The following is a 111,199-nucleotide window of genomic DNA, read 5'->3' on the forward strand; positions in this document are numbered from 1 at the left end:
GGCAGGGGCCACCAGGCTGGCTCAGTTCGTAGAGTGCCTGACTCTTAATCTCGGGGTTGTAGGTTTGACTTCCATGTTGGGTGAGAGATTACTTTTAAAAAATAAAATGAATTTAAAAAAAATAGGGGTGCCTGGGTGGCTCAGTGGGTTAAGCCTCTGCCTTCGGCTCAGGTCATGATCTCAGGGTCCTGGGATCGAGCCCCGCATCGGAATCTCTGTTTAGCAGGGAGCCTGCTTCCCCCTCTCTCTCTGCCTGCCTCTCTGCCTACTTGTGATCTCTGTCTGTCAAATAAATAAAGTAAAAATCTTTAAAAAAAAATAAAGAAGTTGCCTAGAGTTGGGGAGATGGGAGGGACTGGGAGCTGACAGTGAAAGGGCAGGGGTTTCTTCGGGAGGTGATCAAAATGTTCTAAAGTTGATTGTGGTGATGGTTGCACAAGTATGAATATACTACGAACTACTGGATTGTACACCACTTTAAATGAGTGAATTGTCGGGTGCCTGACTGGCTCAGTCGGGAGAGTTTGATTTCTGGGTTGTGAGTTCAAGCCCCACAATTACTTAAAAATTCAAAAAAATCTTTAAAAAGGGTGAATTGTAGGTGCGCCTGGGTGGCTCAGTGGGTTAAGCCGCTGCCTTCGGCTCAGGTCATGATCTCAGGGTCCTGGGATCGAGTCCCGCATCGGGCTCTCTGCTCAGCAGGGAGCCTGCTTCCCTCTCTCTCTCTCTGCCTGCCTCTCCATCTGCTTGTGATTTCTCTCTGTCAAATAAATAAATAAAATCTTTTTTTTAAAAAAAAAGGGTGAATTGTATAGTAGGTGAATTATATCTCAAGAAAGCTGTTACCAAAACAAAACAAACCCTATTGTTGGGTCCAGATTGTGTAAAAAACATGTAGAAGTGTATATATGCAGGAAAAAACACTAAAAAGAACCCCAGACATATTAAAATGTTTATTAATGACCCTGGGGTTGTGCCCCAGGTCAGACTCCCTACTCAGCTGAAGTCTGCTTATCTCCCTCTCCCTCTGCTTGTGCTCTCTTTCTCTCTAAAATAATAAATGTTTTTGAAAAATAAAAATAAAATGTGATAGAGGCTATAATTCAATTATTTTTGTGGTACAGTTGGAGCCCTGAGATGGGAGGGTACTATAGACTAAATTGAGTCTTCACCCTCAATTCCTATGTTGAAGCCCCAACCCCCAGTGTGACTGTATTTGGAGATAGGAGGTAACTGATGTTAAATGAGGTCATATGAGTGGGGCCCTAATCTGTTAATATTAGTGTCCTTAAAAAAGAAACACCAGGGCGCCTGGGTGGCTCAGTGGGTTAAGCCGCTGCCTTCGGCTCAGGTCATGATCTCAGGGTCCTGGGATCGAGTCCCGCATCGGGCTCTCTGCTCAGCAGGGAGCCTGCTTCCTCCTCTCTCTCTCTGCCTGCCTCTCTGCCTACTTGTGATCTCTCTCTGTCAAATAAATAAATAAAATCTTTAAAAAAAAAAAAAGAAAGAAACACCAGAGAGCTTTCTCTCTCCTCCACCCCTGTAGGCAGATACAGCAAGAAGGCAGCCTTTAGCAAGTCAGGAAGACAGACCTTGCTTGAGACCAACCCTTCCAGAACTTGACATTGCACTTCTAGCCGCCAGAACTGTGAAAAAATAAACCTCTGTGCTTAAGCTAACCATAAGTCTATGGTGTTTTGTTATGGCAGGTGAGCTAAGATAGAAGGATTCACTCTCCTGGGGAGAAGCAGGGAAGATTGCTCCTAATTTCTGTGACTCTCCCCTGACCTCCCTCTATCTCCCTCCCTCCTGTTGCCAAAGTTGCCTTTCTAAGGGCAGACCTAATCACACTGTTTGCATGTTCCCAAGGCCTACAGAAAAATTCCAGCTCCTCTGTCTTGTGTGTCCCACTGCAGGGGTTGAGTTCTCCATCCTTCTCTAAGAAGAAGATAAGGGTCTGCTCCAACACACTCTGGGGAATCGCCAGAAAGGGTGTGGCATTTGGATGACAAACTGAGAGTATGCCAGAGTTCCTCTTACTCTGCTCTTCTCAAAAATAAATACACATTAGATCCTAAAGAAAGTTGAATCAAGCTTTATGGAATGAAAGACTTTATTCCAAAGTCTCCCAAAATGGACACTGAGCTCCAACCCAGCTCTTGGGGGTGTAGGGGAGGCTGGGGTATACCCTTCCACTCCCTTGTTTCTAGAAACTCAGTTCATATTAAAGAAGGAACCAAATCCCAACTGGTCCCAGGTGCTGGATGGCAAAGGCCTTTCTACACCAGAAATGGGGTGGACAAGAAAGAGGGTGCAGACTTTAGGTAAAAAGCTGGCATCCACCTTGCTAGTTCAGATGAAAGAATGAACACTAGAGGTCAAATCCTCTGCAAGCACCGCTCGACCTGCTAGGGAATGGAGCAGGCCCAAGAGACAGAAATGTTCACTTATTCAAAGGATCATGACCCCACTAGCTCACTCACGGAACAGTTAGTTAGGCATCTAGATGCAGCTGATCAGCACTGTCCCAAACACACAATCACCAGGTGCTCCTAATAAAACCTCTAACCTAAGAAATAGGTTTTTCAGATTCCAAGCCCCCCGAGATAGAGCACACTTCCGTGGATGGGAGGAAGCCACCTCACGTAACAAAGTAACGTCTGTGAACATGACTTCATGAGCTTCCGATCAATAGCGTCCACCTTCTCAGGAGACCCCTGACCCAAATTTTGCCCTTAAAAATCCTCCTTATAAGGCATCAGGAAGTTCGGGACTTTGAGCATTGGTTTCCCATGCTTCTGGGCGGCACCCCACCAATAAATAGTCTATCTTCACGGCGAAAGCTCGGTGCCAGTCCTTTACTGGCTAGCTGGGCAGGGTGAAGCAACTGTCCTTTGGATTGGATGATGGGCAGACCTCCAGGAGGGTGGTCATGTTTGCAAAGACCTGAATCAGGAACAGGCAGATGAATGGGCCTGAGGCTCCAAGTGAGAAGGCGACACAATCTTGACTTGAAGCCATTCGCACGCTGGGGACTTAAACGCATGAAAATGTCCAGTGCCCGACGCAGGGAAAACCACCTAACCTAAAGGCCCAGGAGGCACAAGAACTCTCCGCCTTTGGCTCAGCGGTAGTCTTCCCGCCACAGCCGTATCCAATCTGAAGGCACCATACTCCGCGAGTCAAGCAATGGCCAATCGGAAGCGGGATTCCAGGCTTCGGTCTGCCCCGAGGCGCTGACGACCAGTTGGCGCCTGCGCAGCGGCGGGCCAACCCCCAGCAGTGTGCACAGTCCGGTGGCGGCAGTTGGGCGCGTGGCGTCTGTGGCGGCAGTTGAGGTCGAGTAGCGGCGTTGGGCAGCAGCTGAGCTCACCATGGTAAGACCCCAGGGCCTGGCCTGCCATTGGCAGGACCCCGGCCACTCTTGCTCTGTGGGCGAAGCCCGCCACGTGAGGCGACAGGGAGGGGCAAGACTAGGACGGACGCCGGGACCGGGGTTCCATGGCAGGGGGGCAGGCGTCGGCTGAAGAAGGGGCTGGGGTGCGCAGGGGAGGTCCGGGGCTAAGGGGACGAGCAGATCGTCATCCTCTCGCTTGTCTTCTGGGTGTGTGGGCCTCAAGGGTAGCGGCGACCTGCATCATGGGAGTGTCTGAGGTTGGGGGTAGGGGAGGGCCGGCAGGTGCAGGTGGCGCCTCAGAAATTGTGCCTTGAAGGAGCCAGGTTGGCAGCTGGGTTTTTGGGGTGGCCTCCAATCAGCCTCTGAGAAGACCAGAAATAGCGTTGGGCTTCTGAAGACTGGAGAGTGATTCTCAAATTTTCGGGTCCCAGGACATCCCTACAGTATTACAAGTGATCCAGGACTCCAAGGAGCTTTTGTTTTATGTGGGCTACATCAATAAGCATTTGTCATGTTAGAAATTTAAAACGAGAAGCTAATTTGTTCACTTTGAGGCAGCACATTTTAACATAAATTACAAGTATCCAAGTCAGAATAGCCATAGTTTGTCAACTCTTTGTGGGAAAATAACATTCCAAGGGAAAAGCAGCTAGTTCCGTTGGCAACTCAAAACACACAAGTGCCGTTTCTCAAAGACAGCTGTATTTTAGTAGGTACAAAAGTACTTTATGAATATTTTCTATTTTGTCACAGTTCTTGAGGATAGAGATTTTATTTTTTTTAAAGATATATTTAACTTTAGAGAGAGAACATGTGAGCGGGGGTGGGCCGGTGGTGGGGTGGGGGAGGGAGAGAGAGACTCCTCAAGCAGACTCCCTGATGAACACAGGACTGGATCCCAGGACCCTGCGATCATTAACTGAATTGAAATCAAGAGTCAGACACTTCGGGGGAGAGGGGTGCCTGGGTGACTCAGAGGGCTAAGTCTCTGACTTCACTTCAGCTCAGGTCATGGTCTCAGGGTCCTGGGATTGAGCCCCGCATCAGGCGCTCTGCTTAGCAGGGAGCCTGCTAACCCCTCTCTCTCTGCCTGCCTCTCTGCCTACTTGTGATCGATCTCTCTCTCTCTTTCTCTCTCAAATAAAATCTTAAAAGAGTCAGATGCTTGGGTCACCTAGGTGTCTCAGTTGGTTAAGTAGCTGCCTTTGGGTCAGCTCATGATCCCAAGGTCTAGGGATTGAGTCCTACATCCGTCTCCCTGCTTCTTCCTCTGCCTGCTCTGCCTACTGCTCCCCCTGCTTGTGTGTGTGCTCTCTCTCTGACAAATAAGTAAATCTTGTAAAATAAATAAAATAGGGGACTGTGGGTGACTCAGTCAAGTATCCTTCTTGGGCTCAGTCATGATCCCAGGGTCCTGGGATTGGCTCCCTGCTCCGCGGGAAGTGTGCTTCTCCCTCTCCCACTCTGCTTGTGTTCCCTCTCTTACTGTGGCTCTCTCTGTCAAATGAAATTTTAAAAAATATAAAAGTAAAAAATAAAAAAAATTAAAAATCTGCTTAAAAATTAAAAAGAGATGCTTAACTGACTGAGCCACCCAGCTGCCCCAAGGTTGGAGATTTTATAAAATCAATAATCATTTTTGCTTCATCATGAACATTCTTAAATGAAATTGGCCAATTGATCTTCTTTTTTTGTGTCTTTTTACTGTGAGTGCATAAATGTGAGAAATCTAACGAACACTGGTACAGTTTGGTGCCACTACCTTGATTTGTGCTCAAGCGCCAGCAGTTTTACCCACCTCTAATTATGCACCATCAATGCAGTTGTGAACATGATGAGGAGGACTGGTCACCTTAGCAGTCCCGACTATGATATTGCTTTAATTTCCATGTATCCTGAACAGGTATATGGATCTCCAGTGGCTTGGCAACTCCAGATAACTTTGAGGACTGTTGCTGGGTAGGGGATCAATAGAAACAATAGATTATTGATAGGAGGAAACATAGTTTTATTGTAAAGTAAAGGAATGAGGAGAGCTTCTGCACATTTGCTGGCTGGAAGTTGTGAAGCTTCTGGGTAAGTAGGGAACGAGGTTATCTGGTAATATGAAGAGAGCAGTTGGACTGGAGCTTGAAAAGAACACAGGAAGTTTCAAATAATTTTTTTCAGTGAGGAGATAAAGCTGACTAAAGAAATGTAAGATTTTAATGATCCAGCTGAGGTTGGCAATGAATTTATAATGGCTTTCTGTTGAAAGCTAGGAATGGGGGCGCCTGGGTGGCACAGTGGGTTAAAGCCTCTGCCTTCAGCTCGGGTCATGATCCCAGGGTCCTGGGGATCAAACCCCACCTTGGGCTCTCTGCTCAGCAGGGAGCCTGCCTCTCTGCCTACTTGTGATCTCTGTCAAATAAATAAGTAAAATCTTTAAAAAAAAAAAAAAAAAAGCTAGGAATGATTTCCTGACTGCTTTTGATTTGTTTCATTGGTTAGATAATCAGATGAAAGTGGCCTTGGAGATCACCTAGCACATTGCCCCCCCCCCACTTTTTAAAGATTTTTAAAATGTATTTGTCAGAGTGAATGGATGAGCACAAGCAGGGGGAGTGGCAGGCAGAGGGAGAAGCAGGCTCTCTGCCAAGCAAGGAGCCTGATGCAGGACTCTATCCCAGGACCCTGGGATCATGATTAATGACTGTGCAGTTAGGTTCCTGGCAGGAAAGGTATGATGCAGTCAAAATATGTACTTTGAAGAAAATCTTTAAAAAGGTACCATCTATAAAGCTATGGGCAGGGTCTAAGGAAACCACCAACAGACAGTGCAATGTTGTAGCACTTGTGATGTCTGGTAGCCTTTAACTCCTAGCTTTGAAGGTGAAATGAGGGAGCGGTTACTGGAAGTTAAGAAGGTAGCTTTATCAAAAGCACTGTCTGCTAAAAGTTTCTGGCCTTGATAAACACTCAAGGAACCCATGGAAGTATGGCAGGAGGGAGCCAGGAAGTGAGCACCCTGACCACACTGTCCTCTAACCTCCCTGTCTCCTGCTGATGCCTGCCACTGGCTAAAGCAACCAGAAGCCAGGGGCAAAGCAGCCCTTTTAATGTAGTCCACATGGGTCAGCCTCCCTGAACACAAACCTAGACGGAGAAAAATAGAGGATATATGTAGATGGGTAGATAGAAGACACACATACAGTGACCAGTGGCACCTGAGCTGTGGTAACCTGTGTGCTAGTCCACTTGTCCCTCCATGAATCTATGTTACCTGTTACCCGGTCTTTGGACAGGACAGCATCAAGAACTAATGTTCTTTAGAGACTAAGTATGACTAGGGACAATGCAGAGCTTATTATTGACAGGACACATATGGTCGCAAACACTTTTGTATAGGGGCTAAGTCTGGAACTTAGTAGCTAGGGTGGTTTAGAGCATCTTAGTTTTCACAGTGACAAAAGGGTCACATAAGCCTTCTGGGAAAGGCTTGTAAATGATTTAGATGTTGAAACATATATATGTATATATATGTTATTATGTTTTGCATGCCATATAGTCTCGACTGCCTAAAAAACAAGGAGGTCTCAAGGTTTGTGTTCTGGTTCCCAGCGCGAGTGCATCTCTATCCACGTGGGGCAGGCAGGTGTCCAGATCGGCAATGCCTGCTGGGAATTGTACTGCCTTGAACATGGAATTCAGCCTGACGGTCAGATGCCAAGTGACAAAACCATCGGCGGTGGGGATGACTCCTTCAACACGTTCTTCAGCGAGACTGGGGCTGGCAAGCATGTGCCCAGGGCGGTGTTTGTGGACCTGGAGCCCACCGTGGTCGGTAGGTACTGGGGCACTTGGGCAGCTTTCCTGGGACAGTGAGTCTCCCTAAAGCCCCACCCACATCCCCTGTGCTCCTTTGAATCCTTCCCCAGAAAGGATGGGACACACGAGTATATGCCTGTGACTGTGTTAGATGAGAAACTACAGGGTGAGTGCTTCAGGTGTCTTTGGCACCGAGGCTCCTAATGCAGGAGAACCTAATATCCAGGAAAAAGAGGCTGGTAATAGATTCACTCGAGGCCCTCTCAGACCCAGGCAGGTGGTTGTGTAGACCAAGGTACAGGGTGCCCGGTCACGGGTCCTTCGTTAACGCTGCCCACAAGGTGTTGCTGGTGCACAAGGGTCTTGACCTGCATCTTAGACGCAGAAGGTAAATAGAGAACATTCCTTGGGATCCACCAGCTGAGAAGCCTGAGGTGGTGGCCAGGGAGAGCTGCAGAGACGCACCTTTCATGGCCACCCAGGAGGAGACAGAATGCCAGCCTGAAGTCTGTGAGCCACAGGCCACCTAGGGTGCCCTGTCGGGACTGCCTGGCAGAAGTCACGCTGACCTGGTGACTGTCTAATATGTAAGGGCTTCTTAGGCACACTGTTGCTGTAGCTACAGCTGGGAAGAAATAATCGCGTGTGTGCAGGTGTGAGCTTTTTCCCTTCTTTGGGAACCGGTCAGACTTTGTACCTCCAGTTGACTTTCCCCGCTAGGGCCACAGATCGCAGCTGTGGTCTGCACGTCACAGAGAGACATTTCCTGTGAGACACTGACACTGCTGACCCCCAAGGCCCAGCATGTGCATGGTAGATGCAACGGGTCCCCGAATCCCTCCCTCTTGGTGAGTTAACAACAGGCCTGAAAGACACGCGTCCCACGCATCCTCTTTGTAGATGAAGTGCGCACGGGGACCTACCGGCAGCTCTTCCACCCGGAGCAGCTGATCACCGGGAAGGAGGACGCAGCCAATAATTACGCCAGAGGCCACTATACCATCGGCAAGGAGATCGTCGACCTGGTCCTGGACCGGATCCGCAAACTGGTAAGAGGGCGTCCTGCGGACATTGCCCTGGACGGGAGGGCGGGTGGGGATGGGGACCTCAAGGTCACTCTGGCCAAACCCCAGGCCAGAATCTTGAGTCCCCGTCTTCCTTCACGGGTGGCTTCGTGCGTCCATCATCCATCCATCTTAACGTCCGCCTTGCTTTGCTTCTGAGTGTCCCGCGTGTGCGCTGTGGACGATTCGAACGCGTAGCGTCCTGCAGAGGAAAAGAGGAGTGACCGTGGCTCGCTGGAGGTCGGCGGTGTGGCTTCTGCAGGCGCTGACCCGCGGTCTGTGATTTCTCTCAGGCGGATCTGTGCACGGGGCTGCAGGGCTTCCTCATCTTCCACAGTTTCGGGGGCGGCACCGGCTCTGGGTTCGCGTCTCTGCTCATGGAGCGGCTGTCGGTGGACTACGGCAAGAAGTCCAAGCTGGAATTTGCCATTTACCCAGCTCCCCAGGTGTCCACGGCCGTGGTGGAGCCCTACAACTCCATCCTGACCACCCACACGACCCTGGAGCATTCCGACTGTGCCTTCATGGTGGACAACGAAGCCATCTACGACATATGTCGGCGCAACCTGGATATCGAGCGGCCCACGTACACCAACCTCAATCGTCTGATCGGGCAGATCGTGTCCTCCATCACGGCCTCCCTGCGATTCGATGGGGCCCTGAACGTGGACTTGACGGAATTCCAGACCAACCTGGTCCCGTACCCCCGCATCCACTTTCCCCTGGCCACGTACGCCCCGGTCATCTCTGCCGAGAAGGCCTACCACGAGCAGCTGTCTGTGGCTGAGATCACCAATGCCTGCTTCGAGCCGGCCAACCAGATGGTCAAGTGTGACCCTCGGCATGGCAAGTACATGGCCTGCTGCATGTTGTACAGGGGGGACGTGGTCCCGAAAGATGTCAACGCAGCCATCGCCACCATCAAGACCAAGCGCACCATCCAGTTTGTGGATTGGTGCCCGACTGGATTTAAGGTAGGACTGGGCGATGCAGAGTGGTTTTTACCTGTCAGCAGCAGCAGACCCAGCACAGCATGCCCTTTGTGGAGAATACCCCTGTTCCATGGCAGCTAGGCTGCAAGGAAAACAAGTTTAGGAATTTGCTAAGGGCATATCAACTACTTCATGTATCCTTATTTCTTAGAACCACCCTATAAAGTTTCCCAGGGTAGTATTACTGACATCTTACAGTGTAAAGACTGAGCTGAACAGCTGTTAGTATCTTAAAGGCCCCATGGGCAGCAAGTGATGCAGAGCGCATCAGAGACAGTCTGACTGTATGTCTGGTCTCTCCACATTTCTCTCTTTGCTTACCTGAGTTTGTTAGGTCTGTGGTGTTTTGTATTAGAAATAGTGTTGTTTAGACTTTACATAACTTCAGACATCTCTGTTCACTGCAGTTTAGGCAAAACTTACAGATCTGTAAGCAGAATTTTAAATTGGTTACACAGTGTTTACTGTAGGGGCTGACGAGTTCACTCTTGTTTCTCTAAACCACACTGGGAATGCTGGGTCGTACGTGATCACATTGATAATAAATAGGTGGCTCCTTCAACTCTGCTTAGTTTCATAGTGAAATGTCTGCCAAGAAAAAGGGAACATGTCTTGGAAGCCAAATAACAGATTGTCAGGCTCTAGACCTATTATGATAATGCAGCTAAGTGCCTCACTATGCCTGGATTTGAGAACTCTGTGCCCTTTGTAGTTAAAAGTGGTTGTTCACCCTTGGGTTTCTGCACTTTACAAAGCTGTGGACCCTCCTATTTGTATGTCCTGATGATTTCTTTTTTTTTTTTTTTTTTAAGATTTTATTTATTTATTTGACAGAGAGAAATCACAAGTAGGCAGAGAGAGAGAGAGAGAGGAAAGCAGGCAAGGTCACAAGGCAACCCCCACAGTGCCTCCCAGGTGAAGCTGCCTTGAATATCCTTACCTTCTGAAGGTTACAGTGACTGAAAGAGAACTTCTTCCACCCAAGTCAAGAACTTGGCAATTAGATGCGTGGAATAGATTTAAACTTTGACCTCTAACTTCTAAGGTCTGCAAACTTCTCATGTAAGATTTGTGGCTATTTCCAATTGGTGAAACCTGTCATAAAGTTTACCCTTTCCTATGAGTCACTTTAAATCCATCATTTTTATGCCATCAGAGATGATCTGTATCAAGGTATCTGACATAGAAAAAGTGGGGGCTGACAGGGCCAGACAGATTCAACTTCTGTGCAGTTACAGGTTAGCTACAGCCATTCCAAATGGGACCAGATGACACACATTTCTTCTGCTTCTCATCATTTTCAATCTGAAATAACTGGAATGTACAGCTCTCCAAACACCTTCAGAAATCATCAGGACAGGGCGCCTGGGTGGCTCAGTGGGTTAAGCCGCTGCCTTCGGCTCAGGTCATGATCCTGGGGTCCTGGGATCGAGTCCCACATCGGGCTCTCCGCTCAGCTCCCTCTCCTGAATCTCTGGCTCCTGTGAACCAGCATGAAGGCCAGTCTGTGAGGAGGTACAGAAAGCTATGGCTTTTTTTTTTTTTTTTTTAAAGATTTTATTTATTTATTTGACAGATCACATGAGCAGAGAGGCAGGCAGAGAGAGAGGGGGAAGCAGGCTCCCTGCTGAGCAGAGAAGTCCCATGTGGGGCTTGATCCCAGGACCCTGAGGTCACGACTTGAGCCAAAGGCAGAAGCTTAAGCCACTGAGCCACTCAGGCTCACTAAAGCCATAGCTTTACTGGGTAAAGCTCAGTAAAAGCCATAGCTTTTATTGTTCCTACAGAAGACAGGCCAGCCTCAGAGGGACTATATTGCATTCTTATTGCTCTAAGCTCTTTGTCAGCTGGAGTGTGGTTACATTCTGTGTTCTCTAACCATTTACTCAGGGATACACAATATTCTCTGTTTAAATGTTTAGTTTTTTATTATAAAAATGCATATATGTAGCAAAATATTAAAACACTACAGAAGGCTGAAAAGCTAAAGTCCTCTTCCCCTTCCCTGGAGCTTGCTTTGTTCTTCATTCTGTGTATTTTCAAAGGAATTTATACTTTTTGTGTTCTGGGTGATGTCGAGGCCAGCAATAGGGGCAAAGAATGCAAGTTCTTGTCAGTACAGAGTTGACTCAGTACACACAAGCCAAAGAAAGCAGGGAATTGGTGGCACTCCCACTTGGGAGGGACTAGCTGGCCTGTCCTTAAGAGTTGTGGGAGGACACCCCTACCCCCTGGTCAAGGTCTGGGCCCATGTCTCTCCCCATAACAATTCTGGAGACTGGCTGTGTCCCTAGCTGCTGCTAACTGCTATGTGCTCACCAAGACACTGCCTCAGCACACTCCCAGGTGTTTATCCTCCTGCACAATGATGTTCCCTTAGCCATCAATGGCTCTAGCCTGTTTTGTTACCCCAGAGTAAAAATACCTAGGGTTATTTCTAAGCATAAATACTCACATAGTAACCAACTTGCTTTTCTTTTTGCCAAGTATATAATATACCTTGAGGGGTGCCTGGGTGGCTCAGTCGTTAAGTGTGTGCCTTCGGCTAAGGTCATGATGCCAGGGTCCTGGGATTGAGCTCTCTGCATCAGACTCCTTGCTCCACGGGGAGCCTGCTTCTCTCTCTTCCACTCCCTCTGCTGTGTTCCTTCTCTCCCTGTGTCTTGTTCTGTCAAATAAATAAATAAAATCTTAAAATATATATATATATACACACACATATATATACACCTTGAACATGTTTATATGCCAAGACACAGTTCTTATTCTTTTTCATGACCACAGTGTTTCACTAAAGGTCTATAAAAATTTAGTTTGCCATGGTGGACATTTGTTTCCAGTTTTGTTTAAAGAGTTTATTTATTTATTTGACAGAGACAGAGATCACAAGTAGGCAGAGAGGCAGGCAGAGAGAGAGGGGGAAGCAGGCTCCCAACTGAGCAGAGCTGGATGAGGCCTTCATCCCAGAACCCTGAGATCATGACCTGAGCCAAAGGCAGAGGTTTAACCCACTGAGCCACCCAGGCACCTGCCATTAGTACTTTAAATACATAAAAATGTTCATACTTGTAGCTTTGTGCTCTTGTGTGGGTAAATCTAAGAACTGAAAGCATACAGTCAAAGGATGTTAAATTCTTATCAGTACTGTCAAAAAATAAAGTACCAGTTATACAGGAATCATTTAAATTGGGTCCACAGCTCATTTTTAAAAGCAAGCTACTGGAGAGTCTGGGTGGCTTAGTTGGTTAAGCATCTGCCTTTGGCTCCGGTCATGGTCCCAGGGTCCTGGGACGGAGCCCCACGTTGGGCTCCCTGGTCGTCGGGGAGTCTGCTTCTTCTGCCTGCTACTCCCCCGACCTGTGTGCTCTGTCAGATAAGTAAATAAAATTAAAAAAAAAACCAACAACAACTATCTTTTCTGAGGCCACATTATAATCGCCATATGTTCCCTTTCTCTTGCAGGTGGGCATCAACTACCAACCCCCCACTGTCGTCCCCGGGGGTGACCTGGCCAAGGTGCAGCGGGCCGTGTGCATGCTGAGCAACACGACCGCCATTGCCGAGGCCTGGGCCCGCCTGGACCATAAGTTTGACCTCATGTACGCAAAGCGAGCCTTTGTGCACTGGTACGTGGGGGAAGGCATGGAGGAAGGGGAGTTCTCTGAGGCCCGGGAGGACCTGGCAGCTCTAGAGAAAGATTATGAAGAGGTGGGTGTGGATTCTGTGGAAGCAGAGGCCGAAGAAGGGGAAGAGTACTGAATGGGAGTGCACCTGGCTACCATCCCTTTGTATCGCCCCCCCTATAACATTACAAGATATGTTTACCTATTAAAGTTTCTGTATTGAAGCATCGTGTCCCTTGTGCTGCACCTTGACAGAATGCCCGATCCAGATACCTGCCTTTTCAAAGTGCATTTCCAGGGGGAAAAACATGTTTCCTCTCAAAAAAATTAAGCATGTTCGTATGTTTAGTTATCACTTTACCCCTAGAAGGAAGGCTTCAAAAGGCATGGTGGAGGGAATTCGAAAAAAATGCTTTGGTTATTCTTAAATCTCTCACTTACTCTTGGTGTTCCTTTGGAGAATGAAATAGTAATGTTTTTTTTTCCCCTAAATGTGGAGCGCCTACTTTCACCAAGTCGTGTGGGAGGGACCAAGGAGGCAGCTCCACCCTAGCGCAAACGCATTTACTGAGGCTGTTTCCAGCAAGGTCTTTTTGGGGGAGGGAGGATAACTGGTCTGTTTTAAATCTTTTTTTTTTTTTTTTCTTTTAACGTTATCTATTTGAGAGTGAGGAAGTGAGTACCAGCAGGAGTAAGGAGGGGGTGGGTGGGGAGAGGGAAAAGCAGGCTCCCTACTGAGCAGGGAGCCCAAAGATCAGGCCCTGAGCTGAAGGCAGATGCTTAACTGACTGAGCCACCAAGGCGCCCGTTTGTTTTAAAAATTTATACATCTTCACTTTTGAAAAAAAGACTCCAAGCAGGAGGGGGAGGGAAAATCCCAAGCCAACTCTGCGCTGAGCGCAAAGCCCAGGTGGGGCTCCATCTCAGGAGCCTGAGATCATGACCTAAGCCAAACCAAGAGCAGAATGCTCAACTGACTGGGACACCCAGGCGCTCCTAAGGCCTTTGTTTTTGTTTTTAAAGATTTTATTTATTTGAGAGAGAGCATGAGAGGTAATAAGGTCAGATAGAGAAGGAGCCTCCCCATGAAGGAGGGAGCCTGATGCGGGACCCGATCCAGGACTCTGGGATCAGGATCTGAGCTGAAAGCAGTCGCTTAACCAACTGAGCCACCCAGGCGCCCAGCCTTTTTTTTTTTCTTTTCTTTTTTTTTTTTTTTTTTTAAAGATTCTGTTTATTTGAGAGAGAGAGGGAGCATGAAAGGGGCGATGGGGGCGCCAGGGTGGCTCAGTGGGTTAAAGCCTCTGCCTTCAGCTCAGGTCATGATCCCAGGGTGCTGGAATCGAGCCCCGCATCGGGCTCTCTGCTGGGGAGGGAGCCTGCTTCCCCCTTCTCTCTGCCTGTCTCTCTCTGTCTACTACTTGTGATCTCTGTCAAATAAATAAATAAAATCTTTAAAAAGAAGAAAAAAGAAAGGGGCGATGAGCAGAGGGCCTGATGTGGGACTTGATCCTGGGACTCCAGAACCATGACCCGAGCCGAAGGCAGCTGCTCAACCAACTGAGCCACCCACGTGCCCCCAGCCTTTGTTTTTATCCCTAACTCAGCTGCCTCCCTGCCTCAAGGAACAAGAAAACCTTCTGCCCACTTACATTTTCCCAAAATGTGACCAGGGCCCACCGCACACCCATCCAATTTATAGGCACCTTTCCCGGAGTAAGCTATGAGCACTGGACTTTGTCAGGTTCTTTGGGATCACGCATCGTGGCCCCTTTCTGTTCTCGCTGGAGTTAACTTTCTTGCAGTCTAGGCTTTACTGGGAGCCAGCGTGAGTCCCAGGACCCTGCCAGCTTCCCGCTTCCCCGCCGCCAGAGCTGTAGGCCGGGACTCTGCGCCGCCAAGCGAAACCGCTCCTTCGGCGCCTAGATGCTAAGGGCCAAGAGCTAGCCGGAAAGACAAAGAGAGGCCCCTGTGTGTGACGGCGCACGCATTCAGGTAGGCTGGGACAGCGCAGATCCGGCGGCGATCATACGCTCCCGCCGCTTCCGGGGCCCGCCCCGCCCCTCGGGCCAACGCCCCGCTCTTCTGAGTCTCTATGGTACCAACTTCCACCGCGCGCCACTCCTCGCGAGACTTCGGCGGCGCAGCAATGGCGAGATCGTGAGTGCCGCTGACGGGAGTCAGGAGAACGGGCTGGGACGGGGCTCGGGCGAGATCGGGCCGGGGGAGACCCGACAGGCCAGGGCCGCCTGGAGCGGAGCGGCGGCTGGGGGCGCGAGGCCCCTTGGGGCCGGGACAGCCACCCACGACCAAGCTCCCGCCTCTTCCCCAGATGCCGCGTCACTGCTCCGCCGCCGGCTGCTGCACACGGGACACGCGCGAGACGCGCAACCGCGGCATCTCTTTCCACAGGTCAGCGCGCGTGCGTGCTGGCGCGGGAAGGTTAACGTGCGCATGCGCCCGTTTTCCCTCTTCGTGGAGACACGATTGCGCATGTGCATCCTCTCTTTGGCGCGAGGCTTGTACTTGTAGATGGGAAAGGGTGAAAGGGGCGGTGCCGGTGCGACTTAGCCTAGGTGGGAGAGGAAGCACGGGAGATCACCAGCCTGGGGCCTTATGTTCTGTGACTCTTACCGGCTAGGTGGTACTAAGGAAGTTGCTCTCCTTGAGGCTTGTTTCCTCATCTGGGCTTGGGAGGACGGTGTTTACCTGGAGAGGTGAAGGGAGGTCTGGTGGTGGTATGTGCAGGACCAGCCCTTGCCGTCTGGAGAGCATGAGCACCTGGAGCCCAGGGTTGCAGACACCCTGGTGCTCACTGGTCTGTGGCTCCACAGACTTCCCAAGAAGGACAACCCGCGGCGAGGCTTGTGGCTGGCCAACTGCCAGCGGCTGGACCCCAGCGGCCAGGGCCTGTGGGACCCGGCTTCCGAGTACATCTACTTCTGCTCCAAACACTTCGAGGAAAACTGCTTTGAGCTGGTGGGAATCAGGTGAGCTTCCTTGGCAAGCATCACTGGGGCAGGGTTTGAACCATCAGAGTGGCTGGCCGATTGGGGCAGCTCTAGGGCCAGGAGAGGAGGATCCTGGAGTCACTCGCTGGCGGACAGACAGACCTGGTTCCCAGTGTGGCTGCATCTTTCCAGCTTTGTACCTCAGTGACCGTAAGACCCATCCCCTCAGGATAACTGTGCCAGTGACAAGGGAGAAAAACATTAGCTTTTTTAGAGGTTGTTCCTTAGGACCTAAGTCCTCCCAGCAAGTCCACAATGAAATAACACTTTTGGCTGGTCAGCCTAGCTCTGGTGCAGCTTTTCTACACACCAAAACTTCGAGGAAGAGAATAGTGTAACTCTTACCTAACTTGGTTTTCCCTAAATTAAGTGCTTGCAACATGCCTACCCACCTCCTGTAGCGCTAGTGTGGGAGAGCCTGATCTGGGGCGCTGGGGGCCTGCTAGCTCTGTGCCCTGCAGGTTGCCCTGGGTGGCAGGATGTGTTGTCCATCTCATCCAGGCTGCTTTCCCCCACAGCGGGTATCACAGGCTGAAGGAGGGGGCAGTTCCCACAATATTTGAGTCTTTCTCCAAGTTACGCCGGACAACCAAGACCAAGGGGCACAGTTACCCACCTGGCCCCCCCGACGTCAGCCGACTCCGGCGATGCAGGAAGCGGTATGTGTTCTGTGGGTGGAGGGTGCCTTGCTCCAATCCCAAGCCTGAGAGACGGGTTTATTTAGTTTGCCAGCAATCTTGCTGGACAGGGTTCTGAGCCAGCAGAGTGGGGTCGGTGGGCTGGTGAAGTGGGGTCTGGCAAGGCCTTGGCCTGGCCTATTAGTCTCTCTCTCTCTCTCTCTCCTCTCAGCTGCTCTGAGGGCCGAGGGCCCACGACTCCATTTTCTCCACCTCCCCCTGCTGATGTCACCTGCTTTCCTGTGGAAGAGGCTTCGGCTCCTGCCGCTTTGCCTGCCTCCCCTACTGGGAGGCTGGAGGCTGGCCTCAGCAGCCCCTTCTCAGACCTCCTGGGGCCCCTGGGTGCCCAGGCAGATGAAGCAGGCTGCAGCGCCCAACCCTCACCGGAGCGGGAACCAGAGAGACAGCCGTCCCCACTCGAGCCACGGCCCGTCTCACCCTCGGCCTATATGCTGCGCCTCCCACCCCCAGCTGGCGCCTACATCCAGAACGAGCACAGTTACCAGGTGGGCAGCGCCCTGCTCTGGAAGCGGCGGGCTGAGGCCGCACTTGATGCCCTGGACAAGGCCCAGCGCCAGCTGCAGGCCTGCAAGCGTCGAGAGCAGCGCCTGCGGCTACGGCTCAGCAAACTGCAGCAGGAGCGGGCACGGGAGAAGCGGGCACAGGCAGATGCCCGCCAGACTCTGAAGGAGCATGTGCAGGACTTTGCCATGCAGCTGAGCAGCAGCATGGCATGAGTGAGGGACTGTCAGCCCCAGGGCTGACATGAAGGGCTGCCTTGTGGGGCTTCAGCCTCATCCTCCCTCAGAATCCACCTGGAAAGGGACCCAGTCCGAGCTGTGTCCACCAGACCTGCCAGATGCCATAATAAAGTGGATTCTAGGAAGCCCTGCTATCTGGCTCAGCTGGGGCTGGGGCCCTACCCCTGGAGTCTGAGCTCTCAAGCTACGGAAAGCAAGAAGTCCAGCTCTTTTCTGCCTCTCCTCCTGCAACTCCAGGCCCCCCAGGATTTTCTGAGGGACAGGATGGTGTGAGCAGAGGCCAGGGGCAGCACTAGGAATCCTCTTCTTGGTACCTGAACAGCCCAGACTTAAGCAGTCTCACCTCTCTGAAAAAAACACCCATGAAACCCAGGCCAGATTCAGTTTGCAAGGACACCTGCATGGCTTCCATCCACTGGCCTGGTTGGCCCAGCATAGCACCTCAATCCCAACCTGCAGACCAGCTACCTACCCCCTTAACCACTGTGCTGGGCTCATCTGAAAAACAGACAAAGATGGCAATTTCTGACCTGGTGCTATATGCTTGGCAAGTAGTAAGGGCCCAGCAACCAGAGGTTTGGGAAGGGGTGGGGAAGCTTAGAGGCACCCTTGCAGCTAGCAATCCTGGCCTCAACCTGAGTCCCCATTGTTCAAGTTGACTGGAATGTAGGCTTCCCCGCATCTGTGATGGGCAAATGGCTCAGGGTGCCAGGTGGTTTTACCTGCACATGTACGTAATCTCCCTGCTGGGCTTCGGCCACGATAGCCCAAGAGCATAGCTGAAATCTCCCTAGTCCTGGAAAGTGCCACGCAATGTTCTGAAATTGGCTTTCTAGGGTCTGTGGTATATAAGTTCATTTATTCATGGGTTTAGAAGAGAAGGTCAAGCAACTGGTTATAAGGGTCCACCATAGAGCAGGGTCTGTCCATCATTCCCTGGGGTTTCCAGGCTCAGAGAGGCTAATCTTGCGCTGGCCCGTTTCCTGGTTTGCTGGCAGCCTTATGGACCCCCCCATGCCTGAGGGCGCCTACCTGTCACTGGGGCTCCCCATCTGTCTCTATAAGGCATCTGGGGCTCTTCAGTAAGGGCCGAGGCATGGCAGGTGCCATGTTTGCATGGGGGCACAATGGGAAGGAAGGTGTGAAGGATTGTTTCCCCCAAAGTAGCTTCCTGATAGCTAGGGCAAGAGGGTCCCTGGGGTTCTTGGTGCCAGAAAGGAGGCAGAATAGTGCTTTCTATGTTAGCGTGGAGTCCCAGGGCCTTCTCTTGACAGATGGCCAGTCCTTAGCTTTCCAGCCTAGACAGGAGCCTCTAATGCAGTGTAGGAGCAAGACAGCCTTGGGAATCCTTGGAGCACAGCCCTGCCCCACTCCCACAACTGGGACACCTCAGATGAGGCGGGGAGTTGCCAACCCTGAGTCCTGGCGTGTCCCAAGCACTTGGGACACATGATCTGTCCCCCGCTCAAGGAGGGCCTATGCCCATGAGGTGTGTCTAGTAGATTAGCACTACTGTGGTCTTAATGGCATGTCTATGACAATAAATAATTAGGGATACATGGGGACCGGGGGGGGGGCACCTCCACTGACTTCCCCCTGGTGCAGCTGGGGGCTCCTGATGTGCACACAGTGGGGTGGGATCCTGCAACTCCTCTGGAAGCCAGGCCCTGGCCAGAGTGGCCCTTCAGGCTAGGTGCTGACTCAGGGCCCTTCACACCCCAAAATTCATCTGGAGTCCAATTCCATGTGCCCATTCACAAACCGGGTGGCAGAAGGGGCCCTTAACAGCCACCTCCATGAAGGTGAGGGGATACTGTGTAGCTCCCATGTCAGAGGGGCCTTGGCAATAGGACCCAGCAGCCAAATCCACAAGCCATGCAGTCCCTGCTGGATAGGCGGCCCCACACCAACTCCATGGTGGGCTCTCCCATTGCTGGGCCCTGGCTTCCCACCCATACCTCCGAGGAGAGGTTCTGGCTGGGGTTGGGGGGGGGGGCGTCTGTTTCACCATCCACTCCCTGTGGGACCTGTGTCCTCAGCAGTGAAACAGGGCAGAGACCCCGTGTTCCCTTTCCCTTCGAAGGCTCAGGGAAGCCAGCCCCTTGGCTGGCAGATCCAGTAGTCTGCAGTGGGCAGGGCAGGAGCAAGCAGAGTGATTCCTGAGTGGGCCGGCACCACGTGGGCCCTCATATGTCAGCGCCCAGCTCCGCGCACTGCTTGTCAGAGATGTGGGAGGCCAGGGAGTCTATGATGTCAAGCAGCAGCTGCTGGCTCAGCGAGCGCAGCGTGGGCAGCTTGGAAACCTGCAGGAGGCAATTGGAAGACCCACACTGGATGGAACCAGATTCCCGTGAGGGCCAGGGTGCCCTTCAGAGTCCACCCACACACACACACCCGAGCTCTGGCGAGCCAGGATATGGGCTGACCGAGTGCCCCCCCCAACACCGCCCCCAGGCCTACTGCCGCAGGAGAGAAGCTGCTTCCGTGCGCCCCACCCTGCACCCAGCCAAAGCCAATGCCAAGGGCCAGCCGGCCAGTTCGGGGCTGGGAGGGCCCTGACCTTGGTGAACTGGTGCACGATGATGTGCAGGCAGTGCCGCTTCATGTCCAGCGCCTGCGTCTTGTCGGCTGCCTCCAGGATCTGGAACAGCAGGTTCCTTGAGGGGCTGTTCCCTCTCTCAGCCACCGCCCCCCCGCCCAGGGCTTCAAGGAGGCCCGTGGGCACCCATGAGTTACCTGCAGTACATTCTGCACAGTCACGTTCATCTCCAGGTTCTGCTTGCAGTACGCCTGCAGCCGGTTGTTGTAGAAGCCGTAATAGTAGGGGGCCGCAAACAGGTAGCTGGGGGCTAGTTAAGGAGCTGCCGGCCCAAGGAGCTTGTCCTCCCGCCACCTGCCCATCTCCCCGGGGAGGATGCAGCTGGAGCCCCAGGCCCCGCAGAGACAGAGGAAACCTGAGCTGCCTCCTGCCTGCTCAGAACAAGGAAACTCACCCTGACACCAGGCGCTGGACCAGGGCTCCCATCCAACTTGCTCTCTACACAGACTCTGAAGTACTCAGGGCTTTGTCCAGACCCGAAAAAATCCCAGAAAGCCTCTCCCAAGAAAACACCCACATTCCCATTTGCAGGACTGACCATGGCCTCAGAGCCCTGGAAGTACTCTCGCACCCAGTTCAGACCCCTAAGAAGTGACGTGACCAGGAATCCCACCGTGGTGATCTACTCACCTGTCACATGGGACGTTGACCGACCCCTTCCTCTGGGCAGTGATGAGGGTCAAGAATCCACCCACCCCTCCTGGCTGCAGACCCTCTGTGCCTGCCTACCAACCCCTTCAGGGAACCCCGGGAGAGCACCAGGGAATACTAGGAGCCGGGACCAGTCTGCCAGTCTCCAAAGCCGCCTGAGGTGGGCCCTGGGAGCGCCCCCTGGCGGGAGGATGCAGAGAGTCCTCGGGCGGCATGTTGACCTCCCCGTAGTAGATGTAGCGCAGCATGGACTCGAAGGCCTGTCTGCTGGGCACCATCTCCCCGATGGAGATGTTCACCTGGCCGTCCTCTGGCATGAAGGACCGGAACATGGCCTCAAAGTAGCTGCAGACAGGGGCGGGGGGTTCCTGGCTCGCAGCAAATGCAGGCATTTGCTGGCTTTGCAGCAAATGCAGGCCTGCCTGGCTCCACCACCACACACCACCCCCTCCACCCACCTGGAGCGGGCGGCCAGGATGGCCTTGTGGGCCGGTCTCGGGTGCCCGTCCAGTAGCAGAGTGATGTCACAGAACTCCGCACCTGCTCCCTCCAGGTATGCCTTCATGTCCTGGATCAGAGATGTGCCTGGGGGGGAGCCACAGGGGTAGTGTGGGGGGACCTTGAGCAGAAGCCTCTTGCTCCCCCAGCAGACCCTGAGCCATCTGGGCCTCAGGGCTCCATGGACACTGCTTCTTGCCCATCTTGCTGCCCTGAAAATACCACCCCTGGGGGCAGAAGCCCTACTCTGGCCTGCCCCCCAGAGTCTGATCTCCCCAACTCAGCCCTGCGAGCCCTCCTCCCCTCCCTTGTGCTTATTAAGCTCTCTCTGGTCCTGGCAAGTACTGTGTCCTGACACATGTCACTCACGGCCAACGGCCAGAGGCAGCACAGGCCCTGGGGAGTCAGGGGATGAATGAGACTGTGCTGTCCCTTCCCGGGCTAGGTGGGGACAAGGGAGGCACCAGAACATCTTAAGTGTTCGAGACTGTGCTTGCCCCTCACTAGGCCCCAAAGGGTGGGCACACCTAGAAGAGTAGCTCAGGGTCTAGTCACTGTGACCGTGGATGGGAGCCCTCAAACCTGATGTTAGTCCGGGCAGCCACCCTTGCCAGACAGGAGCCCTGTGTCCTCCTTCAGAAACGTGCTCAGGAGAATCCCCGCCCTCAGGATGCCCTGTGGGTCGGGGCGTCTTCCTTCCAGGGAGCCCGAGAGCTGTCTGTCCATGTCCCTGAGACCCAGAAGCACTCTGGGTCCCTTGCACACAGACCCCACCCTGAAGGCCGGGCAGGTCCTTCCACAGCTCCCATCTCTACCCAAGACGAATGCCATCCATCCCGGTCTGTTGCTCTCAGGGACGGGGCCTGGGTCCCTACCGATGTCCACAGGCTGCTCCGAGGGGGTGCGGGGAGGCGGCTGCTGCTTCCGCCGCACGATCTCCACGATCAGTGGCGAAGAGAGGCGCTCGAACTCCTTCATCATGATCACCTGGTTGAAGTGGGACTCCTTCACCACGAAGTTCAAGCAGTGCTCCTGGGACACACAAGCCGGAGCAGGCAGGCAGGGTCAGGCCTTGGCCCATGGGGCAGCAGCCCGAATGGGATGGCTTGCGGGGGATGAGGGAAGGGAGGGTTGCCAGACTGCCAGTGGCTGTAGGCAGGCACCGTGGGCCCTGCATGCCGGCCGCACCTTTAACTGGCCCAGCTGCAGCCTGGCGGCGCTCTCGCACACAACCAGCACATTCTGCAGGTCCACGGAGGCTTCGATGTACTGTCGGCACAGCTGCTCCAGGCGGCAGAGCTGGAAGCTCAGGGCCAGCTTGTACACGTCCATGACGAGCAGCACGTCCTCCACGTGGCCTGCAGCCCAGAACTCCCTGAGCCTCATGGACGCACGAAGAGGGAGGAGGCATGGGGCAGAACAGAAGGAAGGACAGGACCCGGGGCTCCTTCCGTGGACATCCAGGACAGTGGACAGCAACTCCACCACACGAGTGGTCGCAGGTGGTCATGGCCACTGAGTCTCAGGCTGTCCACCTGCCCACCCTGCTCCCCACACCCCTCACCACTGCACCTTTCCGCGGGTACTTGATCTTGTCCGTGTAGAGGAACTGCATGAGCACTTCAAAGGGCCGGGCCTCAGCCTCACGGATGGCCACGTGCAACAGGGGTGGCCGGGCTCCCCCTGCTGCCCCACCAGGGACCTCCCTGGGAGCCGGGGCTGCCTCCTCCTCCAGTTTCTGCAGGGAGAGGAAGGGGAGCTCAGGGGTGCCCCAGGGCTGCTGCCGCCCTGGCCAGAGGGGCAGGGCCACACCTCACCTGGGCCAGCCGTTCCCGTGCCTGCACGATCTTCCTGCGGAGCCAGCGGCTCCGAGCAGTGACGATGGCCACATGGCCCTGCACGCATTCCTCTTTCTATAGCAAGAATGACACCTTGGTGGGCAACATGAGACCCTCCTCCTGGCAGGGATGGAGGCCCCGCCGGCCCCAGTGCAGGGGGGTCTGGGATTTCAGGGGCGAGTGGGAGGCCAGTAGTGCCTCGGGACACAGCCCTCACCCTGCAGGGTGGCAGGCAGGCTGGGCACAGGGAGAGCACCCACCTCGCCCAGCACAAATTCCACATCGCAGAACTGGCGGCTCTCCCACAGACGCCCGTAGTCCTCATGCAGCGTGCACTTGGGGTAACAGGAGAACTGCCGAAGGAGATCCCAGTGTGGCCACTGGCCCAGCCCCTACCCTCCTCAGGGTGACGCATCCCCAGCCCATCCACCCTGGACAGCCCCCCTGCTGTCAGCCCACCAGCCCCACCTGGAACCGGTACATCTCCCCGCTGCGGATGTTGTTGTCCACCGTGCCCCCAAAGATGTACATGGCATCTGAGATCACCGCGGCTGCGTGGAAGAGCCTTCCGCTTGGCAGCTGGGTGGAAAGGGGTGTGGAGACGGTAAGTAACCCCGACCAGTACTTCTCTGAGCCTCGGTCTGCCCATCTGTGAAAGGGGCTGGCCACAGGACTGGCACTGGGGGGGTGGCAGTGACAGTAGTCAGGGTCCCAACCCTCACCTCAGATGCTGGTGGGGACGGCTGCTTGGCTGTGGTGGTGCCGAAGTCCAGGCCAAATACATCGCGAGACTTCTTGAAGCCACCTCGGTCCTCAGAGGCCAGGCCAGGCGCCTCCTCAGAAGACGATGCTCGCTCTGGCACCTCAGCCCCGCCCACCTGGAGGGGATGGACACGTGAGCATGGAACCAGTCTGCCAGGGCCAGGCCGGGCAGCAGACACCAACCTCCTGCCAACCTTGCTCAAGAGCAAGAGTGCTTAGAGCCACATCTGGGAGGGGCTAAGCCACGGGCTTGAGGGGTCCTGGCGGCACAGCTCAGATGGGACACCAGCAGCACTCAGGCTGGGTGTTTTGGCAGGACACCCTCAGCACTGTGCAGACAGGGCCAGAAGTGCCATGTTGAAAGCCCGCAGATTGGAAGAATGGAGAACAGGGGCCCAGGGCCTCGGGTCAGGCCAAGACAGGTGTCCAGGGCCTTGGGCCTCAGTCATCCTGGCTCCTTGCTCTGGTCGGCTGTCTGGAGCCTCCCGGAGAGCCCCCCCGAGGCTGTGGGAAGCTGTGGGGCATCAGGGGCAGCTAAGTCAGGATCCCAGCCCCCCTGGGCCACAACTCCCCAGCCCCGCCTCGGGAGCCACGGCCACTGTTCCGGACAGCACTTGCCTCGCTGTCAGAGCTGGGCTGGACGACCTCCCAAGTCTGGAAGTCCACATCGTAGCAGTGCAGCTCATTAGGCAGTGTGTTGTCTGCTGCACCCCCAAACACATAGAGGTGGCGGTCAAAGGCCACCATGGTGTGCCCATAGCGCCGCTGCGGGGGCGGTGGGGAGCCACGAAGCAGATGCTCGGTGGGGATGCGCGTCCACCTGGGGGCATATAAGAGGAACCCAGTGCTGGAGTGGAGGCTCTGACTCCCCAACGTCCTCCGCCTGGGGCACCCAGCCGGCTCAAAGCAGGGCCTAAGCGCATCCGTCCAGTGCCCCTCATCCCCTTTCCCTCTAGCAGCCACTCTGCCTGTGCCCCCGTAGGCCCCTCCAGCCATAAAGCAGGCAGCAGCAGCAGGCAGGAGGGGTGGCCTCCATACGGTGAGGCAATCCCACTCTCCGTGGAACAGAGATGTGTCCACAACTCGGACACGTGTGATAATTCCCACAGCCAAGTAAGTCCTTGCTCCCAGGACTCCCAGGACCCCACCTTCTGATGCTGCTCCTACATCCACCACCCTCCCAAGACTTCCCAACACCTTCCAGCACATCCTTTCTTTGAAACCCAAATGATCCTGGCCAGGCGGGCCACGCCATCTGGCTCCAAGCTGCTGCCCACTACTGCCCCGGCACCTGCTGCCCCTGCCAGCAGGCAGGAGATCTGCCTGCAAAAAGCCCAACTCCGGTGGCAGGGGCCCTCAATGCCCATCTCGGGGGGTGCGGAGGAGCTCTGTAGGAGACTCCGTGCTAAGCACCTCACACCAGCAGTGTGTCTCCATGGGAGATGGTACCTGTGTGAGGCCCACACAGCGGGATGTGCCCCCCTTGCAGAGCCTCAACCAGGCCGGGTGTGTTTGTTCCACCTCTGTGGGGACGAGGGTTGGGGAGCAAAGGGCGGAGGCATGATGCCAGCCAGGCAGCCGTCAGGGGTGCCCACCACCAGTCCCAGCACCAGGGCACTCACGTCTTGTCTTTGAATTCGAACTGAAAGAGGTTGTTGGTTATCTTGGCTCCACTCTGCCCCGAGAACACGAACATCTTGTCCCGGCACACAGCCACTGGGAAGTTGCAGCAGGACGGCGGGATCTCGCCGCTCTGAGCCACCTGGGGTGGGGAAGGCAGCTCAGCCAGGGCCCTCATGGGACCGGGTGTGCGGGTGACACCGCTGAATTGGGACGACTTTCATTCTTGAAACTTCTTCCATCAGTCAGGGTTCCTGACTAATTTCTGTAGAACGGAGAAGAGCCCCACCTTGTCCACCTAAAATGGGCCCAGTTTCTAACAGTTGAGGCTAAAAATCATCACTACAAGGGGAAGATAACCCAGGGGGGAGACAACGGAGCAGTCGGACAGATCGCCCAGAAAGAGCAACGAGCAGGACACCCGCCAGCAGGCTGAACTCGCTGTGTTCAAGTAAGGGTGGGTTCTACCCAAGCTGCACCAGTCACCAGACGTGACTCGATGCAAAACCCAGAGCCTTTTGTCACTAGGTAAGGACAGCGGAGATAGGGCAGGAAGTCGGCAAGGAGGTGGCTGAGGACGAGGCTGGGCTTTGGCAAGAGGAACAAAGCAGCCCCTCCTCTGGCCCCCCCAAACCCTCACCTCCCTGCCTCTCCTGCCCCACCCTGGCCCCGCAAACTCACCTCCTCCCAGCATGTGAGCTCTCGGTCCTGGAGGCCAATGGTCCACATGTCATTCAACCTGTGTTAGGACAGGGGAGTCAGGATCTCCGCAGCTGGGGCTGGCGGCAGGGTGGGCCTGGGGCCAGCCAGGAGGGATGGCTCCAGGGAGGGACACATCACATAGAGCTCTGATCAGGGGCCTAGGGAGCAGCCATGAGGTGGGAGCTTCAGGGCAGGGGGGCTGCCTGAATCCCTTCTCTATGCACCCTGCCAGACAGGAACACGTGGTCTCATGCACAATGTCTAGCCACTGTGGCAATGTTGATCTCATTGGGCTGACTCTTGGGGGCTAAGAGGCAACACTCGCAGAAGCTACCACTAACGGGCACCTGGGTGGCTCAGTTGTTAAGCATCTACCTTCGGCTCGGGTCACGGTCTCAGGGTCCTGGGGTCAAGCGCTGGATCAGGCTCCCTGATTGGTGGGAAGCCTGCTTCTCCCTCTCCCACTCCCACTGCTTATGTTCCCTCTCTCACTGTGTCTCTGTCAAATAATTTTTTTTTTTTATTTTAAAGATTCCATTTATTTATCAGAGAGAGAGAGACTGAATATGAGCAGGGGGAGCAGCAGGCTCCTGGCTGAGCAGGGAGTCCGAAGCAGGACCCTGGGATCATGACCTGAGCCGAAGGCAGATGCTCAACCCTCTAAGCCACCCAGGCTTAGAGCCCCAAATAAATAAAAGCCCCAAATAAATAAAATCTGGGGACGCCTGTGTGGCTCAGTTGGTTGAACAGCTGCCTTCGGCTCGGGTCATGATCCCAGCATCTGGGGATTGAGTCCCACATCTGGCTCCTTGCTCAGCAGGGAGGCTGCTTCTCCCTCTGCCTCTGCCTGTGCTCACTCTCTCTCTTACTGATAAATAAATAAAATCTTTTAAAAATTAATTAATTAATTAATTAATTAAATAAAATCTGTTCAAAAAAGAGAGAGAAGAAACTACTACTATCGTTGTCACCGCTTGGAGCTGGTCCTTCTTCTTTTTTAATTAATTTTTTTTAGTAACTGCCACACCCACCATGGGGCTCAAACTCACAACCCCAAGATCAAGCTCTTTCAACTGAGCCTGCCAGGTGCCCTACCCCTTGGAGTTTCTATGATGCTGAGATCTTGGCGAATGAGCACATGCTACTTTTATAATCGGAAAAATACAGTAAAGTCAATTGTCTAAAATGAGGGGGAAAATGCCCGGTACACAGGCAGGAACCCTGTGTTGTCGTCCACAGGGGAGGGGCTGGGTCTGAGGCCTGCTTCTGCCACCACGTGCTCACATAGGCTCCTCAGGGTCCCTCTTCACTTTGGGCCTGAGGATTTTCACGCAGCAATTCAGGGGGCCACCATCCACCCCACAGCTCTGACAACCCCCAGCCAACCCAACACCCACCCAACACCCAGTGCAGCCAGGAGAGACCAGCACGCCTGCAAACAGCTGTGCAAGGGTGGGCCTGGCCTGCTGCCCCCTTGGATGCCCCCAGGAGGCGTCCTCGGTGGGAATGGGCCGGAGTGCCCCTCAGTCGCTCTCTGCCCCCATCCCACCCACCATCTTCTTCCCCTCACTCCTGTGCACACGACCCTCCTGAGACTCCCTGCCAGCCCGAGCCTGACCCCGCCAGGAAGGCCCGGTCTGGGGCTCAGGACACCAGCGGGGTTGCTCAGAGGTGGGGGGCTGGGGCTGGGCACCCCCTACCTGGCATTGCCATCGTAGCCAGCGAAGATCCACAGCTTGTCACTGTACACCGTGGCACCGTGGGCGGACCTGGCGACTGGCAACCTGTAATGCAAGGTTGGGGTGAGGAGCGAGGCCACCCAGCCCCATGGGGCCAGCCGGGCCCCCAGAGCTGCCACACCTACATTTGCTGACGCCAGGGCTCTGGGGATGCCAGCCGGGGGTCATGAGGCTGAGTTCATGAGGCAGGGGCAGGAGGATGAGGAATTCAGATGTTCACAGGGTAAAGCCCCCTCCCAGCCAACACCAAAATATCAAAGCCGGGGGGGAGGGGTGTTCCGCACCAAGCAGGACCAGAGAAGCACCCATCAGCAGTCCACTGGGGCCCCCTCTGCACTTTGAAAGGAGAGAATCTAAGGGCAGGGAGGAGGCCTCAGACAGGCACAGCTGGGAGTGAGCACAACTCAGTCCTCTCTGGGCCTCGGGCTCTTCTTCTGTAAGGCTACAGGGGACCCAGTGCAGGAGCCTTTAGGACACCCCTCACCCCCTAAAGGTTTCAGCGAAGTCTCTCACCGTCCTTCAATCTTCCACTCCGTCCACTGGCCAGTTGCAAACTTATATTCAAAAAGGTCATTTTTATTCTTCAAGTTAGAATTGGAGTAAATGTCCCCAGTGTAGCCCCCTGGGTGGAGAGAGGGAGAAACGGTCATACCCAAAGACAGCCTCTCCGAGGCTTCAAACCCCAGGAGGCAGGGGCAAAAGGCTGGCCTCTCTAGACGTGTCGTGGGACTCCCTCTGTCAACCTTGGGGAGAACCTACTGCCTGCCTGACCCCGCCCTGGGCTCTGGGGATCCAGAAATGAGCAGAACCCTGTCCTCTGCCCCTGGTGGAGTGACAGAGGAGGGAAGAGAGCCACCACCCTCCCGCCCGGTCACAAAGGCAGACCATTCCAACCCCTCGAGAGTGGCACAGTGAGGGAAAGGGACCCACAGGGCCACAGGGGCCCTTGCGAGGCCCCTAGGCCAGTGCAGGAACCCAGAGGACTCCGGCGGAAAAAGACAGCATATGGACAGAGAGAGACTGGCCGGGCACCGCAAGTGAGCCCTGGGCCAGGTGGCAGGACAAGGGAGCTGTGAGCCCCAAAGAGGGCACGGGGCCCCGGAGGTAAGAGGCAGCTCACCGAAGACGAACATGCTGCTTCCGTAGACAACAGCTGAGTGGTGGTAGCGGGGGGCCGGCGGGGTGCCGGTGGTGAAGGCCCTGGTGTTGGGGGGGGATAAGTTGAAGGGTGGGGAGGGAGGTGGTGAGTCAGCAGGGATCAGCTGTGCAGTCCAAGCCACACAGGGCACCCCCTGCCAACCCCGGGATTCCTTTCATTTTTGCATTTTATAGGCAATACCTATCTCATTATAGAAACTTTATATTTTTATATTTTTCAGCAGGCTCCACAGGGACCAACATGGAGTCCAACACGGGGCTTGAACTCCCGACCCTGAGATCAAGACAGGAGCTGAGACCAAGAGTCGGATGTTCCACTAACTGAGCCACCCAGATGCCCCTCATTATAGAAACTTGGAACAAAAATGACTGATAAAGGAGGAAACACAGAACCAGCGAAAAGACTTGCCAGAAAGCTCCATCTGTAGCTTTAAGTCACCTCCCACCCCAACACACACACACACACACACATACACACACACTTTTCTATGCTTAATGCCTCTGAGGAGTTTTGTCAATGGAGTCACGGGGTGGGTATTTTGTAACATCTGCTTTTCGGACTCAACAGCAGAGAGCAACTCGGCCCGCAGCTGCCATCTGGGCGCCCTCGGTGGTGCCGTGTCCCCACTCCAGCAGCCGCTGACCACACACGTTCCTTATTGAACTAAAACCCCATTTCTACCTCTTTCCTGGGGCTGCTCCTTTTCAGAGTGTTATCCTTAAGCAATTATTAGTGAAGGATTGTAGTCTTGAGGGTGATTCTTAAAATTAATGTGTAACTATTGGCTATGTTATGAAAGCCAAGGCGAGAGGAACAAGACATAAACTTCTACAGTAATCCCAGCACTCAGTGATGCCACCCTGGGCCTGGACATCCTCCTCCATCCAAAGGGGGCGGTGAGACCCTGCCACAGAGGGACTGGCAGAGGCACACAGAGCTGTCCACAGTGGGGCACCCAGGTGACTCGGAGGTTCTGTGCTCCTCCCGCACAAGCCAATGGCGGAGCTCAGGAGCAGTAGTGCCCGGCCAGCCCCGCACCTCCGAATCCTGGGATCCCTTTCTCCCCTTCAGTTGAGAGCTGCCCCCTGGGCAGGGCTGGAGACTGGAACAGATGGGTACAGATCTGCTGTGCTCAGAGAGGGCAGTGCCTTGCCCAAGGCCACACAGCTGGGAGAGCCGTCTGGCGGAGGTGGCCAGGGCTTGCATTTGGCCCACTACCCATGTGGGGTCTCCGGGCAGAGGAGAGGCCCCACGAAGGCCCCTCGCCGACTGCCAGCCCCTGGGCAGCACCCCACTGCAGCATAGGGTCGGTCCTGGAAGGACCCAACAGCCGATGCCTCCTCCCCCCACTCCCAGTGTCAAATCCCACAGCAGCTCCCTGCCCAGGAGAAGGCCCGGTGACTGCAGGGCTCTCTGGAGGCACAATGCGAGGACCAGGAACCAATCCAACAGACCCCCGTGATTAAGAGGATTCAGAATAATCAATCTGAGTTGTAGACTGAGAAAGGAACCCAGGAGACAGAGGGGAACACTAAAGGCCACTGTTTTCTCCTCCCCGAAGCCGGTCTCTAGCTTTCCCCAGCAGGAGTCTGCTAGTAGTTGGGGCCAGCACAGGGCTACGGAGTTCTCGGGGAAAGGGGGGCTGGGACTCCACGGCCACCCACCTGCACCAGGAGCAGTCTTTCACATCGAACCGCAGGAGGTCGTTGAGCATGGTCTTCCTGAAAGACAGCCAGGGACAGGTTGGGGTCGGTCCTGGGTTGGTCCCGGTCTGATCTCCAGGACCCAGGAGATGGACACTGCAGCCCAGGTGGTGGGGGTGGGGCCATCATGGGGATTCAGCAACCAGCTGATGCCTGAGGGACCAGGGAGGGACCACAAAGGGCGCGCCCCCCTGGTGCGGGTACCAGGGCGGTGACGCATGTGGGACCCGCCTGCCTGGGGTCAGGTCCAAAGCATGATCCTGACTGCTTGAGGGCTCACACCTCACGCCAGGCTCCAGGACCCCCTACTCTCACTCCCAAGTCTCAGCGCCCCCTTCTCTGAGGTTGTGCTACAAGGCAGAGCTTCCCACGTCTCCGGGGAGGCCCTTTTGCTCCTCTCTAATCTTCCTTCCTCCTCTTTATTGGAAAGCCAATGTAACTACATTCAAGATACAATAAAACAGGAAACAAATCCACTGGCCATGTACCAGGACCTGCAATGTTACCACCACACCCGTGTCAGTAAGAACGAAAAAGGGAGTCAATTAACAGGGGCCTGGCACCCCTTGCAGGCCAGGCCTGTACAGGATCCCCCCTGCACCCCTCCCTCAGTCTGTAGCAGGGGGCTGTGCTCCCCACCTGCATTTACAGAAGAGGAAGGGGCCTGGGAGATGAAGGGTTTGTCTAAGGCCATGCAGTCAGGAAGCCAGTAGCCAGGAAGCAGAGATGTGACTGTCATTTCTCCCCTCTCCCATCTGCCCCTCCTTCCCCTCCCTTTCTCCCCCTCCCCCTATCGGACACTGCAGGAAGCCATCTTTCTTTGTACCCAGTCCATCTTTGCAAAGTTGCACCCAGAGTGAGACAAATCTGTACCCTGTTTCTTGGTGCCACATTGTAGCCAGTCTTTCTGCTCATTGCTACACAGTTGCCAGGACAACATTACCTGCTACAGAACACTCCTAGGGATGCTCCCCGCTACTGCCCTGGGCTGGACCCCCCACCTTCTCCAGTCTGGGGGTTGTCATTAAGCCTGCAGTGAACATCTCTGAGCAGATGCCTCTTCCTCTTTCATTCCTTCATGGAACACACACTTACTGAATTGTCCGTGTACTGGGTAAGGTCCCGCCCTGGTGGAGGACAGAGTTGTGTGCTTTGAGATGACACTGAGATGATCCCGTGAGATCTGTGCTCTTACCATGGAGAAAGCAAGAGGTGCAGAAGGGGAGGGAGGGCCGACAGCTGGCCCAGGCGGTGGGGAAGGCCTCACTCACAGCATATTCTAAAGAGAGGTGGGAAGGGCGGGAAGGAGGGAACCACCAGTACAAGGGTCCAAGCAGGAGATGCTTGGTTCGCTCAGAACACAGCGAGGCAGTGATGTGGCCCAGCACAGTGCAAAACAAGGGCAGAGGAGCAGGGCAGGCACAAGTGTATAGGGCCTTGTTGATAGCCAGGACAGCTCAGGCTCCTAGTCAGAGGGAAGGGAGCCATCCCGGGGCTATGGGCTGAGGAGGAATACAATGAGACTTGCATTTGCAGATCCCTCTGACTGCTCATGAGGAAGAGGCTGTGGGGGAGACAGGATGGAAGCCAGGGCCATTCTGCCTGGTCTGCAGGTCCTCATAGGGTCCTGTGAACCCCACCAGCACCAAGTCACACACACACACACCCCGCAGGGAGTCCTGAAAAACCAAGGCTGCAGAACCAATCAGAGGCCAGCCATTCTGGGCTTCAGACGAAGTCCTATAGTTGAAGGGAAGGGATGGACTCCTGAGTAGAACAGGTCAGGTGCAAACACTATACCCGCAGAACACCTCCATCCGGAGCCCTTCCCAGTTTGGTGCTCACTGACCCCCAGGAGCACACTGCAAAAGCAGGGCGTATGGCCGCCCCTTATACAGAGGAGGAGACCACGATGCAGTTAATGCTGTTAAGCCACCTACCCGAGCCCAAAGTCACAAAGCTTTGACTTAAACTGAGCCGGGTCTATCCAGGAGACCAAAGTTCAAGCCTCAACCCCACATCTAGCAGGCTCCTGAGCCTCCCAGAGCCCTGGTGGGCATCCCCCGCCTTTCCTGACCACATCAAAGAATGAATGGGGGGAGGGAAGCCCTGCCCAGACTCCAGGCCTGGTGCCATTCTGCATTCCCCAATCCCGGGCCATTGCCCATGCTGATTCCTCTGCTTAGGACACTCGTCCTCTTTTACCCGATTCACTCCGACTTATCTTTCAGGTCATCAACCCCTCCAGGAAAGCTTCCCAGCCCAGACCAGGCCCCCTTCTCCTCTCCAAGCACGTAGGCTATGCCCACACCTAGTACTTAACAGGGCCCAGCCCATGATAAGAGCTAAAACAGTTCTTTCCCTCTGGGAATGGGTCTTAGGGGAATGCCACCCGGGGGAACCAGCTGCACAGACCAAAGGTTTGCCTCTGCCATTATCTCTCACCCAAGGAAACCAGCCACAACCTAACTGGGAACAGTTCCTGGCATGGAGGTGTCCCAACCAACAGAATACCAGGTCATTGTCAGGAAAGCTGTTTCCCAGGAATTTCTAGCAATGTGGGAAAACCTTTACAAAAAGTGCGAAATAGGAAAAATAAATAAAACTGTCCTCTAAACGCTGCCATGTGGGGCATGTTGATAAAGCCCAGAGAGAAGGGCAGAGAATGAAAAGTGTCTGGGGAGGGTGGCAGCCAGAGCGGATGTCTTTCTTTCTTTTTTTTTTTTTTTTAAAGATTTTATTTATTTATTTGACAGAGAGAGATTACAAGTAGGCAGAGAGGCAGGCAGAGAGAGAGAGGAGGAAGCAGGCTCCCTGCTGAGCAGAAAGCCCGATGCGGGACTCGATCCCAGGACCCTGAGATCATGACCTGAGCCGAAGGCAGCGGCTTAACCCACTGAGCCACCCAGGCGCCCGGATGTCTTTCTTTCAAGGCCGTGTCCACTCGCTCAGAACAAGAGGCACATTTGTGTGTCCCAAGCATGTGCTACCCACTGAATGCTGTGCAGAGGGCCTTGAGGGTAGGGTCTCTCATGTGGAGAAACAAAGGCTGAGGACTTAGCTAACCCAGTTAGAACTAACCCAGTTAGAACCACCATGTTTCTCCCTCCCTGGTCCAAACACCCTGATGCTCACGCTCACTCACCCATTATCTCCACCAAATACATAGATGGCGTCTTTATAGGCCACCACTGTGTGCTTGCTGCGCCTGGAAAAGAAAGAAGGGGTGGCTGGCAGTGAGGCTGGGACCCTCCTGGGGGCAGCCAACAAATGAGACTAAGCACCCAGGCTGCAGCAGAAATCAGGTAACACCTCCCAACTGCCCAAGATCGCTAGAGATCCCCAAATTCCACAAGTACCCCAGGACCCTGTATACGGGGACCCTGACATTGCCCTGGGACTCTCTGGACTCCTCGCCCCACTGCAGAGCACCTGGGAACCCAGCTCCAGACCCATAAACACCCTTTAGTACCCTGCCCCAGGCCACCTCCCTCTGAGACTTCCTCAGAACACCCTCCTAAGGCCTCGACATCATCCAGGACATCACCACTTCCTCCCCACCCCCCATTACCAGATCCCACTCCTGGACACCACGCCCCGGCCTCGGCCCCTGGACCCCGCCCCGGGACCTCCTCACACACACCCCCATCCCCAAGCCGCCGTACCGGGCCCCCACGAACTCGTCGCAGGGCGGGAGGCGCCGCCAACGATGCACTGTCTCGAAGGGCCCGAAGTTGAGTGTCAGGTACTCAACACTGTCCGAGCAGCTGTGGTCAAAGTCCACACTCGGGGCTACCTTGGACCTTGCGCTGCCTGCCAGGGCCCCGGCCCCAATCGGGCCTCCCGAGCCCCCCGGCCCAGCCATCCCGGGTCCACGCCCGATCTGCCACCGGGTGGACGTGCGGCCACCGCCCCAGGCCGCCCCGAAGGACTACATTTCCCGGCGAGCCCTGTGCCGAACGCGCCGCACTTCCGGCCTGCGCCGCACTTCCCGGCAAGCTTAGCGCCCCTCGTGGCTCCTCGGGCCCCGCAGCCTCTGAGGAGCGGGGAGTGAGTAACCCTCTGGGAAGCGTTCCCCACAAAGTATGCGCGCCAGATTCCCTCTTCCACTGAAGACGGCATCAGGGTCCAGCCCTGTCCGGACTGGATATCCCCATCACCGGGCAGGCCCACGCCACCCGGCATGGTGGGCCACACTTCCCGGCATGCCCTGTGTGCCCGGAACTCGGCCTTGACTGCCGCTCTTGGGATCCTGGGTGGAGGGTTCCGGGCTTTCAGCGGCCTGGGAGGGAGCCCGACTATCCCCTTACTGCCTGCGCCCCCACTTCTCCCCCTCAGCATTCCTCTTGACTGAGAGGCAGAGTGGTAGAGAGGCTCTAGATTCTCGTTCTTACTTAATAGCAGAGCCTCATTTTCTTTACCTGGAAAATGGGGATTCGGGGAGTTCTGGCTACCTTGAAAAGCATGGGATCGGTCTCAGGACCCGGCCCCTACAGCCCGCCGTAGGCACATGCCCCCACACCGCCAAGCACCAGCTGTCTCTGACCTCTGAAGAAGCACTTCCCATCTCAAACCCTTGGCATGTGCTATCCCTTCTACCAGGAGCGCTCTTCTTTCAAAATCCAGATTCAAGACTCTGGTTGGAGAAGCTTTCCCCCCAAGCTTTCTACCCCAGGGTCAGAACCAATTGCTACCTCCCCAGGAGAAGCTTTCCCCCCAAGCTTTCTACCCCAAGGGCAGAATCAGTTGCTACCTCCCCTGAGTGCTCATAGGTCAAACTCGTCGTTCTGAGCATCATGTGGTTGTGCTTTCTCCCTCATGAAGATCTGCCCAGTTACAATGGAAGTCACACAGATCTGCAAATGTGTGCGTTTTAATTTTAAGAGAATATCTAATATTTTGCAGGGTCCTGCAGGGGACCAGTCTCAAGAGAGGGAGAAGAGGATAGGCCTGTCCTGCCTCCATTGCCAGCCCTCAGTGGCAGCTGAGGCCTTGGGGGGTAAGCGTCTCCTGGAGGAAGTAGGAAGCCTCTCTGGAGGTGAGCCAGGCAATCGAAGGCAAGCACTGGGAAGGCTCAGGTTCTGCCCTGGGAGATCCTGGGAAATTGGAGGTTGGCACCTGCCCCCAGGGCTTGGCCTCTGTCCCTGGTGCCCAAGCGTGCCTGCCCAAGTCTGCTGCATGCGAGCTCAGGATCCTTTCCCTGTGAGCCAGGACATGTCGCCGGTCCTGCAGGAATGAGGGGAGGAGGAGTCAGGGTAGAAGACAGCAGGTTACCCACTTGGCACCATGAACAGGTGATCCCTGAGGACAGCAGGGGACCTGCTTTGGGCCAGGCCCCAGTGCCCAGGAGGAATGGGTACTTAGGCAGAGAGGGGAAGTCCATGGGGTACAGGCTCTGGGCTGAGGTGGGAAAGGCTCAGAATGGTCAACAGGAGGGACAGAGGACCACGTACTTGCTGTGCAGCACAAACAGCCTTTTCGAAGGCAAGGGAGAGAGAGAGAGAGAGAGAGAAGGCCAGGGAGAGGGAGAGAGTATGTCATTCATCATGTTCCCTCTTGGTTCTCTATTGTTTCCAGCCCGAGGCCTACTCCTGTCCCGTGGCCTCCAGGCTTTCCCCAGTCCCTGGGCAGGGGGAGGGGGGCCTCTCTGTAGGCACTTTGAGCCTACAGGGTGACTCCCATTGCCACCCTCCTGGGGTGAGGGTAATGGCTGACATCCAGTGTCTCCCAGACACCAAACAACCACCCAACATCACTAGCTGCCTGTCTCCCACCCCTCCCTCCAGCTTCTGCCAGTCTCAATACAACCAAATCCAGTTGGGTGTCCCAGGCCAGATGACTGCCCAAAGAGTGGATTTGACCAAGGGCTTTGACCCCCCCTCCATAGTACTGGCTCTGCCCTGGGACACGGCCTCTTTCCCTCCTTCTATCACCCCAAGAGCACAAATAACCAGCCCATTCGTAAACTACCACCCTTGTCCCATGCCACCCCATAGACCTGATGCCCCGTAGACTGATGTGGACCAAGAACAGGGGAAGGGGTCTGTAGGGCTACAGGAGTGGATGGCTACCAAGGGCCAGTCCCTTGGGGAACCTCTCCCTCCCCCCACCAAACCTCTGAAGCCCACACTCACTCCACCTCCCGCTTTCGGATGGCGCGGCCGGAGGCTAGCACCTCAGCTACCTTGGACACGATGGGATCGTAATTCATGCTGGCCACAGCAATCACCTCATCGCCTCTGCAGGGACAGAGTAACTGAGCCTGAGGACTGCCCAGAAATAACCTTCCTTCTTGGAGACCTTGAGGCACTCCTCTTCAGCTGGGGCCCAGGGAGGGATCTTATGCAGGGTAACAGGACTGTCCTGAGCACCCAGCCCTCCTTGCTTTGCTTGGCCCAACGTGAGCTTGGGGATCCTGTCAAAGGCCCATGGAGGCTCTAGCCTTCCTCCTCAGTGGAGTTCAGGGCTGAGCACTTGTCCTGGGATCACCACTCTCTACTTGTGTGACTCTCCTCAGTATAAAAGTGGGAGTCCACAACCCCTACTCAAAGAGCTGTTCTGAAAATAAAATGTCCTGCCTCAAGACGTGGCTGCTGGACTTAATACTACCCAGCCTCCTCACTTGGCCTTGGAGGGTCTCCTGCCTGGCTGCCTCCTCTGTGCACCTTTCAGGTAGGTCCCTCCACTGGAGCAGAGCTCCTCTGGGATGGGCTCCCCCTTCCCGACCTTCCCGACCGCTGCTTCAGGCCGCCTTCCACCCCGTTGCTCTCACTTGGTGTAAAAAGCCACGAACTTAAGCTCTTCCAGATCCCCCTGGATGATGACGTCGTCGAAGCCTTCTCCGTACCCTGTGGGCCGAACAGGAGGGGATGGGACTCCCCCAGGTCAGCGCCCAGTACCTTCCTAAATCCTCCCTGGAGCCCCCCACCGTGCCCAGCTCCTTTGTCCTTGTAGGTGGTCCTCAGTGCCGCCCCCAACCAGTTTTCGCTCTTCTTACGCCCCTAGGATGCTCACAGCTCCGTCCTAACCCCCAGGCTCCGCCCCCGCACACACCTTAGCCACACCCTAAATGCCCTTGGCCCCGCCCCTGCCCGGCGCCCCTCCGTTACCTGCGTAGCGCAGGCTCTTGCCAAACATGGCTGTCCACAGGTAGGGTACGGTGCTGATCTCCGCCTCCTGCGCCAGCATGTTCTGCGCGGCCACCCGCCCTGTAGGACCCAGGGTCGTGAGAGCCCCGACCCTAGCCCTCACCACCCCTACATTGCCTGCCTGAGCTCTCCGAGGATCTCTGACATGTGGGGCTACTCCCCTTCTCTTCCTCCTCACCTCCCCAGAGGTCAAGTAATGCATCATTGCTCAGCCCACTGCCCACCCCCAGTTGCAGCTGATCGGTGCAGAGGGGACACCTGGCTCAAAGCCAGTCACTCAGATCGCTTCTCTAGAGAATTTGAACCAAGTGCTCCAGACCTGGAAGGTCTGCTTCCTGGGGTTGGGGGATTGCCCACCATTTCTGGTGTGCACACAATGAAACAGACACACCTGGTATGAAGAGGATATCTATGGATGGCCACAGGGCTTGCTGTGTCAACTGGCTGCTCAGACAGGTCACCCCTGAGCCTTGAAAGGGTAACCCAGAGACCGGGACCCAAGGCCAACAACTGGGGTGTGGGCCTGGGGGAGGCTGAGCCCCTGGGACAGCCTCCCACCCCCCATCCTGCCATGGGGCTGGTCATACCCTGGGCGTGAGCCATCTGCCAGTGTGGGATATTCACTTTCCGGTTGTTCCTCCAGGCCAGGGGGAAAGTGACAGCATCGCCAGCAGCAAACACGCCTGGGACGTTGGTCTGCATCATCTGTGGGGAGTGGGCCGGGGGTCTATGGGTGGGACAGGGGCCTTGGCCTGATCCTGCCACCACCCACAGTGAGCACCCTGCCCACCCCACCAGGCCCCACCTTGTTGACAGGGATGAAGCCTCGGGAATCCAGATTGACGCTGCTCTGCCTCAGGAAGCCTGTGGCGGGCACCGCGCCTGACAGGACAGGGCCACCAGTGTCCATTCCCCAGTCCCTCCCTTCTCCCGCCTCATTTGTCCGCCATGACCCATACCCTCCCTCAACAAAATCCAGCCCCAGACCAAAAGTCCAAGGAGTAGCCCACCTAGTGGCTTTCATGCGTCTTGTCCCCTCTGGATGGACTCCTCCACCACCACCACCAGACTGCCCTGGCTCTCACTTCCTCTGAGAGACTCCAGGAAGCTCCCCCACCCCACCTCCCCAGCTCCTACCCTGCCATCTCCCAGCTCTGTCCCTCCCCAGGCTGGCACCTGGAGGGCAGCAGGGCCCAGGTAGAGGGTTATTTGGGTCCTGCAGGCCATGTGGGGCAGGCCATGGAGGAATCTGTGGGCAGTGGTCACTGGGTGCGTCCTCCACACCAAGCCCTGGCTACGAGTGATGTCCACACCCCCCACCACAGCCCTGCGAAGTGGCCCTTTTGTGGATATGGAGACTGAGGCTCAGGGAGGGGAAGGGAAGGGCCCAGGGTCACTCTGGAGCACGTGCAGGTGCTTGCTGGCGCCTGCCCGCCTGCCCACTCACCGATGCCCACAACACAGACGTCAGCCCGCACAACCTTGCTGCTCTTCAGCACGACCTCCTTCAGCTGTGGGGAGGAGGCGGGTGAGCAGGGCGGCCCAGCTCCTGGGAAAGGGTGAGTGGGGGAGAGAGGAGCAGGAAGAAGGGCCCACCTTTCCCTCCTGGGCCCGCAGCTCTGACACCTCTGTCTGCATGTAGAACTTGACCCGGTTGTTCTCAAACATCTGTCAGGGCAAGCGGGCAAGGCCATGAATGAGAACATGGCAGGGCTGGCCATGTGCCTGGGGTTCCAAGGGGGTTGGGTGCTGGGGCCGGGGTGCGCTCACCTTCATGAGGGCGCGACCAACACGTTCCCCCAAAAATCTCCTGAAGGGGGTCTCCTCCAGCTCCACCACAGACACCGAGTGGGCTTTTTCGGTCAGATAGGCGGCCACTTCCATCCCTGGGGCCAGGGTGGTGGATGGCAGGCTGGTACCCTGTGCCTCCCAGGGCCAGTACCACCCTGGGACCAGCTGTCACAGACCATCGCCCCCACCAGTCCTAGCTGCTCACCCAGGAAGCCAGCTCCCACGACCACCGCGTTGCGGCCCCGGGCCAGCCTCACCACACGATTGGCATCTTCAGGCGTCCGGATGGTGAACACATTCTCTACCTCTTTGCCTTTGCAGCTCAGCGTCTTAGGGCTGAGTCGTGGCCAGCATCAGTGAGGGGCTCCCGGCACCCCAAGCCCTCCCATCCTGGCTGGTGCCCTGCCAAGCATCCGGGGTGGGGGACAAGGGGAGACACCTTCCCACCTGCTCCCTGGTGCAAGCAGCAGCTTGCTGTACTCCAGCTTGAAGCCATCCTTGAACACAACCTTCTTGTTTCTCACATCCACTGTGACCACCTGCAACCCACGTCAGGCAGAAGGTGGGCCTGGGTGTGGACTTGAACCAGGCTGCCCCTCCCAGCCCCTGCCAGACCCTCTCAACTGGAAGGTTCCACCGGGGCCATTCCTGACACCTGGGTCGTCCTTCCTCCTGGCTTTTCCTCTTTACATTTTCCTCTTTACCTTCCCCTCAAAGCCATTCTTACGCTCTCCCATCCCAACCCTGAGCAGATCTCTGCATGTGCCCCTAAGCCTGCCGGGAAGGAGATTCAGGGCTGTTTTCCAGGCCTGGAGTGTGCCAGGGTGCCTGGACAGCAGGGCCAAGAGGGCAGGACACTCCCCCCACAAGCTTCCAGGGGCCCTCATGGCCTCACGTCATTGGTGGTTCCCACTAAGCCTTCCCTAGCCTTGGCCCCATACCTGGGCCTCAGTGAGCACCTCGATACCATAGGCTCGGAAAAACTCCTTGGGCCTCAGGGCCAGCTGCTCCGGCTGGGCATCCAGGGACTGCAGGAGATAACTATCTTGAGATAAAGCCAGGTGGCCATTGTTCCATTTTACAACAGAAGACCCAAAGCCTGGGGAGGGTGGGACTGGACCCCATTCACAAAGGGGCTGTGGATAGAATTCAACAAACCCACATCTTTTTGGAGGTACCACAGATAGGACTGTTGTGAGCAGAGAAACGCCAGACGCCCAATGGGTACTGAGAGGACCTGACTGTGCCCAGGGGGCTGGGGGGCTGGGCCCTTCGTGGGCCTCATTTGCCCCTCTTCCCACCTTGCTGAGCTTAGGTCGGTCATAGGGGAGGTGCCGGTCCAGGGTGCACAAGACGATCCTGTCCGAGAACCCCTCTTGCCGCAGGGTCTCTGCACACACTAAGCCAGCTGCACCTGAGGGGAGGGTGCTGTGGGTCAGGGACCCCCCCTTCCCCCCCACCCCCCACCCCTCATAACCCCACCACCAACCTGCGCCTACAATGAGCACGTTGGTGCTGCTGCTGTGGCCAGCACTCGTAGAGATACACTTGGCCATCACCTTAGTTCTTCGCTGGAGCTGCAAGGCCTAGGGATAGCCGGAGAGCAGAAGGCAGCTGGGAGCTGGAGTTGTGGACATCCTCCCTGTGCCATCATCCCAGCAGGCCAGGTCCTATGGCTGCAGTCCAGCCTCATCCCCACCAGGTAGCCTTTTACTCTGTTTCCCAGCCACAGGGCCTTTTCACATGCTGATGCCTGGGTCAAGATGCTATCCTCACTTCTCCCTTTTGCCTGAGCCCCAAGCCACATCCTCACCTGCTTGCTGGCTCGGACGTACACCTTCTCCTTCTCAATCTTCACCTGCAAGGGCTGTGTTGCTCAGGACCAGGTTTTGGGGTGCTCCAACCCCTGCCCTGCACTCCCAGGCTCCCACCCCTCCGCCCAACTAGCCCCACCTGGAATTTGTGCAGACTGTCTAGGCCAGGGAAGTCCTCCAGGTCACCAGTGCTGATGTTGAAGCAGGCACCATGCCAAGGGCAGCGCACCCGGCCGCGGGACAGCACGCCTGGGGGAGGGCGGTGCCAGGTTGGGGCCACCAGCAACAGTCCCTCTCCCCTGTGTCCCAGCAACCGCTGGCTCTTCCCCGCAGCCCAGGCGACCCCACTGATAGATGAGACCCTGAGGGTCCAAGGAGGACCTGAGCACCCTTCAGGGAGGTCCCGCTCCACCACCTGTTTGGACAGCTCACCTTTCACCAGGGGTGCACCATAATGTGGACACTTGTGGCCCAGAGCGTGGAACTCCCCGTTGTCCTTCACCAGCAGCACCTTCCCCCAGCCCAGCTCCACTTCCCGCATCCTGGGGAGGGGCCGCGCTCAGACTGCAGGCTACCCACCAGGCCCCACTTAGGGTGGGCACCTCTTCCCAGAGTCCAACTTTCTGGGGAGCAGGCCCAGACCAGGAGAGGCCATGATGGTGGGAGCTGGTGCGGGCGCCTGTGAAGGCCCCTTCCAGGCCTCCCAGCCCACCCCTTCCATGGCCTGCATCTTGCCTTCCCATCTTGGGCCCCTGGGAGCCCCCGCCCCCCAGGCCCAGCACCCACTGGCCATTCTCGAGGTCTTTGACATGGCAGACAGCGGCCTCCACACAGTCCTGAGGGCCGGGATAGGGGTGAGGGGCGGTCAGGCGCTCCTCAGCGTGGAAGTGGCGGGCTGTGCCATTGCCCTGGTAGGCCCGGGGGCTGCCCTTCCCGCTGGCTGACAGCTCCTCCTTGCCTCGCTCCTTCTCCGGCAGCACCACCTCGATCTTGAGCTCCACTGTGGGTGGGCAGGGCAGCACAATGAGCCCCCAGCCTGGCCCACTCCCTTCCCCACCCCACCAGCTCCAGGACTGGCTCCTTTGAGTGAGTTCCCTCCCATGCCTCCACCTTTCCAGAAAGCTCCCTGCACCAGCTTCAGAGAGCTTTAAAACAGGTGAGAAGGAGAACAGAGACAGAAGGAGGGTAAGCTGGGTTGTCTTGAGTTCATCTCTGCATGTTTTCTTTTTCAGTAGCAAATGAGGTGGGGGGGCACAAGGGGGCTCCTTTGACCCTGACATTGCCTTTTGTCCAAGAATCTATGTGGGAGGAAAGAACCCTGATGCCCTGAGCCCTGCTCAGACTCCAAATGCGTGGTCCCTGATGGCGGAGGACATCCCTAAAGGGTCAGGTCACGTGTACAGTCAGACCCAATGAGAGCAGGATGTCCAAATCTGGGTGCGGCTCATTTCCTGGCCAGTGAATCTGGGTGATGGCAAACAGAAGGTCTGTTGGTCTGTTTGCAACTTTCCCATAGGTTTGAGGGTTTTTTTTTAATTAAAAAAAAAATGTACACAATTTATTTTCAACTTCTTAAAATAGTTATGCTCACCAATGTAGGAACCCATCATTTGCCAAGCCCTGGGTTTTCCATGTTTTCATGTGCAGGGGTCTGGGGCCTTGGGTGTGAACCCCACCCAAAAAGGGTAGGTGCAGAGGGTGCGCAGGGCCCACCTCTCGAAGCTTCCACGCAGAAGACCCTTCCCCAGAGTGCCTATGGGACCCGTTCTAGCAGGCAGTTAGCTGGTTTTCATCTTTATATTTCTCTGCATTTTCTAAATTCCCTACAATGTGCCTGGGGTGTTTTTCTAATTAGAAGGGAACAATAAACAGAATTTTTAGCAGCGATAATCCGGCCTCCTGGGCCGAGTGATGGAAGCTAAGCCCCTGGCCCAGCATGGGATCATGCTGAAGGGACCAGCATGGGACCATGAGGAAGCAGGAGGGGCTTCTACCAACTCCCAAGGCACCAGAGCCTCCAGGCCTCTCCCCATTTTACCTCTCGTGCCCTCCATCCCAGACCTGGCACTCCAGAAACAGAGAACACGGAGTCACGCCTCTGGGCCTTCTGCCTATGCAATTCCCTTGGCCTGGGTTGTCATCCTTCCCGGCCCTGGCTCACCCCTACCCATCCACCTGGACAGTTCATTTGCTGCGTCCTCCGGCTGCCCATTCCTCATCTCACGCTGTGCTAATCTCCCACCCTGGCCTGGCCCAGAGCCGGGGATGGCAGGCCCACACCCCTTATCCTTAAGTCCCAGCTCTTAGCCTGGCCCAGGCACAGCAGGGGGTAGGGGTGAAGGTCTGCTCCATGATTCCAACTGGGCAGGAAGGGCCCTAGAGCCCACCACCATACCATGCTGAAGCTGTTGGGTCAGGTGGTAGGGGAGGGGGAGATTGAGGGTGGGGTGGGTGCTTTGCCTCCACTTTCCATACTTTATGTAATGGTGTTAGAATGTTTTGAAAAGAATTAAAAAGGAAAATACTCCCAACTCAGCTGACACCAGTTATGTGAACTGTAGAGAGGAAGCTCACAGAACAGCCTGGCAGGGGCCCAGATAACAGCCAAGCCAGATTGTTTGTATCCTCCACGTCCTTCCAGAAGGCTCCAAGGGGCTTGCCAATGCAGTCTAACGGGAATCCATTAAGTCAGAGGCAGTAGTGGAATGGTGGATGAAGAGGGGGGTCTCTGCCCACCCACAGAGCCAGATCAACCCTAGCCTCATGATTCCCAGGAGCCCATGTGACCATGCACCCTTGCCTTACCCCTGTGGACCTCAGATGCCTTCATTATAAAACAGAGAGAACAGTGCCTACCTCCTTGGTGGTAGGGAATGCTGAAGGATTTAATATATGTAACTCAGACCAGAAACTCAACAGATGAAGTTGGGGAATAGCATTGTATTGTTAGTTCTGAGCCTCCTGGCAGCCACAGCACAAAGGGAAAGCCTTTAAGTGGCACTTGTGGCCTCAGAAGAGGCAAGCGACTAGATGCCAAGAGAGCTGTGCTTCTTCCTAGTTCTGAGCTTGGCAAGGGTCTGGCCCGGAACACTTCTTATCACGGACCCAGAGCCAATGGAACATGGGGAGTATAGAGCGAGCTCAGGAAATGTGTGCTGATGTGGTCCAACCCAGAGTCAAGCAAGATGGTAGGTAGAGTTTGCACAAAGACCTTTGGTTTGCTCTGGTCTCCCTGTAGACCCTCTTGACCCCAGCTGAACTTTTATGGCCCAAATGCTCCCATTCACACATGCTGACATTCTCTGAAACTCAGCCTTGACCTGCCCAGTGTAGGTGCCTAGGGGTCTAAGCTCCAACCTAATAGCTATAGCCCCACAGGGGAGTCCTATAAGCAGGGAGCCTACCTCCAAAAAGAGGAGTAATAATGTTCTACACATACCCCTTCCTGTGTGCCAGGCCCTGTGCTAAGCAAGACAGTGTGCATGGGGCGGGGCAGGGGAGGGGGCAAAATTGTTAGCTCCACTTAGACATGAGAACGCAGAGGCTCAGAGAGGTGAAGTCACCTGCCCAAGGCTACACAGCCAGAAAGCGGCAGGGCTGGATTTGGGCTCAAGAACATGTTCTCACCACTGCCTCTGGGGCAGTGAGAGCTGTCAGCTCCTGACCTGGGAGCTGGGGGCCAGGGGTCTCAGGCAGGCCAGCCTGCTGAAGTCCATTAAAGGAAGCTGCAGGTGGCATCCTCTGCTCTTGGCCTCCTGCCAGACCAGCTAGCATTTTCCTGCCCACTTCTGATGGGGGGGAAGGCTGAGGTCAAGACAATGGCCATCATTCACCCAAGTCATACATGGAGCCAGGAAGGGTGTCAGGATTGGGCCCAGAACTGGGTACCCACAGGATGGGCATGGGGGGAGGGACAAGTGGTCCCTGAGACAGGTATGGCGGGGGGGAGGGGTGGTGGGGGGACGTCCCTTCTGCCTGGCAGGGCATTAAAGGTCTCCTCTTGCCCCCAAGTTCTCCCTCAGACCCAGGAAAAGGAGAAAAGTCTCATGTGTTCCAAGGTAATGGAGCCGATGGGTATCAGGTATAAGGGGAGCTGGCCGGGGCAGGGTGGCCTGGGTGGCAGGTGGGCGGGGCACTGACTGGGCATGAGAGAGGCCTCTCTGGGCCTCCATGTCTTCATCTGTGACAGGCCTCCATTCTTTTGCCTTCCTGAATGTTGTGAAGAAAGAGAGGGAAAATAGGGGCTGGAGAGAGAACCCAAGAGGCAGAAGTCTCCATGGAGAGCACATCCAGGCCTCCCTTAGCACCGGGGAAGCCCCCACCTCAGGCTGGAGCCCCTCTGGCCAAGCAGGGTAGGATTTCCTGCACAAATGGGGCAACTCAGTTCAAGGTCACACAGGGCATCAGAAGAGGGCTGTGATCTGTCCACCCCACCCTCATGGCAACTTTGATGGGTCAGGCTTATTTTGTAGAGAGGGAATTGAGGCTCAGAGAGGTAACTTGCATGCCCTGGGTCACACAGCAGCTACGGGGGTCCTTGGAGTCCCTCTTCCCCAGCCCTAAAGGGAAGGCCCCCCTGCCCTATCCTGGAGCAGGAGGAACCCTAAATTCTACTTTCTGAGAGAGGTTCAGCTGCTATTTCCCCCAGAAGCACCCAAAGCCCCAGATAAAGAAGGGGACCCATTGGAGGGGGCCCAAGAGAAGGCTCCTGGCCCCCTGCCCCCTCCTGCCTACAGGGAATTAACATTCTGAGCAGCCTGCCCGCCCAGCCTGACCTACTTCGGAGGCAGAGGGGGGAGGGGGAGGAGGAAGGTGGCTGGAGGAGGGAAGGAGGGAGGGAGAGGGGAGAGGAGAGGGATGGGGGAGGATGAGGCAAGAAGAGAGAGGTACCTGGCTTGGGTTTGGAGAAGCACCCACCCATGGCGAATGGCCCACAGCTGATGGGGGGGGCAGGAACACAGATGGTAGGCTGTGGGAGGCCTAGGGTGCCCCCGGAGGTGGGGCTGGACTCCCCATGGCCCTTAGAGATGCTGGAGCTGCCATCCGGGCTGGAGCTGCCTCCAGGACCTGCAGGGGAGACAAGGGGCATCTGTAGGGACCAGGGCTTTGATGGGGGTTGTGGAGAGAGATGCAGAGAGATAGAGATAGATGGGGGCAGCGGGGGTGGGGGGCACTTCCGGAAGACGCGCACATTTGAGTTGGGATCCACTGCCTATGCCTATAGGGGACCCTGGAAGTCACCTCCCCTTTGAGGCCCTCCAGCCTCCCTACTCTCACTCTCCCTTCCCATTTTTGCCTGTGGGCTGTGCTTACTGCCTAGGGGGCCCTCTGCACTGACCTCAGCCTTTTTAGTCCAGCCCCACAGCTGCCTTGTCTGGTAAAACCTGATTTCTGTAGCCCACTGGAAAGCCAGCAGCCTGGGAACCCCCACCATGCCTGGGGTCCAAACCCAGGTCCTCTCAGGCAGATCAAAGCCCTCCTGATTCTGTAGTTTCTCCTTCCTACAACGGGGATGACATTTAGTTCTCCTGGGCCCTGGCCCCCACTCTGGCTGGCAGGTCCTGGATACCCACCTCCTCCAGGCAACCCCTGGTTCTTCCTCCCGGCCCAGCAGTGGATGGAGGCTTTCCAGCCCTGGAAGGCAGGGCAAAGGGGGCAGGGGTCCAAGAGGTGGCCCAGCCTCCAGCCTCTACCCCTCCTCCCAGGGTGAGTGAGGCCAGGAGACACTGGAGGGTGTGGGTGGGTGGGGGTTGGGCTGGGCCAGTCCGCTGGTCCCCAGGGAAACCCAGCTCCATGGTGAACAGAAGTAGGCGGCTAGCCCAGGCCTGATGAGGTTGGGGGAAAGGGAGCCCAGGCACACAGCCCATGCCCAGCAGCCATGAGCTCCCACCCTGTACACAGGCCCCCCACTTTGCAAATGCTCTCCAGGCCTGTGGTGCTGAGATGACATCCAACAGCAGTTGGAGAAACTGAGAGGCCAAGGGCTTGCCAAGGTCAAGCAGCAGGAAGGGGCATCCAGGTGACCTCCCACCTCCCCCCTGCCTTGGTTAGTTTCAAGATGAGCAGGGACCCAGGAAGCCCCCATATCTCCCTGCAAGCCACAGGACTGGCGAGAGGTCACCAGATCAGAGTCCTCAAGGCCACAGGGTCAGCCTCCTGGAAGATTCGGCTTACAGACCGGACTTTGGAAGCCCTGGGACAAAGGTGTAGCAGCCCTGTTTACAAATGATCTCCCCCCAGTCCATTCCACTGTCATCCCCTCTATTTCCCCTGGAAGTTCTTCCTGAAGTCTAACTTGAGGTGGGGCTGAGGCCTACCCGGTCTTGCCCAGATCCTAGCAAAGGCTTTGAGTGGGTGCCTGAGAGCAAGGCGGCCAAGGAGGAAAAGTTGGGAAGGGCCATCTACGTTCTGGCATCTGATCTTACCAGCCCTAGAGGCGCGCACTTACAGTTCGAGAGGTAGTGGCAGCCAAAGGTCACTGGCCACATGGGGCATACTGGTACTTGGTCCCCCACTCATCACCAAGGCAGATCAGTTAAGACTGAGCTACCACCTGCCCTGCCTGGCCCCTCCCTGGGCACAAGGGGGCCCTCCCCAGTTCCTGGCTTCTCCTTGGGCTCAGCCGGGCCACCTCCTTTCTGCCTGGTCTCAGGTTTCACCTGCTGGGCCACAGATGTCTGAGAAGGTGGGACCTCCACTTGCTGTCCAGTCCCTGTCTGGGCGGTTTCTCCCTCCCTGGGGTGCCTGGGGGTCCTAGACCCTCCAGGGCCTTGGGCCTGGAAAGAGATTTGCTGGGGATGGAACCTTCTCCGGGCCTCCTGTGTGCAGGCAGGCTGGGAGCCCTGCTACCTCAAAGGCAAAGGTTCTTGCTTGTGGAGCAGCAGGAGGCATCCCCAAGATTTTGTGGAGTGCTGCCCCTTTCCCACAAATTAACCCAGTGCTGAAAAGTTCTAACTTTCCCACCAGGCGCATGTGTCCTCACTCACCAGGACACGGTCCCCCTAGGCCAGTGCAGGCTGGGCAGAAAAGGGAGCGGGGGTGGGGGGGTTGGGGGGTGGGGGTGGGGGAGGTGCTGTTCACTTGGGACCCTCAGTGGCTTTCAGCCTTCATCAGGATAGCAATCAAGTTAGAGGGGTGCCGGCCCTCACCTGCTCCCCGGGCGCAAGCCTCCCGCGAACTCTCCCCTGCCTTTGCACGTGCAGTCCCCTCTACCTGGGAAGACCTTTAAAGCCGCCTTCCCGCTGTCCAGACGTACTCACCACACCGGGGGGCGGGGGGGGCGGCCGGAAGGGGGACAGGCACACAGTGGGACGCCGGGGGTAGCGGGGAAGGGCCCCGGGCCGGGGAGGGGAGAAGGAATAGAGGCGCTTCGGCCCCAGCTTCTCTCTCTCCCTCTCCCGCTGTCTGCCCCAGCCCCCAACGCGCCGGCCCAGGGTCCGAGACCTGCGAGCGCGCCCGCTGGCCCCGGGGGCGGAGGCAGCGGGGCCGGGACCCGGCAGCAGAGCCTGCGTGGCGGGGTCGGGGTCCGGGGTCCGGGGTCCTGGGGTCTGGGGTCCCTAGGGCGGAAGCTCACCTGGGCTCGGCGTGGGCCTCCGCTGTGGAACCGCTCGGGGCCGCGGCCGCGGGGGGGGGGGCGGGTGGAGCGGGCGGGGGCGGGGCCGGCGCTGCGGCGACACTGCGGCCGGGGAGCCCGCGGCGCCCAGCACCGCCCCGCCGGGTCCCTGCTGGTAGAAGGGGGTCGGTCCCGGGTCAGGGACCGGGCCGGTGGCCTCGGAATCCACATGCGGTTCGTGGGGTGTGGGGAGGTATTGGGTGGTCCTTCTGGCCGTGGACGGCGCCAGCGGCGTCTGGGTTCCCGGGGATTCTCTGGACCCTAGAGGGGTGGCCAAGTTGGTCTGCGCACCGGGTCTGATTCTTGTTTCTGTTTTTTCTTTCCTAAGTCTTCGACTCCTGGGCGGCGGAGTGACTTTTGGGGTGGGAATTGAATCACCCGGAATAACCTCCCCAAGAAGAAAAATCCCAATCACTCGAGACTGCCTCATAGATAGCTTGACCGCCTTTGGGGGCTCAGTCTCCTCTGTCTCCTAGCTCCCTCCCCTCTCCCCACACTTCATAAGATGTATCTTAAATTATATTTTATGATATTTTCTTTTTCCCACCTATCATTATATCAGGAGAACTTCCTGGGTCCCTCTAAATCATGACGCACCCTGGTGTTGTGTCCCCTCCTCCAGGAAGCCCTCCCTGACCAGCCTTCCTTGACTCAGAGGTGATCGGGCACAGAAATTCTAGATCCTAGTTACCTCTAGTATCACTGTCTTGATTATCTTAATCTTTGCGCTGTGTTCAGGTAGAGCTTATACCTGTGGCAAACTGGGACTCAGTGACTATGTAGGGAATGAATGAAAGACACTTTTCAGGGAAGCTGTGTCACATCTGTAACTAAACAAACACATCAGGGCCCACCAGCTCTGTCCTATTAGTCCCCTTTGGCGGCTCCTGTTGGCTTCTGTTTTTGGCCACTTCTCCCCTTTCTGGGCCTTGCTCTCCTGTAAGGATGACAAAAAAGACAGCAGTGACAGTCCCCTGCACCAGGCAGATCCAGCCTTCAGAGAAAGTCCTTATGACCCACCCCGCCCAGAGGGACAAGCACAACTCCCCCACATCTTACAGGTATACGACTTCAGAAGGCAGATTCTCACCCAGGGGCAGGACCAGGGTCTGCATGGGTCACTCCTCTGCAGGTGGGTGTGGGGCCCAGACTTTGAAGGGGACAAGTGGTTCTGCTCAGACCATCCCTCTGTGGCCATGTGTGTGGTTTCCACAGTGTGACTGTGGTCACTGCCACAGGAGAGGCCCCATCAGTGGACAGATGGTGTATGGGGCCTGGTGCCCTTGGCCTCCAAAACCAGGCCCCATTCCACACACTTGCTGACCTTGCAGCTCCAGCCCCCTTAGCCAGCCATGGCTCTGGCTTCACACACATTTATTTCTTTTTTTCACAACTGCTTGAGAAGGAAGTTTCTCTGTGCATCATCTCCATTTGACAGTTGGGAAAACTGAGGTTTCGAGATGTTAGGAACGCCCCCAAGGCTACCAGCTGGTGAGTGGCAAAACAGAGACTTGAATCCTGGCAGGCTGGCTAGGCTATGCTGGGCTTACCAGTGGAAGGGTAGCAGTGGGAGGGGAGAGGCCTGCCAGGTCTGGCCAAGGCCCCATAGTCTCCAGAGCAGAGTTCGAGTCCTGCTCAGGGACCCATCTGCATCAGTGAACCCCTGTGCCCAGGTTCCCCAGAAAACGTGGGGGTGACTACAGTGCCATCCTGAGGAGGTTGCCAGGTCACCATGCAGAACCATAGGAAACAGAGGACGCTCAGGATATGGGGTAGGGGGCTGCTAAGTGTGGGGTGCCAGAGATGAGACTGGGGAACAGGTCAATGTGGGGGCTGTGCAAAAGCCAACAAGCTGGGGATATGCCCTGACATGGGGCAAGTGCTGCCCTGACATGGGGCAAGCCCACTATGGCACACTTGGCATGAGAGATTGGGCTCGAGACTCTAGCTGCCCTGTAGTGGGGCAGAAACTGCAAGATCATTAGGGAGCAAATGCTAATACCTAAGGTAGGTGAGGAGTGCTGCCTTGGGGACGCCTGGGTGGCTCAGCTGGTTAAGTGGCTGCCTTCAGCTCAGGTCATGATCCCAGGGTCCTGGGATTGAGTCCTGCATGGGACTCCTTGTTCAGCAGGGAGCCTGCTTCTCCCTCTGCCTGCTGTTCCCCCTGCTTGTGCTCACCCTCTCTCTCAAATAAATAATTTTTCTTGAAAGTTAGAAGAAGATTTTAAAAATTAAAGGAAAAAAAAGGAGTGCTGCCTCATAGAGGCCCTCAAATTTGGGGGTGGTACATATGAACAAGAGGACTTAGGGAGATTCAGGAGGCCTCTGAGCCTTGGACAGTCTGAGGTCCTGATCTTGCCCCAAGGATGATTCTGACAAGGCAAAAACATCTGATCTGGAGAATACCCACAGGGCTGATAGTGAAGAGGGAAATCGAGCCCTAGGTTGAGATGTAGTGAGGTGACCTGGGGTGTCTGAGAGACCCCTAGACCCAACAGACACCCTAAAGGCAAGGAAGGGGGTTGCCAAGGTTTGAGGAGGTGGTGTGTGTATGTGTGTGTAAGAGAGAGGGAGAGATCCCTGCCCAAGCTTGTCTCTGTTCTCCTTTCCTCTACCCGCTTCTGTCAGTTTCCCCTGTTACCCATTCCCCCTCAGCCTAGGGCCTGGATTCCAGGGTGCCTGCGATGATGAAAGTGACACAGGCTCAACGCTTAACATTGGGATTGACACTGGCGCCCCCTGGAGGCCAGTCTGAGGGCCAGCTGGGCCTCTGGGAGCTTTGGGATTCTGAGGGCAGCTGCTGAAACAGTAGAGCCCTCTTCCCTGCCAGATTTAAATAGATTTTCAGATCCTGAGACCTGAGTTTAACTGATTCCCAGGAAATACGGTGGGGGGGGCGCGGATACAGCACAGCCAACACCAAAGCTGAGGACAGCTGTGCCCACAGCTGCACAGTGATTCAATCACACGGAAGCAGAAGTTGGAGGATCCTTAGGTTTGGGAACCTGGGCCAAACCTCGCACCCTAGCCTCATTCCTGACTTGCTCTGGCTACTGCAGCCCAGCCTCCCCCAGCCCAATTTGGTCTACACAAACCGTGTCTGAACCCTATGTTCCCAGCACCTTCTGGGTTCTCTGTCTCTACAGTCAGCTCCAGTTGCCTACTGACTTCTTCAGCCCCTATCTTGCTACACTGACCTGTTCCCAGATTGTGGGGTAACCAGTCCTAATTCCAGTCTTCATGGAGGGAGGGAAGTTCAGAAGGGCTTTCCTAGGAGGTGGCAAGGACTGAGGACAGACAGGTCCTTAGGAGTTCACCAGAGAGAAGAAGGGCATCCAGGCAGAAGGAATGTCCAAGCAAAGGCAAGGAGGTGAGATGGCAAATTCCACGGAATTCAGAATGGGCCAGTCCAGTCTGATGTGAGTGCTGAGTTCTGGGGAGGGGCATAGCACAGAGGTATGTTACAGGCCCAAAGAGGAGTTGGGTGAGAGATTTTCATCACAGGGTCTTTTGTCACCATACCAGCAACTAGGACTGTTATTGGACTGGAATGAGGCAGATGGACCAGGAAGTCAGGAGACACCTGGGGTAAAGACTGGGCCAGAGTCAGCAGAGGGCTGGAAGGTGGGCCCTTAGACCAGAGGGTTTTCTCTCATCAGAAGATTGGCAACAACCTCCACACCCTCAAGACAAATGTGCTAATTTAAGCTCCCTCAGCCACATGAAGGAACATTGTTCAGTCACAAAGGGTGTCTTCAGAGCATTTGTACAAATGTTATAAATATTTTCTTATCTGTTGCTGGCAAAAGTGTAAATTAAGGTACTCCCTACAGAGGGCAGTTTGGCAACACTTTTCAAAATTGCAAATGCCCAGAGCCTTTGATCTGACGATTCCACTTGGAGCAGCTCATTTTAATGCATCTGACCACCTTGGAAAGGACCTACATGTCCATCACTAGTGGACTGTTGAATGAGTGGGTGGTTCAGCCATATCATTGAGTACTATAGATTGGTGAAAAAGAATAAAACCTCCACACACACATTCACGAAAATCTTGAAAACAGATTGGGGAAATAAAGCGAGGTGCACAACATAAGTAATCCATGCTACCTTGGTAGAGAAAACATTTAGAAAGGATATGTACAGGGCGCCTGGGTGGCTCAGTGGGTTGAGTCGCTGCCTTCGGCTCAGGTCGTGATCTCAGGGTCCTGGGATCGAGTCCCGCATCCGGCTCCCTGCTCAGCAGGGAGCCTGCTTCCTCCTCTCTCTCTCTGCCTGCCTCTCTGCCTATTTGTGATCTCTCTCTGTCAAATAAATAAATAAAATCTTTTAAAAAAAAAAAGAAAGGATATGTACAGGGGTACTTCAGTATGCTTGTATGTTACAGAATAACTGTGGAAATGTATATAATATATAATAAACTGGAAACAGAGAGATGCTGGAGAGTGGAATGGACAGTGGAAGGATACATTTCATCAGATACCCGTCTTTTGAATGCTGCGTCTTACGGATGTTCTTCCTCCAACCCTGATGCCAAAGAGGAATTCCCCCAAACTCTTGGAGCTGTTGTGGGAGCTCAGGTGGGCTGCAAACCACCATTCCCGAAGGGCTGGCACTGGGACTTGCGTCCCTTTCCTCTGCTCACTGGATCTGGTGTACCCCTGCCCAGGTCTCCCCTCCTCTTGGTGCCCATCCTCCGCGCAGTTACTGGACACAGCACTCCTTCCCTCCCTCCTTCCAGGCCTTGGCTGCTGGGTAGCTCCTGGCGCCACTCAGAGAGTCGTCCCCCTTACCCCTTCCCCGAGCCACTTCCTCACACCCTTAGCCTACGCGGCAGGTTCCGCGGGGCTCCCTCGGGCTGGTGGGTGCTAGCTGTCCTGAACGCCCACCACCTTGGCCACGCCCCCAGCCCGCCCTTCTCCGCGAGTGCCCGCCCCCACTTCCGCAACCAGGGCGCTGAGACGCTGCGGTCCCACTCCTCCGCTCCCGGGCCTCCAGGACACAGGTTACCTGTTAGGGCCCAGAGCCCAGGAGCCCTGGGAGCTGTCCGGAAACGGGCAGCGCTGACGGCCATCCGGCCTCATGCCCGTCTACCCACCTCCAGCCCGCCACCCCACGCGAGCCTCGGCTTCGCCAGGAAGACCCCGACCGGCGCCCGAACCCCGCAGCCAGCTAGCTCGGCAGCCGTCGGGGCCCCGCAGAGGGGGGGCTCACCCGGCTCAGCGGGGAGCCATGCGTTCTGGACAACGTCTGGGAAGGGGCAAACCGTTTCTGGGACCTGAGCGAGAGGGAGCCTCCGGGGGATCCAGAGCTCTAGGTCCTCCAACTTCACGCCGCGCGGGGTCCTCCCTCTCTCCATCCCTAACCCGTGTGATGGTCCGCCTGCCCCGGGGACCAACGGCAGCAGCCCGGCGTGGGGAGCAGTGGGGCCGGGTGTAAGGGGTCTGGACGGGCCAGCGAGGCGGTGGACTGGGGTCTAGGTGTCCCGGCTGCGCCTGGGTACGCGGGGCGGCCGCGCCTGGCACCGAGGACGCCTTCTAGTTCCAGGTGTGTGGCGGCCGCGCCTGCGTACTGCTGGACGGTGCTCGGGGGCCCTCCACCCCCGGGTCATCCCGGTAAAGGAGGGAAGGGGAGTGCTCACAGACCCGCAGTACTTCCGCCCACTCGGGTCCGCGCCCCGGCAGACTCAAGCCTCGTTCCTATCACAGGCAGTCAAGATAGACCACAGCAACTTGGCCTGGAACTTCTGAGAGCCGGAAGCCCAGGAGTGAGGGGTTCACTAGCACAAGCAGTTCCCAAACTTGGCTGCATAACAGAACTCCCGGAGAAATTTAAAAAAAAAAAAAAGAAACCCCAGCGTCCAGACCCATGAAATTAGAATCTGGGATGGGATCCCGGAGGTCTCCACTGTGCAGCGCGGGTGGAGAGCCAGCGGTGTTGATGAGACCAGAAGGATCGAGGAAGGGCTGGTCTCAGATCAGCAAGGGATCACAGGCAAAGACAAAGCCAGGCCCGCTCCAGCCGCCCGAGCTGCTTCCTTGCCCCGTATTACGCTTATTTCCCTTCTCTCAGGCAGTCAGAAGTCTTCCCGAACCTGAACCTGCCCAGGGCTCCACAGTGGCTCCCATTGTTGGGAGCCATCCTCACCACATCTGCAGGGTAGGGATCCCCTCTGTGTTCCAGCTCAGGTTGCCAAGACCCGGGAAACTAGGGGTGTATGTAGACTGCAAGAGCAGGGTCAGGTCTTTTTTTGTTTTAAGACTTTATTTGTTACAGATAGAGACAGCGACAGTGGAACACAAGCAGGAGTGGGAGAGAGAGAAGCAGGCGAGCCCCGGGCTCCCCACGAGCGGGGAGCCCCACTTGGGGCTCAATCCCAGGACGCTGGTATCATGACCTGAGCCAAAGGCAGAGACCTAATGACTGAGCCACCCAGGTATCCCAGGGTCAGGTCTTGACAGGGAGCTGGGGGAGAGGGTCTATGACTAGACAAGAGAAGGGCCTCCCAACAGGAGCCAGGAAGGAGACTGTGTGCAGAGCCCAGTGATGTCCCGGTTTTTGCTATTGCCTGAGGTTTCAAGATCTGGGCAGTGGCCTCTGCCGGCCTGCATGCAGCCTAGATTAGCAAAAATGTGGAGGGTTAGCCCCCACACCTGGCCCCATTTCCAAGGGTTTCCCTGCAACGGAGGAACCCAGCTGGCACTGCTGATCAAAATGCACCCTTTCAAACAAAGTATTCTTCAAAGGTGTCTGCCTCCAGGGCACAGTTTCTTCTAGAATGGCTTAAGTTTTGGTATTTCAAGAAAAACTTTTCTTTTGAAATTCTGCAGAATCCTGAAAGTAGGAGCCAGAGAGTACATTTTAGCAGCATAGTTCTACATACATATGGATTGGTGTCACTTCCTGAAACTCCTTGTCAGAGGTTTCACTACAAGGAAATGTGGACCTCTCAATACACACACAGAAATATGCATGGGAATGGGGCTCTGGCTGAGGGGGATGTCAGGAAAAGTGTGTTGCACCCACCCCCCCCCCCCGCCCCAGCCGCCAGCTGTCTACCTGCAGGTCCCTGGAGTTCAGGGGGAAGGCAATATACAGACAGGAACAGAAAATAATGTTAAAAGTTAAGCAGGTATCATGCCCCTAACTTGTGATGAGGCTGCTTGTTTTCCAGGACTTTGACTCGAAACCATTCAACCTGGGGTAGCTTGTGCTGAACAAGTATTTAACAGAGGCCTTCAGAGACAGGTGCATGAAGGGAAAACACCCAGGTTTTCCTTGGTGGTGTAAAGCGTGGAAACTACCATTCTGTCTTCCAAAGGCCAAGACTGAGCACCAGCCCCCCAAAGCACCCACTGCACCTGCACACTCTTCTGCAGGGGGGCCCCAACTGTGGGGAAGGGCCAGTGCACCAATGCAAGACGCAGCATCCCCGGAGGAATTACCAGCTGTTTGTGTGTTTCACAGGCATTCACCAGGTATTTAACTGTTTGGGAGGCTGATGTGGACTGAGGAGCCTGCAGGCAGCACTGAGGAGACACCGAAACACCAAAGCCGCCGCTGCCACCACCGGCTGATGCAAGTTTTATTGAGACAATGTACAAACAGGCCATGGAAACAAGGGTTCTGATGCCGGGACCAGTAACGTAAAATGAATACAAAAATAAAAAGGCACTAATCTGTTAAGAAAAGACACTCGATGTTCTAAGAATATAAGTCATTTAATACTGTTAATTTTATAGCACAAAATAAAACAAGCTATGATCCCCAAAAATAATTTTAAAAGCTTACACAGAAAATATTATTGCCTGAAGTTTATGATCTTTAAGTTACAGGTCAAAAGTTTTGTGTTGTTGTTGTCATTTTAAAACACACAGTGAAGACCGTCTAGAAGCAAGGCCACTGTTCCTCCTGCAGAGACAACGACCCTGTCTCAGGGAACTGTCCTTCTACTCCTTTAGAATATACAACCAGCTCAGTTTCCACAGTTAACCAGGGACAGAGGTCTCTGGTCCCAGAGGGTGGAGTTTGAGGCAGAGCTCAGTGGTGTCCACAGAAAGCATTAGTCTTAGGTACTGTGTTAAAACAATCAAAAAGTCACTCATTTTAAGAGGTTAATGAACATAATATTAAAGGATTAAATTATAAACACCTGGCACAAAAACACATCATCCCTTTTCAAAAATAAAATGGTAATATTCCTCTGAGCAAACATTACAAGAGCAGTGGCCGTCTGCCTTGGCCTGTCTTGTCTGTAAACAGCTGTAAAAGAAAGTCAGCACGGAGCCAGGGATCCTTGAGCTCCAAGGAGGGAGCAGCTGTCTTTCCCCCCTTTCCGTTTTCCAACAGTGAGCACAGAAGGTGTCTTGTCCGGGTGACCAAAGTTGTCAAATGGCAGCTTGTGGACACGTGCTCCTCTTCCACCGTGCCATCAGGTGGTACCAAACGACAAAGAAATGACAAGGATGACTCCTGTGTTGGGAGGTCCTTCTCAGGATAAATAAGTTTTGAGTTAAACCACCAATGCCCTAGAGTTCATAATTTGTTCAGTTCCCAAGTGAGTTAATTTAACATCCAAATATTTTCTTAAGTGACACACAGAAGACCAGAACAATTAGCAATAATGAACAATCCTTAAAAGGAGACCAACCAAGGAGCAAAGGCAGCTCCTCTGAAAGATTCGCATCGCTTTCTGAAACAGGAAGTCTTCCCCAGTCACTGGGGAACCCAGGCACGAAGCTGAGGCGAGGATTTTTTTTTTTTTTTTTTGTATATTTAGTGTGATGAAGAGAATCTCCCTGCCTGATAAAAAAAACTAGTAAGGTCCTAAGTCAAAAAGGTACTACTTTTGGCACATATCCCAAGAGTTCAGAACTCAAGGCTCACCTTATTTTGGGCTCCCAATCTCCTGGGCAGCCCTGGAGACATGCACATGGGCTGAAGTGACAAGCAGGCTATTATGAAGCCAAAGTAGGTTTGCAGGTGCTCATATTCTGAAGTGGTCCACGTGAGGTGGGTCTTGCTATAGGTCCGCAGACATGGATGAAGGGAAATCGTCCTTCCCAAAATGACCATACATTTCTTGTACTCCAAACCAACTACTGTCACCAAAACATGCCAAGCCCCTCAGTTAAACTTGGTTTTAAAAAGTCTTAAGGTTTGTGTCCTCTTTGAGCAAGGCACAAACTCCACCTTCTGCTGGCCGGCCCCCTCAGTACCGGGTCACCAGCTGCAAGGTGAGCGCTGTGTCCAGGTGGACAGCAGGGATGCCACCATGCACGTGCCACTCGCTGTGGGAGCTGGGCTGGGCCTGAACTCAGAATAAGAGGCAACTACAATGGAGAGGCAACACCTTCAGAGCAAGAGGTGGCTACAGTGCTCACTGATTAGGGAGAGCAGACTGCATTTTTCCCAGGAAAACCACAGACGGGCAGCCACAGTGATATTTTTCTCAATTGATTATTAACTTTGTCACAGAAACACTTTCAAGATTCTTTAATACAGTAGTTACCTGCCTAATGGAATACTGATTTAAAGAGAGATTGAAAAAAATGGTTGCTTTGCTGGTTCTGTCACCACAAAAATATATATCACTCTAACTCAAAACCTAAGACCCCTGGGAGACAGGGCCATGGTTAGAGCAGACGCTCAGCAAACGATGCAATCACTCATTAGGTGGCTGCTACATTTCTAGGTCTGCTGTATTCATTCTGAGCTGAGGCCTGTCTTCACCAATTTCTAGAAGGGAGAGCAGACTGAATTGCATGAAGGTTCCAAAATCCTAAACTGCTATGTGCACCAGACAAGGGATCAGCCACACCTTTGTACCAAGCTGGCTTGTATGAACAGCCCTCTTTTAGCTAACAAGGAAATGTTAACATCAAATTGCTAAATGATTAATGGTTCTCCGTAGTCACTAAAATTTTAGACATCAAATGCATGAGTCAATTTCCAGAGTCTGCATTTTCTCTACCTCGGAGCGTCACGGATACAGAGACCGGGGAACCAGTATTAGCAGCACCATCTTTCTCTGGCAGCCTTGTGAGCGTGGGCTGCGGCAGTGAGGAGTGGGCCTCTGTGAGAAGAATTTTAAGTTTCATTAATGAATTCAATGATTCTATGAACAACCTTTTTAAAGAAACTTAATTCCTATACCTTAAAGGGGTGTATTCACTAAAAAGCTGTACAGAAAACTGGCCATGTGCTTCCCCCCATTGCTCCTGTCGTCACGGCAAACAAGGTAAGCAAAGCTTTCCCCAAATCACCCCCTACTCTGATGCTTTTGAGGACAATGTAATCCAAGAGGCCATGCACACAAGCTTGGCACACTACGACTGATTTTTCTGTGTGTTGTTTGCTATATGGCAAAACAGGTACAACTGGCAACCAAGGGCTGGTGTTTTTGTTGTTTGTTTTCATATTCCTTTAGTTACAGCAGCTTCAGTTTGGAAGCTCAGAGGCACGTGTCATTCCTTACAATATCACAAAAATCCAACCTGCTACTTAAAAACCTGTTCAGAACACACAAGTCTAATTAAGTCTTCCAAAACCAAACCAAAAAGGAAAAAAGAAGAGCCAGATTTGGGGAGTTTAGGACAGAATTCCCTCTTCTTTAAGGTTCATTTGCTCTGTTCTTCAAAGGAAAAACAAAGTGGTGACTGAGCCACTGCTTTGTGGAAGAGCGACGGCAACACCTCACCATGGCCTCAAGCTCCATTTGGGTGAACGGGACAGAATCAGTCACAAGAACAAACAGGGCAGTGATGAGAAGACAGACCCCTTCCTTGTCAACTTCTCTCCACTTGTGTGCTTCCACCAGTATTTCCAGTTTATGATCCAAAAGAACTCTAAAATCTGCTACTCTTTGACAATACAACTATGATACAAATGCCGAGGCAGCCACTGTGTGCATTCCAAATGTGTATGAGAGACCGCCACTCTGCAGAAAGCTGGACATCGGCAATGCAGTGTAACTTGCCTATGAGAGAGAATGCTTTCCCACTTCAAAGGAGACTATGACAGGCAGAACAAGGAAGCAGCAGAAAACAGGCAACAGCAATCACTCGTTTTCATCAGGGTTTTGAGGGTCAATGATTTTGACATGTGTAAAGGGGAAGAGCCCTTTGCGCCCGTTCACTTCGCCTTCCCACTGGCCATTTATATTCATCCTTGTGACTTTCACAATGTCACCAACCTGTAAGGATGGAGAAAGAAGACAAAGTCAGCATTTTCTCTGCAACCAAAAAAAAAAAGTTTACTTTATCTTATTTATTTATTGAAAGGCTTACTTTAATTAAGCCATACCCACTGTTCTATCCGAAGGAACCTACAGATTTTTTTTAAGGATTTATTTTTTTCAGTGCTCAAACCAAAATCAAGCAGTGCCAAAGACACAAGGTGCTACCAATAAGCCCAGTGTTGTTCACAGCTGGTGAGAGTGTGTATTTTTTTTTTCCAAAGGTTTTATTTATTTATTTCTCAGAGGGAGAGAGAGAGAGAGAGAGAGAACACAAGCAGGCAGAGTGGCAGGCAGGCAGAGGCGGAGAAAGAAGCAGGTTCCCTGCCGAGCAAAGAGCCCTATACGGTACTCGATCCCAGGACTCTGGGATCATGACCCGAGCCGAAGGCAGCGGCCCAACCGACTGAGTCACCCAGGCACCCCTGAGAATGTGTATTAAATGAAGCAGCTTCTGAGCACAAAAGCAGCCTTTTTTTCCTCCCTATATTGGTTACTAACTCCAACAGGAAAGAAATGAACACAACTCTGAGAATGGTGAAAGTGAAATTGCACAAAAAAGTGTAAAAAAAAAAAACAAAAACACCCCACAAAACTAGGGGCACCTGGGTGGCTCACACGGTTAAGTGCCTGCCTTCAGCTGGGGTCATGATCCTGGAGTCCCAGGACAGAGTCCCACATCAGGCTCCGGGCTCAGTGGAGAGTCTGCTTCTCCCTCCACCCTCACCGCCCTGCACCCCACTCCTGTGCTCTCTCTCATTCTCAAATAAATAAATAAAATCTTAAAAAAAATTTTGAAAATCTATCTCCACCTCAATTTACATGGGGGTGGAACTGCTGTCACCAAGACCTCACTCACCACGCCATCTCCCCCAATGCCCAGCAGCAATAATGTCTCCCTGAGTTGTTCATTCCCTGGCCTCTCTGTGGGGCCATCACAGGGGAAGGAAGCCCAGGCCTGAGCATCTTTTTAGGACTTTAAACTGCAGGGTGAAAGAAATCCCAGTTATTGTCAGAGGACAGGCACCGGTTAGGGGCTGCTCAACTCCTCAAAGGGAAGGCAGGAATTCTGTTTCGGAAGTGGTTTTCAAATTGTTCTGCAGACCCACAGAGCTTTAGAGAGGTGTTTTCAGGGCCCAACAAATGTCTGATTGGGATTTCAACTTAAGCCTGTATTTTATAAAGTTATACGAGAAGACAGTACATGGGAATGCCCTACTGCTACATTAAACTGTGCTGCCCCAGCTGCTTTCCATGCACATCTTCCTTGCGATGAAGCTGCCTGTGCCATGTGTCTGACTGAAGACTCCCCAGATGACAAGGTAAAGGCTAAAAGGGCTAAAAGAGACATATCACTACTTGCAACAAAACACATTCAGAAATAAGCTGGATGCTGAAGTGGATAGCAGACTGCATCTGTCACTCATGTTATTTCCAGTTTTTTCCTTCCCATTCTGTCAACTGTCCCAATTGCCTTTCTAGCTAATTCTTATAAATCTCAACTAAAAAAATACATTTATACTTATAAAAAATGTTAAATCTGACAAGTAGGTTTCACACATTATCTCATTTGGAAAAAAAGGGTCTTCTTTCTGCTAAAGCTACTGTCCTTGGGGCACCTGAGTGGCTCAGCTGGTTAAGTGTCTGCATTTGGCTCACATCATGATCTTGGAGTCTCAGGATCAGCCCTGCGTTGGGCTCCTTGCTCAGTGGTGAGTCTATTACTCCCTCTGCCCTTCACCCCACTTGTGCTCTCTCACTCTCCCTTTCTCAAATAAAATCTTACAAACAAACAAACAAACAAACAAAGCAAGCTAGCTACTGGTCCAGCAAGCTGACTGCTGGCCTGGAATGACCACAGATCCCAGAGATGACAAGGCAGCTTTTTTTTTTTTTTTTAAAAAGATTTTATTTGTTTATTTGACAGAAATCACAAGTAGACAGAGAGGCAGGCAGAGAGAGAGAGAGAGGGAAGCAGGCTCCCTGCTGAGCAGAGAGCCCGATGCGGGACTCGATCCCAGGACCCTGAGATCATGACCTGAGCCGAAGGCAGCGGCTTAACCCACTGAGCCACCTAGGCGTCCCGGGAGAGAGACTCTTAAGCAGGCTCCACATCCATGCAGAGCCTGGCACAGGGCTCCACCTCACAACCCTGAGATCATGACCTGAGTGGAAATCAGAAAGTCAAAATCAAAAGAGTTAACTGACTGAGCTACCCAGGCAAACCCAAGGAGTTAAGTATAATTTAAATATTCTTCTTCTACCTTACAGAAATCACAAAACAGGAAAACCCTAATTATGTTACTTGTTTCTAATAATGAAAATTTTCAGATCTGTGTATAAGGGAATTTCTAATGTGAATAAAGAACCTTGAGTTATAGTAGAGACTTTGTAGAAATCACACAGCTGGAAGCTGAAGTTGATGGAAACCTGGAAAAATGGCTTACGACCAATCTTATTCCGTTAAAAAGTAGTAATGTTTAAGCACAAACATAAGATACAATAAGAGTGAACACGCAAATTAAAATCAGGTCTGCTCAGCGGGAAGAGAAAAACCTGCACGCAGGAGCTACTAGGATGCTACAATCTAGACCCCTGCATAAGGGCCACATCTCTCAATTTCCTCGAACTCTTCAGTTCACCTGTTCTAGACCCTTGGCCTCTTTGAGCCTTTCAGTGCGGTAACCTGCTGTCTCATGTCTGGAGCTCAATGAGGCTGATGAGATGAGGTACTTCACTGTCTGGCCTTTCCCTCCACCGTACAATTCCTTCCTTATCTCCCTTTCATCTAAGAAAACATACTGCCTCTGTCTTTATTTTTAAAATAATGAATGGGCGGCGCCTGGGTGGCTCAGTTAGTTGGGCGTCAGACTCTTCATCTCAGTCCAGGTCATGATTTCATGGGTCATGGGATGGAGCCTGCCCACATATGGTTCCCCTCAATCGGCTTGAGGATTCTCAGCCTCTATCACCCCCTGCACTCACACGCACTCCCCCTCTTTCCCTCTAAAAATAAATACATAGGGGCGCTTGGGTGGCTCAGTGGGTTAAAGCCTCTGCCTTTGGCTCAGGTCATGATCCCAGGGTTCTGGGATCAAGCCCCGCGTCGGGCTCTCTGCTCCGCAGGGAACCTGCTTTCTCCCCTCTCTCTCTCTGCCTGCCTCTCTGCCTACTTGTGATTTCTCTCTTTAAAGATTTTATTTAAAATCTTTAAAAAAAATAAAAATAAAAATAAAAAAAATAAAAATAAATAAAAATAAATACATAAATCTTTAAATAATGAAATAGGAAAGAAAAGTCATGGAGAGAAAACTATTGGTATCATTCTAAATTGACTTCTAGTTATTATTAATAATCACAAAGAAAATACAATTAATGCATTAAAACAGACAACAAGGCAAGGACAAGTAAGAGGATGTGTGAGTATATAGCTGTAGAGAGAATTCTGTGAGGAAAGGGAAGGGGAACCAGGGGAGCAAACACCCAGGTGGACTCTGCTATACAAAGGGACGATGGCCGGGGGCACCGGGGTGGCTCAGTGGGTTAAGCCGCTGCCTTCGGCTCAGGTGATCTCAGGGTCCTGGGATCGAGACCCACATCAGGCTCTCTGCTCAGCAGGGAGCCTGCTTCCCTCTCACTCTCTCTGCCTGCCTCTCTGCCTACTTGTGATCTCTGTCAAATAAATAAATAAAATCTTAAAAAAACAAACAAACAAAAAACCCCCACAAAGGGACGATAGCCTTAGGGCATCTGTGCAGTCTGTAAGTAGCAGACTGGCACTCAGAGCCAGATCAAATCCTGCCAAGGTATTGTAAAAAAAAAAAAAAAAAAAAAAAGGCTAAGGCCAAGAATGAGCGCAAACTGAAAAGAAACAAAGCTACAGTCTGGGGCCGATGAGTGTTGTTGACAGATACTGGGCCCTGCAACTTCAGTTTTTGTTTGCTCCACTCATTTGCTGTCCTACAAAAAATACTTTGGAATTCTGTCATTTCTACCTATGCTTTCTCTATCTTCAGCTGGACTCCAGATGCCCAGAGAGCGTATATTTTGCCTTAAGTCTGCAATCCTAGCCTGCCCTGGCTGACATTTAATAAATGTGAAAGAAAACAAAGTCTCACTTTCCTGAAAACCTGGCCTGGTGCAGCCCTCTCCCACATCTTGGGTGAGCGCATCCCTCAAGCCTGGGGGCAAGAAACATGCTCTGACCCTCTGCTAATGCCCCCCTCCTCGGTCTCCCCAGCCTCTTACTACTTGGCTCTAAGTATAGCCATCCTGCCCTGATCTGCCTTCCGGCATCTAATGTTACCCCAGCCTAACCAGCCCAGCTCCCAATCACCCTACTTTCCTACAGCCAGACCGTACCTACCACATTTGACTACTGCTCCCACCATTTCAGTGAGGAGCATCTGATAGTCTAAAGTCAATAGCGCGAGTCCAGTTCTCTCCCTCCAACGCTCCAAGGCATCTGAAGTAGGAGACTTTACTTGCCCCTTCTCACTCCCTGCTGCTCAGCTCTTCTTTTTTGTGGTATTCTATAAAATAACACTACTATCAGGTGGGTACTTCCCATTTGGCATTTGTGGAAAGCAAGGCTTTGTGAAGCCAGGTCCCTTATTCTCCAAGATTCTGGCAGACTTGCCCAAGGAGCCTCCATTCTCTGCTCTGCCACGGTCACCTCTCCACCCCTAACACAAACCACACAGTACTCTCTGAAGGAGGACATTTGTTTTGCTTATTTTGCACTCCATGTCATAGGTCTCTTGTAAACTACTTTCCGGAGAAGTCTGCAGAATCACGGTTAAAGAGACAAGAGAAAACTATAGGTTGATGTCCCCCATCTGATAGATGGCCAAGCAGAGAAGCAAGGTGTTGGGAGAACAGAAGTGATAGGCACAGGATCTAAAGACAGTAAAAGACCTTTAAAAAAGACAAACAGAACTGGGTCACTGCTTTTAAACCTCCAAACCTTTTCTCTGCCTAAGAGCAACATCCCAACTCCAGTCTTCAAGGCTCTGCCTCATCTGGGTCCTGACTCCTCCCATCTCTGACCTCAATTCACGCCTCTCTGCTCCTCTCCTCTCCAAGCTACACTGGCTTTGTTTTAATTTCTCAAACTTGCCAATCTCTGCCCCAGATATGAACTATACGACAGACACAAGGACATGATGTAAATACAATTCTACAACTCCACACCTTTTTTTTTTAAGATTTTATTTATTTGACAGAGATCACAAGCAGGCAGAAAGGAGGCAGGCAGAGACAGAGAAGGAAGCAGGCTCCCCACAGAGCGGAGAGCCTGATGTGGGCTCCATCCTAGGACCCTGGGATCATGACCTGAGTCGAAGGCAGAGGCTTTAACCCACTGAGCCACCCAGGCACCCCTACAACTGCACATCTTAAGATGCAGTTGCCCAGGGGCGCCTGGGTGGCTCAGTGGGTTAAGGCCTCTGCCTCCGGCTCAGGTCATGATCCCAGGATGCTGGGATGGAGCCCCACATTGGGCTCTCTGCTCAGCAGGAAGCCTGCTTCCTCCTCTCTGCCTGCTTCTTTTCCTGCTTGTGATCTCTCTCTGTCAAATAAATAAAATCTTTAAAAAAAAATTATTAAAAGGAAAAAAAAAGACGCAGTTGCCCAGAATCGTCAAGCTGGTCCTAAAAAACCTTGGACCTCTGCTCTTCTTCCACAGTTGAAGACACATAATCAACTCTGATAATAAAAATTAAAAAACAAAACAAAACAATCCTAAGGACAACCCAAGCCACCTTATAAAGCTGCACATGCAGACAATGAGTGTGGGAAAGCTCTCCAAGCAGTCACCACTACAGATGGAGCATTTATTCTACTCAGAGTAGTGGACTATAGGTTCTATATTGCGTATTCAGAGTACATAAAGATACAACTTGAATATCAGAACCACCTAAAACTAAGGTCTAAGATCTACAACAACAGGGCATAAGCAATCTCTCATATGCTTAAAACAGCTAATAAAGTGGCACTGTGGTGGCCTGTGCTATGAACTCTGGTGCAGGCTGGAACTGGATTGATGCCCTATGTGACCACAGCAAACGGCTCAACTGTCCGAGTCTCAGTTTCCTTCTGACTTTGGAAGTTTTTTTTTTGTTTGTTTGTTTTAAAAGATTTTATTTATTTATTTAACACAGAGAGTGTATGCCTGAGAGCACACAAGCACAAGGAGAGATGAGGGAGGGCAAAGGAAAAGGGAGGAGCAGACTCCCCACTGAGTAGAGAGCTTGGATGGGAGACTCCATCCCAGGAGCCCAGGACCTGGGATCATGACCTGAGCCAAGGGCAGATGCTTAACCGACTGACCACCCAGATGCCCCTGAAATGTTCTTATAGGGATGCCTGGGTAGCTCAGTCAGTTAAGCAACTGCCTTCAGCTCGGGTCATGATCCCAGGGGTCCTGGGATCCTGGGACTGAGTCCTGAATTGGGCTCCTTGCTCAGCAGGGAGCCTGTTTCTCTCTCTGCTTGATGCTCCTCCTGCTTGTGTGGGCTCTCTCTTAGACGCATAACTATAAATAAAAACTAAAAACTAAAAACAAAACAAAACAAAAACAAAAACAAAAACAAAGACACCCAGCTGGACACCCAGCTAAGTAACTGGTAGCAGTTATCAGAGTGGGGATTCCTGAATGGAACCCAACCCCACACCCATGGTGGTCACTGCCCTCTGGAAGCACTGGAATCAGCCTGGAGAAGCACTGTACTAAGTGGGTTTCAACCTTGTTAGTAACAACATGGGTCCTCTCAAAACTGATGACTGGTTGGGAAGGATGCCATATGTTAGAATGAGGAGATAAGGGGCAGGCCTGAAAAGTAGGGGTCTACTAAATTACTGTGATGGAGGGGCACCTGGGTGGCTCCGTGGTTAAGCATCTACCTTTGGCTAAGGTCATGATCCCAGAGTCCTGGGATCGAGCCCTGCATCAGGCTCCCTGCTCTGCAGGGAGTCTGCTTCTCCCTCTCCCACTCCCCCTGCCTGTGTTCCCTCTCTTACTGTCTCTCTGTCAAATAAATAAAATAAAATAAAATCTTCTAAAAAAAAATATTGTGATGGATACCAAGCAGCTGAGGAAGACAATGGGAATATGGAGAAGATAAGCCGAGTACTGAATACTGCAAAGAACATTCGAACCTCATGCCTTCTAATTAACTTGTGATTCTGACAGTCTTTACAGGATGCTTCCTACACCATTCTACATCACTAATTTTGTAAAATTTACTGCATTATCTACTGCAGCTCAGTTCTCATCCTCAAGGAACCTCTGTTTTCACTGTGGGATAGACAATAATATGGCCAGATGTGGTAGATGATCAATAAATATTTGTTAGGGAATAAACAAAAGCAGAAAGTGGAAAAAAAACAGTACCAAAAAGTCCATGCTGCAGAGCACAGGAGCAGGGAGCTACTGCTTTTTAAAGAAGATTTTATTTATTTATTTATTTGACAGAGGGAGATCACAAATAGAGAGGCAGGCAGAGAGAGAGAGAGAGGAGGAAGCAGGCTCCCTGCTGAGCAGAGAGCCCGATGCAGGACTCGATCCCAGGACCCTGAGATCATGACCTGAGCCGAAGGCAACGGCTTAACCCACTGAGCCACCCAGGCGCCCCCCCCTTTTTAAAAGATTTTATTATTTATTTGACAGAGATTACAAGCAGGCAGAGAGGCAGGCAGAGAGGGAGGGAAGCAGGCTCCCCGCTGAGCTGAGAGCCCGAAGCCGGGCTCGATCCCAGGACCCTGGGATCATGATCTGAGCCGAAGGCAGAGGCTTTAACCTACTGAGGGGAGCTACTGCTTTGATCCAGGGAACCCTGACTAGTAGAGATAAGTCAGTCAAGGTTCAGGCTAGGAAGAAAGAATGAATAGGTGAGACATCTGAGGGTGAATAGGTGAGACATCTGAGGGTCATCTGACCTTTGATACCTTTAACCTTCATTCTGGCCTTTTAAGAGCTCTCACATGTCAAAACATAACATGTCATTCCTCATGCTATTGCTAGCTTAGTCCAAGGCCCTTCCCTTGGGGAACAAGCCCTAGAACACCAACACAGGAAAGATGCCCTGGCTGTGTTATGTTGCCAGCTGCCCACAATTACAGGCCTGGATGTGGACCAGCTTCTTCACAGATCCACTAAAGAATGCTTAGGCTCAGATCCTAAGATGCCATCTTGCTGCTCCTCTCATCACTCCCGATTCTGGTACAATGCCCTTCCTTTGGCTTCAGGGTAGGACTGAGCCCACAGAACCACTCACTTCTGAGAGCAGATTGATCAAACTCTGCTCGAAGTTGGTGGATATCAACTCAGTTCAAGGAGCACTCTAAGCCTGAACAGGAACATGTGGCTGATCCTATCAACAGATCAAGAGGAGACATATACCTTACTAAATGTCACCCTATGACAATCCTTATCATTACAAGAAATGCCACACTATTATCTTTGTGCCTGGCTACATCATCAGCCTGCTGATGTAGCACTTGTGAAGTACACACATCAACTCTAAAATTAAGCACACACCAGTAGAACACTAACCAGTCCCATTCTGTGTCTAGTGAGACCACGCAAGAAGGCAAGAGGGCACTTCCTGATGCTAGCAATAATTTCCTATCTTTCTGTTTGTCCAGAGCATACACAGAAGGGCTCTGGCAAAAACTCTACTGCCTGACTTTTGGCACCTGATTCCAAGAGCAGTCAAAGCCCTGGAGGGCCCAAGCACTGGCTGTCAGTAGCTTTCTGCCTCCCCAGTCTCCCTTCCCAATTAGGGTATCTGCAGATTATACTCTCAGGTTACATAAAAATAAAATCAGGAGCACAATGGATTAAAATGGAATCAGAAGTTCTAACTTGGGGGCGCCTGGGTGGCTCAGTGGGTTAAGGCCTCTGCCTTCGGCTTAGGTCATGATCCCAGGGTCCTGGGATCGAGCCCCGCATCGGGCTCTCTGCTCAGTGGAGAGCCTGCTTCCCTTTCTCTCTCTCTGCCTGCCTCTCTGCCTACTTGTGATCTCTGTCTGTCAAATAAATAAAAATCTTAAAAAAAAATTTTTTTTTAAGAATTTCTAAATTGGGTGACATGAATATATCTCAGAAATCAAAGAACATCCTGAAAGTATACACAGAATTGTACGTAAGTGCATTAAAGTATGTTGTTTTCCTGTAGAAAGCTTTCATCAGATTCTAAAAGGGGTCCATAACCCACAAAAGGTATAAAACACAACAATCCATGTCCTGCAACCACCAGGCAGTTTTAATTCTGTGATATGTGGCTTTCATTCACTTACTTGTTCAACAAGGGGGTATAGCTCAGTGGTAGAGCATTTGACTGCATTTACTTGTTCAACAAATAAGAGGGCTGCTTACCAGTTAACACTTCTTATGAAAACAGGGTTTTATTTTAAGATTGGCCAGGGGTTAAAGGTATCAAAGGCCAGTATGCTGTGATTCAAGAGAATGTGGGCTATGGGAAGAAAGAAGTAAAACTTATCTCCATTTGCAGATGACGGGATCCTATATATAGAAAATTCCAAAGATTCCACAAGAAAGCTATTAGAGCTAATAAAAGTCAGCAAAGTTACAGGGTACAAGATCAGCACACAAGTACCCGTTGTGTTTCTATAAACCAGTAATGAACAATTCCATTTAGGGGCACCTGGCTGGCTCAGTTGATGGAACATGTGACTCTTATTGATCCTGGGGCTGTGGGTTTGGGCCCCATGCTGGATGTAGAGATTACTTAAAAAAACAAACAAATAAATAAATAAATCTTAAGCAACAAAAATACAGGGGCACCTGGGTGGCTCAGTAGGTTAAGCATCTGGATTCAGCTCAGGTCACCATCCCTGGGTCCTGGGACTGAGTCCTTTATCATGTTTCCTGGCTCAGCAGAGATCCTGCTTTTCCCTCTGCCGGCCATTCCCCTGCTTGTGCTCTTGCTTGCTTGCTGACAAATAAAATATTTAAAAAAAAAACCCAAAACACGATTCCATTTACAGTGGCATCTAAAAGAATAAAATAACTGGGAATAAATTAATAGTGTGTTTTACCAGAGGAAAACATGGAACACTACAAAATGTTGCTGAAAAATATTAAAGATTTAAGTAAATGGCAAGACATCTTGTGTTCATAGACAGAAGCCTTAGTATTATCAAGACGTCAACACTAATCAGAGATCTACAAATTCAACACAATCTCTATCAAAATTCTAACTGTTTTTGCAGAACTGGAAAAGCTGATCTTCAATGTGTATACATGGAATTCCAAGACACCCTGAACAGCTAAAACAATCTTGCAAAAGAAGAACAAAGTGTAAGACTCATACTTCTGACTTCACAACTACTACACAAAGCTGTAGTAAACAGAAACAGTGTGGTATTGGCATACAGACACATATATAGACTAACGGAATAGAGTTCAGAAGTAAACACAAACATTTATGACCAAATGATTTTTTAAAAAGATTTATGAGAGAGACTGCGCACAAGCACCTGAGTGTTATGTGGGGGGAGGGGAGGGGCAGAGGGAGAGAATCTTCAAGCTGACTCCCCACTGAGCATGGAGACTGCCATGGGGCTCATCCATGAGATTACAACCTGAGCCAAAACCAAGAGTCAGTCATTCAACCAAATGAGCCACCCAGGTGCCCATATGACCAAATGATTTTTGACAACAGTGCCAAGTTCATTCAAACGAGGAAAGAATAATTTCTTCAACAAGAGGTGCTGGTACAACTGGATTTCCACATGCAGAAGGAAGTATTTGGACTGCTATATTAAACCATATATAAAAACTAACTCACAGTGAAGAAACAAATTACATATAAGAGCCATACCCATAAAACTCTTAGAAAAAAACAATGGGGTAAATCTTTGTGACCTTGAATTTGGTAAGACATTCTTAGATATGACATCAAAAGCATAAAGCAGCAAAAGAAAAATCAGGTAAGTTGGATTTCATCAAAATAAGAATACGCATCGGGGCGCCTGGATGGCTCAGTTGGTTAAGTGTCTGCCTTCGCCTCAGGTCATGATCTCAGAGTCCTGGGACTGAGTCCTGCATTGGGCTCTGCTCAAGGGGAGCTTCCCTCTTTCCCCTTCCTTCTCCTCCCTGCTCATGTGCATGTTCTCTCTCTCTCTCTCAGATAAATAAAATCTTAGGGAAAAAATGTGCATCAAAGCACACTACAAAGAAAATGAAAGGAAAACCTACAGAAGGGAAAAAAAATTGGAAATCATGTATCTAATAAGAACTCAATATCCGGAATATATAAAGAACTTTTCTTAAAGCTCAATAACAAAAAACAATCCAATTAAAACATTAGCAAAGGGGGCGCCTGGGTGGCTCAGTCATTGGTCTGCCTTTGGCTCAGGTCATGATCCCTGGATGCTGAGATCGAGCCCCGCATCAGGCTCCCTGCTCAGCAGGAAGCCTGCTTCTCCCTCTCCCATTCCCCCTGCCTGTGTTCCCTCTCTTGCTGTGTCTCTCTCTTGTCAAATAAATAAAAATTTTCTTTTAAAGATTTTATTTATTTGACAGAGAGAGATCACAAGTAGGCAGAGAGGCAGGTGGCGGGGTGGGGAGCAGACTCACTGCTGAGCAGAGAGCCCATTACGGGGCTCGATCCCAGGACCCTGAGATCATGACCCGAGCCTAAGGCAGAGGCTTAACCCACTGAGCCCCCCAGGTGCCCCAAATAAATAAAATCTTAAAAAACAAAACAAAACAAAACAGGGTGCCTGCGTGGCTCAGTTGGTTGGACAACTGCCTTTGGCTCAGGTCGTGATCCTGGAGTTCCAGGACTGAGTCCCGTGTTGGGCTCCGTGCTCAGCGGGAGTCTGCTTCTCCCTCTGACCTTTTCCCCTCTCATGCTCTCTGTCTGTCAAATAAATAAATAAAATCTTAAAAACACCAAACAAACAAAACTAAAATCTTTAAAACAAATACGTAAACAAACAAAATATGGGCAAAGGACTTGAGTATTTTCCCAAAGAAAATATAAAAAATGGCCAAGAAGCACATGAAAAGATGTTTGATATCATTAGTAATTACAGAAATGCAAGTCAGAATTTTAAAAATGGAAAAAGAGTAAGTGTTGGTGAGGACATGGAGAACTGGAACCCTTTTGCACTGCTATAAAATGGTGCAGCTACTGTGGAAAACTTATGGTGGGTCCTCAAAAAGTTCAGTATGGTTACCATATGACCCAGCAACTCCTCACTTAGGTATATACCCCAAAGAACTGAAAACAGGTATTCAAACAAAATATGTACATGAATATTCATAACACTATTCTCAACAGCTAAAAGGTGAAAATAACTTTGAGGTCACCTAAAGAATGCATAAACAAAATGTGATGTATTGATACAACGGAGTATTATTTGGCCATAAAAAGAATGAAGATACAGGCTACCACATGGATGAACCTTAAAATATTATACTAAGTGAAATAAGCCAGTCCCTTGGGGTGCCTGGGTGGCTCAGCGGGTTAAGTCTCTGCCTTCAGCTCAGGTCATGATCTCAGGGTCTTGGGATCAAGCCCTGCATTGGGCTCTCTGCTTGGCGGGGAGCCTGCTTCCCCCCTCTCTCTGCCTGCCTCTCTGCCTACTTGTGATCCCTTTCTGTCAAATAAATAAATAAAATCTTAAAAAAAAAAAAAAAAGTTAAGGGAAATAAGCCAGTTCCGAAGGACAAATACTGTAGGATTCCATTTATATGAGGTATCTAGAATAGGCAAATTCATATATACGGAAAGGTTAGTGCTTACCAGGCCCTCAGGAGATGAGGAATGGGGAGTTATTATTTAACGGCTACAGAGTTTCTGTTCGGGGTGATGAAAAATTTTGGAAGTAGACAGTGGTGACAGTTGCACCATTATGAATCTAACTAATGCCATTGAATTGTACACTTAAAAATAAATTCCATTATATATATTTTACAATTAAAAAAAAAAAAGAATGTTACATGCCAAGACCAGTAAATTGTATGGTTTAAATGAGTAAATTGTGTAATATATAAATTATATCTCAATAAAGCTACTTAAAAATAAGAATGTGGGCTGAGTCCTAGCTCTGCCACATATTACCTGTGAGACTATCAACAAATTTACACAAACCTTAAGTTCTAAGGGGGTAAAAAGGGACTGGTGCCACCTACCCCATAAAACAGCCATAAAGACTAACTAAAACACTCTCTGGGAAGCCCCTACCTGATGGTTCTTCTTACTCAACAGCTACTATCACATACAGAAAACTAAGTAAGATCAGCATAATGACCAGGCTCAGACAGGCTTTGCCTGAACCATGCCAGGGCCTTGATTTCATGATATTCTCACTTAATTATACATTAAGGAAGCAGAACAAAAGTCTTTTAGAGGTTATCCTCTCTAATTCACAACCCAATGAGAACATGATATGTTAGAAGAAAAAAATGTTATTAAAAATACAAGAAATTTCTAAAATTCTAAAGGATTTTCTAAAGATTCCTACTTTTGATAAAGCATTGTGACTAAGGAAAAAAGACACTTTTGGTACACAGGTAGAGTAAATCGAATTCATAAAACTAGGTATTTTTTAAAAAAGATTTTATTTATTTATTTGATAGAGATCACAACTAGGCAGAGGCAGACGGGGAGGGACGAAGGCTCCCTGCTTAGCAGAGAGCCCCATGCGGGGCTCGATCGCAGGACCCTGAGATCACAATCTGAGCCGAAGGCAGAGGCTTAACCCAATGAGCCATCCAGGTACTCCAAAACTAGATATTGTTAAGCAAAACCAACAAACAATGACAGGAGGGTGGAGAAGGACCCTGCCAGTCCTGATGAAAAGCCGAGATTCTTACTTAATATATGAATATGAGCTTGTGGGCATCTCTAACAAACCTTGGTGAGAAGGGAGATTATTGCTGGAATTGACAGGAGGTAAGACAGAGTGGCCTTGTTATGTTAGGAGGCTCTGACCCTGTACAGATCTCCAGAGCTGAGTCAGATGTTTGATGATGAACATGTATAGACCTGACATCACTGTGGATATATATATACTACAGGTGACAAGCCAGAGGAACTCACAGATGATCCCTGACAGGCTGAAAAATACAGCTTGTACTACTGAAATCTAGTTTTGCTTTGCACATAAGTTGATCTCAGCTGGTAGAACTATCAATGAAGAAACTGCTAATGTGAATTTAATTCTAACCAATGAAGCAAAACCAACTGGTTGAAGTAGAAACCTGAGAACTCCAGGCCAGTCAGTGAAGGAAGTGGTGCCATGGGCCTTAGAAAGATTCAGAAGACCTGGAAACCAGATGTAATCCAGCAACTAGGGGTTTCAAAATGGGGAGAAGACAATCAAGAAGAAATAGGAACACAATCACAGATGACCCCAATGGGAGTCAATAGAAAGTATCTTGCGAATGCTGGTGAACTCACACAAAGAACTCTGAGCATCATAAAAAAAGAACAAGCACCAAAGATGAAAGGATGTCCTTATACTGATAAGACAGATATCTAAGTACAGGGATGCCTGGGTGGCGCAGTTGGTTGGACGACTGCCTCCGGCTCAGGGCGTGATCCTGGAGTCCCGGGATCGAGTCCCACATCAGGCTCCCAGCTCCATGGGGAGTCTGCTTCGCTCTCTGACCTTCTCCTCGCTCATTCTCTCTCTCACTGTCTCTCTCTCTCAAATAAATAAATAAAATCTTTAAAAAAAAAAAAAAAAAAAAAAGACAGATATCTAAGTACAGACCAAACACACCGGCACACAGGAATGAGAGTCCAACTCTGGTCACCTGCCACAGAACATTACAACACAGGAAACTGGTAGACCTATAAAGGGTCAAGTTTCCTGGTTTTGTTAAAACAGGGACAATGATGGATTCTGTAAAATGTAAAAGGCGAGCATGAAATCAAACCTGGACAAAATTCTGAATGTAATTAGCAAACAGATGGTATCTAGAAGGCAGTATGGGCTCAATCAAGAACAAGTCATGCCAAACAAGCCTCATTATCTTTTTTTAGATATGCGACGTAGATCACGAAGGGCTGCAGAGGAGGACTTTAGTACAAAGATCTGGTCGTGCTTTTATGAAATCTGCAGTTAACATGAAACTAAGGGGGGTGATTAATATGCCAGATGACATAGTAACGATTTTAAAAGATTCAGATAACTGTACAGATGGTGTATGACAAAAAAAGAAACGCAACCTCCTCTCAAACCTGAAGAGGGATAACCTTAGGGTCACACACTACAGTCCAAACACTGGGCTAAGCAAACACAGGAACTGGACTCGTAGTTGTTTCTCCCTGGTGGAGAGCTAAAAGGAATCACACATGAGACTATATTCTAGAACTTACACAAGGACAGAGACCTTTGTTTCTTTCACTACTGAACTCGCATGTCCTTAACAATGTTTGCCACAAGGGTGCCTGGGTGGCTCAGTGGGTTAAGCCTCTGCCTTCTGCTCATGGAAGGTCATGGTCTCCGGTTCCTAGGATCGAGCACCACATCCAGCTCTCTGCTCAGCAGGGAGTCTGCTTTCTCCTCCAACTCTGTCAAATAAATAAATAATCTTTAAAAACAAAAGCAAGGGGCGCCTGGGTGGCTTAGTGGGTTAAAGCCTCTGCCTTCGGCTCAGGTCATGATCCCAGAGTCCTAGGATCGAGCCCCACATTGCTCTCTGCTCAGCAAGGAGACTGCTCCCCCCATCACCACTGCCTGTCTCTCTGCCTACTTGTGATCTCTGCCTGTCAAATAAATAAATAAAATCTTCTTAAAAAAACAAAAACAAAAAACAATGCCCGCCACATTGTAAGTACTCAGTAAGCCTTTGCTGAAGAAGTGTTTTTGGAGGTGCCCAAGCTGAGACCAGAGGGCCAATGGATTTAGATGCTGCAGAAAGCTAAAAGCATTAGGAAGCTGGGTGGACTGAACGATCCATTACTTCAACATGCCTTTCTTCCTCTTCCTGAGTCACCTGAAGTTTCACTTGCAAGCCAAGAAAATGTTATTCTTCCCCCACAGAATCTGTTCCACCAACTCTGATTCCCACAGATCCCTACTGTCACCAACTTTTTTTTTAAACTAAGTAGGCTCCATGCCCAGCATAAAGCCTAATGTGGGGCTCAAACTCACAACCCTAGGGTTCAAGACCTGAGCTGAAATCAAGAGTTGTATGCTTAACTGACTGAGCCAGGCACCCCTCACCAACTGTTTTCTTAAGCCATACCACAGGGGAAAGTTCCACCAACGTTCCATTTAGATGCTTAGATACAGGGGCACCTGGGTGGCTCCATAGGTTAAGCAGTTGCTTTCAGCTCGGGTCATGATCCCAGAGTCCAGGGACCAAGGCCTACACTGGGCTCCTGGCTCAGCAGGGAGCCTGCCTCTCCCTTTGCCTGTCCTTCCTTCTGCTTGCACTTGCTCTCCCCCCGACTGCCATGTCAAATAAAATCTTTAAAAAAAAAAAAAAATGATGCTTGGATTCAAAAATTTTCATACAGCAAATAATCATACAGGTGTGTGGCCCCAAAGTTAAGGACAATGCTAAGAAAGCTCCTTCCATTCTTTTCTAGTCAGGAAAGTGTACTGCAATTCAAGTGTGTGAAACTGATAATGATAGGGAGGGAGATTCAAGGATTTGCTTTAAATTATTTAAAAATCAGTAAAAAGGTAAGTAGTCTGCAAACTTCAGAACTGCCATCAGTTGTGAGAAATTGGCTATTTTATGCCTCGGTGAAGGCAACATAAGAAAACTGTTCATCTCCTCAGCCTAGCCCTTTGATGACATGTCAACAGCCCCCTTCCTCTCCTTTGTGCTGCCTTTTTTTTTTTTTTTTTAAAGATTTTATTTATTTATTTGACAGACAGAGATTACAAGTAGGCTGAGAGGCAGGCAGAGAGAGAGAAGGAGGAAGCAGGCTCCCTGCCAAGCAGAGAACCCGACGCAGGGCTCGATCCCAGGACCCTAGGATCACGACCTGAGCCGAAGGCAGAGGCTTTAACCCACTGAGCCACCCAGGTGCCCCCTTTGTGCTGCTTTTGCCCAATATACTGCACACTTGCACCAACCTCCAGCTACTTGGAGGTATCAAGTCTTGTTCGCATAAACTCTTCCCTCTGCCAGGAATGTCTCTCTGCACTTCACCCAACTGACTTCTATTCATCCTTCAAAATTAAGTTCAAGGGTCACCTCCTCCAGAAAGGCTTCTCAGACAAATACCCACACTTCCATCTTCTACTCCCCCATTACCCACTCTCCCTCCTACTACTCTGTGTTATTAGAGCACTTACCACACCACTGTCTCTAGTCTCTCACTAGGTGGTAAGAACCTTGGTGATAGGACCCTACAAGATGTCCCTCACAGGCTGGTTGCATGAATGATTAATAAACCAACTCACTTCAACTTTTAGAACAAGGATGCCTTTAGACTCTAAAGAATTTAACTTGCCCAAGATCACGCCACTACTTGAATGCAGGTCCGTGATCATTCCCTGACCATCTTGTTTTTCTGCACCACAGGTACCAAGTATTCCTTTTCAAATTAAATCCTAAGGGTCAACTCACTTCTTTTTTTTTTTTTTTTTAAAGATTTTATTTATTTATTTGACAGAGAGAGATCACAAGTAGGCAGAGAGGCAGGCAGAGAGAGAGAGAGAGGAGGAAGCAGGCTTCCTGCTGAGCAAAGAGCCTGATGCGGGACTCGATCCCAGGACCCTGAGATCATGACCTGAGCTGAAGGCAGTGGCTTAACCCACTGAGCCACCCAGGCGCCCCAGGTCAACTCACTTCTTTGAAAAGAGGTAAGCAAAAGAGAAAAATAGCTAAACACAGACCTGTTTTAAAAATCTCTCTTTATGGGCACCTGAGTGGCTCAGTCAGTTGGGCGTCTGCCTCTGGTTCAGGTCATGATCCTAGAGTCCCCGGATCGAGCCCTTCATCAGGCTCCCTGCTCAGCAGGAAGTTGGCTTCTCCATCGCCCCTCACCCCCTCACCCCACCTCTCATGTGCGTGTGTGCACTCTTTCTCCCAAATAAATAAAATCTCTCTTTACTTGCAGGAATGTTCTTTTCAAAGTCAAGTTTTATGAAAAAAGTGTGAAGTAATTCATGAAATAAAGTTCACCTAAGCCCTCATCGTTCTCACTAACACCATCAAGGGAAATAAGGAAGCTTCAATTACTGGCACATTTTGTCCTACTTATTTCACCTTTCTTATTTTAATACTTTTCCTGGTAACCTAATTGCAAAAATCTCAAGAGAGTTGTTTTTAACAAGATCAGACAAGCATTAAGTTCTGGAAGATAATGTAATTCACAGAACTATTTACTTATGCTATAGCCAAAAGTCTCATTTAAATATACAAAATAAGAAATACCATTAAATGGAATTTGGCAAAAGTTTGTTTCTCAGGTCCCCCTTACACTCTGTGAAACACCAAAGCAAGTCTTTGATGAGACTTACACAGCTGGGGTAGTGTCAAGAAGAGACTCAGGTATGGAGACCTCTTTCTGGAGTCTGAGAAACTGCCTAATGGCCAAATATGTGGGTTATCTTAAAATATACATCATTAACCAGGCTCTTAATCCTCATCTAGTCTAAGGCACCTACCCACATATCTGCTCACCAAGCTCTGAATAATCTCCTTTATGGGCACCTGGGTGGCTCATTCAGTTAAGCAGCCAACTCTTGATTTCAGCTCAGGTCATGATCTGAGGGATCTGAGATCTCCTGGGATAGAGCCCCATGTTGAGATTCCCTGTTGAGTGCAGTCTGCTCAATGATTCTTCTTCTCCCTCTGTGTCCCCCTGTCCTGCCCCAGCTTGTGTACATGTGTGCGCTCTCTCAAATACATAAATCTTTAAAAAAAGTAAAAAATAAATGAACGATCCCCTTTATAGTACCTGGTCTCCCACTCTACAACCCCCCTGCCCCCATGCACACTCTGAGCAAGGCAAAGGACATACAGGTTTTGTTTGTTTTTTTTAAAGATTTTATGTATTTGACAGAGAGACAGCCAGAGGGGGAGTGGGAGAGGGAGCAGGCTTCCTGCAGGACAGTGAACCTGATGCAGGGCTCAATTCCAGAACTCTGGGGTTATGAACTGAGCTGACGACTGACGCTTAATGACTGAGCCACCCAGGTGCCCTGAGATACAGTTTCTGAAATGCGCGCACATCTTAGAGTGGAGGTCAACAGGCAAGTGACCTAAATGGAGTAAGGCTTTAAACCCTAGCTCAAGTAAGAGCCCAATTCCTGACTTTCTCTCTGAAACCTGGAATTCTGTCTGGGTGCCTCGACCCCCGTGTGTCTAACACATGTGAGTCACAACAACTCTCTGAGTCCTAGCTCTCTATTCCTATGATGAGACAAGAGATGTGAAAGGAAGATTTTTAGAGCCCAGAACACCCTATGTAATTTTAAGGTGCTGATGTATGAACTAGGCTAAAGGTGTATACACGTGCAGGGGCAGGTCTGTGTGGGGATGAGAAGCTGGAAGGCCTACTCAGCCAGGATTCGGCATGGTTTCTTTCCTGTTCCTCCACTGGGAAGCATTGAAAGCATGTGGGTCCTCCCTAGACCTGGTTCCTTGCCACAAGCCTCAGCAGCTCACTCCTCCTTTACAGTCAATGTGAGAAGGAGAAGTAATCAGACTCTGAAACAAACCTTCAGGTGTAGTTCGCTTGGACATTACTCTTCATCCAGAGAAAATGGAGGATAACCAATGGAAAAAACACACACACAAAATCAATGCTAGCTTTTATCTGTGGATAGCCTGCTCTGTGGGTTAAGTTTTTTTTTTTTTTAAAGATTTTATTTATTTATTTGACAGACAGAGATCACAAGCAGGCAGAGAGGCAGGCAGAGGGGGAGGGGGAAGCAGGGTCCCCACTGAGCAGAGAGCCTGATGTGGGGCTTGATCCCAGGGCCCTGACATCATGACCTGAGCCAAAGGCAGAGGCTTTAACCCACTGAGCCACCCAGGCACCCCTAAGTTCTGCTTTTTTGAGGCAACAGACTCCATTACTTCATCCTTCCATCATATATCTAAGCTGTCTCCCAACCCTGCCCTACTCTGACCTTGGGGTGAACACAGAGAGAACAATCCCTAGCTTAATCTCAGCTTCTCCAACATATACGCAATTTGATAATACCAACAAAGAGTATTCAACTGTAATTTTATGATACTTATTTACCTAGTAGTCTGCAGCTCACAAAGCATTTTCACAAGTTATCAACAAGTGAAGAGCTAGGATTTGCGGCATCAAATTCCATGTTTTGACACGTCAGTATTTAGGGCCCATCTCACTGCACATATTTTATACCTTACAAAAATAGTATGAAAAATATACTGGACTGTCCTAAAAATACGAAATTTTTTTAAAAAAATCTTTTTTTCCCCTTAAGTTGGCTCCACACCCAGCATGAAGCCTGACATGGGCCTGAGATTGAGACCCAAGCTGAGATCAAGAGTTGGACACTTGGGGTGCCTGGGTAGCTCAATTGGTTGGGTGTCTGCCTTCGGCTCAGGTCATGATCCCAGAGTCCCAAGACTGAGTCCTGCATCAGGCTCCCAACTCCATGGGGAGTTAGTCTGCTTCTCTCTCTGACCTCCTCCTCTCTCTCAAATAAATAAAGAAAATCTTTAAAAAAAAGAAAAAAGAGTTGGGACATTTAACTGAGCTATCCAGGCACCCAAAAAAATCCATTTTTCAAATCCTTCTGTTCTTCCTCTAGGGTTTGTGCTCATTTATGGCCGTCACTCTAGGTTTATTAGATGTCTCATCAAACTTCTACTTTCTGTGATACAGTTTTATGCCCTCAACAGGCTTATCAACATTGATCTTCAGGACTTCTTGGTTCAGAAAGCCACAGTTATATGCTAAGCTTTGTAAGAATCTCAAAAAAAAAAAAAAAAAAAAAATCTAATAAGTAAGGTCTGAGATGTTTTTATTTTATTTATTTTTGGTTAAAGATTTTATTTATTTATTTGACAGTGAGAAAAGGAACATAAGCAGGGGGAGTGGGAGAGAGAGAAGCAGGTTTCCTGGTGAACAGAAAGCCAGATGCAGGGCTCAATCCCAGGACCCTGGGACTATGACCTGAGCCAAAGGCAGGTGCTTAACAACTAAGCCATACAGGTGCCCCTGAGATATTTTTAATTAAAGATTTATTTATTTATTTATTTTTAAAGATTTACTTATTTATTTGAGAAAGAGCGAGCATGTGGGTACAAGCAGGGGGAGAGGGAGCAGCAGACTCCCCACTGAGCAGGGAGCCCCAACATGGGGCTCAATCCCTGGAATCGTGACCTGAGTCGAAGGCAGACATGTAACTGACTAAGCTACCCAGGTACCCTGGTTTGAGATATTTTAAACTTATATCTTCTGCCTAGCTGAAGAGAAATTCTAAGACACTTATTCGTATTTCTCCTCAATTAATCACAGTGTTAGAAATATGGAACTGTTCAAGTGGCTGTATGTCCACCTGTATGCTGATTTCATCTCTATGTCATGGGTCTCTATTAACCATGATCTATTCTTACTGGGAAGAAAACCAACTACTACAAGAGACTACACCTTGGGAGAAACAAGGAATAGGAAAGGACAAAAGAGTCATGTGGGACATTCATAGTGGATCTTCCAAAATCACCCAGACATCTTACTCCCCTGGACAGAACTTTAAATGAGCAGTTGTAACTTTGCAGAAACAAAATTTTAAAAAATGAAAACTGAATGTCAAAGGACCCAAAAACCAGCCCTGTAAAATTTACCTCTAATGCCAACGCAGTCTTGTCATAAGCACAGGGTACTCTTTTCTGGATGGCTTTTGCAAAGACAGGTCCATTCTGTGTGGATGGCAAAGGGTTGATCGCTGCCCCAGGAGTACTGGAAACTGCAGGTAGAGGAGTTGTGGTCTGAGGTTGAGCATAGGCATGAGCAGGTTCCGGGATCCCGTAACTATTGGAATTCCTATTCCCATGCTTTCCATGTGGTGAGGATCTCACAAGCTTTTCAACATAAGGAACAGGAATCATCCCAATCCGGCCATCCTTGTTCCGGGCGCTCCACCACTGTTCTTCGGGCTTCTCTATTATCACCAGGATCTCACCCTTTTTAAAGGGCAGGTCTTCAGCATCGTTCCCAGGAAAATCATAGAGAGTCCGTACATATTCCAAATTTTCTTCTGCTGTAGGCAGGTTGGGTGCTGATACAGATCCCATTGGTGGGCTTGGGTACCTTCAGAGAGAAAGAAAATTAATAGAAAAATCTTACTCAATACCAGTGTTTGTCAAACTTTTATGTAAACCTTTCTTCTCTATGATGAATTATTTCCTTATCTTCTCAGTAGTTAAGAAGGTTCTGACACTTTCATGCTCTGCAGTTTGTATGGTCTCTGAACAGACCTTGTTAAATCACATGTCAAGTGCACACACATACACACCATCTCTGTTTCACACTCACTTTTTGTTTACACAGAGATAAAAGTGATCTGAATTTATTTTAAAAATCCTGAATAAGTTCAGTAGCTGCCCTCCTTAGGACCCTGTCAGACATTTTTCCTCCTGGTTGTAATCTATGGCATGCTTCCTGCACACTTTCCTGGGCATCTGTGTCCCTCAAAATACAAAAACCAGAAAAGGGTTTATACACCATACTGCATTTTATGCATAAACCATCTGAGCATCAAAATGAAAACACAGGGAACTTTTCACAGCAGAACTCACAAGCAAGAGCTCTCATCAAAGCGTCAGTCCATAGACACCACCACACCCCTCTGCTGTGCTCAGGAGATTAGCATGTATTTGCCAAGCAAGCTGCAGAATGCCCTCCCAGAGTCAGTTATAAAAGTGCAGTCCCTGTTCTCCAGTACACCCTTTCGTAATGCCTCTTCTTCAAAAGAAGTACAGAAGTCTCTATTCACCTAAGAAATGTTCTGAGAAGTTGCAAATACATGAACTTTTGGGAAAAAAAAATTCTTTACCATTTGGTCCCGCCTACCACTTAACTTTTCTAAAGCAGAGAATCTACACCAGAGTTATAAACCCTGGGCTTCATCCGAAGAGTCTGCACCTCTGAAGTGACTACACCTGCAGAACCATCACCAGAGCCCAGTTCTAGAGTAGTCTTGAGGGAGAGTAAGCCAGGATAGGAAACCAGGATAGGAAATACCTATTTAACCACTGACCATGCTTTCCACTTTATCTTTTTTTTTTAAAGATTCATTTGTTTATTTGACACAGAGAGATCGATCGATCACAAGTAGGCAGAGAGGCAGAGTGAGTGATGGGAGCAGCAGGCTCCCCGCAGAGCAGAGAGCCCAATGCAGGGCTCAGTCCCAGGACCCTGAGAACACAACCTGAGCCAAAGGCAGAGGCTTAACCCACTGAGCCACCCAGTCGCCCCAGTTTTATCTTTTTTAAAAAGATTATTTATTTTTTAAAAAATCATTTATTTATCTACTTACTTAAGAGAAAAAGAGCCCGCAAGCAGGTAGAGGGGCAGAAGGATTACGAGAATCCTCAAGCAGTCTTCCTGCTGAGAGGGGAACACAACACAAGCCTCAATCCCAGGACCCCGAGATCATGCATGACCTGAGCCAAAATCTAGAGTAGGCTGCTTAACCAACTAAGCCACCCAGACACCTGTTTTATCGTTTGATCGTCTATTAGCTCATGTCCAGTCTTTTCCTTCCCTCCAATTAATGATCTAAAAAGTTACTTCATTTAACAACATGATCTCTTATGTTTAAATATTTTAATTAATTTTTTTTCTTTATAAAAAAAGCTACCATGTTACAACATTCAGCAGAAAAGGAAAAACAAGGGATGCCTGGCTGGCGCAGTTGGTAGAGCATACAACTCAGTCTCCTGGTTCTGAGTTTAAGCCCTGTGTTGGGTATAGAGCTTACTTTAAAAAATAAAATAAAATCTTGGGGCACCTGGGTGGCTCAGTGGGTTAAAGCCTCTGCCTTCATCTCGGGTCGTGACCCAGGGTCATGGGATTGAGCCCCACATCGGGCTCTCTGCTCAGCGGCGAGCCTGATTCCTCCCTCTCACTCTGCCTGCCTCTCTGCCTACTTGTGATCTCTCTCTCTGTCAAATAAATAGTATCTTAAAAACAACCCCCTTCCAACAAAAGAGAGAAAAAAAGTCCTACAGCTCCTGCCCCATCATAGCTACCTTTTCACCCCTTCCACTGGCCAAAATTAAGATTTATTCATTTGAGAGAAAGTGCTCGCACTCAGGGAGAGGGGCAGAGAGAGAGAATATCTAAGCGGACTCCCACTGAGCATGGAGCCCAAAGCCAGGCTGAATCTCATGACCCTTGAGATCAGGACCTGAGTTGAACCAAGATTTGGACGCTTAACAGACAGAGCCACGCAGGCACCAGACTTTATGGCTTTCTTAAAAAAGAGTCTTGTGTATGCCCATGCTGGTTTTTCTGCCAAATACCACACCACAGGTGTCTCCTTGTATCACTGGTCTACATGATCATTTATTTACCTCTGTCAGGATGACATGTCAGTCTGTGAGCCTGCAGGAACTAAGAATCCCTGTGTCTCTGGATATTTAGTTTTTCTTTCTCCCTATTTGATCATCAACATCACAAAGTCTTTTTAACATAGTTTTTTGATATTCAATTTTTTAAGGGGTGGGAGGGGGAGACAGAGAGGGGGAGAATCTTAAGCAGGCTCCACACCCAACACAGAGCCCAACCTTGGGCTCAAACTCAGGATTCTGAGATCATAGTGGAAGCCGAAACCAAGAGTCGGATGCCCAACCAAATGAACCATCTCAGTATTAGATTTTTTGTAAAGCCTAGATTTCCAGATTAAAGAACAGAGCCATTTTCATGGCCCTTGGTACACACTGCCACACTATTTTCCAAAAGGCAGTCTTCATAATTTGGCAAAACTTCAATCTTTTAAATGTAAATGCCTAGTTTAATATAGTATACTAACAACTGAATTAACAACAGTCTATGTATTATGCCATGGTGATAGGAGCTTGATTTAAAACCTCTAGAATCTCAGGGGGGTCTGCTTCTCCCCCTCCTTCTGCTGCTCCCCCTGCTTGTGCTCACTCACGTTCTCTCTGTGTCAAATAAGTAAATAAAATCTTAAAACAAAACAAAACAAAACAAACCTCTGGTGCAGCTGGGCATTAAGCGTCTGCCTTTGGCTCAGGTCGTGATTCCAGGGTCCTGGGATCAAGCCCCGCATCAGGCTCCCTGCTTGGCAGAGAGCCTGCTTCTCCCTCTCCCACTCCCCGTTTGTGTTTCCTTTCTGCCTACTTGTGATCTCTGTCAAATAAATAAATAAAATCTTAAGGAAAAAAAAAAAAGAGATAGCAGGAGTAGCAGCAGGAACAACAGTAATAAGAGTTGACACTTACTACCTGTACCAAGCACTGTTTGCAGTCCGTATAGATTTTAAATTATTTCATCCTCTCAGCAATCCTGTGATTGCTGTGATTGCTGAGATCCATCTTACATATGAGGAAGCCAATGCAAACACAGGGTTATTAGATTTGCACTCAGGCAGTCTGGTTCTAGAGTACTCACTCATAACCAGAGAGCTAGTCAGCCTTAGGAATAAACCCTGCGTCTTTTGGGTGCATGGGAATTAACGTCAGATTGTGCGTGAAACACGCACAACAGTTCCTGGTTGTTGCTGAGCACCCAGATCAGCTCCCCACTCCTACCCTCTTTAAGGTACACCTTACCTCTATTTCAAGGGCCACAGACAATCTGTAAGAAGTTTGGGTAATACTACATAAATCTCAGATACTTTACTAAAAGCACCATCAGTTCCATCTCAGACCTCATCCAAGGGTATTTCATTGTTCGTATACTTAAAAAGTTAAAAGCAGTTAGGTTTTGGGTTTTTGTTTTTTTTTTTTTAAAGATTTTATTTATTTATTTGACAGAGAGAGAGATCACAGAGAGGCAGGGAGAGAGAGAGGGGGAAGCAGGCTCCCCGCCAAGCAGAGAGCCCGATGCGGGGCTCAACCCCAGGACCCTGAGATCATGACCTGAGCTGAAGGCAGAGGTTTAAGCCACTTAGCCACCCAGGTGCCCCAAAAGCAGTTAGTTCTACAATATAAACTAAGAACACTAGTAGAGTTTCAGTGGGGATTAACAGTAATGAACAGTAATGAAATTCATTCAATTCTAGTATCCACTAGAATTACTACATACTGAGAACATGGGAGACAATGAATTAAAACCAAGTTCTTGCTCTTAAAAGACTGCCAATTTAGCATAGTTAGAGACTGGAAGACAAAAACACAGCAAAAAGAGTAACTAATGTACCATGACAGAAGCTGATAGGGTTGAGGAGCACTCAAAGGAAGGAATGAGTTCTGTTAAGGAGCAGGAAAACAGGCAAAGAGGCAATGCACTAGAAGCTGAAAACTAGCCCCCTTTGGAATTGAAAGATTTTGTTGAAGACAGGCTTACATATATTCGGGTTCTAAATCAGAACAAGACTAAAGGCCCAAAGGTTCAAAATGCTCCCTTTCCCAGGCTCCCCACAACTCACAGGGCACACTGCTCATTCCTATAAGCACAAACTGATAAGGCCCTCGAGGTTGACAAACTTTTTAAAAGATTGGTCTATGTTTGAGGTTTTGCGGACTACACATATGGCTTATGTTATATATTCATCTTTCTTTAAAATACAACCTTTCAAAAATATAAGAACTATTCTTAGCCTCAGTACACTACACAAAAACTTGAGTCTGGCCTAGGAGTCTGCAAACTACCGCCTGTAGGCCATTCAGCCTACTGTATACTTTTATTAAGTTTTATTACACCACAGCCAAACTCACTCATTTACAGTATTGTCTATGACTGCTTTTGTGCTGTAAGGGCACCGGTGAGAAACTATGAGAGACTATATGGTCTAAAAGCTTAAAATATTCACTATCTGCCCCCTTATTGAAAGTTTGCTGATTCACTGTCTAGATTACCGGGTTAAAAGAGCAGAGCATGCTTTTCAACTTTCAATACATCCCTGGTGAAAAGATATACGCAAATCTTACAACAATGGAGGGATAGCTTATACTTTCTCCATCATTATACTGCTATAATGACAATAAGACTCATTTCCTGATTTAGTACATGCGCAGATATCCCTAAATTTCACATCAATCTCCCAGCTGCACATCCCTGACATAAGTTCCAAAGTCTTCCACCTGATACCCTTAAACTCCTGTATTCATCAAAATTCCCTGCAAATTACACATAAATTCCACTGCAGACATGAAACCATGATGATGCCAGGGCAGATTATCTTGCCCTTTCTATTAGGTCTCACAGCACAAAGTAATATGTAACATAAAACTGTAACAATTCATTGTTTCTCATTTTGACTTGTTCAAGACTGTAAAAGAGCACCTGTAAACTCCTCTTTAAATTTTACATACAAAGAGGGGTACCTGGGTGCCTCAATCAGTTAAGCACCTGCCTTTGGCTCAGGTTATTATCCTGGAGTCTTGACACTGAGCCCCACGTCGGGCTCCCTGCTCATCGAGGAGTCTGCTTCTCCCTCTGCCCCTTACCCTGCTTGTGCTCTCTCTCTCAAATAAATAAATAAAATATTTTAAAAAATAAAATAAATTTGACATACAACGAGTTTTCTAAGCCCATTCAAATACTCTAAGACCCAGGCTTCTCCCTGTCTTATGCCTACAGTCCACAGCGTACTGAATAGGAAGGCCCTGGATGACTAACTGGAAATTGGCTTTTCCTACCTCATCAATTAACCTCCTCTCCTTTAGATAAAAAGCACTCTCAGCTTCATGTATGAAGCACAGATAAAACACTGTCTTTAAACCTAAGCGTTAGTATCTTCTAAGCCTAAAATTTCCCTCATGCAAAAGAAGGAATACAACCTCTGAGAAGAGAATTTCAAAGGTACTGGTAATCTAGTTTTTTAAAGGGGTCACATGGGAGTCCCTGGGTGGATCAGTGGGTTAAAGCTTCTTCTGCCTTTGGCTCGGGTCATGATCCCAGGGTCTTGGGATCGAGCCCCCCATCGGGCTCTCTGCTCAGCCTGCTTTCCTTCCTCTCTCTCTGCCTGCCTCTCTGCCTAATTGTGATCTCTGTCAAATAAATAAAATCTTAAAAAAATAATAATAAAGGGGTCCCATGGGTATTGGTGAATTATATTATATACATGTATATACATATTCTCTTGTATGTATTAAAGTATTTCACAGTAAAAAGTTGGAAAACAAAACAAAATTCTTTTTTAAAGACTTATTTATCGGGGTGCCTGGGTGGCTCAGTTAGTTAAGTGCAGACTTGATTTTGGCTCAAGGCATGATCTCCCGGCCCTGGGACTGAGCCCAGCATCAGGCTCCCTGCTCACTGGAGTCTGCTTGTCTCCCTCTCTCTCTGCTTACTCTGTCTCACTCTCAAATAAATAAATCTTAAATATATATATTAACATATATTTATATTATCCTTGTATATAATACAAATATATAAAATATTTTATATAATATATAATATAAACACATAAAGCTTATAATATAAATATGTATACATATAAATATATAAATATAAAATACAGACTTGAGAGAGTGTCACAAGTTGGGGGGGCAGAGGCAGAGAATCCTCAGACAGAGCTGAGCCCCCACCACCTTTTTCTCCCCTCCTCATCTCTTCAAGCCTTCGCTGACCCCTCAGTTGATCATTCTTGATTTTAAGCTCCCAAGGTATTCTATTTTAACTTGTTCAATATACTGAACTTCTCAAGAGCTAAAACCCAAGATAACTCCCATTACATGCCTTAAGACTAGTACTGGGCTTTGGTTTAGAGTAGGCTCAAATACAGTGAAATTCCTGCTAATAAAAATAAAATGCCAAAGACATAGGGAAGCATTTCCCACTCCTGTTTCTATCCTTTTTTTCCCCTCCTTCTGAAAACACAGAAACTTCAGCACCCCAATTCTCTATATCTGGTTTAATTCTGTTATAAAGACAAAGAAATCCTGTACGTCGTTTGGTTTGCTGTCCAAGCCTCTTCAGCTCACCACTGTTTCATCCATGCTCTCAGTCATCATTCCAGACTAGTTGCCACATGCCTAATGGCCCCACCTTACTTGGTGTGATCTTAGCTCTGATTCTAAAATAATGTGAACTCCCACTAATAAGCACTGTCCCCTTTTACTTATCAGGAACAACTAAAATATTTTAGCCTGAAGGAAACCTAGAAATAATCTAGTCCAACTCTTTAGGTCAAAAGAAAAAATTCTTTCTACGGTTAAAAAAATATATATATCTGCATTTGAGTTTTAAATAAGAGAAAAGTCACAAATCAAATGGCTACCAGTACTTTACATACCCTGGGAACACATCTCTTAACTGGGCAAGATTCCACTCCCAGCATAATGACCATGTTCTTGTATCTTATCTGAATCAAATTCAGATGATTTAAACTACTGGTAAGAGGAAAATCAAAGGTTTATTCACAGTGCCAAATTCTATGCTAATCAAAATTACTGGTAATCTCCTCCACTCCTAATTCTAGAAGTCCAGATTTGAGTTCCCTCAAATATTTAGAAAAGGTGATGTGGGTGGTATGACCATGTGGTCAGTGGCATCCTCTGGTCCATGCAGGGTCTGGCTTCTGCTTCACAAGTGGGAGGGCCCTCTTCTGCACACTCAGGTTAAGCTGGGCATCCTTTTTCAACTATTCTATCATAGTAGACAGCATGGAAGTGGCCTTTAATTAAAAAAAATCTCAGCACCAGGGATGCCTGGGTGGCTCAGTCAATTAAGTGTCTGCCTTCAATTCAAGTCATGACCTCAGGATACTGGGATTGAGTCCCACACGGGGCTCCTTGCTCAGAAGGCAGCTTGCTGTTCTCATTGCTTGCGCTCTTTCTCTCTGACAAATAAATAAATCTTAAACAAACAAACAAACTCCGCACCAGTAACCTTCTCAAGAATATGACAGGGATTGTTGAGTCAACGTTAGTTCCGTGTTACTAAGTACATGACATGTGCAATGTCTGCTGACAAAAATCAAAGATTTTCTCTAAGGGTCCACTTGCCTCAGTTAAAAAACTTTACTTTTCAGCTTTTCCTCCTAGCCTTCATATAGTTGCATAAGCTAAAGCTAGAGAATTATATAAACAAAGCAAGCTATGCAAAACACAGCTTCTAAAACACAGGAAAACGGCTTTCATATCTAAACAATTTACTTAGGAACCTTCTGAAACATTCTGTTGTTAAAATGGAAATCACCTCCATTAAATAAAAAACACCAGCAATTACCTGAATGTTTTTTAAAGAAGATTTTATTTATTTGCCAGTGAGAGAGAGAGAGAGATAACAAGCAGGGGAGCACCAGGCAGAGAGGGAAAGGGAGAAGCAGGCTCCCTGCTGAGGACACTAATGGCTCCCTGATGCGGGGCTCAATCCCAGAACCCTGGGATCATGACCCCAGCTGAAAGCAGATGCTTAACCAACTAAGCCACCCAGGAGTCCCTACCTGAATATTAACTGTAACTTAGTGAACAGATCTTAAAAATATTTATTGTCAAATAAATTGGAAGTGAAAACCACCACAGGTTTTATCTACCAGAACTATAATATAAAAATTACCCCTACATCTGGGATGCCTGGGTGGCTGGGCTGGTTAAGTGCCGAACTCTTGGTTTTGACTCACGTCATGATCTCAGGGTCTGCCTGTCCCTCTCCCTCTGCTCCTCCCTGGCACTAGCTCCCCCTCTCATAAATAAAATTAAAATCTTAAAAAAAAAAAAAAATTACAACCACATTCTGCAAGAATCCTTTAGGGCCACTTAATCAACAAAAGCCATCTGACATGATATATGACACTTTTGTGGGGTTAAATTTAAAATCCACCACAGGAACACCAGACAAATATAAAAAGCAATTAATAAGATAAACTGAGAGGACACAAAGGACTTGTACCAAGTCATCTTTGTTTCTTCCTTTCTCTTCCCTCACCATATTCCCTCCCATCAGCAACATCAATCAACTCCAAAACAGGCATCTCCAAGTCACAGCTCTACATCAGTCTATATGACCTGTGACAAATACATCATCAGCCACCATCCTTTTGCACCCAGATAACAGTGACAACTCCAGATCACTCCTGTGCTTCAAACTCCTTCAATGGCACCCACTGCATCTGAAATAAAATCTAATTGCCTTGGGACGCCTGGGTGGCTCACTGGGTTGAGACTCTGCCTTCAGCTCAGGTCATGATCTTGGGGTCCTGGGATCAAGTCTCGCATCCAGCTCTCTGCTCAGCGGGGAGCCTGCTACCCTCTCTCTCTGCCTGCCTCCCTGCCTACTCGTGATCTCTCTCTCTGTGTCAAATAAATAAAATCTTTAAAAAAAAAATCCAATTGCCTTATCTTCACCATTACATCCCCTAACTCTTCTTATAGAACCCCTATATTTAAGCACCACACTTCCAACCCAACAGCTATCTTTCTGACCTCAGGACTTTGTGTAAGCTTTTCCCTATTACTGGAAGGCTCTTCCCCCCTTCTTAGCCCAGACTTTCCCAAGGCTTGCCTCTTCTCTACCCTTAGATAGCTTCAGGCTTTCCCTGACCACACTATGTCAGGTAGGTCCCTCCTGTTATATTCTCTCTGCTCAACCTCATTTCCTTCATAGCATTTATTAATGTTGTATTTCATTTATTTTCCTATTTTAGTTTGTCTATTCCAATAAAATGGAAGTTCTATTGTGGAGAAAGTACGTTGGCCATCCATTGTTCTCAGTCCCCATCACTGGGATGTAACTCTTGTAAATATCTGAATAAAAATATAAAACTAGGGGTGCCTGGGTGACTCAGCTGGTTAAGTGTCTGTGTTTGGCTTGGGTCATAATCCCAGGGTCTGGGGATAGAGCTCCACATTGGGCTCCCTGCTTAGTTGGGAGTTTGCCTCCTCCTCTCCATCTGCCTCTCCCCCAGCTCATGCTCTTTCTCCCGCGCAGGCTCTGTCTCTCTCAAATAAATGAAAAAAAATTTTAAAAATTCATTTGACAGAGGGAGACACAGCAAGAAAGGGAACACAAGCAAGGGGAGTTGGAGAGGGGCAGAGAGAGAGAATATCCAAGGAAGGGGCACCTGGGTGGCTCAGTGGGTTAAAGACTCAGCCTTCAGCTCAGGTCATGATCCCAGGGTCCTGGGATTGAGCCCCACATCGGGCTCTCTGCTAAATAGGGAGCCTGCTTCCCTTCCTCTCTCTGCCTCCTTGTGATCTCTCTCTCTAATAAATAAATAAAATTAAAAAAAAAAAAAAAAAAAAGAATATCCAAGGAATATCCCCAGGACCCCAGGATCACAACCCAAACTGAAGGCAGATGCCCAACAACTGAGCCACCTAGGCACCTCTCAAATAAAATCTTTTTTAAAAAATATAAAACTAAATGTTGCGGAACATTCCAATAAAAAAGATCAGACTGGAAACAAACACCAGTCCTTAAGTTCCAAGGAAGTCATACAATTGTAATTTTTCACTAAGCAATATTTTAAAAATGAACTTTTAGCAAAAGGGTACGAAACTCTGGCCTAATGAGCTCAGTTTTGATGCCTAAACCACTTAAAGTATCTTGTTTGAGGTGTGAAGAGGCATTAAACTGACTTCCATTTGGCCAAGACTTTACAGGGTACCTCTAGTTTTCTATAAAGTCTGAAAACCTATCAAACCAATCTTCGAATTTTAGGCTGGGGGAGAAAATCCAAAGATTAAGAAAGTAAATTCAGTCCAGATCGAATTCAAACAGAATTGTGATCACCGTCCTGAGATACCAGTGGAATATAAAAACCTAAATTACAGCAACATGCCTGGGGCAGAAAGTGAAGAGGAGGAGAAACAATTACAGCTGCATGTAAGTGGGAGGGTCAGGGAAAGGCCCTATTATTTGAGGGGCCTGGAACGGCAGTTCAGATTTCTTTTTTTTTTTTTTGGATTTTATTTATTTGATAGAGATCACAAGTAGTCAGAGAGGCAGGCAGAAAGAGAGGAGGAAGCTGCTTCCCCGCTGAGCAGAGAGCCTGATGTGGGGCTCGATCTCAGAACACTGAGACCATGACCTGAGCTGAAGGCAGAGGCTTTAACCCACTGAGCCACCCAGGCGCCCCAGCAGTTAAGATTTCAACAGGTGAGGTAAGGGGTGGGGTGGGGTTAAGCAGTCAACCTAGAGCCAGGAGCCCAACCAACAGCTGGAGCAAAGGTACACAAGTGTGAGAAGGTAGGCAAGAACTGCTACCAGGGATTAAATGAGTTGCTTAATGGGACTGCACTAAAGGAAGAACAAGGTGGGGATGGGCAGGAGGACAGGCATCCAAAACAGAAAAGTTATGTCTGGTATCTGGAAAGGCCCATGTATGAAAAATGTGGAGTTGTTTTTGTTGGTAATGAAGGCCACCGCAGCATACTCCTTTTTCTCTCTAGAAGGAGATCAAACCATTTACTCGCACATTCTAAACAGCAGTTAATACCTGTCACCTCAAAGCAAGCACAATGCCTTGCGCATGGCTTAATAAATGCCTGAAATTAATGCTATTAATTAATCTCTCTGAGTTGGAAAAGTAATTCACTGAAATATATTAAAAATCTCATAGCTGGTTCTAGTATTTTCTCCAACCCCTCATATTAGAATATACTGTGCTCAAAGTTGACTCCAATTACCAGCATCTCTGGGGACCTGGAGATTTCACCAATCAGATTCTTGATGCCTAGGTCTTTGTTATACACTATTTGATTTATATTCACTTTCTCCCAGTTTTTAAAGTCCATTTAGTTCAGCAGTTAATCTTAGTCATTATACTGTCATGGCTTTGTTTCCTCTTATTCCACGGAAGCAACACTTACCCATCTAGTGGGTGCTCCTTAATTATCATAGCTCTTAATGGTTAAAGCTCAGAGGACTATCTTCTCAGCAAATCTATAAAGTCAGAAACACCTCATTCCAAAAATGAGCACACTATCCTTTAAAAACATAAGTTCAAGAAGCAAAATGGCAGTAAAATACCTTTCATTTAAAAAAATTCCAGGAAATTTCTTCAGTTCAAATTTGGCATAATTTAAATAAAAGAAACGTAATAAAACACTGAAGACAAGTTAAAGCAAATTATCAAATAAAATAATGCATTTTACTTGGAAAAGAGGACCTGGATGCTTAACTTTACTAAATCATTTAGACTTACAAATGTACAAAACATACGCCTTCAACTAGGATAGAATTAAGAAGGTGTAGCTCAAAAATTTCCCTTTGTTATTAACATTATAGCTTTATTACTCCTTAGAACTTAATCAAATGGATTTCTGGCCTATTAATGGTCCAGCTTGGGGTCAACTACAAAATAAAAACACAAAAATACATCCTCGCTGAAGCCGGTGCACCTTCTTTAACTACAAAACAAAAGGTGTCTGGTGTAATTCAAACCTGGCACCAAGGTATCAATATACAGTTCTGATATTTAATTTTTTTTAAATACAGTTCTGTTATTTCACCGTTAAAGGTTTTTTTATCTATAAAGACTCAGGCATTTCCATTTGTTGACTATTTGTTCCAAAGGCTGCAGACCAAGAGTTCTCAAACCGGAGCAGGGAGCCCAAGAACCTTGAATGGTGTGTAAAGTTGTGTGTACGTGCATTTTTAGAGAGGGGGAAATGCCACAGCTACCTTAAGATTCTCAAAGAAGTCTGTGGTCCAAAAAAGGTTTAAAAACAAACAAAAAAAATAAATAAATAAAATAAAAACAAAAACTCTTTAGTAGGATACCCAATAGAAAACGTGACTAAAGGCAAAAAGCGGGCATTTTAGCTATGCAACCGCCGTTTAACAAATTTAAAACGCATCCCCACATCCAGTGACCCAGATCCTGACACTATTTTTCCGTTCAGAACGCCTTCTGGAAAATCATTTGGTTCAGAATGGGGTGAAACGGGTTCAATCACCCCCCCACCCCCTACTCTTCGATCCCAAGCGAACCGTTCTTTACCCTCCTCGGCGGTCGGAGCCGGCTGTGCGCCCGGGAAAGCGCGGGCGCTAGCGTACCTGGGTGCGGGCTCGATTAGGGTGGTGGTGTCCAGGTAGTGAATCTTGTAGAACTCCAGCAGGGCCGGCAAGTGATCAAACTCCTGGTCCCCGATCTTAAAACGGCGGTTGGGCAGCGAGTTGATGATGTAGTGGGAGACCCGCGAGTTCTCGGACACGGACAGCACATAATCCCCGGGGCAGGTGGAGGAATCGCGAACTAGGAACATACCGTGGCGCTGCCCCTGAAGCCGGGTCTGAGCCTCCTGGCGAGACACCGGCCCCATGTACCACGCAGAGCGGTCTGAGGAGTCGAACCTAGCGGAGGACATGGTGTCGGACCGCGGCTCTGCGGCGATTCGGGGCGGCGGCTGCTCTCGTCTGTTCTGGACGCCTTTGCCCGACAGACGGCTTTGCGGCCAAGGAAGGGCCTTTTGGCACACCTCGAGGCGCAATTACAGGGCCGAGCCAGCACCTTCCTCTCGGCTCCGGGCCCGCAGCATCCTCCGCCGCCGCCCGCCTGCGCCGGGACCGCCTCACGGAGGGAGCCGGCCCGGGGAATGCAGGGCACAGCCCGAGGTCGGGACGGGAGAAGCCGAGCCGCAGCGGAGGCCGCCCCGGGGTTCTCAGGCTTCCTGGCGTACCGGGGGTGCTTTCAGTCACTCCTGGCCGGGAACGCTCCGACTCCGCGCCCCCCCCAAGTCTCTGCAGTGATCCCCGCCGCCACACGAAGCACCGGACTCCCAGGAGCGTCGCGCCTCCGGGGCGGTTTTTGCCCAGCCCGTTCCCAGGAGCCACAGCAACAAAATGGCGGACGCGGGCGAAGCGGCCGGCCACCTCCCCCTCCGCCCAGCGCTCTTGATCTGCGCACGCGCGGGCTCTGGCTCCCAGCTGCCGCCCGGGCCCTCCCCGTGACGTTACATGGCGCGGCCAATCAGGAGCACGGTGGTGACGGTCGGGGCGTGCGCCGATTTCGGCCGCTCCCGCGTTCGGGCAGCAAGGGAGGAGGTGGAGGAGGCGGAGGAGGCGAAGGAGAAGGGGGAGGAGGCGGAGGAGGCGGGGGTGGCGGGGGTGGCGGGGGTGGTGGAGGAGGAGGTGGCTGCAGCCACTCCCTTCCTGGGCTGCGGTGCGCCTCCGGGGGCGCTGACGCTGCGGGCTGGCCCCGCTCTGGCAGGAAAACAGCTGGAGTCGAGAGGCAGCGGCATTTCGAAAACCTGATCAGCGAACAAAGCATAAAGAGCATGCCGAATTTCTCTGGCCTTGGAGGCGTGGCACTGAGGTGACTTGGCTGGCCGAGGGGCTCAGGGGGTCCCGTGCCGCGGGAGACAAACGGGCGGACAGGCCTGAGTGGGTCCAAGGGGCTCTGGTAGGAGATGGCCGCGGGGACTGCGAGGACCAGTTGACCTAGACCCGAGGTGGCCTGATGTAGGCCAAGGGACCCAGAGTGGCCAGGAGACGCAACAAGCACAAATGGTGGTTTGTGAAGGTTGGATCAAAAGGATTAAGTGATCTAGGAAGTCTACCGTCTGGTGCAATCTGGCTATCATTAGCTCTTAAGTGATAAGTAAAATGCAGACTCCTCTGGGCTTGGCCTGAAGACCTAGTAGGCTCCGGATTCTGCTGTTTCTCTAGTTAATCTTCTCGCATTCCCCCTGGCTGACCCTATTCCCACCAGGTCCGTGTAACCTGTCTCCACGCCGTGCATCCCGCACTAGAATGAAATTACCAGAGAGCTGGGATCTTGTCTGTCTTGTTCCCTGCTGGGGCTAGCACAGCATCTGGACCCGACATGATGCTGAAATATTTGTTGAATGATTGACTATTGAGAAAAAACACCAGGCTATTGGTGCCGGGTTATTGGTAGCACCACCCCTGGAACTGGAGAGACAGGAAAGCATGTCCAAGAAGGGAGACGCAGGCAGTACAAACCTATACTTAGATTCCTTTGTCAATGGAATTTCATTTTGGCCGTTTGCATCCCTCACGTTGGACATATACTAGATTCTAGGTTGGTGGGTGATATCCATCATCGGGTAAGCTAAAGGAGAAATGTCAAGGTTTAGTGCCTTTTGTGGCTCATCATAAGTAGATTTTCATCCCCCACCCCTATACTGTCATGTTGTATTATTCTGAGGTATAATTTTTTTTTAAAGATTTTATTTATTTATTTGACAGAGAGAGATCACAAGTAGGCAGAGAGGCAGGCAGAGAGAGGCAGGAGGAAGCAGGCTCCCTGCTGAGCAGAGAGCCCGATACGGTACTCGATCCCAGGACCCTGAGATCATGACCTGAGCCGAAGGCAGCGGTTTAACCCACTGAGCCACCCAGGCGCCCCTTCTGAGGTATAATTTGAACAACTCAAAATTTGAAGCTGACTGTTTGGATTCAAATCCTGCTCCCAGCTGACTACCTGGGTTACCCTGGGCCAGTTACTTAATCATTCCATGGCTCATATATTAAACAAGCTAATACACGTAAAATGCTTGGAATAGTGCCTGATACCTGCCCCCCCACCCCATCTCTCAAATAAATAAAATCTTAAAAAAAAAAACAATGCTTGACATTAAACATCATATGAGATTTTTTTATTGCTCTCTCATTTGAATAAAATATTTTTAAATAAAAAAATAAGATTTTATTTATTTATTAGAGAGAGTGTGAAATGAGCAGGGGGCATGGGCAGAGGGAGAGGAAGAAGCAGACATGTTGCTGAGCTCCATGCAGGTTCATCCCAGGACCCTGAGATCATGACCTGAGTGATGATCTTAAGCAGGTGCTTAACTGCACCATCCAGGAAGCCCCAGGAAGCTTATTTTATTTTTATTTTTTTTTTAAGCTTCTGGCTCACTAACATAATTTCTTCTACCTCTCTAAATACACCTTCTTGTTTTTTTGTATTTTAGATTTTATTTATTTATTTACTTGTCGGACAGAGAGCACAAACAGAGCTACAGGCGGAGCAGGCGGGAGAAGCAGGGTGAGCAGGAAGCCTGATACGGGACTCGATTTCTGGACACTGGGATCATGAACTGAGCCAAAGGCAGATGCTTAAGAGACTGAGCCACTCATGGGTCCCTTTCTTGGTCTTTTTTTTTTTTTTTTTTTAAGATTTTGTTTATTTATTTGACAGAGATCACAAGTAGGCAGAGAGAGAGGAAGGAAAGCAGGCTCCCTGCTGAGCAGAGAGCCTGATGCGGGGCTCAATCCCAGTACCCTGGGATCATGACCTGAGCAGTGGCTTAACCAACTGAGCCACCCAGGCACCCCTCTTGGTCTTTTTGATAGCACCTTTCTCTCCAGTCTTTCAGAGTAGAAGCTCATCCCTTAATCTCTCTACAGCGTCTCCTTTGATACACTAATCATGAACCCTTTAGGAGTTACCTATTGGTGACTCTGAAACACAGATATTCTAAAAGTAGAACAAAATCTGACCACCCCCTATGATTTCTGTGCAAACCACTGTGGTCATAGCTTAAGTTCTTACCGCATTCCATTGTGATTGCTTATAAGCTTCTCTCTCTTCCTAATTTGAGCATCTGGAGGCCAGCCTCCTTTACTATTACTTTTTGTATTCCCAGTGCCTAACACAGTGCCCAGCACATATTATATGCTTAATAAATAGTGTTTGAATACAGGTGGATAAGGATGAGAAACCAGGGAAAAATGAAGATTGATTGTAGTGAAGGTAAAGAGAGGGTGTTACTATTTCCTGTTAATTAACATAATAACTATATTTCAAATAGTTATTTGGACCTGATGTTTAGCTCTATATCAACCCGTGTTCAAGACAAGCTTCCATTTGGATTAAATTGTGCCTTTCAGCTTCTCCTTTCCTGTCAGTTGTGTCAGTATTTTTCTAATTTGCAGGGTCAAATCTGAGGCATCTTTTACTTAACTAAAGAACTCAATAATACCTAATTTATATAGTGCTTTCCAATTCACTAAAGTTCACATAATACATTATTTTACTTACTCCAACCAACATCCCATGAAGTCCTTTTTTATAAATGTTCCAGAAGCTCAGAGCGGTTAAGTGACTTGCAGCCATAAACTGTTATAAATTATGTAATTTGCAGGGGGCAGAGCTAGCACTCTTTTTTTTTTTTAAGATTTTATTTATTTAAAAAAAAAGATTTTATTTATTTAACAGAGATCACAAGTAGGCAGAGAGGCAGGCAGAGAGAGAGGAGGAAGCAAGCTCCCTGCTGAGCCGAGAGCCTGATTCAAGGCTCGATCTCAGGACCCGGCTCAATCCCAGGACCCTGGGATCATGACCTGAGATGACGGCAGAGGCTTTAACCCACTGAGCCACCCAGGTGCCCCCAAGAGCTGGCACTCTTAAGGCAGGTCTTCTGACTCAAAGTCTCACTTTACTGTCACACAACTGCCTATAATTCAGTCCATTTTCTTTATTTCACCTATCAGGAAACTGAAGTCTTCCCAAAGTAAAGTTTAGTACCAGGAAGGAGTATCAGTCTAAGAATATCAGTCCCAGAATATAGAAGGGTGGTTGGATTTGCCCCCAGTTTGGATTTCAGATACCACCATCCTTCTACTGCCAAAGTGCCATGATCCCCTCTTTTTTTTTTTTTTTTTAATTTATTTATTTGACAGATAGAGATCACAAGCAGGCAGAGAAGCAGGCGGGGCGGGGTGGGGGAAGCAGGCTCTCCACTGAGCAGAGAGCCTGACGTGGGGCTCGATCCCAAGACCCTGGGATCATGACCTGAGCCAAAGGCAGAGACTTTAACCCACTGAGCCACCCAGGTACCCCCCATGATCCCCTAATTTTCTCTTACATATGGATCACATTCTCTCCTTTTGCTTCAGAAAGTCTACTGCGGAATGGACTGGATAAAGGTAGAAACAAGAATGTCCCTGTGTTGGAGGGCGCCTGGGTGGCTCAGTGGGTTAAAGCCTCTGCCTTCAGCTCAGGTCATGATCCTGGGGTCCTGGGATCGAGCCCTGCATTGGGCTCTCCACTCAACAGGGAGCCTGCTTCCCCCTCTCTCTGCCTACTTGTGATCTGTCCGTCAAATAAATAAATAAAATCTTAAAAAAAAAAAAAAAGAATGTCCCTGTGTTAGTAATTGTTGAAGCTAGGTGACTTGATGTGTGTTTGGGGCAGGATGGAGAGGGCAAAGATAGTATTCTTCTTTTGTATATGTTTGGAATTTTTCACAATAAATTTTTTAAAGTATTTTTCCTTGCTCTTAGCACAGCTGAGACAAGTTAAAAAAAAAAAAAATCCAGAAAACGTTTCTAGATGCTAGGATAAAACAAAATGGAAATGAATGGAGAAGCAAAAAGGAAGCATTTAGGGGCACCTGGGTGGCTCAGTTGGATAAACATAAACGTCTGCCTTCAGCTCAGTTGGTGATCTCAGGGTCTGGGGATGGGGCCTGTCTTCCTGCTCCCTGCTCAGCGGGGTGTCTTCTTCTTCCTCTCCCTCTGCACCCCCTCCCCAACTCCTGTTCTCTCTCTCTCAAATAAATAAAATCTTTAAAAAACAAAAACAAGGAAGGGACGCCTGGGTGGCTCAGTTGGTTGGACGACTGCTTTCGGCTCAGGGCGTGATCCTGGAGTCCCGGGATCGAGTCCCGCATCAGGCTCCCAGCTCCATGGGGAGTCTGCTTCGCTCTCTGACCTTCTCCTCGCTCATGCTCTCTCTCACTGTCTCTCTCTCTCAAATAAATAAATAAAATCTTTAAAAAAAAAAAACAAAAAAAAACAAAAACAAGGAAGCATTTTAAAAGGGGGGGGGTGCTATAACATAAAGATATGTAATTCTGCCTGAGCTTGCTCATTCCAAGGGTTTCCAGATTCCATTATATGGAATTTTCCAGATTCCATTATATTTTTCTTCTAAGAAAATGACAAACTAGACTCAAAGGACTGACAAGACTTTTCAAGCACCTTGTTCAGATTCCCTAAGGCTTCCTCTGTAGAGAGGGCACAACCTCAGGACCTACTGTTGACTTTGTTCTGCTCTGTCTGGGCAGGTCTAATCCCTCTGGTGATGGTTAAGGCTAGGCAGTGTTCCTATGTTGTTGCCTTACCAAGTTCATGAGAACAAGTGTCTGTCCCTTTGTCCTGCCCTTGATTCTGCCAGCAATAATTCTGAGAGTAGAAGAGACATGACCATGTAGGTGTAGATACTTGATAAATTTACTTCATTGACTTCATAAGGTTAGCGGTTCTCAGATGCTTTCTCTACAAGGACTGGTTGACCTGCTGAGTTTCCTTTTTTTTTTTTTAAGATTTTATTTGTCAGAGAGAGAGCTCACGCACACAAGCAGGGAGAACGGCAGGCAGAGCAGGCAGAGGGAGAAGCAGGCTCCTTGCTGAGCAAGGAGCCAGATGTGGGGACTTGATCCCTAGACCCTGGGGATCATGACCCGTGCCAAAGGCAGCTGCTCAACCGACTGAGCCACCCAGGCATCCCACCTGTTGAGTTTCTACTGGATTTATTAACTTTTTTTTTTTAAGCTCTTTTCTTCCTATGCAATACATTTTCACTGTTACCAATTTTTCTCAGTCACTCTTCTCCCTTGTTTTACATGTATTTCTTTTTTGTTAAGGTTTTATTTATTTATTTGACAGAGAGAGATCACAAGGAGGCAGAGAGGCAGGCAGAGAGAGAGAGGGGGGAAGCAGGCTCCCCTCTGAGCAGAGAGCCTGGTGCAGGGCTCATCCCAGGGACCCTGAGAGGCTTAACCCACCAAGCCACCCAGGTGCCCCTTTACAGGTATTTCTAAGTTTACTTCCCTAAAACAAAAAAGGAGCTCATTGATGATTTCTCCCTCCTATTACTTTGCTACTACAATGCTAATAATGTTCATACCCCCATTATAATTTTCTATACCAAGCTATTTAAAATATCAACTTAATCATCACTTCTTTCTAAGAGTGATCTCTCTGAACTAGGCTTAGCTGCCATATCCAGAAGCTCTACTGACCACTACAGAAAGCATTGTCCCACTTTATTCTAGTGATTTTTTTTAAGTTGTATTTTTATTTTTTTTAGTAATCTCTACACCCAAGATGGGGCTCAAACTCATGACCCCGAGATCCCAAGTCACATGTTCTTCTGACTGAGCCAGACAGGTGCCTCTATTCTAGTGTTTTAAAGTGTGGTCATGTTCTCCTTGCCATTTTCTTTTCTTTCTTTTTTTTTTTTTTTTTAAGATTTTATTTATTTGACAGGCAGAGATCACAAGTAGGCAGAGAGGCAGAGAGAGAGAGGAGGAAGCAGTCTCCCTGCTGAGCAGAAAGCCCGATGTGGGGCTCGATCCCAGGACCCTGAGACCATGCCCCGAGCCGAAGGCAGAGGCCTAACCCACTGAGCCACCCAGGCACCCCTCCTTGCCATTTTCTAATGTAGTTGTAATTGCTCTGTCACCTCTTTTATATAAGTTCACTTTCTTATCATTTAGTTACTTGCGGGCTGGATGGCATATTTTCTTGTTTCCCCTGGATTTTAGAGCACTCTGGAATGTCATTAGTAATATTCTGAGCAAGATGATCCTTCCACGAGAGGACTTAGCTTAGTTCAAAGAAATCAGTTCCATTCAACTCTATGGCATGGGGAGTGTTGGGGGGGGTACCATATTTTTCTGTAAAGGGCCAGATAGTAATATTTTAGGCTTTTCAGGCCAAGAGGAAAATCAACAGTATTATTTATGTAGGTACTTGTATAACAAGAGAAAAAATTCCTACAAATGTGTTAAATCAAATTCAAAATATAATAGTAATTGAGGGGGGGACCTGAGTGGCTCAGTGAGTTAAAGCCTCTACCTTTGGCTCAGGTCATGATCCCAGGGTCCTGGGATCCAGCCCCAGATCGGGCTCTCTGCTCAGCAGGGAGCCTGCTTCCCTCTCTCTCTCTCTGCCTGCTTCTCTGCCTACTTGTGATCTCTGTCAAATAAATAAATAAAATCTTTTAAAAAAATAACAGTAATTGAGTTTAACTTTCTTATCATCCATGTATGTGAATGAGAAGAATGGAATTCTTTGGGATGACATTTTGCTTAATTGGGTTCAAGGTTGGTGTTCCGTATGATCAGATATTGAGCTATTAATGCCGATCTGTAATGAGACTTTACATATATCATCTTTGAAAAGGTCTCCATCCAAATGGTACAGCCCATATTGCTATCAGTCCATGAGCATGAGTTTAGTTGAGCATATTTATTGTTGAAAGGCATGTATAGAGTTCTGTTAGATTCTTCTCCCTGTGTTTGCCTTTTAGGCTATTATTACATTGCAGATTAGTCATTTGCATTTGAAGGTTAGGTGGAAGCTCCTCAATTGCACAATTAAGTGGATTTTGAAATATGGAAATTTCCATTGCACTTGACATCAAGGTCTGGAGATATTGCTTCTTATTTTAATTTTTGACATTACAGGAAGTGTATAAAGCTGTTTCACATTCTTATTCAAAAAATTATTGGCAAATGATTGCTACTGTATACAATTCACACATGAGCACTCTTTTGCTCTAATTTTAGCTTGAATTCATTGACAAACACTATCAAGCCTGTAGCAAAAGCCAATTTCCAGTTATTCAGTAATGATGGTTTGGAATATTTCTGTGTTCTGAAAAATTTCAATCTTGGCTCTGAGCTGGGGGAAGAAAACTGCAATAAAACTTTATCACTGCTAAGCCATCAAAATACTATAGAGTAGAGAAAGTCACAATATTCAGCTTCTGTCTCTGACAAAACTTCATAGACCTGATGATGGATAAATACAACAGCAAATGAAGTTCAGTGTTGATAATTCTAGTTCAATAACATATGATAGATTCAAATATTTTCTGCAGGTTAGTTCCTAATGAGTAATTTGAGTCCAGTGAAGAACCATAGGCTCTAAAGTTCTTCTCTCTTCTAGACCTTCATAAATTTATCCAACTAAGCCTTCTGCTTCACAAAGTTTTACCTCCATCAATTAACACATCTTAGCAGATTCCCCTTCAGGTTATATCTTATTAGTGTTTTCTCAGTTTTTTCAAAGGTATTCTTGCCTGTTGCTGTTCCATGCAGATTCCTCAAAGAGCCTTATTTTTCAGTGACTTCAGACTTGGCATTGACATCTCAAACAACAGCAACTGAGCACTGTTGGTAACATCTCTCATCCCACTGATAATCATCAAGGAAAATCACTCAATATCATTGGTTTTTTGGTTTGGTTTGTTTTGGTCAGGAACATCTTATCTGTGTCCTTCCCTTGCCCAGAAGGACTTCAGTGTTGCTATAGCTGAATATAATCTAGATTTACAGATGACTTCGCCTTTCCTTCTTGTAAGCAACATATTTTGTGTGGGGGGGTTTAAAGTTTTCTTTTCTGATACTGGCAGAGTGACAATGTGAATAGTTGTCCCATTTTTCCAATTAAAAAATTATATTTATATTACTTATTTAAGTAGTCTCTACACAAAATATGGGGTTTGAACTCTCAACCTCAAGATTAAGAGCCAACTGAGTCAGCCAGGCACCCCCATGTTTTATGTTTTTGATGTCATATTTTACTTTTTTTCTTAAATTTATTTTTTTAGAGGGGGAGGGGAAAAAGGAGAGGGAGAAGAGAACCCAAAGCAGGGTGCACCCTTGGATCCTGACATGGGGCTCGATCTCACAACTCTGAGATCATTCCCTGAGCCGAAATCAAGAGCTGGACGGTCAACCAACCCAGCCATCCAGGCAACCCACATTTGATGTCTTTTTATCTTGTGTATCTCTTAACCAGTTATGGTCATCATAGTAATTTTTAATACTTTCCTCTTTTAGCCTTCATAAGTGCCTTTACTATATATATTACCTTTCCAGTGAGATTTTTTCTTTCACGTTTTCTTGTTATTAATTAGGGTCCTTTCTTTTCATCTTAACATTCCTTATAAGGCCCTTTTTAGTGGTGGTGCTTGTGCTTTAGCTTCTGCTTGTCAGGAAAACTCTTCATCTCTCCTTCAATTCTGAATAACTGTGCTGGGTAGAGTGCTGTTTGCTGAAAGGTCCCCCCCCTTTTCCTTGAACATATCATGCCAGTCCTTTCTGGCCTGCAAAACTAGTGCTGCTGCTTTTTTTAAAAAAAAGGTTTTTATATATTTGAGAGAGAGCGAGAGGGAGCATGGGCAGGAGGAGGGGCAGAGGGAGAGGGAGAAGCAGGCTCCCTGCTGAGCAGAGAACCCCATGAGGGGCTCAATCTCAGGGTCCTGGGATCATGACCAGAGCCGAAGGCAGATGCTTAACCAACTGAGCCACCCAGGTACCCAGGCCTGCAAAGCTTCTTTTGTAAAATCTGCTGATATTCTAATGGGGTTTCCCTTGTACAAAACAAGTTGTTTTTCTCTTGCTGCTTTTAACATTTTTTCTTTAATTTTGACATTTTAATTATAATGTGTCTTGATGTGGGTCCCCTTGAGTTTATTATATATGGAATTCTTAGGGCTTCTTGAATCTGGATGTCTGGTTACTTTCCTGGGTTAGGGACGTTTTCAGCTATTATTTCTTCAAAAAATATTTCTGCCCTTTTCTCTTCTTAATTCCTTGTGGGAGTCCTACAATGCAAATGTTGATTGATAACATCAATTGATTGATGTTATCAAATTGATAACATCAAAGGACTGTTATGCTGTCTTTACTTTTTTTCTTTTTTCTTTTTGCTGCTCTGATTGACTGAGTTCTGCTGCATTGTCTTCCAGTTGACTGATTCTTTCTTTTGCTTCATCTAGTCTGGTGATAAACCCTGGTGTAGTTCTTAGTTCAGTTATTGAATTCTACAGCTATTTGACTTCTATTTGGTACCTATATTTTCCATCTCTTTGTTGAAATTCTCACCGTGTTCATCCATTCTTCTCCCCAGTTTGGTGAGCATCTTATGACCCTTACTTTATACTCTTTATCAGGGAAATTACTTCTCCCTGTTTCATTAAATTTTTTACCCCCTGAGGTTTTATCTTGTTCTTTCATTTGGTATATATTCCTCCATTTCTTCATTTTGCTTGACTGTTTCTGTACAGTAGATGAAACAGCTACCTCTGACAGTCTTGAAACAATGGCCTCATATAGGAGGTAGTTCTTGTCATTCAAACCTGCCCCAGTTCTTTGTTGTCCCCCCAAACCTTTGTGCTTGGACAGGCAATGTATTATATTTCTAATAGCCCCCAGTAGTTGAAGCTGTGTCAAGACCTGTCGGTGTCTCAAACTGAGGGGGATCTCAGTGCCTAGATGCAGGTTGTTTGAAAGCCAGACTCTCAGGCAGCAGCTTTTAAAAATATGCACATATATACGATCTCACGGGACTGCACCCATAAGTGCTACTGGGCAGACAATCCGGCAGTGACTTCTGGGCATCAGTTGCAAAAATCCCATGATGATTAGCTACTAGGCCTCCTTCACAGGAAGGCAGCTCCTGCATCCATTGCCTCTTGCTGTGCCCAGGGTGTGGTAACTTTTTAAGAACTCTTTCTCCATTGGTTACAATCCTATGGGATCCTGCACCATAGGTCTCACCAAAGCCAGGCAATGTAGAGGTGTCCCCTGACAACAGAGACAAAAATCAGGGTGCCAGATGGGGCTACAAGCTCCTTTCTGAGTGACCTTGATTATTACAGTCCCATAGGACCAGGAACGCAGTCTCTCTCAGCCTCCAGAGCCAGAGCCTGACATATGTAAAAGCTTCCTTCTGGAAGATACTAGTGCTCTGGAGCATGGCAGAGGGTGAGTGCAAAGATGGCACCTACCAATCCATCCCAGAGAGTACTCCAGCATGCTCCTAGATGTGTGTGGAAAATTACTTAGATGCCTGCCCCTGAGGCCTACCCTTCAATATAAGCAGGTGGGCCTCTCTTACTTTAAGTCTGGGCTGTATGGGCTGCCTCTGAGCTGGGCTCTGGGGTGTGGAAGTCCAAGCTTCCAGGTCCTTTAAGAGCCATCATCTCTCTGATTGCTATAGTTGTGTGGGTTTGGGAAGGGGGCCAAACTGCTTTTCAGAGTGAGGTGTTCTGGGGGCTTGCCTCTCAGGTGCAGGTCCTAAAAGTTGAAGGTTCACCTCAACTGACATGGGGTTCAAACCCTTTACTCCTCAGGGAGTTTTGAATTTTCTACTGGTTGTGGGTTGCTGCATTAGGAGTAGAGATTATGGTGAGACTGTTTCTCAGCTTCTCCTAGCCACTTCAGTGTGGCCTTCTCATTTGCCTGAAGAATAGTTGTCATTTCACAGGGCTTTAGGGTTGTTTCTTTTTTTAAGAAGAAATTGTTCCATTTGTTGCTGTAGACTTAATGTGTCTGTGGGAGGAGATGAGCTCAGGATCTTCCTGTATTACCATCTTGAACTAGAACCTGTCTTGTTCTTAATTGAGTGTTGATGGTACCCCCAGTGGCCTCTCATCTTTGAACACCTGTTCTCACTAAATGACTAAGAGTGCAGAATAAGTGTATTTTCTGTGGACACAATCTAATTACCTTAGCATCAGTGAGCAGCTTTCTTTGGCTAACAAATGAGCCACTTGGAAATCACTTTGATTGCAACTTCATTTTCATTTATTTTTGTGCAGAAATTCTGATGAGCTATGAGCCATTCCATCTTGAATTTTTTGTCTTTTTCTGGCTGTTGTTCTCCTGCGAGTTGGGGATACCATGATGATGGATTAGCGTAATATATTAGTGACATATGTTGCATTCTTTCAGCACAGATACAATGTCACTGTATGATAAACCCAATGCCCTGCCATTTAATTCAAAACCAAAAAAATTCTACCCTCCACTTTGCCTTGGAAGTGAGTTTGCTTTTTTTCTTTTCACAATGGACGTGCATGGGAGTAAAAAACTGAAATGCCATGGTGCAATGACAACATGGCATTTGGAGCTCTGTTGAGTTATAAACTGTGTCACTGTGATCTGTAGGGTGCACAGTAGAGCAGCAGTGCAAAAGGAGGAAGGATCCACAGATAGTCTCTATCACAATGATTCGACTATGCCACCATAGTAGGAAAGTGGCCATAAACAACATGTGGCTTTCTTCCGATGGGTGTGACTGTAGATTTTTTTTCAAGATTTTATTTATTTATTTGACAGACAGAGATCACAAGTAGGCAGAGAGGCAGGCAGAGAGAGAGAGGAGGAAGCACACTCCCCGCTGAGCAGAGAGCCCGATGCGGGGCTCCATCCCAGGACCCCAGGATCATGACCTGAGCTGAAGGCAGAGGCTTTAACCCACTGAGCCACCCAGGCGCCCCTGTAGATTTATTTCAATAAAACATTATGGATCCTGAAATTTGAATTTCATGTAATTTTCATTTGTCATGAAATATCCTTCTTTTCATTTCTTCCCCCAACTCAGCCGTTTAAAGATGTAAAGCCATTCTTGGGCCATAGGCCATACAAAAAGTCAGGGGCTACGTTTGGGCTGTGAAACATTGTTTGCCATCTTCCATATGGAATGTGTGCTCTGTCCCGTTCCCAGTGTGATTTAGGGTTTTTTAGGGTCACTACCACAACCTCTACAGACCTTCTGTCCCCTGAAAAAGCCCCTTATTACCATCTCTGACCATCTACCCCTGATAATTAAATACAGTGTTTACTTGCATCTTACTCCATCTCTATGTCTGACCAGCTCCATATTTCAGACAGCCTGGCACACCATCCCTGGTTACATCCCATAGCACCATCAACATTTATCATTTATCCCACCCAGATGGAGCTCCTTCATCTAGGGATAGTATTCCATCCATAAGAGGGGACTTTTTTTTTTTTAAGATTTTTTTAATTTATTTGACAACGAGAGAGAGAGAACACAAGGAAGGGAGGAGCAGGCAGAGGGACAGGGAGAAGCAGGCTTTCCGCTGAACAGAGAGCTGGATGTGGGACTCGAACCAAGGACCTTGGGATCATGACCTGAGCCAAAGGCAGCCGCTTAACCATCTGAGCCACCCAGGTGCTGCTATAACGGGGGACTTGAGCCACCAGAATTAGGTTCTAGAACACAGAGCAAAGACCAAAAACTACCCACGCCCACAACACAAAAGCTGCAGTTGACCCTTGAACAACATAGGTTTGAACTACGGGAGTCCACTTACATGTGGATCTTTATTGATAAATACACTACAGTATTACAAATGTATTTTCTTTTCCTTATTTTTTTTTTAAGATTTTGTTTATTTGAGAGAGAGGGGAGAGAGCAGAGCAAGAGAGAGAGAGCAAGAATAGGGTAGCGGGGAAGGGGCAGAGGGAGAGGGAGAAGCCGTTTCCCTGCTGGGCATCAAGCAGACATGGGGCTTGGTCCCAGGACCCTGACTGGGATCATGACCTGAACCGAAGGAAGACGCTTAACCAAATGAGCCACTAAGGCTCCCCTTCCTATAATTTCTTTCCCTCCTTCCCATCCTTCCTCCCTTCCTTCCTTTTTCTTCCTTTCAAGATTTTATTTATTTGAGAGGGAACAAGTGAGGGAGAGAGAGAGTACAAGCTGGGGCAGGGGGAGAGGCAGAGGGAAGGGAGAAGCAGACTGCCTGCTGAGCGGGAGCCCAGTGCGGGGCTGGATCCCAGGACCCTGAGATCAGAAACTGAGCTTGAAGGCAGTCACGATTGACTGAGCCACCCAGGTGCCCCAATAGTTAAGTTTTTGTGGAGTCAAAAGTTACATGTGAATGTTTTTATAAGACTATTTATTTTTTGTATTTATTTGAGACAGAGAGAGAACACGAGTGGGGGAGGGTGGCCAGTGGGGAAGGGCAGAGGCAGAGGGAGATCCAGGACCCTGAGATTATGAACGGAATTGAAGGCAGATGCTTAAACAACTGAGCCACCCAGGCACCCCTATCTGTGGAGTTTGACTGCACAGAATTTTTTACTAACCCCTGTGTTGTTCAAGGGTCAGCTGTACTTCTCTGACCCCGTGTTTCATCTGAGACTGAGGCATAAAACAGTGATTTTTTTTTTTAAGATTTATTTATTTATTTGTTTGAAAGAGAGAGAGAAAGAGGAGAGCACGAGAAGGGGAGGGTCAGAAGAAGAAGCAGAGTCCCTGCCAAGCAGGGAGCCCGCTGTGAGACTCAATCCTGGGATTCCAGGATTGTGACCTGAGCCAAAAGCAGTCGCTCAACCAAATGAGCCACCCAGGCATCCCTAAACTTTGCTGAACATTTGATCACTTGAGCAGCATAAAAACAAAAAAAATAAAACAAACCCTCCCAACCCACTCGGGCCCCCTCTTAAGAGACTCATGTAATTGACCTGTAGAGTCCTGAGTTATATTTAACAACAACAACAAAACAAAAAACAGGTAATGCATTCTTATGGTTCAAATAAAAAAAAATGATATACCTATCCCATCTATCTTGGAGGCCACTTTAGTTTCCCACTTTTATTTGCCCTTTGTGTATCACACAAGTGATTCTTTTTTTTTTTTTAATTTTTTAATTTTTTATAAACATATATTTTTATCCCCAGGGGTACAGGTCACACAAATGATTCTTTTTTTTTTTTTTTAAAGATTATTTATTTATTTATTTGACAGACAGAGATCACAAGCAGGCAGAACGGCAGACAGAGAGAGGAAGGGAAGCAGGCTTCCTGCTGAGGAGAGAGCCTGACGTGGGGCTCCATCCCAGGACCCTGAGATCATGACCTGAGCCGAAGGCAGCGGCTTAACCCACTGAGCCACCCAGGTGCCCCCACACAAGTGATTCTTTATGCAAGTAAAAATAATAAGAATGTTTTATTTTCTTGGGCGCCAGGGAGGCTCAGTCGGTTGAGTGTCTGACTCTGGGTCTCAGCTCAGGTCTTGATCTCAGGGTTGTGAGTTTATTTTTATTTTATTTTATTTTTTTTTAAAGATTTTATTTATTTATTTGACAGTAGATGGAGAGGCAGGCAGAGAGAGAGAGAGAGAGAGAGAGAGAGAAGCAGGCTCCCTGCTGAGCAGAGAGCCCGATGCGGGACTTGATCCCA

At 49.8% G+C, this 111,199-nt stretch overlaps 5 protein-coding genes and 2 long non-coding RNA genes across 13 annotated transcripts; 2 read left to right on the forward strand and 5 right to left on the reverse strand.

The window, feature by feature from the left end:
- Positions 1 to 3,471: 3,471 nt before the first annotated feature.
- LOC122903186 lies at positions 3,472 to 8,595 on the reverse strand. Its single transcript, XR_006383930.1, has 3 exons — positions 8,128 to 8,595; positions 5,196 to 5,526; positions 3,472 to 3,759 (listed from the first exon to the last, which is right to left on the reverse strand). It is a non-coding gene; the product is annotated as an uncharacterized LOC122903186 (long non-coding RNA).
- Positions 7,081 to 13,146, forward strand: LOC122903185 (tubulin alpha-3 chain). Of its 2 annotated transcripts, none has more exons than XM_044243762.1 (4): positions 7,081 to 7,220; positions 8,105 to 8,253; positions 8,562 to 9,242; positions 12,723 to 13,146. In XM_044243762.1, exons 1-4 carry the CDS (start codon positions 7,100 to 7,102, stop codon positions 13,017 to 13,019), a joined length of 1,248 nt encoding a protein of 415 aa, XP_044099697.1. In that variant the 5' UTR covers positions 7,081 to 7,099; the 3' UTR covers positions 13,020 to 13,146. The 2 variants fall into 2 exon arrangements, with proteins under 2 accessions (XP_044099697.1, XP_044099695.1); XM_044243760.1 differs by having other exon boundaries at positions 7,081 to 7,216; positions 8,077 to 8,253.
- LOC122903187 lies at positions 9,238 to 11,784 on the reverse strand. Its single transcript, XR_006383931.1, has 3 exons — positions 11,760 to 11,784; positions 9,582 to 9,687; positions 9,238 to 9,342 (listed from the first exon to the last, which is right to left on the reverse strand). It is a non-coding gene; the product is annotated as an uncharacterized LOC122903187 (long non-coding RNA).
- Positions 13,147 to 15,012: 1,866 nt separating the features above from the next.
- On the forward strand, positions 15,013 to 17,529 carry THAP7 (THAP domain containing 7). Its single transcript, XM_044243759.1, has 5 exons — positions 15,013 to 15,043; positions 15,216 to 15,295; positions 15,718 to 15,873; positions 16,413 to 16,553; positions 16,744 to 17,529. The coding sequence occupies exons 2-5, from the start codon at positions 15,216 to 15,218 to the stop codon at positions 17,306 to 17,308; spliced, it is 942 nt and encodes a 313-aa protein (XP_044099694.1). The 5' UTR covers positions 15,013 to 15,043; the 3' UTR covers positions 17,309 to 17,529.
- Positions 17,530 to 18,172: 643 nt separating this feature from the next.
- Positions 18,173 to 34,514, reverse strand: LZTR1 (leucine zipper like transcription regulator 1). The gene is made up of 21 exons (XM_044243763.1): positions 34,269 to 34,514; positions 33,749 to 33,811; positions 30,565 to 30,621; positions 28,862 to 28,941; positions 28,255 to 28,363; positions 27,703 to 27,786; positions 25,982 to 26,039; positions 25,303 to 25,442; positions 24,299 to 24,500; positions 23,641 to 23,796; positions 23,387 to 23,497; positions 23,179 to 23,271; positions 22,898 to 22,993; positions 22,653 to 22,818; positions 22,269 to 22,438; positions 21,956 to 22,112; positions 21,041 to 21,167; positions 20,778 to 20,927; positions 20,069 to 20,174; positions 19,893 to 19,973; positions 18,173 to 19,635 (listed from the first exon to the last, which is right to left on the reverse strand). Exons 1-21 carry the CDS (start codon positions 34,466 to 34,468, stop codon positions 19,519 to 19,521), a joined length of 2,523 nt encoding a protein of 840 aa, XP_044099698.1. The 5' UTR covers positions 34,469 to 34,514; the 3' UTR covers positions 18,173 to 19,518.
- Positions 34,515 to 35,466: 952 nt separating this feature from the next.
- Positions 35,467 to 48,964, reverse strand: AIFM3 (apoptosis inducing factor mitochondria associated 3). Of its 6 annotated transcripts, none has more exons than XM_044243768.1 (21): positions 48,930 to 48,964; positions 46,247 to 46,423; positions 42,143 to 42,356; positions 41,789 to 41,898; positions 41,496 to 41,605; positions 41,356 to 41,400; positions 41,032 to 41,128; positions 40,844 to 40,956; positions 40,484 to 40,570; positions 39,990 to 40,081; positions 39,748 to 39,878; positions 39,522 to 39,637; positions 39,348 to 39,419; positions 39,199 to 39,262; positions 38,557 to 38,633; positions 38,339 to 38,456; positions 37,713 to 37,811; positions 37,376 to 37,451; positions 36,743 to 36,842; positions 36,057 to 36,077; positions 35,467 to 35,829 (listed from the first exon to the last, which is right to left on the reverse strand). In XM_044243768.1, exons 2-21 carry the CDS (start codon positions 46,275 to 46,277, stop codon positions 35,578 to 35,580), a joined length of 2,025 nt encoding a protein of 674 aa, XP_044099703.1. In that variant the 5' UTR covers positions 46,278 to 46,423; positions 48,930 to 48,964; the 3' UTR covers positions 35,467 to 35,577. The 6 variants fall into 6 exon arrangements, with proteins under 6 accessions (XP_044099703.1, XP_044099699.1, XP_044099705.1 ...); XM_044243764.1 differs by lacking the exon at positions 48,930 to 48,964 and adding an exon at positions 47,805 to 47,871; XM_044243770.1 differs by lacking the exon at positions 48,930 to 48,964 and adding an exon at positions 46,930 to 46,954.
- Positions 48,965 to 56,529: 7,565 nt separating this feature from the next.
- On the reverse strand, positions 56,530 to 96,095 carry CRKL (CRK like proto-oncogene, adaptor protein). Its single transcript, XM_044243771.1, has 3 exons — positions 95,274 to 96,095; positions 81,983 to 82,448; positions 56,530 to 60,162 (listed from the first exon to the last, which is right to left on the reverse strand). The coding sequence occupies exons 1-3, from the start codon at positions 95,582 to 95,584 to the stop codon at positions 60,028 to 60,030; spliced, it is 912 nt and encodes a 303-aa protein (XP_044099706.1). The 5' UTR covers positions 95,585 to 96,095; the 3' UTR covers positions 56,530 to 60,027.
- Between the last annotated feature and the right edge of the window lie 15,104 nt (positions 96,096 to 111,199).

The sequence above is a fragment of the Neovison vison genome, chromosome 3 (assembly GCF_020171115.1).
Source record: "Neovison vison isolate M4711 chromosome 3, ASM_NN_V1, whole genome shotgun sequence".
Classification (NCBI taxonomy): Eukaryota; Metazoa; Chordata; class Mammalia; order Carnivora; family Mustelidae; genus Neogale; species Neogale vison.

Excerpts from the sequence above, each read along its gene's own strand:
- LOC122903185 (XM_044243760.1), top strand. The coding sequence starts at position 7,100 with ATGCCAAGTGACAAAACCATCGGCGGTGGGGATGACTCCTTCAACACG. Across the intron at positions 8,254-8,561 it reads TGGACCGGATCCGCAAACTG|GCGGATCTGTGCACGGGGCT; the intron begins GTAAGAGGGCGT and ends GATTTCTCTCAG. Across the intron at positions 9,243-12,722 it reads GGTGCCCGACTGGATTTAAG|GTGGGCATCAACTACCAACC; the intron begins GTAGGACTGGGC and ends TTTCTCTTGCAG.
- THAP7 (XM_044243759.1), top strand. The coding sequence starts at position 15,216 with ATGCCGCGTCACTGCTCCGCCGCCGGCTGCTGCACACGGGACACGCGC. Across the intron at positions 15,296-15,717 it reads CGCGGCATCTCTTTCCACAG|ACTTCCCAAGAAGGACAACC; the intron begins GTCAGCGCGCGT and ends GTGGCTCCACAG. Across the intron at positions 16,554-16,743 it reads CTCCGGCGATGCAGGAAGCG|CTGCTCTGAGGGCCGAGGGC; the intron begins GTATGTGTTCTG and ends CTCTCCTCTCAG.
- LZTR1 (XM_044243763.1), bottom strand. The coding sequence starts at position 34,468 with ATGGCTGGGCCGGGGGGCTCGGGAGGCCCGATTGGGGCCGGGGCCCTG. Across the intron at positions 28,942-30,564 it reads AAAGACTGCTCCTGGTGCAG|GGCCTTCACCACCGGCACCC; the intron begins GTGGGTGGCCGT and ends CCCCAACACCAG. Across the intron at positions 20,928-21,040 it reads ATCCTGGCCGCCCGCTCCAG|CTACTTTGAGGCCATGTTCC; the intron begins GTGGGTGGAGGG and ends CCCTGTCTGCAG.
- AIFM3 (XM_044243764.1), bottom strand. The coding sequence starts at position 47,844 with ATGTGGCCAGTGACCTTTGGCTGCCACTACCTCTCGAACT. Across the intron at positions 39,879-39,989 it reads CTGCTTGCACCAGGGAGCAG|CCCTAAGACGCTGAGCTGCA; the intron begins GTGGGAAGGTGT and ends GCCACGACTCAG. Across the intron at positions 38,457-38,556 it reads GCTTCATCCCTGTCAACAAG|ATGATGCAGACCAACGTCCC; the intron begins GTGGGGCCTGGT and ends CACTCCCCACAG.
- CRKL (XM_044243771.1), bottom strand. The coding sequence starts at position 95,584 with ATGTCCTCCGCTAGGTTCGACTCCTCAGACCGCTCTGCGTGGTACATG. Across the intron at positions 82,449-95,273 it reads CTAATCGAGCCCGCACCCAG|GTACCCAAGCCCACCAATGG; the intron begins GTACGCTAGCGC and ends TTCTCTCTGAAG. Across the intron at positions 60,163-81,982 it reads AGACTGCGTTGGCATTAGAG|GTTGGTGACATTGTGAAAGT; the intron begins GTAAATTTTACA and ends CCATCCTTACAG.